We start from the raw sequence: 144,179 nt of genomic DNA, 5'->3' as shown, positions 1-144,179 counted from the left end.
TTATGGGAGCAAAAAACAAAACAGAACAAACAACAAAACCTCCCAAAAAACCAAACACAAAACCGAGAGGCCCCACTACAAAAAGACGTGTCACCTGCGGGGAGCCTGTCCAACGGGTTCATGTGCATTTGGCCAAACACAGCCAGGTTGTAAAACAAAAGCTGAGCGTCGGTAATGCATAAAACTGTTTTGCTGGAGCATGAACTATTCTAGCCCTCTTCCTAATTTCATTTTGCCTTCTGACCTTCGTTCCTAACGGCAGCTGTTGCCTGGGAAGCCATGCTCATGCCAGATTCACCTTTGTGGCAACTTTTCTGGCATCAGAGGAGTTCCTCCAGGGCTGAATTGGCTAATCCAGACTTTTCTATACTAGACTTTTTTTAAATCACCTTCCATTGCCAGTGGCCCACTTTTGCACCTAGAAATGTTTCTGCTGCTGCATGCCCTCATGTGTGTGCCCTGATCAGGCATTTCTTCATACAAATCAGGTAGTTCTGTGCACAGCTGTGATAAAATCCCATGCAAGTGTAGTCGTGCAATTGCACATATGTCTGCGTGTGCAACTAGACCTCCTATTTCTAAACATTTGGCCCTACACAGCACTCCCCTAATGGTGTCTACAGGGAGACGTGGTCCTTTAGTTACTTCACAATGCTGCCTTGCTCTTATGTCTGTCCAATGAGTCAACGTTCCCTTCGCAGAGCCAATTTCTGTCCTCACTCACACCTGTACCATGGCCAGTGGAGTCAGCAGGGTTGCTCCGGTGAGCCTGATGACAGACTTCAGCACACGCAGCCAAGATCACGGCTTGACTGGTCTGGGCAGGGCTTATATCCAGAGTAATTCAGGGAATAAAAGGGACCCAAGCCAGTTCCCACTGAAAACAACAGGAGTCAGTGAGAGTTGGTTTGGGCCCTACGAGCCCATTCTGTTCATAGAGGCCTGTGAGTGTTGGGACAATCATTCAACTGGCATATGGCTCAGTTTCACCAGGCTCTGTGCCAGCGAAGAGCAGGTTGCCCTGTAGTGAGTGGGATAAACCATCTACAGACAGGAACTGCAAAATTACAGCTTTAGATGCACAAGAACCCTCTCCCAGTCAGAGCAGGCCTTCCCCTGTAGCCCCTTGCAATCCATAGACTAGAAAGTTCGGCATTACACTTAATTGAGTCCATTCGGTTATTGTTCTTTGAAATTAATCTTCTGTTCCAGGAGACTCTTTGAATCTGCTTCAGATGCAATTTTTATTTACATTTCCAGTCTTCGGCATTTTATCCTTCCCGTGGCCTCCCCTAACACAGCCTGGGCTGGCTTTGATTTGTGACTGGGAATAAAAGAAGAAGAAATCATTTTTTAAAGGAAGAGAGTGAACGGATCTTTTCATCTTGGAGTGAAAAAGTTTCCATTATAGCCAATAAAAAAAGTCTCTGGCTGTTATTACAGGCTTTGAAAGAGGCCGGACTAGAGCAAAAGAACCACAACATTCAGAAGACGACAGCCTCAATCCCATGGGATATATTTAATGCTTTCATTTTTTAAACTCTATTTCCTTTTGTCCTGCAGCTTTCCCCCAAAGTTGCCAAGGGAAAAAGAGAGCCCTAAAAACTGGCATCTAACCAAGCCAAATCTCCTCAGCAGAATACCCATGCTTGGAAACATACTCAAGAAAACCAAATGCTTTCTTCCTATAGTATCACTTAGCCTTTCATTAAAAAAAAAAAACATTTAAATGTTATGTCAACCTATTGGACCAATTTGTTATGTCAACCTATTTGCCCCAAGCCTAGTGGTGGTTGGACCCAAGGTTTGGGTGAGATCAAAGGGCTGACATCCAACCCCACAGCTGATCCAGATTTTGCCCGTCCCTCTGTAATAGTCTTAACCAAAACTCTTAGATCCAAATACCTTAGGACTTGCAGGAGTTCAAAATACAGCTCTGGATCCAAAATAGCAGTGTTGGCCCATCTCATCCAATTGCCATAAGCACCCACCATCTAAGGGGAGATTTCCACCACCACCCTCCTCTCGTTCGGACCATGTTGTGCCACTTAGGTGGTGCAAAATGGTGGAATCCAACTCTCACTGGCCAACAGGTGTGGGGGAGCTCCCAGCTGACCTCAAGTGGCATAACTGGCTCCTGCGCCAGCAGCCTATCCCACCACACACCCTTGGCCTGGGGACATGGGCACAGGACAGATGCAGCTATGCTAGGCCAATTCACAACTGATGCAAAGTCCTGTAGGCCCTTAGCCAGCTGGCATAATTTAGAACAATCAGAGTGCCACAGCTGCATCTAGGGTGACCAGATGTCCTGATTTTATAGGGACAGTCCCGATATCCGGGGCTTTTTCTTATGTAGGTGCCTATTACCCCCCATCCCCTGTCCCGATTTTTCACACTTTCTATCTGGTCACCCTAGCTGCATCAGGAGCGTGAAAGAGATATACCTTGTTCCCTGATGGGCTCAGTGTGGGACAAAATGGGCACCTAATTCACACTCACCTTGCTACGCTACTATCTCTGTGCTCCACTCTTTCAGTAATCCAGCCACTTCAAACCAGTCCCCCTCCTGCTCTCCTGTCCCATGGGAAGGAGATGGGAGGGGATGAGGACCAGTAATGGTTTATCATTTAGGGATGCAAAAAAAAAATATTCTCTAAAGCTTTCATGTTGGTATAAGACCGAAAGCTATTATTTTAATTATGATATTTAATCATCCCCATAATTAAACTGATTAATTCACAACAATGGAGCCTATATCGCCTAATACTTTTAATTAACAAAGTATTGTACATACACTGGCAAAGCGTTACTGGCACGTTCCCTGTGTAATACTCTTAATTTGGTAATCTTTCATGCTGATAATTTATTAAGATTCTGTCCCCCAGGGTGCAGTGTGTCAAAGAATGAGAGCATAGGAGGGCTTCTTCAGATTCTAGCCCATCGATTGGGACCACAGCGGTGTGGGTGTCACGTCAGATGATCTTTTGCTTCCTTCTCTTCTGTTGTGGAATCAGGAAGGACCTTATACTCCCAGGCCGGGGTTCTGCTGCTTCCTTTAGCCTCTATGTCCTGCAAGTAATGGTGATTCTGCTAGTGCTGCTCATGGACATCCTTCTTCAAGCCCCACTGAAGTCAATGATGGGCTCTTCAGTGCTTTCTGTGAGTGCCTGACCAGGTCCCGACTGTGCTGTGGAAATGCTGAGTTTCTGGATCCTCGTCTGAAATCTTTTCATCTCAGTGCCTGGTGTCATGCACAGGAGAATTGTGAGGCAGGTCATGTACCATGTTCTTCAACCTCTATTGGAGGCTTTGCCTGTTATTTTCATGTTTACACCCTAATCCCATTGACTTGTGTGTTCAAACCGGGACAGCGTGGACCTGATCTTTAATATAGCAGTCACCTGGCCTTGCTGTAGGAGATCATAGAATGGCTTCAGGTGTCACTAATTCTTTGTCTGCTCTCTTGAAGTCAAACTATTTAGTGCGAGGCAACAAATGGGTTATGTTCAGTCCTTGACATATCTTGCTAAATGTATAGTTTATTTATTTACTTTACATAGAATGCACATATGTACACAGAATATTTGTGGAGGATTTTTGTGATGTCAAAAAGGGCTTAGAAAAAGCCTCAGCCTTCAGCTGGCCTGATGTAGGAGAGGCTAGAGAAATGGGATATATGAACAACACAGAGAAACAACAGGATGCCACCCTGACAGAATAAAGGCAGCAACAGGGTATAAGCAAGTCCCCCAATATCAGAGATAACAGAAAGAAGAAATGGGAGATGGGTTCAGAGATGAGCATACTTGAAAGACAATGAGGCCTAAGAAGCCACAATGGTCTGGAAATCAAGGTCATATCCCTATAGTGGGCTATGCACTAGTAACTCCTGGTCCTAGCAAGTCAGCAAGGAAAAGACACAACAACAACAATTAAAAGGAAAAATGTTGCAAGCTGCATGGAACTTGGCAGGAGCAGCACAGGTGGCAGGAGGGAAGAGTTTGGAGGAGGCACCAGGAAGTCAGTCTGTGTCCACATGGCTAGAATGCTAACTGCAATTGCAGCATCTCTCCTTATAGTTCTCTTAAAGAACCAGTTTAGTTTAAGAAGTGTGGAGTTCTCTCATATTATTATCCAGCATGCAGTACATAACACATAATTCATTTTCAGAATGTGCCCAAATAAATACTAAAGCAAGGGCCACTTGCAGTTAAACATATTGGGTCTAAATCCTGCTCATTGTTACCCCAGTGCAACTCCATTAGAGTCAATGGTCAAAATGGAATGAAGGCAATGGAGTTAAACCAATGTAAAGGGTAGCAAAACGTAGCCATAGGACTTCAATGGGAGTTTTGCCTGGATGGGCATTGTGAAGCATGTGCCTTGTCCATTCGGTCTTCACCCTGCAAAGCATGCTCTGTGTGTGTGTTTACTCCTGTTACAAGGCTGCTAGGTCAGAGGTGACTGATGTTTTTATTAACAGTCATTAGATCTCAGAAGGAATCTGTATCTTGTAAAGTAAGGAAATGAAGGTTAATGTAATGATTTTATGGTTTCCCAGGTTCTTCTCAAATAAGTTAACAGACACAAATACCCTGGGGCCGCATGCAAAGGCAAAATTCATTTCAGAAACTTTTATTAGATCATAATTGAAGAACCTCAAGGTTAAAGGTCATCAGTGTTCCTTTAAGACACAACTGCTGAGGTCAAACTAATTAGCGTCAGGGATCAAGTTGCAGGCGTTTCCCTTTTCTCTTTGTTCGAAAACTCAGTAACCCCCTGGATCTCAGCCTTATGCTCACCAGGGGTGTGAAATTATCTGGATGGACTGAGATGGGAACCTCCTTATTTACGGCAAACACTCAGGTTACCTCTAGTTCTACTTTTTTTTTTTTTTGAGTTTGCAACAAAAGCAGCTATGTTTACGCCAGGAAAATGACCCTCACCAAATGCAGCTAATTGTTTCCCCCCTGACCAGTGTAAGTGGCGGCAACAGCTGTACGTTCATTTGGTGCAATGGACGGATAGCAGAGAAAAGCATGGAGCTCATTCACGGTGCAAGTTCCATACGCAGTTACAGATTGCGATGCAGTTACTGCCCTCTCTCTCCGGAGCAGTTCTGTATTGTATATTCTGGCTGTTTAGGTTAAACAGGAACTGGAACTTTTAAATGATTTGGGTTTAGAGGGCAACACAATCATCTGAACAAGAGGAACTTTCGGGGGTGATTTTCTACAGTCTTCGCCATCTTTCTTTCTGGCTACGCTTTGCCACTTTTCTTTTGCTCCTCCTCATATAGTTCTCTCCACACTAATACCCACAAATTATGCATCCAGAGTAGATCCTGGAGTATTAATGGAGTGTGCCTAATTTTAAGAGCCCTGGAAATCAGGACCCTGGGTTCTAGCCCCAACTCTGCCACATTCTTACTGTGTAACCCTAATAATCATATTAATTCTAACATTCATACAGCCCCTCCCTTCCTGAGATTGTAAAGTGTTTCACAAACATTGGGCAAATGGCTTAGCCTCCCTGTGCCTGGGGTTGGAAATATTGATGCTTCCCTACCTAGAAAGGGGCAGATTAGGTCATACATGTGAAGTGCTGCGAGTTCTCCAGACAGATACAAACTATTATACAGCATTGCTGCTCCGTTTTTTTATTGCTAATTTTATGGCTGGCACTGTGTGCTGGGGATAAGACTAGACTTTGTTCATCTTGGTGCTGGAGTTATGGTGCCCTGGGCAGGAGCGGTGTCAGGGTTTTTGCCGCCCTAGGCGGCAGTGCTCCTCTCTGAGCATTCGGCGGCGGGGGTCCTTCCACTCCGTGTCTTCAGGGCGCTTCGGCGGCGGGTCCCGGAGTGAGTGAAGGACCTGCCGCTGAAGCACCCGGAAGACGTGGAGCGGAAGGAGCCCCGCCGCCGAATTGCCGCCGAGGATGGCAAATGCCGCCCCCCAAATCCTGCTGCCCTAGACGACCGCCTAGTGGAAGCGCCGGCCCTGGCCCTGGGTTACCCTTAGTACACTTGAAGAAGCCACTTGTACTGGCTTGTAGAAGCACTGTGAGCGTTCTCCAGCGCTGTTGACCAAGCTCTGCTGATACGTATTCATCAGCATACAAGTCAGGAAAGGCCCTAATGCTCTTGCATGTTGTCCCTGGGGAAGGCCTGCAAAGAGCCTGATGTTCGATAGTCATATTTCTCCTAGAGTCAAGGGCTGGTGCACGTATCCCTCTGGTACATTCTGTACCCTGCTGAGCGTGTGCCAAAGCAGCTTGCCCGGAGATTGGCACGTTTCAGCCAGTTGTGCTTGGTCAGCATCTCACGATGATGAGTTTCATGCTAACACGAAGCCTGGCCCCCGTCTCATAAATTTGTTATGCGTTACATCCAATTAATGTAAATTACGGTGGTGACTAAATAACGGCACTGCCATCCGGGGTGAGGGAATAATTGTAAGTGAGTCTGTAACTTCCTGAGGCTCCCACTGAATTAACCCTTTCCTTTCATCACGCACTCCTTAGCCAAAAGGGGGCAGTAGTGCTTTCAAGGACAAGCTGTTTGGAAGGCTTACTGCCAATTTGTGCAGGCCTGGAGCCTTCACGTGCTTCTCACTCCAGCAAAACTCCCATCAGCTTCCACCAAAGGCCTTTGGTTAGTAGCAGGAGCTATCTGTCCATCTATGGGCCTGATCCTGTACCAATGAAATCAATGGAAGTTTTGCCATTGACTTCAGTGGGACCACAATCAGAGCCTCTCTAGGTGTTAGTGATGGTTCCTATCACCGTTGTACCTGAACGCCTGCGTTGTACTTGAACGCAGTCCAGTAATTGTCAGCAGTAATATTGTACCGCATTAGGTCAATATAGTTCTCTTCATGGTCTTGGTCATAGTCACTAACCATGGGCAAAATCCATTCCCATGCATCTGTACTTTCGGTTATCCCATCTCCGTACCAACTACCATAGTCCAGGCTCTCAGCTTCTGCCAAACTAGATCATTAGCTAGGCAAGGTCCTTATCTGGGGTAAATCGGTATTGACTTCAGTGGAGCCATGTTAATTTACACCAGCTGAGCATCTGTCCCTCCATGTTTTCATCTGATGAACTAACTGTTGATGCAGCTGAATTCGGTGTCCTTTCTATCCCCCCTACGCTTGGGGGTGCGTATTCCTCAAAGAAAGACAAAACCATAACCTTGAAATGTTATGACTTAACACGGCAGTAAAGTCAGAACAGCTTTAGGTTAAGTAGGTCAATAAAGGCCAAATCCTTCCCTGGATAGTGTGGTGAAGGGCTGTAGAAATATTAATGCCCAATGCACCCTCTGCTAGAGGAATTCTGTCTGGCAAAAGCAGGCTTTCTCAAGGCAGACAAGGAGTCTGTGCGCTGGATCACACTGTCCTTGTGCTTGATACAGGAGCGCCAGGCAGTCTAAGCTAGCACTAGGAAGTTACAAAGAGGGACATGCCTCCTAACCAGTAGGCTGACCCTACGGGAACATGGTGCATGAACACATTAGGGATTCCCCATTTTTCCAGCACTTCCTTGGCTGTTATGGAGAGAGGGGGACAGGCTGGTCCCCCAACCTCCTGGGCACCAGCCCAGCAGAACGTAGGCAGAACCAAGGGACTAAGGCACCGTTTAATAAACTCTGGGTCAACTTCCCATTAGATGTGTTGCCTGAGTAAGGTCTTCAAGATTTGGCCCTGTAGGCACTAATTCACCAGAATCCTATCTGCAATAGAATATGTTCCGGAGCTCCGTAGGCACAGTGGTCAGCATGTACACAGAACCCAACCCTGTAAGGGCCAAGCTCTGTGGTTGGTCCTTTCTGCAGAGTAGATTTAACGCACACACACGTGGTCACCAACTGTGCACCGCCCTGCTCACTAGTGCACAGTGTTTGCTCCGTTTGGGACTGTATCAAAGCATACAGTCCCAAAGGTCATAAAGGTCTGGCGAGAGCCCGCGCATTGCTAAAGCTGGAGGGGAACATAATCAGTGTTTGCAATAATTTCAGAGATCAGATTACATGATATAAAGAAGCTGGTACGTAGCAATAAATATCTCTCCCCCCCTCGCATGCTTCCACACAGTCACCATAGCTTCATTTGCATGCTTTTCCGCAATATGTTCCTACTTGGCTTCTCCGTGCCCGGTCGCTAGCCTTACCCATTACCTTGGCAGAGCAGGCCACAAATCATGCTGACAGACCAATCAAGAGGTCTGGAAATTTTTACACCGCTCTGCCTCTTGAAAGATGATTCACCTTCTGCACCACATTCCAGGGCAGCGGAATAAATCTGTCAAAAACTTTCTTTCCTGAAGATGCAGAATGCTCTCCCTTCCCATTGGGCTGCATTTCCGATTACCCCCCACCCCTCATTGGCCTCACATACACACACACCCCTCAGCCCTCTCTGTACATTTCTTCCTTTGTTCCCGTTTTACTGACAACTTCATCCTAATAGTCTCCGCAAAGGGATGATAAATGCATAAGCTGCATATTGATCACCCCTGTGATTGATTACTAGATCTCTTTGACAGATGAGCTTACTAAGGCAGTTGCCAATATGGAGGCATGGGTGGGAGTGCTCCCTTGCTCAACAGTCTAATGGTATATGACCTGATAGGGCAGAGAGGCAACTCCCTCATTTCAGCAGGAAGAAAGGACTCTTTATACTCTTTATAAAATAATTCATAGGAAACTTAAAACACTGAGACACAGAGAGATTGCAAATGGGGAAATATGATGGATTATGGGTTGAAAAGAGCAGACTTCTGGAAGCTAAATTGATCCCCAGGAAAATGTTTTTGTCTGCTGTGAAAAATGGGCAATATCACAGCAGCTCTGGAGGGCTATAATCTGGAAAATAATTTGCTTTTGATTTCCTTTAGTTTCAGGCACGGCTCCCCCACCCCCAAGTTGGTTCCTTGCAGGCTTTGCTGCTCAGCTAGAATGAGCAATGCAACGGGCAAGGGATGAGCAGCCCTGACAACCCCAACTGATCTTTATTTATGATTATAAAGCTCTCGTCCCGCCCTTTATTGGTTATTTGATGGGAGATGTTTTGTCAGTTGGAATAACAAATATTTGCTGGCTAACAATCAAGTGCATCATTGAAAGCAGAGAAAGTAAAAGAATCCCAGGTCCCAAGCCTGTCAAGCCTTGGAGTCAACGGCAATACTCATAGGCATAAAGTTAAGCATGTGCTTAAGTGTTTGTAGGATCAGGACCCGGGTTATTGCCTAAATGTTTCATGATTACCTTGGTATTTCACTAGTAAACAAGCAAGCTGGCGGAAGGCTAGTCTAACGGCTAAGGCACCGCACGTGGCTTGCTAAAACCTGGGTTCAGTTCCTCATTCAATCTGATTTCCTACATCAGGGGTGGCCAACCCGTGGCTCCGGAGCCACATACGGCTCTTCAGAAGTGAATACGCGGCTCCTTGTATAGGCACCGACTCCGGGGCTGGAGCTACAGGCACCAACTTTCCAATGTGCCGGGGGGTGCTCACTGCTCAACCTCTGGCTCTGCCACTGGCCCTGGCCCCACTCCACCCCTTCCCGCCCCCTCCCCTGAGCCTGCCGCGCCCTCGCTCCTTCCCCTCCAGAGCCTCCTGCACACCACAAAACAGCTGAGTGGGAGGTGCAGGGAGGGACGGGGAGGTGCTGATTGGCGGGGCTGCCGGTGGGTGGGAGGCGCTGGGAGCGGAAGAGTGGGGGAGCTGATGGGGGGCTTCTGATGTATTACTGTGGCTCTTTGGCAATGTACATTGGTAAATTCTGGCTCCTTCTCAGGCTCACGTTTTGGCCACCCCTGTCCTACATGCAAACTTGAAAATCACTTGCTCTGTTCTAGATCAGAGCTCCCAGCCTGTGAAATGGGAACAATGCTTTTCTGTCTCCCAGGGTGCAATGAGGTTAGAACCCATTAATGATTGTGTGGCACTCAGATACTACAGAAACAAGGACTATGTAAATCAACACAGAGACAAGGAATCCAAAACCTGCCACTGGTATTCTCCATGTGCGTCACATACTGCACCATTTTGTTACTAAATGAGACTGCGGATTTGGACCCCGCTTCTGTGGAAATTCATAGTGAGAGAAAATATCAGGGATGTACAGATTCAGCATTTTTTTAGCACCATCCATGTCAATGTGCTTGACAAATGTTAAAGCATTAACCTTTGCAACTCCCTGTGAGATAGGATTATCCTTATTCCCATTTTACAGATGGGACAATGGAGTCACAGAGGGGTGTGGAGGTTTCCTGAATCCCAGTTCTGTGTTCCATTCACTAAGGTATACAGCCTCCCTGGCACGTTTGTTTGAGGGAAAGAACCTGGGGTCAGTTTCTAGTATGTTTCAAAGCTTCCATTCATATAAGAGAGACAAAGTGGGGGAGGTAATATCTTTTATAGGACCAACTTCTGTTGGTGAGAGAGACAAGCTTTTGAGCTATGCAGAGATCAGATTGTCTCTCTCACCAACAGAAGTTGGTCCAATAAAAGATATTACCTCCCCCACCTTGTCTCTCTCATATCCTGGGACTGCCATGGCTACCACAACGCTGCATCCATTTGAATAAGGAATTTTCCCCTTTTCTTCCCCATTTAACGGAGGTCACATTTCTGCTTGTAATACCGACAAGAAGCAAAGTGACAGCTGTGGCCATTGTTAGGAGAGTTTATTCTGTCCTGTGAATACACCAGCATCTTGTGTCATTTTTAGATATGGACTCTCAGCCTCTGACATTTCCTTGGCACAAAGCTTCTGCTCTAGAGGCATATGGCCGCCGTGATTTGCTAGCAACATGCACATGCTAAGTCCAGGCAATCAATAACTCGGTTGGACGGGGTACCTGAAAACAGACCCACGTTAGTATATGGTTTCCATAATCTATCTATGTGGAGAGTAATAGTCAGTAGATGGAAATGAACATAATGAGCCAAACACCAATATTCTTTATTCAGTCCATGCTCAGTCAAACGCCCATTGGATTTAGTGAGTTCACCAGAGTATAAATGGAGGCGCCAGTCTTGAAAATATTTACATACAGGTTTAACTTTACCCAGACTCCCACTGATTTCAGTTACTTACTTCTGAAAGCAGTGGGACTACTGTGTATAAAGGTTTTCAGGATCAGGCCCAGTATATAGATCACATATCAAGGTTACTGAATCTTTGGTTTCATTTAATGGATTTGCTATGATCTGTAGCTCCAGTTTGCTTCCCAACCGGATACACTTCTATTAAACAAAACTGAGCTTTGCTCTGCACTCTGCAGATCAATAATTAGAACTCAGAGGCTAAATACTTTTCTCCTTACACAGTTAATCCCACTGACTTCAGTGAAACGACTTACATGAGGGAGGCAAGTAGAATTTGATTCTGGTTATATGCCACTTGGGGAATCACTAACTCCAGTCCAGAAGAAGCAGAGCCATAATCCAAGATGTGTGTGAACCAAATGTTAATACTACAAATGGTTTTGAGAAGGTTTCCATGATGTTACATGACCAATACAAAGTCAAATTGCTATTTTTTTCCCTGAGATCCAAGTTTATTTTTTCCCTGGGAATAAATTGCCTTTTTATAATCCTATTTCTTTTTAATCAGTAGATGCCCATCAAGATTTGCACGCTTCTTTGCTACTAGGGCTTCTAGTAGCTAAAGCTAAATTATAACAGAACACTGAGAAAAGTGCCTGTGACATCCACCCAAGCACCAAATGAATTCATTATGAGCACAATTGTTGCAATCACTCTTCACATGGGTTTCTGGCTCAGGGACAGTCTTATTTTTGCCTCTTACTTCTACAAAATTAGGGACAAATTCTGATCTAACTTACATTTGGGCTAGATCAGAGTACCTCTACTTATTTGCCTTGGTGTAACTGACACCAGAAATCAGCTTTAGATGTTTGGAATTTTTCATATTCCTTAACAAAATCATTCTGAAAACTATTTCTAAGCAGCCAGATCCCTGAGCAGGGGACAGATTTTTTCTGAGAGAGGCTCAGGGGTTTCCCATTCTCAGGCCTTTCTTTGAATTCAAAACTTTCAATTCATAGTACCTACAGGAACATTGAGCTCTTTTAAATTCCATCCAGAGCAGCTCACAGCTCAACTGGATTTTCTGTAGCTATATGTTTTGGGGAATTAGCACGATCTACTGTGTAGGTTCTTATCTAGGATATTTATTGTGCTTTTTGAAAAAGCAAACTATTTCTGAGTTTGCCTCAGAATATTCCTTCCTATCAGAAGTACTAGACAATGGATCCTCTGTGAGCATTTTCCATGTCACACTTCTATCTAGCACAGGAAACAGAACCTTTCCCTAATTGCTGATCAAGAAAGAGTAAACACACTATTCCTGAGGAATGGAGCTACTCCTTATATAACATTGGCCAGGAGTTGGCCAATGTGACTCAGCTGGAGAGTGGCCTGAGTGATTATAAGAGGAGTGAGTTTGCGCTGCTTGTTTTCCAGGGTAGGCTACCTGGTTGTTGGAGTCAGTTATGTTGGGATGATGGGGGGCAGCTGGGCTGAGAGATGTTTTTTTGATTTAGCTTGGTGTATTCTGACTGTAAGGGGGACTTCTGGATTTTCCCATTCTTCATTTGGGACACTAGGCTGGGTGTGATTGAGTCATTTTCCTAAGCTTTGATTGAGTACTCACGTGAGCGCCTGCTCTAGAGAAATCCGATGCCTGAGTTGTTTCTGGGGGGTTTCATAAGATACTTTGCAAGGAATTCAGGGAAAGCTTGTAACCTTTCCTAGTTAACTAAAAATGTTTTTTTTAATCTGAAAACTCTCATGGTTGCTCCTGGCTGTGTTGTGGTCAGTAAAGTAAGCACCAAATTAAAGGACACTTCATAGGACTGAATTCATTATTAGCACTCAGTAAGTGCTTCGCCTAATAAGGTCAGTGATCTAGACCAGGGGTAGGCAACCTATGGCATGCATGCCAAAGGCGGCACACGAGCTGATTTTCAGTGGCACTCACACTGCCCAGGTCCTGGCCATGGGTCCGGAGGGCTCTGCATTTTAATTTAATTTTAAATGAAGCTTCTTAAACATTTCAAAAACCTTATTTACTTTATGTACAACAATAGTTTCTTTATATATTATAGACTTAGAGAAAGAGACCTTCTAAAAACGTTAACATGTATCACTGGCACGCGAAACCTTAAATGAGAGTGAATAAATGAAGACTCGGCTCACCGCTTCTGAAAGGTTGCCGACCCCTGCTCTAGACTGACTGAAACCATGCTTTGGGCACTTGAAGCGCTTCACACAGGCCACACTTAGCAACATGAATCAGGGAGAAAGAACAAGGCAAGGACCAGTGCAGGCACTGGGAAGGGGGGTGAGGCAGACCAGGCCTTGTAGGAAGTCTAGGTCCTGAAAAGGTGACTTGTAACGGGAGCAGCTTGCACATGAGAAAAAAGAACCCTGTCAGGGAAGCTCAAAGCCTAAATAAGCTGCAACCCTATGCAAGTAACATCTAGGAGTCTCACACCGACAGGCTGTTGGAGGAAGTGACATTGTGGAAAGAATATTTCGAGAAGTCCTGCCATGGGACTAATGCTATTTGTTAGTAAGGATCCTTCTGAAGCAAGGCCCATTGGTGTAGGTTAATTATTTAACTTGGGTTGACTTCATAATAGATAAAAGGTGCGCTGGGTTTCCTGGGGCCAAGGGGCTTTCTCCCTGCTTTTGCTGAAGCTCCATGGAGATTGCAGAAGCTAGTGATAGTTATTAGATCATCTCTTCCATCCTGCTGCTGGTGCAGAGCTTGTCTGCAGGATGTGTCCTAATGCTTTGTCATGTCTAACTTTAAAAGTTCCCAATGATGGGGTGTACCCCACTTCCCTGGGGAGATTCTTCCACAGCACTGCACATCTTGCCATCAGGAAACTGTCCTCGATAGTCAACCTAAGCTTCCATTTATCCTGGTGTCATCCCAGGACTCCTAGCCACACCCTGGAGTATCCCCCTAACTAATTCCTTTCGCTCCTTGCTGCTTACACCCTACAAATACATGCTGACTTCTCTCCTCACAGTCCTTACCTCTGTTCACCCTTCCTAAGTAAGTAACTCCAAAGCGGCTGGTTTTAATTTTGCTCTCTCTTTCTCTCTGCACTCGTTTCAGTTTTAAGACTTGAAGCACTTAATTAGAAAGTTTAGGAGCGTAATTTTAGCCTGGTCAGTAATTATAGACCCTGAGAACTGGAGGAGTAGAAAACACACAGGGTCTACACAATTTTCCCGTCCGAAACAGAGCACACATATCCCATGGGAGCCTCAAAATGGTGAGTAAGGAGGACTGATTGTTTCAGGGCTGCACTGTCCCCTGGGTTTCTGTGCCTTGGGGAGAGCCAACAGCTTCAGGGGGCACCTACACTGAACACTGTCCCAACATTTTCCACAGGAGTTCGTCCTGGACGATATCTCGCTGCTGAGGGTGACCTGGGAAGCAAGGGAGGGTCTTCTACGGCAATGCGGCTTCCGCCCTGGCCCATATGCAGCTTGCCTGTGTGCAGCAATGGTCCCCTCGCGGCACAGTGGCGCGGACACGTTAGCCTGGCTAGGACAAGGACCACGGTGGCTCTTCCGATAAACCTGCGCAAGCGCATTGCACACGTTCTGGATGAGACATTTGAGGAGATTACCGAGGCCGATTACCGCAATGTGATAAACCACATCAATGCACTATTCCGTATCTAGGCATGCATGCCTAACCCTCCTCTCCCAAAGAGCCCACACCAAAAAAATTCCTTCCCGAAAAAAAAAAAAAATGCTTACCGGGAACCTGCTCTTCTGTTTGTCCTTCACCAAGTACTGGCCGCTGCGACTGGCTACCTTCCTCCTGGCTCGAGAAGAGCTCCTGGCTGCATGGCTCCAGGGATTCCGGGGTGTCTCCATCCAGCCCACCACCATCACTCCCGTTTTCCTCTCTCCCCCTCCCCCCCCCCACCGGCTCTGAAGTGTCCATGGTGGTGCTCGGAGTGGAGGTGGGGTTAACCCCAAGTATCGCATCCAGCTCTTTGTAGAATCGGCAGGTCGCGGGGGGAGCACCCGAGCGGCCGTTTGCGTTGCGGGCTTTGCGGTAGGCACTCCGCAGCTCCTTGACTTTAATCCTGCACTGCAGGGCATCCCGGTCATGGCCCCTTTCCATCATGTCCTTTGATACCTTCCCGAAGGTATCGTAATTCCTACGGCTGGAGCACAGCTGGGACTGGACAGCCTCCTCCCCCCAAACACTGATGAGGTCCAGCAACTCGCCATTGCTCCATGCTGGGGCTCGCTTGGTGCATGGATGCATGGTCACCTGGAAAGATTCGCTGATAGCACTCCACACCACGCCGGGCTGAGCAAACAGGAAGGGGATTTTTAAAATTCCCGGGGAATGTAAAGGGTGGGTCACATGGTTGGTTACCTGAGGCCAGGGCAGTAGAGTTTGAACTGATGACCAGAGTGGCTAGAACAGGCATTGTGGGATACTGCCGAATAATTCTGGAGGCCATTCACAGCGCATTGGGCGGTCACACTGGCACCGCAGCGCTGCAGCGGCAGCACAATACTCGCTATTCCTCTCGGAGAGGTGGAGTACATGCAGCGCTGCAACCATGGAGATACAGCGCTGCAAATGCCTTGCCACTGTGGACGGGGAGTGAGTTACAGCGCTGGGGGAGCCTTTACAGCGCTGTAACTCGCAAGTGTAGCCAAGGCCTGCCAAAGCAAGATTCCAATGTATCCACCCATGCACATCTTTCAGGAATAATGCCGGTAATCCTAGAAAGACCTGGTCAGCACTTCGCCTGCTGGTGCAAATCCAGAGTAATTCTGGAATCAATCTGGGTACGTCTTCACTACCCGTCGGATCGGCAGGTAGTAATCGATCTATCAGGGATCGATTTTATCGCGTTTCATCTAGACGCGATAAATCGATCCCCAAACGCGCTCCCCGTCGATTCCAGAACTTCACCAGAGCAAGAGGCGGAAGCGGAGTCGACTGGGGAGCCGCGGCCGTCGATCCCGCGCCGTGAGGACCCAAGGTAAATCGATGTAAGATATGTCGACTTCAGCTACGCTATTCTCATAGCTGAAGTTGCATATCTTAGATCGATTTCCCCCCCACACACATTGTAGACCAGCCCAGTGGGCCTACCTCTTCCTCTCTCTAATCAGCAGTAACGCCAGCCCAGTTGATGGAGTTGTACTAGCTTGAGATAAGAACGGGACCACAAGTGAGTCAATCAACTGACAACTCTGATTGAAGAGTCTGGGTAACACTAGGGCTCAATTTTCACATGAAAACATCAACAGGAGAGAGAATCGTTCATACATGTGGTACAGTGCGATTGGCTTAACCTCTCGCCCATTCAGTTATTCCTCATTTCTAACTGCCCTGTGGGTGAACTTCTTCAGAATGATCAGAAAGACCCACAGAGGATACTACGCAGAATATTTGAGTCGGTTGCTTGTCTTGGTGTAATTCATTTTCACTAGTTTATAATAATTTACTTTGCCATTCATCAAAAATGTGAAGTTTCTAAAGAAAAATCCCCACGTTAACCACCCAAATCTCCAGGTCACTTTCACACGTAACCCTTTGTTGTAGATTCCTCCAGCCAGCTGAGGAAATTAATTTGATAAAAGGAGGCAGCACAGGGAAGAGACCGATCTTTAAAATGCTCTATATTTAACGGGGGGAGAAGGGGTGTATCTTAAAGATAAAGCATCAGAAGATCATAAATTATATGCGTCATTAACTAGAATCAAGGACATATGCAGCCTCTGTGGGGCGGGCAGGTTCTGAAACTGTGAATTTGCCAAAGCTTGACTGTATTTCAAATAGACATTTTCGTACGAAGCTTGGGAAGTTTTCGCTGGTATCATGAAGTGATCTATTTCTATTGCCTTCAGCAGGATGGGCTTAGTCCAGGCTCTAGCGCTGCAGGGAACTTACATACACACACATGGAACTGTTTGTCATGGAACTGATGAATTCTGCAGTGACTTTCATAGCAGTATATCACATTATTGCTGCAATATAGGACCATCAGTAACACCTACCGGCCTTTAATATTCCACAGCTGAACCACAGAAACAGAGCAAAGTTGCCTGTAAATGACTAATTTGCAATTTAACTAGGGACGTCTATCCAAACAGCTTTGAGGGGAGACTTCAAACACAGAGTGCAAAATCTGTGAAATTTAAGAAACTCCATAATTGACATCTAAATGCATGAAATGTATTTTAGAGAGGAAACCGAACAGAATATTTTCTATTTTCATTCCCATCAGAGGACTTAAATTAGCTCTGTCTAATCGTAAGTATTTCGGAAGTGCTGCTCACTCTAATAGCGAGGTGGGAAGTACAGTGGTTTACAGTGGCATGGCTTTCTCCATAGAGTATGGCACCGTGGCATCTGCTCTTCACCTCTCTGAGGTAGGAAGCTGTTCTTGCTCATCATTCTATTAGTTATTTAGGTTTTGGGGGGGAGAGTGTTTCCTTAGAGGTAAAACATGTTCAGGCACACTTACTGAGCTCCTATGATAATCCCTGTGTATTACGTTACCGTCTTTTAAAGCAGCTGCAATCATTTTAGGCCTCAGTCCTGCAAACACTTACTTAACATTTGTGCATGTTGTGAGTAAGCGTGTGCAGAAGAGTTGACAGGGTCCCAGTCTTCAGCCAGAATGGACAGCGTAGCATTAGGCACAAGAACAGCTTTTTTGGACTATTTAATGGGAGGGATTGTTCATTGAGGCACTAGTACCGCAATGAGTTCACTGCAGGATGGGGTCTTTCACTGTAAGGTATTCCGGGGAGGGACGGTCTCTTACTTTGTGTTTGTGCAGCGCTATCATAAGGCAAATAGTAAATAATAGCTACCAAAACATCATCCCAAACCAAATGGGCAGCCGTCAGTGGTATCAGGGTGCCCCCTCCATTGAGCTAGACATAGCTTGCTTTGCATTCCCATCATTCGAATCACTGGTATAGTTCATTGCATGAAACATTGTCCGAGGGGTTGGCCGGGGAGCTGTGCTTGCCAGCAGACTCTCATAGGAGGCACTTGATTATATTAGACAGATAATTATCGATCCAGCTATAGTTTATCCTTGCTGCCTAATTTCAATAAATAGCAGCTTGGGGGAATTAGGATGGGATTCTGTTCTGCCCCTTCCCCCCCTCCTTCAGGATTTGTCACAAACAAGATGATTTATGTGTATTCCAGTAAAAGTCTCATTTGTTGGCACACTGCAGAATTTGTTTGGGGATGGAAATGCAAAGCTTTTATATTTAAATGCTTCCACATGAGTATGCATGGGTCTCACTGCCTTGCCTTGTAATATCTGAATAATAACTAGACTGATGCAAACAAGTTTTAACAGTTCACTCTGATCAGTTTTTCACTTATAAGCAACTCCCAGCCTGTCCAGGGGGGAAAAAAAAATAAAGCCGGCAGGAGAGACGAGTGAAAGCTATGGAGGTTAGCTATGCTCTTCCGTGTTTAAAGAATGCAGGTTCATTTCTGGGGACATTTTCTGTTTAGTGGGTAATAGTCTGTAGGTACCCCTCTTGATTTCTGATGAGGCCTTTTGAACAAGAGACTGTCTCTAGAGAATCGGTTGCAGCCCAGTGCATGTGGAGGGTGCGACTTGAGGAGTTTAGCCAGAGCTGTGTGACCACACATGCAGTGCGTACATGATCAATACCGATCATAATTATTTTTCCAACTACTAAGACTCAGCACTTTGATGTAAGACAGCTGGGGGCGAGGGGGGACTACACAATGGCGTTGATGTGTGCTGTTAAATAAGTGACATGTTTCACACAGAGGTGGCTGCATTTCAGTGATGGTTGAGTGAGTATTTCCTGTGTATGCAATCTGAAAAGCGCTACAGGGTGATGAGCACCCTGCAAAGACACTCATTACATAGGCTGCACTCAGTCAGTGTGGCTGCTCTACTGAAATATCACCCAGGAAACTGTTTTAGCCTGATGATAATGAATAGCAATATTTGCTGTTTAAGTGGGACAACAGTAGCACCCCCACCCCCCCCTGAAAAAATCCCTCCAATGGGGACATGATCACCTAGTGGCAAGAGGGTAAGTTGTGGGTAAGTAGCTGTTTGCAGGACCGGGGTCCTCGTTCATTTCTCTGGACATGAGATTGTGATCTCTCTCAAAGGTCTTATTTCACCAAGATGGTAGGAGCATGCTGAATTTCACACTCATGGGGCCAAATACTTCCAATTATTGCAGGTAGGGTGACCAGATGTCCCGATTTTATAGGGACAGTCCCGATATTTGGGGCTTTTTCTTATACAGGCACCTATTACCCCCCACCCCCGTCCCAATTTTTTACACTTGCTATCTAGTCACCCTAATTGCAGGCTTTTTTTACAAACACAAAACAACACTTCCATTTTTATTGAGGGAAAAGCCTGCTGTTCATTCAGAGCAAGAATCCATGAAATGACACGAGGAAAACAAATTTTTAAAAATTCCATTTGTTGATTCCCACCCCCAATCCACTCATTCCGAAACTTGCTGTGCTGGAATACTGCTGTGTCTTTAGATCCCAACCATTATCGCCCTTAGAAACTTGCTGTCTAATAAACACTTCATTATAGCCCAGCCTTGTATCAAACTGACACTGTCCGACAAGATGTATAGATGAACACTTGGAAAAGCTCTGCTTATGTCCAGGGAAGTGCTTCCCAATGGGAACCGAATTGCTGCTCACGGTTTCCTAAGGTCAGTTAGATTAATGCGCTGGTATTTTATCTTATGCCCAAGAGTCACAATAGGCAAAAATCTTTCTTAACTGCCAGACATAAAGGTCACAAGGAAAATGACTTTCACGTGTACCCATAAAAAAACAGCAACCTGAACTGGCAATATCCATCTACCTACACTCTGAGATGCCTAGGCGTTGGGAGGAGTCAGGATTGAAAGCACCATATAGGCATTAAAAAGGACTCCTTTTTTCAGGCAAAACACAAGATCGATGGAGTCTATGCTCCACGTACAGTATTTCATATTGTCATTTGATTAGTTACTTTCCCTTCGGAAAAGGTTTCTGGACAATCCTTTGATTCCACTAACCTTTAAAGTGAGAGAAGGAATGGACACCCTTCCCCCACCATCTTAATCGCCTACATTCCTTGTCTGTGCCTGATTCTTGTAGCAGTTACAAGTACTGTAATTACAAAAGTTGCTTTTAAAACAAAGATAAACGCCCCCCGCATTCATAGGAGAGCATTACTGAAGGGAAGGATCCCAAATATCATCTGACTCGGGAGTTCAGCTGGAGTCATCAACCAGAGCTCAGACAGATTTTCTTTCTTTTTTTTTTTAAAGAGGTTATCTAGTCGGACCTCCAGCATAATGCTGGCAAGAGAATTTCACCCAGTGATTCATGCATCTGACTACTAACTTCTCGTTGAGCTAGCTCCTGTCTTCTAGACAGGCATTTAATCTTGATTTAAAGATTTCAAGTGATGGAGAAACCACTGCATCCCTTGCTACCTTGTTCAATAGTTAATTACTGTCACTGTCCCAAAGTTGCTCCTTATTTTCAATTTGAATTTATCTGGCTTCAACTTCCAGCCTTTGGACCTTGTGATGACAGCTGCCAATGAGCTAAGAGCCCATATCATGTGGGACACCACCAAGTGTGGCTTGACAATGCCATCCTCTAATGTCCTAAAATGCAATCCTGAAAAGTGTGGAAGAGAGAGTGTGCTCGTGAGCTGGCCTGGAATTCAATTGGCATCTGCCATTCTATCCATATTCCACCAGAATTTAAGGACCTTTTATGAGCAAGAAAGGCTGACTAGAATCTCAAAAACTGTTCCCTTTGCATTGATTTCAAGTCCATCTTCCTAATTTCTTTCCATAGTCGTCCTCCATCTGCTCAACACAGACATATCTATGCTTGAAATGCGGCTCTATGTTCTCTTTGAGTGAAAGGGTTGATCAAACTTTTTATTTATTCAGAGTTTCATTTGCTGTTCAAGAACACAAGGTAGAAAATACATCCATGGGATCATAGTAATGTGCATTGTATTTTTTTTTTAATTGAGAATTAAATTGAGCTGGAATAGCTGTCTGGGATCCTCCCTCCCAGTAGCACACTCTATGCTGTGCTAAAGCACAATGACCATGGCTTATACTATGTTATACTGTGAAATATATCACCCTTTGCCTCACTTGAGAGATCTGAAGATAACATGAATGTCAAAAAGAATTATAAATTTAATGGAAAATAATTATAGAGCTTTTCCAACACCTGAAGGTGCAGTCACAACTCTGAGTACTGTTCAACTATTCTTGCAACGAGTTGTGCATTTGCTTCCTCTAAATGGTCAGGAAATTTAGAGCTATCCAATGTTGATCTTCCCCCACTGAGATCCTCAGCTGGTGCAAATCAGCTCAATTCCATTGAAATCAACCAGCTCTGGATTTGGCCCATCACTTACATTAGTACAGCAGTGGTTGACATTAATTGTAATGATTTAGGTGACGTTATTGGAGGGGGCTATTTTTCACAGACAAGAAGTAGAGTGTCATTTAGGAGAGTCCTGTGTTACTTTTCCCCCCCACCAGTTATATGACCCTGGCATCTCCTTTCTTGGTCAATATTTAGCAAACAGCATCTGCAGCATCTTAATTACAATAGCTGTTCTCATTGTAATCTCTTGCTTCGAAATAAGGTTAAGTGTAATCTGTCCTAGATTCTTATACAGATGGTTCGTTTCTTAAATACTTGAGAAGAGTTTAGTCGATCTTTAATTCCTTAATCTGGGAACCAAGACCAACCAACCTGATTCTGAATGATATATTTTACCAGATTTTACAAGAAAATGCCATGTTATTTTATTTTGTTTAATTGTCACAGAATTAGTTGGAAGCACGAAGCTCTGTGCTTGCATTTCTCCCCAGTACTTACACAAAAGCTAGGCACGGGCTGCACTTATCAAGAAAAGCCAGTGAGAACCTTCCTCTTTAATTGACTGTACTTGACTATTCCTTCTGTCTATTGCCAGGTCTTTGGTGTCTTCCATAAAGTGGAAGCCCTGATCAGACGCAGTGTTTGTTCCTCTTCTGCGGAAATGCTCCTATTAATCAGTTATCATCCTGGCCAGAAGCAGACAGAGTTTTAATATGGTGATGGAACAGCTTCATATTGGAGCACATTGTGATTAAAGCTGCGCAAAATTGTCAAAAAAAAAAAAAAATCCGGAAACTTGCTTGCTTTCAGGTTTTCATTGCAAATTTGAGATTCTCTCTAGATTTCTTGACCTTTGTCCATTTTTGAACTAAACCGAGCAGATTTTTCAGTCAACGCAGGAGGGGAAAGCACAGTGGTTTTGACTGAGTTTTCTTGTCTGATTCAATTCACCTTGGTGAGTTGTGTTTCGATTTTTATGCTTTATATTACAGTAGCACCTGGGGGCCTCAACCAATATCAAGGCCCCATTGTGCTAGGTGCCATGAAATACATATACCAAGATGGTCCCAGCCCCCAAAAACATACAATGTAATTACACCAGACAGACAGGATGTCCTATGTATACTTAAATTGTGAGCCATTTATAGCCTTGTTTTTCTCCTCCTGGTTCTTCCACCAGACAGAAGCAATAACCTCTAGCTCTTAGTGTTTTTATAGATCTCAAAGCACTTTACAAAGAAAGCAGCGACCATTATCTTGCAGATGGAGGAAACTGAGGCAAGGACATGACTTGCCTATGGTCACAAAGCAGGTCTGTGACAGAGCCAGGAGTAGAACCCAGCTTGCTGAAGTCCCCATCCACTGCTCTATCTACCAGGCCATACCGACTCCCTGGAGACAATGCTGATAAGCTCAGACATGCCACTTCATGTCCATGCTGCTAACGCCAAGTTATTCCTAAAGAGATGTCCTTTTAATCTCTTCCATCTAACTACAGCCTTTTCCCCCCCAAAGACTGATTTTTTTCGGACACCTATGCACTTGTTTCAATTGGCAAGAAAGCAGCTGCCAGGTGAGACCACTGAGCACTATGCGAAAGAGCCAAGTATTAAAACGTAAGAAATGCAAACCTGAAGAGTAAACAAGTGGGCTAATTAGAAACTGACTCATTTGTGGGAGATCTGATAACTAGGTCAGAGTAAGAATAGTGTGAGAAATTCAACTGACGTTGCACAGAACAGTGGATATCTGCAGGGCTGCAGAACAGCGTTTCCCAGATAAGTGATAACAAGCACTGAAAAACTGAAGGGCCTCTAATAAAACTGCACAGCAAGCATAAAGAAAGCACCTAAAGAGATAAGAAAGGAGCGCTGTCGAAAGGAGTTAGGATCTCCTCTTGTATGCCGCACATAGTTAAACATTTGTGAGCAGCTAAATACAGCCCCACCTTCATGTCACTTTTGTTTGCTTTCACTTTTGCAAACAGTTTTCTTCTTTCAGCAGATGCCTGACTTCCACCCCACAGCACTGGGGTTATTGGCCCTCCTGGATTCCCTGTTACGTGAGGGCTTGTGGCATGATGACATGTAGACCTCGTTGCATCACAAAGCTTATCACCTTCTGCTCCAAACGTCAGGCTCATTCTTTGACCTCGCCTTCCTTATCATAAATATGTAGCAACATGGCTATTTAAAATGAAACAACTAAAATCCTATCAAACCAAGACCCTCCACTGCACATGCTTCTCCCCCAGGAGAGAGCAAGAGACAGCAAACAGAAATTGACAGATGTTAGTCCCACTGCTTAATGTACAATAGGAAGGTGCTCGGTGCTAAGGTGATGAGCGCAGTCTAAGCACCTGAATAAAATACAGTAGAACGGGGCGGTTTAAGGACTCAGGACTCAGAAGCATGAAGAGACGCTGTTTTGTTGATACAACAACACTCCCAAGCTGGGGAGAGACAGTGATGAGGTCCCTTTTTCATATGGGACCCACTCTAATACACTCTCAGGTCAATGGGAGTCTTTACTGACTTCAGTGGATGTTGGATTAGGCCTATATTGTATGTATTGTCTGTCTGTTCAACAGTGCACACTGCCATCTATGGAATTGCATGTTCTTATTGCTGTTACCTGCATCCTTCCTCCTCCTCTGTGGCTTTTTACTTGCGTTTTGCTCCTTGTCTTAGGTTACACTGTAAGGGCTTGAGACAGAGGTCATATCTTCCTCTGTGTGTGTTCGGTGCCTGGCACAATAAGGCTCCAGTCCTCACTGTTGCCTGGGGTTGCTACCACAATTCAGATACTCATTAGAATGAATGTAGGAGGGAGAGTGTGTCTTGCATTTCAGGTGATCAGATGCTTTCACTCCGTTCGGATGGGGAATAGAATACACTGTTTTCCTAAAGCTTAGATGTGCACCATAAGACATGCATGTTTCTGCATTATCTCTGACTGTGATACTTCCTGCCAGACAGAATACCTGGACGTCTTTTTAAAAAAAAACAGTAAACACACGTCCTGTAGAAAAGGGTGGGGAAAATCTGAGATTCTGACTTATCTGCTAAAGGAATGAAAAAATTATGACCAAATATGGACCAACTTTGTGGCTTTCGTCGCACAAAGCGATGCCTCATTTTCGATAAGTATAATGCTGAGATCCAGCTGGCAGATCATTTATTCTTAGCTACTGTGTAATATTTGCTGTGATGCTGATGGTGCCCCCTGGATTCCTGGAAGCTGCCTGCATTAATACATTGATCTGCGCGTTAACAGTAATCTTGATTTATCTCTCCTCAATAAATCAGAGGCTACTCACACAGAAATCTCCTGGCAATCTTGACAGGGTTCCGTTCTGGGTCTGTAAGACTCCCTGTGACTGGCCTCTTTGTTATTTCCCCCCGGTCTCAATGGTGCAACTTTCAGAAGTTGCTAATGTCTCCTGGCAAGCTGCAATTTTTCTCTGAGATTATAAATTTCAGCTGTTGCCCTGATACAGCAGATGTTGGTCTTCCAGCTCTCCTCGATTGGTCCCCAGGGACAGAAAGCTATTGATTTTCTTCGCCTCAGACTGCATGGACGGATTAACACGTTGATAAATGGCTAAGGATTGATTTGCATTTAATTGACAATTTGGTGAACCTGTTTTAAAATCCCAAGGTTTGGCCCAGGGAGTGACTATTCATGGGTAATATATAGCCTGATCAATAAAGCTTGGCCTAACATCCCCTAGTCTTAGCTAAGGAGGAGAGAACTGGCAGCTTTCAGTCTGCAGTGGTTAGAAGAGATTTTGGGGAGGGAGGGGGGGCTGACTAGCATTGGTGTGCCAATAGGGGGCAGCAGAGCCCTTGAGGAAAAAGCACTGACCAGCCGGATGACTAGAAAAGAGGATTGCAGCGGTGCAGGAGTGAGACATCCCTGAAGGATGGGAGCATGGTGGCCGGATGATGGTTAACTCAGCAGCCCGGTAGGACCTTGGATTTCCGAGCAACCAGACTAGAGTCTTGTCAGCAGCTGGGCTCAGGGCAGCTCTCCGCATATTGTCATTTCCCAATCCCCTCTCCCCCGACCAGCCTCTGGAAAGCTGAGCTCCCCCCCCCCGCCCCGCCCTTCTCCTGCCTCCTAAGTAAAGCCACCCCAGGGGGCCCTCGTGGCTCTGCAAGTTGAATCTCCTCCAAGCAGATTCATGTTCTGAAGGATGTTTTGTCCCCTTCAATCCTTGTGTATATCCCACAGGTTTGATCGCTGGAAGGAAGCCAGCTCACTCCCTGGGTCCCAAGGCCCGTCCCTTTGTTGTTGCCTTTTACAGGGCTGACTCCAGGCACCAGCCTGGCATGCAGGTGCTTGGGGCGGCCCCTCCGGAGAGGGGCGGCACGTCCAGCTATTCAGCGGCAATTCGGCGGACGGTCCCTCACTCCCGCTCGGAGCAAAGGACCTCCCGCTGAATTGGCGCCGCAGATCGCGATCGCGGCTTTTTTTTTTTTTTGTGCGCCGCTTGGGGCAGCAAAAACCCTGGAGCCGGCCCTGGCCTTTTACAATGTATTTTCTTTACCTTCTCTCAGCAGCTTTGCCTGAGACGCTCAAAGGGCCATGCACACATCAGAGGGCACGACACCGCCCTCTGGCTCCGAGCCGGGGAAGTATTTTACAGGTGGGGAAACCGAGGCACGGTTGACTTGTCCGAGAGTTTCACAGGAAAGCCTATGGGAGAGCTGGGGACTCAGTCTAGCACTGCCGAGTTCAAGAACTCCCCAGCCAGCCCTCTACCCCCCCACCACAGCCAGCCCAGAGATGCTGGGTTCAAAGGGCCTCCCCCACTCTCGCTATCATGAGGCCCATACTACCCATCACCTCCTGGCCTGCTGGGACGGAGTCGCCCTGCAACCATAGTCTCTGCCTCTCCTGTTGTCATGACATCAGGGACGGCACCATTCCATCAGTTGGCTTCTACTCTGCCTCCTTCCTATACGGCCAGGCCCAGTGGTGGGGTGAATTGGAGGCTTAGATAAGGCTCCCCACCCCGGAAGCCTCATCATGCACGGGCAGAGTTGAGCTGACGTCACCCAAGCCATGCACACCTGGACTTTTCCCTGCCTCCTGCCACTGCTGCCTCGTCTCCTCTGTGCTCGTGTGCGCCCGACTTCAGGAAACGCCATTTTGCAGGCTCTCTTCTTACCGGGTGCGGGGAGCTGTCACCTTAGTTAACACAGCAATGGCGTGCCCACCTGCTCCGCACATGGTTCCAAACTCATTATCACAGGCTTAGAAGTGGCAGCGTGTTTACCTTCGAATGTCACACAAACGCCCCTCAGAACCTGTAATCTGTGAGTTAGGGCTTTCGGCGCAGAGCAGTACATTTGGTCCGAGGCAGCCGTGAAAGTAAAGACCAGGAGGGAGTGTAATTAACAAACTATGAGTCAACCCTGCGCTTGCCTTGCTTCCCTTCCCATGTTTGGTTCATGCCCTTAATGGTGTCAAACCCTGTAGATCTTACCCAAGCAAAACTGCCACTGAAACACATTCTGCTTTAAGAGCTGAGCAAAAACTGTGCGATGTTGATTGAATGCTCAATCCATTCTTCTTTTGCTGCGTGGCAATAATATCTTCTCATATCTACTTAATTGTCTGTCTTACAGGAGCAGCTAGGGCTCCCAGCCAACACTGGGGTCCCATTGTACAAGGCACTGTACAAACTCCTAGTAAGAGTCACTCCCTGCCCCAAAGTGTTCTCAGTCTAAACAGTTAAAATGGGGGAGAAAGGAAGGATTATCTTGGATGGAGAACTGAGGCACAGAGAGATTGTGACTTACCCAAAGTCACCCAGGGTAGCTGAGCTGGGAACTGAATCCAGATCTCCTGAATCCTAGTTCAGTGCTTTAACCACAAAAACATTGTTCCTCCTCGGCACTACATGCTTTCACCCTCTGAGAAAAGGGATTCTAGTGACACTTCCGAAATCAGCCCAGACACTAAACCCCAGTTTCACCATTCCTAGAAATAAAGAACAAAATGGTTTTGCACTATAGTCAGAAATTAGGGAATATAAACGGCTGTATATACTGTTACGCTGGAAGAGGTTAAGGGCTGCCATAAACAGGTGTTTGACAATAGGCAATCTCAGTCCTCATTAAAACTGGTGGGTGTGCTCAGCACCTTTCAGCCTAAATGGAATGAGCAACTACATGCCCTTTGATGTAGTGAGAGCAGGAAACCAGTAGGAACCCACTGCCCAAGGCAATGGGATATATGCCAAGGCTGATCAGATGCAAGCCATGGGAGCTGAGGGGCTTCCGTGGGACTGACAGTAAAACACAGTTGCAACTGTGTCTGTGTGAGACAGCTGCAGAAAGACATCAGAAAACGAGAGAAGCTGAGTGCAGAGGAAAATGGGAGACAGAGCTGTTTTGGGGAACAGTACTCACTGGAAAGGCAGACCTGGATTTCTGAGCAAGGAAACTGCTGTTGCTCGTTTCTACTGTATTGGGGTAACAGGACTTTGTGAACATTCTTTGTATATAAACAGGATTGCCCCGAAAAAATACCTGACTTGTATCATCATTTTCTCCCCCTAACAGAAACAACCTGGCAAGGGCCCGAATACTGGTTAATCCCAGGCCAAAAGGGGCAACAATATATAGATACATAGACAAATAGACCTGAAAACGCCTACTTGCCTTTCAGGAAGTGACCATTCCACATAGAGCTCTTTGTTGCGTGTCTTTAATTAAAATAAGACTGTGAGCTAAGTCAGGGTACTGCCTTCCAGGTTTGATTTTTGCATAATATGAGGACAAGGGGTCAGTTGATGAAATTATCAGTAGCTACTTTTAGAATAAGAGGAACCCCACCCTCCACCCCCCATTGTGTGACATCAACCCGCAGAGCCCTAGAGCTGCCTGTCCTGGCTGGATTTTGAAAAGGGTTATGAAGAATTAGCCCTACAGATGGCCCTGAGTCAATCCCCCTTCCCCAAACTTTCCCCAAAGTGAAGGGTGTTTGGAATCCAAACATGGCTCTGTGGCTGAAATCTACGTCTATGTGATGACCTGAAACGAAACCCTGCATCCAAACCCTCCTGAACTATGAAATCTGTGGCTGGGTCTGAATTTTGCATCTGGAGCCCATCTTGTAGCTAAGACAGTGGTGCTTCATGCTTCAGATGTCTATCGATTGTTGAAGGAATTGCCACCCAGCCCTATCTGCAGCATCGCGGAGCTGGCGAGTTGCTTTGTGGGGTTTTATGCCGTCTGAAGCACATGTGGGACACCAGCCTTGATGGGCCAATAGTCTGATCCAGCGCAGCAGATCCTGTATTCCTATAAGGATGCTGTGCACACACATTGAACGAGTCTTCCCGGAATTGCCAAAGTCCTCTGAGTAATAGAATCTCTGAAACTAATTACTTGTACTGATGTGTGTGTTCCCTGCACAATGGGCTCTGACGCTGGGAGACAGGCCTTCCTGTGGGGGAATTGGACTTTGCAGAGCAAACAGAATTGAGGCAGGGGGATTAAATTACATCTGCTTGCTGCATGCCTAACATACAAACCTGAGCAGTTTAACAGCTTTTTAAGTTTTTCCTTCTGAACGGGAGTAAATTGTTGTTGCCTCTTTTCCATCTGGCTGTTCTGTTTCTGAGCCAATCCGGAGCAGCAACCACAGGCCACTTGTTTTATATTTATTTCAGGTTTTAAAGTCACACTTGGATGAGGCAAAATTGCATTAATTTAAAAACAAACTTTTTTGCATTTTTGTTGTTTTCTTCAAAAGCACATCCCGGATCTCAAGCCTGCAGGTTCCCTTTCATTCAGAAATAGCCACAACGGTACTGTCTCCTGGTTTGGGGTGTGAATCAAGTGAGTGGAAAGTAAATGAGTAACACTGCCAGGCAAAGGTGCCATTTATAGCCAATTTGAAGGCCATTCGTGTCTGACTCCTATCCAAAGGCAAAGCCAATCCTGCCTGAGAAGCCATCACGGAAAGAAATTGAAGAAACAGCTATGTTATCCTTGTCTACTTAGGTTCTCATACCAGGTCCATGTGCATGGTGTCTGAGTGCCTGGATACTGAAAAGTTGTTCTCTGTCATTTAAATATAAGAAGGTGGTGCCTGAATTTCAAAAGTTCTGAGCATCCACAATTCCCTTTGACTTGAGTTGGATTGGTAGGTGCTGAGAAATCAGGCTCTGTTTCCTGCAATGCACAGTCCAGGGGCATTTCATTACTCCGATCTTGAGCTTCATAGTTACCTTGTGGGATGAAGACACATAAGCAAGCAGAAGCATTGAGCAATTCTGTGTAAGAAAGAAAAGTTATTTTTAATGACACCTGTCGCTTTGCAGCATCGCTATATTGACTTATGTCAACAGGGAAAATAAACAATAGATTGCAAGCCAGGCTGGAATGTGCTATCAATTTACATTTAATTAGAAAAGACCGTTTAAAAGTTAACAAGGGCCATCTCAAGAGCTCTTGGAAGGGCTAAAGTTACTCAAGGACAATAAAACATAAGCCTGAATCTAAACTTTTTCTAGTCCCTGCAGGGTCTTGTCCCCTAAATCTAGTTGCTTTCGCCTTAGTGAGACAATCCAAGACTTTTTATGCTCCTGGGTTGGAGAAATAGGACCCATACTATTAGGTGAGTCAGCAAAATAGCTCTGCATCTCAGTTCAGGGTGCTAGCGCCTAGCACCCTCCCATAGCAGGTGTTTAAATAAGCATGCAGAGGTATAATTTCACTTCCACAAGCAAGAATCACCTGCCTGAGTAAAAGAAAGCCGGTCCTGTGTTGACACTATAATAAAATAGCATCCTCCTGCCCATTTCAGCACTGGGGAAGTTGGTGAGTGCTTTGTATTAGGGGTTTAATTATTGGATGCACACAAATCGCTTATTAGACATTGATTTGTTTTTTAAGAATGTGCTGGTGGTACAAAAATAGCTGGTAATTAACCTATGATTAGATAGATTTACCTCCCTTAAGCAAAGCAGGAGAATCTCTGAAGACTTGCATTTATCAGCCATTTCACTGCTAATCCTAAAAACAAGTCAAAGTCTCATTACGCACTCCCGGGTGAGGCAGAAAATACTAATTTGGAAAGAACACCATAAAAAGGCCTCTGATTTCCCACTGTGTGCATCAGCTGAAATTCAGGAATTCAGAGCCACTCAATTTAAGATTGTGCTTGTGGTCTTACTAGATTCCTCAAGTAAGAGGAGCCAATAGCTAATTGCATATTAGATGTTCATTAATTTTCAGTAAAGTCTGGGGCAGATACTCTTCTTCGACTATCCCTCGATGCGAGGATGATGTCTGCCAAGGGGGTTCATTGGTGGGTTTTTAGGTGGCTGAGGAGCCCAATTCTTGCCCTGCAGATTTTCCCACAGAAGTGACAGGTGTAATCTTGGAGGAGACATAGTTGTTGGCTGGACTGTTGTGGCCTTTCTTTCCTCCTTTGTCGCTTCTCTGTCTCATGAGCACGTCTGTTCTCCTTTAAAGTGAGCTGTGGCTTGGTGTATGATGTGGCGCCACCATGTTCTGCTCCACGCCAAGTCCTCCCAGTTTGTTGGATTGGTGCCTCCCTTTGTAAGGTGTTCTTTCAGTACGTCTTTGAAACGCTTCCGCTGCCCTCCACGAGCCCTTCTTCCCTGACTTAACGGAGAGAGGATTACTTGCTTCGGGAGGCGAGTGTCAGGCATACATACACAGTGGCCAGCCCAGCAGAGTTGGTGTTTCATGACCTGCCCGTCTATATTGTTGATGTTGGCTGCAGAGAGAACGCTGAGGTTAGTGCGTCGGTCTTCCCAGCTGATCCTGGAAATCCTCCTGCGGCCGCGCTGCTGGAACCACTCCAGTCCCTTGAGTTGTCGTCTGTAGGTTAACCAGGTCTCACACCCACAGAGAAGGGTGGGGATGACAACTGCCTTGTAAACCAAGATCTTGGTACCTGTTTGCAGATCCCTATCATTGAAGACTCATTGGAATAGTCTTCCAAAGGATGTGCTGGCCAGGGCCGGCTCCAGGTTTTTTGCCGCCCCAAGCAAAAAAAAAAAAAATAAACGGAGTGCCGCTCCCGAAGCAAAAAAAACAACAACCGAAAACGGAGTGCCGCCCCTTGAAAAGAGCCGCCCCCAAAGGGCCAGAATGCCGCCCCTTCAGAAGTGCCGCCCCAAGCACATGCTTGGAACGCTGGTGCCTAGAGCCGGCCCTGGTGCTGGCACAGCAGATCCTGTATTCAATTTCTGTGCCAAATGCTGGCTGTTTGGGAGAGGTGGGAAAATGGTCCACATTTTCCAGGGGTTCTCCGCTGATGGTGATTTGTAGAGTATGAAGAGTAGTTTGTGCAGGTGAGGGCCAGCATGTCCCTGCGGCCCGCTGCTTCCCGCAGCTCCCATTGGCTGGGAACGGTGAACTGTGGCCACTGGGAGCTGCGGGGGACCACCCTGTGGACAGTCAATGTCAGCAAAATGTCTCGCGGCCCGCAATCGGATTACCCTGATGGGCCACATGCGGTTGCCCACCACTGGTCTATATCCTGTATCCATTCGGACTCCAGCAGTGGCTAATATCTGATAATTCAGAGGAAGATCAAAAATATATTGGAGGCGTGGGAGGCAGAATACAGATGAAGTAATATCCCTAGTCATGAAAAATGAGGTCTGATTTCCATTAGATGCACGTGTCTTATAGTGGTTCAGCTGCAATGGTCATGCTCACCACTCGGTGCTCAAACATACCATGGTTTTCAATTGGCGTTAGAGGGATTTGCATTAAGTGAAGATATACTGCATGCTGAGTCCAGTTTTCAAACTTGGGGCGTCTCAGGGTGGCAAATTCTATCTTGGTCCAAATTGCCAAGTAAGAATTATTATTTCCAATTCCATAGCAGCTTTCATCTGAGGCTTTCCAATCCCCCCCTGAACACTAATGAGTTAACCCTCCATCTCACAGATAGAGAAATATTGTCCACCATTTTATAAAAGGGCGATCTCATAGGCAAAGCACGAGTGACTGGCCCGGGACTGCACAGGAAGTCCATGGTCCGGCTGGGAATAGAAACCCAGGCTTCCTGACTCCCAGGCCTGGGCTTTCTTCACAAGATCATCCTTCCCTTTTATTAGTTTTAGCCGAGGTTCATAATTAGGCACCTTGGGTGCAGCGGCACCAATTAGGGCAAACACCTCTCTTCCCCCCGCCCCCCCCCAAGGATTTTGCACTTGCTCAAAGTTCCATAGGCCATGCAGCCAGGGGGGCCGTGGCCTGTCCACTTTTAAGCAGTAATCCCATAGTAAATCAGTACAGCTGCTGCCTGAGTGGTGTGGACGGTGCTTGGCTGTGCGGTCGCAACAACGCTCAGATTTGGCCCTTCTGTGCCTCAGTTCAGGGCCTGGGGACCAGAATTTGCTCCCCCAATAAATATCTGAATTGGCATCGCTGCTTGGGTGAAGTCCCAACCCCACTGAGGTCAAGGCCAAGGCACCCACTTACTTAACTGAGGCCAGTATTTCCCCCCTTAGCACAAGCTTGGAACGTCGTCTCTGTGTAAGTGTCATTGATGAACTGTTATATTTACCATTCTTCTTCAGTGAAAATTTTTAATAACGCGGCTTGTTTTAAAAAAGAACGAGCCAAGGAAATGAATGGCACAGCAATCAGACAAAATTAATGCTGCGAAAGGGCTTGGCTGGCTTGGATTTCTTGTTCAGATGCCATTCAATGCTGCTGTTATTTCCGAGCTGTGGCAATACAGAACTGGAGGGATTTCAAAAACAACAAGGAAAAATTCCAAGCCTGCTATCCCTGTGAAAGTTTAAAACAAGAAATGCTGGTTGATTATAACTAGGGCCAATACTGATTGTGATCTGCTTCCGTGCCAGGTGACAAGAGGTTAAATGTGAGTTATTTTGAACAATAGATTTCACTTTATTTTCCTGTGTTTCCGACTTTGCAGATTTACATTTTGAGGCTTTTCTACTTAATCCCCACTGTAGTAATAAAAATTTTTAATCCTGTGTTTAAAATATGAGATTTACTTGTCAAAATCTGGATCTGCAGGGGGAATTATAATCGCTGTTCAGCAAAAGCAATTCGTCTATACTTCAGGCCAATGTTTGGAAGAGTTTGTCAAGTGCTTAAATGCTAATACCTCTGGTATGCAGTTAGCGAAGGTCAGGGAAGGTTTCCCTCGAACTGGGGATACAATAATGTATGCAAGCATTTTGCAGGTAGCATCTCAGGTTTCCCATTTTCCTTGGCTTTGTTTTTCCCCATTCTTCTTGCAATGTTAACAGTAACATCTGCTGTGGCAGACAGGATCACACCTGTCTGGCTAATTAGCATCCTACAAAGAATGGGCATTAGCTTAGGCCTTTAGCATGGGGTTCAGATCAGGGTTGTGAAATGACTCTTTCTCTAGAGAACTGGCATTTGTCTGTATCCTACAGTCACAATTGGGCACCATTGGTTAAGGCCTTTAGAAAGATCCTTATCAAGTTGGGATGCTTTCACACTTTGCTGAATTGGGGTACTCCCAAGCACAGGTAATCAGTTGCTACCAGTCTATGTATGGTGCTTATATGGCCTCTCATATACGCAAACTTTAATCAAAGCGGTAGCCGTGTTAATCTGTATCCACAGGAAAAACGAGGAGTCTGGTGCACCTTAAAGACTACCAGATTTATTGGGCATAACACGCTCAAACTTTAATGTATTTTTCCTCAACACCGCTGGGAGTTAGGGAGGTGTTGTTACCCTCCTTTTGCTGATAGAGAACTGAGGCACAGAAATCAGTGGGATTTAGGCACAGAAATACCTTTGAGGCTCTGAGCCTAAATGATTAGCCCAGGGTCACACCAAAAGTCTGTGGTAGGGCAGGGACTTTGAACCTGGACCTTCCATGGCGCAGGTTAGCACCTGAATACTGGACCATTGTTCCAACCAATCACTAGAGTTGCAACAGTTCCAGCAGCGGTTTGCCTCAATGAAGCTGTATGAGGCCCACTTAGCAGCCAGCTCTGTTGCAGCTGCACCGATCGCTATTCTCAAGTATACATCAGCACATGCTTTTCCCCAAGTTTGTTCTGGTCGAGTTGCTCATTGCAAGAGGGAAGGAAGGGAAACAAATGTGTGAGAATGAGCAAAATCCTTGCCGGCTAGAATTTTCGCACCCGGAATGAATGGCGCTTTGGACCCTAAGCAGGGAATGAGTTTATAGCACAACTTTCTGGAATCAGAATCCTTTTGAAACAATTGGGCTATTGTCCGGAAAAGGTGCATTGCCTAGAATGAATGTAGGACCAAGAGTCAGGGGCCTTCTACATTTTAGTCTCCAGTCTGCTAGTGACTGTGCGGTTTGGACAAATCACATCACTGCTACCTGCCTCCGTTTCCCCATTTGTAGCGGGTAATAGTCCCTATCTCAGAATGAAGTGTGAGGATTAATGTCCTTACAGCTCTTTGAAGATATAAGACACTACATATGTGTGTAGGATTATGATGTCAGTCTTATTAAATGCTCTGAGCAATCAGAAGGAAAGGAAAGAACTGGCAGAAACACCAGTTCCCACTATTTAGCAGCTTGACTCTAAATCAGAAAGTACCTTCTTTAATCAATACTCAGTGCCCCGAAGCCTCACACACTCCAGCGTTTTCAGTCTGCCAGAGGTTTTCAATTGATTGTTTCCTGAAGTCTCAGAGCAGAAGAGGGCAACCTACCTTATAACTTCTGCCCTGTCCATATCTATATTTTAGCTCTTTCAAACAAAAGTAAGAACCGTGTGTCTAAGCAGGGACCACATTTATAAAGCTCAATCTCCCTTTGGTGAAGCCGTCCTGACTGGAAGTAAATCTTTGCAGATTCATGAACAATGTTGACTCTGTGCTCTACACGGCTAATGTCAAGCTTGGAGGTTGATAGATTTATGGAGCCTTCTCTATCTCCCTTCCTTGATTGCCAGGATTTACCACACTTCAGTCCATTGATCTATCCCTTAACTTCCAAAGAGGGTCTAATATTATTTATTATTTGCATAGCATTAGCACCTAGAGGCCACCAACCCATTGTGCCAGGCACTCTACAAATACATAGAGAAGAGCTTACAATCTACGTAGACAAAGCAGAAAGAGAGCGGGTTTGGAGACGGAGGCACAGAGTTGAAGTAACTTGCCAAGGGTCAGTGGCAGAGTTGGGAAAGAAACCCCGGGTTTGATTCCAGTTCAGCACCCTACTCACTTGTGCAGCCTTGACAGTAGTTTACATGTCATTTTGGACACATCAATTTTGCCTGCCTATAGCCTTTGTATCGTCCTCTTTCTTGATCCTGTCTTGGGGAAATCTTGCAAATAACCTCTAATGATCCCATCATTATTTCTTGTCCTTCCAACTACATGGGGAGGAGAGATGTTTTTTCCTTATTGGTGTGAGATGTTGCCACAAGACACACAACGAGGCTGTGATCTGTGCATGTGTTAGTCTTTCCAATTTGCGACCTTTTCGGGTTTGGCAGAGTTTAATTTGTTTTTCCTCCCTAGTTTTAGCATTGGCTTAGGTGGGAATCAATTTCACGTCTCAAATATTAGGAGTCGTTTCACATTTACACCTAGAGTCCCTAAATTAAACCAGGGCCCAGCTGTGCTGGGTGCTGTTCATAGACGGAGTAAGAGAGAGTCCCTGCTCTGAAGAGTTTACAATAGAAGAGCCAGATTGTGATATCTTCTCGCACCTCAAGAAGTTCTTTATTCCACTAGTAGTCAAGGTGTAAGGAACTATTCAGTGAGAGTAAAGGCATCACAGTCTTGCCCTAACTAGGGGTAGGTCTATACTTAACTCCGGGTCCGGCGGTAAGCAATCGATCTTCTGGGATCGATTTATCGCATCTTGTCTAGACGCGATAAATCGATCCCGGATCGATCCCGGAAGTGCTCGCCGTCGACACCGGTACTCCTGCTCCACGAGAGGAGAACGCGGAGTCGACGGGGGAGCTTGCCTGCCGCGTCTGGACCCGCGGTAAGTACCTTGTAGTTCGAACTAAGGTACTTCGACTTCAGCTACGTTATTCACGTAGCTGAAGTTGCGGATCTTAGTTCGAAGTGGGGGTTAGTGTGGACCAGGCCTAGGTAAGACACAGGAGAACGATATTACTAATACCTTGGCTCTTCTTTATCACCTGTCATCCCTCAATCTCAAAATACTTTACAAAGGAGGCAAGTATCCTTACTCTGTTTTTTCTCTGATTTACTCTGATGGGAAACATCTGATTTTATTTCCAGGATTTTCCTCAACTTCCGCTTGCAAAAGAAACGCAGGTTTGAGCTAATCCAGTTTAACCCTTGACAGTACTGCCATTTTGGCAGAGGTATTTCAGTTCTCGAAGGTAGATGCTTTCTAGCTTAAATATTAATCTGGAATGAGCTTCGCTTTAACAAAATGTATTTTATTTACTCAACTCTGAGTCAGAGCTGACTTGGACAACAGCCACTGCACTTCCCACTCTTATATTTCAGTATTATGACAGAAAACATTAAACCTAAGCTGCTTATGTTTTACTGTGTTCAAATTAACACTGTCACTGAGCTCTTTTAGTGATACTTAAATAACTTCAAGTATTAGAGTGCACAATAGAAAAGCATAAGGCAATTACATCATAATACACTAGCAATAATACCTTACACGTCCATAGCACCTTCCAAATAAGGTACAAACTACATTTCAGCACAGCCCATAGTGGCAGTATCCCCCCATTTTATCGCTGAAGAGAATGAGACCCAGAAAGCTTCAGACTCCATGTTTTCAAAGATGTTCTCTAATTGCAGGTGCCTCGTTTTCTGGGTGTTCAACTCGAGATATCAGGGCCTGATTTGCAGAGTCGATGAGAATTCACAACTCCAGTTGAAGTCAATTTGTGCTCTCAGTAAAGCTGGTTGGAAAATGATTTTTTCCCATGGAAAATGTCAACTTTTGGGGGTGGGGAGGGAGTGTGTGTGTGTGGGGGGGAGTCAAATTATTTTGGCCAAAACCTGAAATATTTAGGTTCAGAACTGCCACAAAGGTGCCTAATGGGAGTTGTAGTTTGGGTGCCTCATGCTCCCATTCTACTCTATAGGTCAGTCTCCCTGGTCAAACTACATTTCCCATGATGCACCCTGGCCTCACTTCTTGGCAAGGGGAGCAGATTCATCATGGAAATATACCTGAACAACAGTTTCAATGGTAAACTTTCAACCAGCCCTAGCTGTAACTGCTCAGCATCTCTGAAAATCGGGTCCAACGTGCCGCAAGTTAGGCACCCAAAATTAGGCGATTACTAAGTTGAAGGTCACACAGAGACTGGTGGAGCTGGCAACAGACCCCAGCTCTTCTGAGTCCCAATCTGTCTCAGTTAATGGAAGAGGTCCCTTTGACCTCAAGGGGAGCCAGGATCAGGCCCTGGGATTCCTAGCCCTGTGCTGTAACCACCGGCCCATCCTTTCTATCTTGAAGGAGAAGACTGACAATTTGCTGAGGGACATTTTTGGATCACTAGACTTGCAGAATCACCAAGCGTGGTGCACAGGTCATTCAAAATAATGCTTTGCAAAACAGCTATGGAAGTGAGAATTTGATGTATGCAGAGATTTAATAAAGTGAAAGTAGCCACATGCAAAAAAAGTGGATTCTCAACAGCGCGATTGTGGGAATTAAATGATATATCCTTGCAATCAGCAAATACGCCCTGTGCACTTTTGGAAGCATTTGATGCATCAGCATAATACCTGTGCAGAAAGAATTCTGTTCAGCAAGGAGTTTTACCTTTTGTCTTCATGCTGATCACTGTTGTCTTACTAGTACATTGCAAGTTGAGGGGTTCTCACAATGCATGGGGAATTTATCTTCCTAATAATGAACAAGAGAATTCCTACCCCTAAAACTACTATAGCCTTCTGATCTTCTTTAATTAGTTGCCATCTTAGGGGTAAAGAAATATACATTTCATTGTCACTGCCAGGTTCTGCTCAGAGGAAGAATGTTTGGTTTAAAAAAAAAAATTGAATTCTTTTTGCTACAGCATATGAAAATGTACAAATACTAGCCCTGAAATAAAGCCACAATCAACCCATAAATAGCTTGTTTATACAATATCAAACATATGTTATGTTTGGTTAACTAATGACTTATTTCTGATGCACTAATAAGTATGTTCATATTGGAATATTAGCTACTAAATTACTTTAGCGTATTTACATAATTATCATTGTAATTACCTGCATTATTTTGCTTCCAAATAATATATCTTTGGGAGACAAAATAAGTGCAAATTCATCAGTTGATTTGTTTGGCTTTATGTAGGCTTGGTTACTTTTGCAGCCTGCTAAGGAGAGGAAAGATTGTTTTGTATTACAGTTGAACCTCTTCCAAATTTGATTTTGTTACAATTTAGAAATAAAAAATCACCTCAGACACTTTATTGTAACTTCTGCTGCTGCTTGCAGACAATTCTCCACTTCCTCTGTACTTTTACAATTGCTCTAATCAGCCTGGTTTATTATGCACTAATAATCACAGTTTTGGAAAAAAAGAGTTTTGGGTCCAAAATACATTTGTAGTAAGAAGAGCCCAGGTGTCGTTCTGGGGTTCAACTTTGCAGACTGATTATTTTGCAGCTGCACTTGAGACTGTTTCGACAAGATGATATTTCTATAAAACAGCCATTGCCTTATTAGAGACCAGGATAGTCTCCTCCTGATTGCAAAGCTTTTACCAAGATGAGGAGGGGAAAGTTTGTTTTTTAGCCATGATAAATTATTAACTTTATTTGTAATGGGACACTATTAGAGCTGAGGACGAGTTGATTTTTTTAGTTTGATGGCTGAGCCAAAATATCGGGGGGGGGGGAGGGGATGGTTAATTTTTTAACCAAAATTTACAGTTTTTTATTTTTCTCACTGAAACAAACAAACAAACAAAAAATAAAACAACAATTTTTTTTGTTTTAATTTTCCCCCCAGTTTTTTGTTTTGTTTTCAGCTGGGTTTTTTTCCATTTGTTTTTAAAAAATGAAACAAATCTAGATAAATGTTGAAATGAAATTGTTTGAAACAAAAACTCAAAGTTTAATTTCAGAAATATTGAAACTAGCCATTTTGACTTTTTTTCATTTTTATTTGTCCAAAACTACTTGACACATTTGATACACATTCACAAATAATTTTGGTCACCCTGAAATTACTTTTTGAAAAAAAAATTACTATTTGACCAAAACCCCCAGTTCTTCTCTCTGTGAAATTGGACCAAATTCATTGCTGGTGTCAAGGCCAATAGACTTTCACTTTTCCTTAAAATAATGTGTCATTAAATGATATATTCTAATCTTTGATTAAAATTATATTTCCTATGCAGGCTAAGCTAGAGTAAATGTTCTTAAGAAGTGATTATGGACACATTATTATTTATTTAATTGTCAATATTTGTATTGCGATAGTACCTACAGCCCTCAACCAGGTCAGGGTCCTATTGTTCTAGGCACTGTACAAACTCATGTAAATGGCCGGGACAATACTTTGTTATGCTGTGTGCTTTGGTGTCTGAAGTCTCCCTTTTCCATGTGCTTTCAGTACATTTTACTTCCCACTGACCCGGCTAGTTCTGCCCCCATAAATAACCTGGAACTAGTCAGTACAGTTTCCAGCATCCCTTTGGCAATGGCTATAAACCCAAGTTCCCTTGCACCTGCACTAACTGGTTTCTCCTCTATTGGTTAAACCTTTGCTCCACCCACTGGGATAAACTCCAGGGAAGTACATCAACTGTCTTTAAAATGCAATCAGCCTCTATCTTTAAATATCAGCTGTACTCAGTTACCCAGATTTGAAATCTAGCCTTCATGAAACTGGCTATGGCGTCCACCTCAACTCCAGTGGCTTGATAAAATGGAGGCTATTCTTTCTGGTTTGCTGGACCCAGTACAGGCCCACTTCTCTGCACTTCCAGCCCACATATCTGTCCAAATACAGTGACCTAAGCTGGAATGGATGCAGCCAGCCTTTCCATCAACAAAGGCTTAATTTATTGTGAGCAAAGAATAACAAATCATAGGCTTTTAGATTTATAGCCCACAGGATCTGAATTGCCCGACCAGGCAATGCAACCTTTCCAGCACTCTGCTCATTTCTTTAATAAAGCTGAAAATGTAAAATATGTATGCATGCATGCAGAGCCACCCCGATCTGAATTTTATGTAAAGTGTGCAATAAGGTTATGGATGGTAGTAACATATGACTCCTTCTAATTTCATTATGTAAAAAGACACAGTTGGGACCTTTTAGGCCACTAGTTTAATGTTTATGATTTAAATGATAAAATGGATGAAACAGTGGGAACAGAGAGTGGCATTTTAAAATGGGAACAGTTGATAGGGGGAGGGCTCTGTGATTTTGAGTTGGAAAGAGGCCCTTTTGCCAAAGCAGGAGACAATCAAGAGAGGAGTGGGAGAAAGGAGGAAAACTAGCAAGAGCAGCAGAAAGCGATGAGCCCAAACTTAGAACCCCAGAACCAAACTATCCTAAACGTGTCAGCTCTCACTTCTCCATAATGGAACCAGGAAACCAACTCTGAACTCTGTTGTTGTTTGTTTGTTTGTTTGTTTGTATTACCGTGGCACCTGGAGGCCCCAATCAGGTATCGGAGCCCCCTGTTCTATGTGCTGGACATAAAGAAAAGATGGCTCCTGCCCCCAAAGAGCTTACAGTCTGAAGAGAGGCCGTTGGGGAAGTTCAGATCAACATCTGGAACTTGGTCTGTAGTGCACTCAGATACCACGGGGAGGAGCGTGGTATAAATAGCTAGAGAGGGATGGATCCAAACGATAGGGGTAGGATCTTCAAAATTATCAAACCCTGCCAAATCGCTCTGGCAACCTCCCCACCCAGTCTTCCCCCTCCTCCATCCCCTGCTTACAAAAGCAGATGGGACGGTAGCATGTCTGGAAGGTCAACACAGCTGAATTTTGATGGACTGCTCACCGAGGAATAGTTCGAAGCTCAGACTCAGGTGGGTTTCCAGCTGCCTCCTCTCAATCTGCACCCCATCTCTTTCAGCTCAGAGATGGATGGAGGCTTCCAATGCCATGAAACACAATATGACCATAATTACACCTAGCACTTCTAATCTGGAGATTTCAAAGCACCTATTGATTACTACACTGGATATTAATATGTATAAACCTTTGCTGTATCTCATCAGATTAAAGCAAATGTATGTTTACAAAACTCTAGGAATTCTTCCCCATAAATCCAGGATTTAATTTCATTAAGTAAGTCTCTATTGCATGTTCCTCTGTAAAGTATTTTGCTCACGGCTGTAGATGTAACCAAAATGGGAAAAGGATTAAGTGCATTTTGGTTTTATGACTGTATGCATGGGGCACTTTATACCCTGAGTTAAATAAACTTTATCCTGGTTGGGCAATACCATCTGGTCAATAGAAATGCTATCATTTAGACTATCACAATCAATAAATTGGATTTTGCTTTTGCACCTGCAAGGGCTATTATTTTTCATACAGTTTGTCAATAGGCTCCAGATTATGAGATATTTGAAAGATATTCTATGAGGGATAGAGAATTATGAGCTCTCAGCAGATGAATTATTTAAGTTATTTTCATTTCTATAAAAACTATATGTAAGGGCAGCCAAAAGGAAAGCATCAAAATTGTATTTTCGACGCAGTGTTTCCATTTCTTCATGTCTGTTCTAAAGGAGTCGATTTTCATGCGTATATTTTTATGCTTTGCATCCATGTAGGAATAAGTATTGTTGTGTACAAGAACCTTGCCAGCTACACTGTGCTACCATGTGTTTTAGGAAGTGGTTTGAGACCCAAAAAGGAAGATCCAGAGGTATATTTGAAAGCTGGATGGCTTAGTTGTTTTAAACCCAAGTTTTTAAATGCCTATATCGAAGGTTCAAATCCTAGTAGGGCTGACTCAGTCTTTCAACCTTCAAAAGACTGTCGATAAATTGTCATCCTGTCTCTTCTGCATGGACATTAAAACTCCCATATCACATTTCAGAAGTGTCCTTGGTCAAAACTTCCCCTTCTATCACTGTTATGCAGAGTGCAGGATGCTAGCTGGTTGCCACTCTCTACCCCAGAGGTGGCTGCATTTCAGTATTGCTTTCCTTTATAATGTCCTGATTCATGCAAGTAGCTCTATTCAGGAAGAATGGTTAAGCACATCCTTAAAGTTAAATATGCGCTTAAATCTATCTCTATTCCAGAAGACACTTGAGAACATCCTCAAGTGTTTTTCTGTAATGTATGTGGGATCTTTCAGGTGCAAAGGTGCTATATAAAGCATATAATTATTAGACTGTTGGCTTGCTCAAGGCAATCCAGTCAGATGAGAGACTGCAGTGTGAATTGAACTGGTTTTGCAGTATTTGGCCTGCAATCGTCAAGGGCAGATTTCAATTCCATTTATCCAAGATGGCTGCTGCTGTTACTCCTGCTTCTCTGCTATTGGTTAGAAGAGTCACATGCCACGTGAGCTATGTATAGAGACCTCAGCAAAAGGAAACTATAACACCATTGGTTTTTTTTTAAAGGGGTAATAAAACTTAAGCTGATTTCAATTTTAAGTGTACAGAGACAACTTATTGCCCCAGGTTTGAAATGCATCCCCCAGCATGTCTCCAGTCTTTAGCCTTAAGAATTCTATATCCCATTACAAGACACTGGCGGAGAATTCCGCACTATAATCCTCTACTCCTACCTCATATATCATGTAATTGTAATGTACTCCATGTATACTGGATATTATGATGTGGATTACACCAGTGCCTAGAGGCCCCAGTCAGACCAGAGCCCCATTGTGCCGTCTTGATGTTTAAGCAAAAAGACTGTCCTTGCCCTCAAGGAGTTTACAATCGTCTGTATTATGATATTTCTTCCTGCTCCCAGCCAGCACATGGCTGTAGTGCTCTGACAGCCCGTACTGTCCTTGCCACTTCTTTACCCCAGCCACTCTAGTTAATATCTTTTTCATAAGGAGTTTTAAATTATACGTCTAAATGAGGCCAATAAATTACACTTAATAAAATTCTGTGTGCATCATTTTCGAGCAGAACAGACTCTAAAGAAATATTTTCCATGCCACCACCTATGTTCCCATCCCTTTGCAATATAACATTTATTCTAATATTAAAATGGCAGCTGCTCTATAAATTGTGAATCATTAGCACTCTTCATTGATTTTTTTTCCCCCTGCAGTCTGCAGCTCTGGGCAGCCACTGTGTGTGAATATCAGTCTATTGGATTGAGATTCATATCCTATTTGAGGGTCAAAGACCAAGACCTCATGAGCTTGAACTTCTATCAGCCTAAAACTGATCAATACTTGGAGATATATTTGATCCTGGCTGCTAGCACAGATTAAGTGGCCATAAATACAATCAAAAACATGAGGCTTCTGGGATAAGTGGTTGAGGGGAGTAGGAAGGTGACAATGAACCTGATGGCTAGGGGAGGCATTCCGAAAGCGTGGGTAGCCTACAGGCATAGCCTTAGCATGGTGACATGGGGCCTGGATTTTCAAAGCGGGGGGCTGTAGGTTCATTTTGCCACAAGACTAGGATTGCCAATGGGAGAAGAGACAGGATTATGCAGGTGAGAGAGGGACATCAAAGACAGCTTGAAAGTGCCGGGTCATTTTCAAAGATGCCTGTTAGCTTCTAAACACTGGATTCCTTCGAATCCGAACACTACCCCGCACCCGCTTTATTCCCAGCAAATTAAGAGACCCATTCTCCTCACACAGGGGAGAGCCAGACAGTTCAATAACCACTTTGCTTTTACGCCGCTCGGTTAATACTCAGCGGGGTTGCACATAGCATACGTTAATTGGAAAATGTTAGCTTAATAAAATAAGTACCTATTTTTTGTCTTCCCTCCCTCGCTGCACTGAGTGAAACGTCACATATGTGATTACAATGGTCTATTAAAGAGGAGAGCCATACTCCGTTTGAGTTTATTAATGGTGATGCTCTGCATGCTGAGGAAGAAAAGAAAGTCCATAATCACAGGCATTATTAAAGAACAATAACCTTTGGGGCTGGTTTTTTTTAAAGGTAACGTGAAGCCTTGAAAAGCAGACATTGAAATACAGAGAAATAGCAGCATTGTTGTACTGCTAAGAGACGGATGCACTCAGGGAAATTACCTGCCTATTTTTAAAATCTGTTTACAACCGGCCTCTTTACAGTATTACATTTGATCTTAAACACTTATTGAAATGATTATTTTAAATGCCAGTAGAGCCAGAGTGGAAAAAACCAAAACTACAGCACAGGGTCAGTGGGGCTATTTGTATGTGGAAGGGACGCTTCGGAGTAAGGGCTTGTAGAAGTGGATGCAGCATCTGTTTTGCTGGGACGCAGCATGTGATTGAGGTTGATCCCGCACCTGTACACCTGAGTACCTTTACTCACGCGAGCAGTCTTGTTGAATGGAAATGGGCTACTTTCATGAGCAAAGACACTCACGTGTGTGTGTGTCTGTAGGATCGGGCCCTTAAAATGAATTCACGGATTCCAGGATAGAAACCACAACCTGGTTGCAGTTGAATATTACATTGTGTTTATATTTACATGGCAACACGTCCTTGTGATGTCCTTGTGGGAAGAGTCTTCATTACCATAAAGAATTCGTTTTTATTCCACTACATAAGTACTACTTATTATAGTCTCATATATTTTCTGACATAACTAAAGGGTCTTTATTGTTGTACATCAAGGTCACTGACAAGTAATATATTCAATCTATTAAGTTATTAGGGAGATAAATAATTTGATGCAAGCTGAACTCTGAACTTTTACCTTTTCCCCTGATAGACGGGTAGTTTCTCGGTGTTCATACTAATCTTGTCTGCACTTGAATAGTAATTCCATTAGGGTTATGACTACAGCTGTACATATGCAACGACCTCAAATACAATTTCTTTATGGAGATGGGCAATAGGAATATTAAAATTTTAAGCCAAAGAGGATGTAATTTAACTTAGCATTATTTATTATTGTGGACACAAATCCCTTATAATATTAAAGGATAAAGAATTAATAAAAGAAAGATCCCCATAAACAATCCATAAAGTCAAATGTATTTCTTGATTTAATGCAATTGCTTTTTAGTGTCTTCTGGTTACAGACATGCACCTTAATTATTTTTTAAAAATTCAGGAATCATGCTCCCCTTCTCTGATTCATTTTCAGTTTGTTTGGCAAGAACTCTTTCAACCACTGATTCTGAACATTCACAAAGGTGTTTCTCAGCTCATTCATGATTAAGTTTAATTAAGAGGCTACTATTAAAGAGTCCATGAAACAGAGACAACAGCATCAACTAGAAAAATAAAAATAAAAACTACTCTTGCTAATCAGCAGAACTTTAGAGTGTACCTTTAGAGCCTGATTCAAAGCCCATTGAAATAAAAAGAAGTCTTTCCATTGATTTCGGATCCGGCCCTTAAACTGTAAGTTCATTAGGACGGAGACTCTATTATTTGATTGTCAGGCTTTTTCTCTAGTACATCACCAGTTCCTGGTCCAGTACCATTGTTTTAATTGGGAATAGCATCAAGCCCTTACAGCACAGAATGCTCCATGCAAAATAAATAACTGGATGCCTTTAAATGTTGCAACATAAGCATCTTGCACAGGGTCCTTGGGGAAAACAATTGTTTGGAGCTTTATTTCTAAAGGAGGCCAGTTCCACAGTGACATAAGTCAAAGGACAAAATGCTGTCCCAGGAGGGCAAGCTAGCAAAAAGAGAGAGAAGGTTGTGACCCCATAGAGCACTGCAGAACTAGCGCAGACATGGAGGTGACAAAAGACGACAGGAGGGAGTACAGAACAGATGCCCCCATCCCAGAAAAGGCATGGCAGCTGAAGCTTGGCACCATTCAGAAGACCTGAGACAAGCTGTTAAATCCAACGCTGTGTGGGATTACTGTGCTTAGACTGACTGCAAAGGGGAAAGGTACAGGGGGAGGACAGATATACTGTACAGTCCGAGTACACTGTTACTATCTAGCAAAGCGAATGTGGGCAGTCACATGATCTAATGGCTCAGCAGGGGACTGGGAGTCAGGAGACATGAGGCTAAATCTTGGTACTTGGTAAGAAAGGCCAACACAAATTGCTCTGTAAACAGGCCCATATCTCTGTTTTGTCTCTGACTTTCTGGCTCAAAATTCAGACCTGGAGCTGAACTTTCCCAAACTTTGATTGGGGGTTTGGTTGGTCCATTACAGAGATAAGTGGAGCGGTCAGACCACTAAGGATTGATCCTGAAAACACTTACCACGTGGGTAGCTTTCCCCATTCGAATAGTCCCATTAAAATTACATCCATTCTGGTTTGCAAGACCAGGAGCCAGATCTAGTTCCCTCATCATCTCAAGTGTTTAAATTCAGTTTGGACATCTTTCTACTGGACGTGCTCTAAGTCAGCCACAAGATAGTGGGGGTGATGCAGGAATCACTGGGAAAATTATATGGCCTGAATTATACAGAAAACCCAACTAGATTATGGTAATGGTCCCTTCCAGCCGTAAAATGTATGAAATTGTGGTATCCAGAGTCAATGTAATGGTTTGAGCCTAATTTCATCTTCCAACCCCGGCCCCATCATTTTTTCCAGAAATATCAGTAGTGGGAAACATTTGCTAAAGAGAAAGCAGCATGGACCAGTGGACTGAGTCCTGGAATGGGAGCCAAGCAAGTGGGGTTCTAATCCTGGCTTTATCCTAGCCTGTAGGGTAGTCTTTGGCAAATCATCTCAGCTCTGGGTATTTTAGTCTCTGTAAATTGGGGATAGCAATGTTCAGCATCCCTGCTTTTAGATCTATTGATCTGACGAGCTGCATACCAGTTTATTGTTGTTTTATAATAATGTCTGTATTCTCAAGTCTCACAGCAGTAACTGGTGTCGATTGTCAGGGGTCATGAATCAGATATTTAGAAGAGCTGAGGGTTCTGGTCATTTACACCCTCTAATAACCCAATGGTTCTCTCCTTCCTGTTATGATCTAAAGTGGGTGTACCCTACTCACCATAACTACTGCTCTCAGAAAACCCACTGTCCCCGTTTGTTACTGGCTGCGTAGTAAGTTTCAAATGCTCTTTGCATACTGTAGCTTAAAAACTGTGATCATGGGCATCATTTTTCCTTTCCATTTTTTTCTTGGGTAGGAGCTATCTTGTCAACCTGCTAATATTTCTATTTGGGGCTGATGTCATATTACATGAGATGGTAGCCCTAGTATTTTGAATATTAAACATGCCAAGAATCATATCATATATTTAACGGGCTATGACAACCAATATGTTTCAAAGCTGTTTTCATGTCAGTTTTCTTTCAAATTTAAACTTCTGTTGTCAGGTGAATGTTTTCAGCAAGGCTTAACTCAGTAGTCTAAATAATTAACTAACTTTAGAACAAGCTATTTCTAACGGGAAGCACAAAATGAAAGAGGGGAAAGCAAGCAATAAAACTTCCCTATCAAGGTTATTCATTGTCTTATCGCAATTGCAAATACCAATATAGGTATATATATAAATCTATATGTATATATAAATATCCTCCTTATTTAAACTAATAGGACACTTAGTTTAATGAAAAAGAAGTCTGAATAAAGGAAGCCACCTAATGAACTTTTAAACCCTCCAGATTCTCTAAATATTTGCCCATTCACTGTGCTAGGAATCCCGGGACTTATGCTGGGAAAGTCTTGAAACAAAACTGTTGTACATTTCATTTAAAAAAAAAAAAACAACCACCATGCTTCAATCCTGATTCAGGCATAGAGAAATTTCCTTCTCAGCACATCCTTAAGAGGAGAAAGGAGAAACATTCACATGCCTAGAAAATCCACAACAAGCCCAAGGTGTAAACCGTAAGATCAAGAATTACCTTGGCAGATTTTCTCTTGCCCTGAGATCTACTGTGTGCAGAAGCAGGTGTGTTGGGAGGTCTGATCCTTGCCAGTTTCAAGTTATAGCAGCCCAGAGGATCATAAACCAGCTGAGAATTTGTGGAGCACAGCCACATTATACTTCAGGTCCCCAACACACTCCTGACTTGGGAAGGAGTTAGTGTAGAATCCAGGTAGATCAATTTTATGCCTTCTCTTCTACCAGGGGAATTCTCATCTGGCCAAGTGGGGCCACATTCCAGCTCCTTTGGTACAAAGAAGCCAGCTCAGGGGGAGAGAAACTGGTCCAGGTAACAGCATGACCATTTGTGACACAGGTCATTTTCATAGCATTTAATGGTCAGATTTGCATGATTTTGGTTCCTGGGATTTCTTGCAATGTGTCTCTTATGGGGGTGGGGAAGGAATCTTCCTCATAAAACTGTCAAAAGGGCCCTATTCTGACCATACGGCCAAAATATTTAGATATCTAATTCAGAGAAGATCTCAGATTGACAAACCTGGGGACTGTTGTCTGGCAAGCCACAGAACAGGTAAAGGATTGGCAGCAAAAGTGTAGCCTTCCCCCGCCCCGTCCCCGCACTGCTCTAGCAATGTGCCTCACCCCTGACTGGGAAGGACCATCTCAAGAAATGGAGGGTTGTTTAAACCACATAGCCCATTCGGTCCTTGGCCCCTCTAAGACTTCCAGCAAGTGGGCTGGTCAGTACAGCTGCCACGGTGGTGTATTTTTATGCGGACACTTGTAATTGGACAGTGACTTGTGAATTCAATTAGTTGGACAGCCATCAGGTGGTGACAGCCACTGCTAAATCCAACCTAGAGCCAATCGGAACTGGCTTTTGAATAGTCCTGGAACTGAACATACATAAGTTATGAAATGGTACAAATTTTGTAAGAAGAATTTTATCAAACCCCTACAGATCAAAAACTCCACAGCTACTTAGAGCCTAAAGCTGTCTTGCTAGGATTCTTATTAGCATTATTAACTATGTATATTATGATAATGGCTAGAGGGTTTATCCATGTTGGGGGCCCAAAGCACTAGCTACTGTACGAACATCAGTCTAAGAGAATCCTCAGGGAGTAAGATGTGCTTTTTTTTTTTTTTTTTAAATGTACTGGCTCTATGAAAAACCAATTGAGGCAGGTCGGTTTTCTAGGTATCTGGCAGGCACACTTTTAATTATTCGATTACATTTTTAAAAAGCCAGCATCGCTCATTAACCTTCTTTCCAAGATCCACCTACATTCATTCTGCATCTAAATTTGAGGCTTCCGTTCTATTTCTAAGACTGAACATATTGGGTCAAATTCATCTCTTGTGTAACTCCGCTGAAGTAAACAGAGATAAATCAGGGCTGAATCTGCCTCCCATTACTTTTTGCATTCTTCTCTTTTGGCTTCATCTTCCTCAGTCCTCCCCTTTTCTCCTTCTAAATGTCCTCTTCCCGCTAGATCAGTGGTTCTCAAACTTTTGTACTGGTGACCCATTTCACATAGCAAGCCTCTGAGTGTGACCCCCCTTATACATTAAAAAACACTTTTTAATATATTTAACATCATTACAAATGCTGGCATCAAAGCAGGGTTTGGGGTGGAGGCTGGCAGTTCATGACCCCCCATGTAATACCTCGCAACCCCCTGAGGGGTCCCGACCCCCAGTTTGAGAACCCCTGTGCTAGATCACTAGGACACATGGGATCATGACACGTTTCTCTTAAGAAGCCCACAAAACTATCAGAAGCCTTGACCTTACTGACCTTACTGAAAGCTGGGCTAGGCAGGTGGTCTGCTGGGAATCTGTGTATGTGTAATGCACGCATCAGTGCGATTTGCTGCGAGTGTCTGATTTTGTGCAGGTAATCAGAATATAAGGCCTGGTCAAGCACTGGTGCACGCAGGAGGAGGTTTGCCCATAGAGCGTGTTTATGGATATCTTCAGAATTTCACAGACCAATAAATCAACTTGATTAAAACTTGAGGTTTTTTTCAGTTTTCCATTTTTGGCAGTGCCTGTTTGGTATCACATGCCAGCACTGTTCTGGCTGTGTGGCTTTGTTATAAATGCTCAATTTTTATACTGCAATAAATGATGAACAAAATTCACTTAATGTTACATTAACACTTTAAATCAAAGTCCCCACACATATAATTAATTTTGATTTAATGAGAGTATTGCATGTGAAATAATTACCAATTGATTATAAGGAACATATTCATTGAGGATTAATCATACCTAGTATATTACATAGCTGTAAATCCTTCACTGGCATGTTTTAAATAATTAATTGGTGGTTATTGAACTTGCAATAGGTGCCATTAAATATGAATAGTTAGTTTGCATAGAAGTTACTCCGCTGTGTATTGTTTAGAAGGCCATTAAGGACCCAGTCTTTACTCACATAAGTAACCCTAGTGAAGTCAATCCGGATTACTCACAGAAGTCAGAGCAGGCCATAAGATCTATTTAATGGTCCAGATTCATGCTGCTCTGGCAATGAAGCAGGGTCTCAAAGGTGGTGCGAATGTACTTGACACTCCTTTTCCCATCCCTTCACGCTGCCAGAGCCTTGCACTGTGGCCTTGGTGTAGATGAGGATCAGACCGAGTGAGTATTTAAAACATTTCTTTCTTGGTTTTGCTTCACAGCTGCGCACTGGAACCGTAGGAGCTCCATTTTGCTCTGTCATACGGGTGTCAATCCAAAGTCCACTGGACTCTATGGCTCAGCTCCCTGGATTTCCACCAGCGAAAGTGAGATGCAGAATTTGGCCCCTCAGAATGAAATGTTCCTTACCCCAGAATGCATCCCCTGTCATTCAGCAGGCTGGCTTGTTACTGGAGGGCACGTGTGAGCAGGGGGGACCTTTATTTTTCAAGAGGGAAAGGCACTGGAGGTTTTAGTTGTGCTGTAACACATAGAAAGAGAGACATAGATTTGGAGCCTATCATCTTTAAAGTGATTACTTTCAAACAGGATTAGCAGAGAATTAATAACTTTGTAAAATACAGAGAATCTACTTACAGGGGCCGGGATCATCCCCTCTCTCTCCCCACCCCACAGCAAAACTCAGTGGGGGAAGGGGGAGAAGGAAATCTCTTTGAGATCCCCTCATGGAGTCTGACCCACTCGTTCTGTGGCAGGGTTTGCCTCCCCACCACAGGACAGGCATATCCCCTCCACCCCCTGCCTTGCCTCTTCACTGCCCCTGGCCCATGTTGCCACCTCCTCAACCCATCTCCCTGGCAACAAGACTACCCATGGCTGCAGCTGCCCTGGGAACCTCTGACTTCATGACAGCTTCTGGGTGTATTATCTCGCCTGCTTTACCTCCACTGGGCTAGGGGGCAGGATGATATCGTATCCATCCTCCCCTGCAATGTGAACCCCTGACCCATGCAGCCCCCTCTTCCTCCCCTCCCAGTTAATGGATCTGTGGGGAAGGTCATAGTTATTACTTCTCAATAAGCATATGTTTCCTAGGAGACTTATATTTTCAGTATGAGAGAAGAGCTGTTTTGGCTAATGTAACCAAGATGTATATTTGGGACCTTTTTTAAAATGTCCCCAAGACTCTGAGGCAAAGGCTCCAGGATTCACCCAGATCCCAGCCCTAGGAATAACCAAACCCACCATGGGATTATCACCATGTCACCAGCCCTAAACTATACACACACAAGTACTTGATAGAGAAGGGCTGCACTGTGTGTACACACATACACGCACGCGTGTGTACACACATACACACAGTCATTGCAGCTACTTCACAGGATGTTTTATATTTTAACATGTTCATTGCACAATTTGCATCTCTCAGACAAAGTCCCCGTTCGTTCCTTTCAGAGCTGTGTGTCTGGCTGACATTGCTGGACAGATCTGGCGTGTTTAAGGGGTGAGACTGTCATTCGGAGGCTCCCCTTTACACTTCTTCTGCCAGACCTTGCTGACTTGAAAATGCCACATTTTCAGCAAACCAGCAGCACATTTAATAAATCACATCTGTACGCTGCTTTATTCAAAGGCCCTGACAGTTTAGGATTGACGACATCCAGGGCAACCGAATGTCAAGCACTCCTAATGAAAACTATCCCATTTTGCTCCAGCACTACCAGCTGCCAACAGACATAATCTACTGGCATATGGAGAAGGCCATGCTAATCCCTACAAGGTCATTAACAAGAGGGTGAAAATTACATGCAAAGCACCAGCTGTGGCATTCCCCACTACACTACCTTCTACTTGATGTAGCAGGGGGCGTGGAGATGACAAACGCAAGCATGTTTCACTACGCCAAGCATTCCTGATAAAACCAGAGCTCCTTTTTCCAAATTGATGTTGGGGCTGAGGTTTTGGATTATTGAAATGCTGAGTCCTCTTCTATGCAAAACAGATGAAGGCTTATTAAAAATCCAACTTTTCCTTCATGACCACAAACAATTGTAATACACATTAACTCGGGCCAGGATTGTACCCTGCAATATGGCTGGATCCAACCATAAGAACTGACCTCTGTGTTGCCAGCAGTTGTGCTCTGATGCAGGGAGAGGGTCAGGACCAATTAAAACTCATCACTCTTTCAAACCTGTGGTTGAAAGATACTGAATCCCTCATCCAGATCTTTGCCCTGGGCAGGAGACCTCCCCCCAGGTGTGTAAAAAAGCCTTTCAAGGGGAGAGTGACAAGCCAAAGTCGGGATTGAAAGTCTTGGTCCTTGTTTTCAAGGCCTAACTCCTCCCTATCTCTCTCTCTCTCTCTCCTTTTTGTGCTTTAGAGCAGGAACCTTGTCTCCCACATGCCAGTAAAGCACCTGGCACATCGGTTTGCTAGATTTAATATTAACAGAATTATTAATAATCCACCACCCTGGGCCACCTGGAAGGATTCTGAGTCATTGCATTGTGCTTCTAGAAGACGTGGACTCCACTGAGCCTATGAACTGGTCAATTCTTTCTGCCTATAAGCCAGTATTTGCAGAACAGAATTATAGTCTATTATATTTAATGTTCTGGGTGAAAGTCAGCCCTGCGTAGGACGAGCACAAAGCCATGTTCACTCCCGAGTCCCCTCTAAACACCCTATTAAATAATGTGCCACTTTCCATTTTCAGTTTTTCACACCCTGATTAAAACAACAACAACAACAAAATCAAGACAATGGACAGAAATTCTGCCCCAAATTGGTTCCTCTGAGTAAATATCCCGTACACTAGGGCCCTGGTCCTTGAAACATTTACATTCATGCTTAACCTGCCTTACATCTCAGCTCCTTCCCAAATCACCTTCCGCTTTTAAATGGTGCTTGGAAATGTACTTGGACTTTTTGTCTTTTAATTAGATCGTATAAATATGTTTTGACAAGTAGTAAAGCAAAAATCAAGAGGCATTTAAAAAAACCAAAACAAATCTTTTCAGATCTAAATCCTAGCCCGCATAATGATCAATTCCTTAAACCCCATAATTGTTAGCATTACTTTGGGTAATGTTAAAAAAACATTAATTTAAGAAAATGTAATAGGAAAAAAGCTCTTTAAATCGGCCAAGAGATGAATGATATCCAGCAGTATGACCTTTTTCCATACCACAGTGACATTGAATAATTTTAAAGTTATTTACATTTTCATTCTTCCTTGGAAAAATGTTGACAAGGCTTTCACTGCTCGTAATGGATACTCAGCAACATCTCTGGAAAATGTAACTGCATCAAAAGCTCTTCCTCAATTCTTCTTCATCTTTTCACACAAAGGGGTTTTAATTAATGGCAGAGTGGTGACTTCATGCCGAGAGTTCTCATTAGCTTGACTCGATGATCTGTGTTAGGTGACACAACTCCCCAAAAAGGAGCTAATGGAATCTACGGTTATTTTTTACCATGAACGTATTCCATCTTGACCATTTGCGTCTCTGCCTTTGCTTTTCAGAGCTAACAGCAGCCTCCAGTTCTGGAGCTATCAGTCAGTGGAAGATGAAAAATAAAGTTAGAAAAATATTGATAAAACCTCTGGCATATTTACATAACTGCCTGTTTCTCTATGGTGCATAAACACTGCCAATGTATTAATAGAATGGAGAGTTGTAGAAGGGTACCATAATATACACATATAGGTATCATATAATACATATACATTATGCCTATATTATATGTCAGGTTCTCTGAGCCACTCCCACTCCCCTTGCCTGCTCCGGGCATAGAAAGGAACTAGGAACTCCTAGTGGATGTAGATCTGTCATAGCCAACTCCTGTTCTAGCCTCCCAGGGCCCATCCCTTGTCACATTGGAGGGTAGGGAGAAACATGATCAGAGGGAGGAGGTATGCCGAGAGTGCACTGAACTCTGTCATTCCCTGGATGGCAGATGGCTCCTTGGGGCCATAATCAGCAGGCACAATTGAGAGCAGCTCTCCCTGCTGCTCTAATCTATGGTGGGACCAGGGCTGGCATTGATCCAGCTCCATTAAGGGGGTTACTACAGTCTTCCCATTCTCAGCCAAGAATCTGGCCCCCACGATGTGCCATTCAGAGTAATTTCTGCTGATTATAGGGAAAAGGTGTTAGTAGGTCACTTCGTAGAATCATAGGACTGGAAGGGACCTCAAGAGGTCATCTAATCCAGTCCCCTGCACTCATGGGAGGACTAAGTATTATCTAGATCATCCCTGACAGTTGTTTGTCTAACCTGCTCTTAAAAATCTCCAGTGATGGAGATTCCACAGCCTCCCTGGGCAATTCATTCCAGTACTTAACCACCCTGACAGGAAGTTTTTCCTACTATCCAACCTAAACTACCCTTGCTGCAGCTTCTTGTCCGATCCTCAGAGGTAAAGGAGAATAATTTTTCTCCCTCCTTCTAACAACCTTTTACGTACTTGAAAACTGTTCTCATGTCCCCTCTGTTGTCTCTTCTCCAGACTAAACAAACCCAGTTTTTTCCAATCTTCCCTCATAGGTCGTTTTCTAGATCTTTAGTCACTTTTGTTGTTCTTCTCTGGACTTCCTCTGGACCTGCTGTTGTCCTGCACAGCTAGAGGAGACTGAGCTGGAGTCCATTCTGGCTCATGAATCGTCAACAGATTTGCTAAAGAAATTCCAGTTGCAGAGCCAATTTCTACCTTCACTTACAGGGTGTGTCCCCTCCCCCACTTTTGGCTCCTTGTAGGACAGTAATAAAAACACAAGGCTGCAGCTAGACTCCATGTGTTGAAATGCGATCTGCATTTGGCTTAGTATAATATTAATGGCAAGCATCGTGCCTGTCTGCATAGCCACAAAAGAGATCAGATTCCAACTGCTTTCTGCTCAGGTTAATTCTGGGGCTGGGAGGGACCGCGACAGCTCCAAGAATCTGTATGATAAAGCCACACACAATACTGCAGACATGGTACACAGAGTCCACTCCATGGGTTTCGCTAGTACCCCTGAACTGTGTCCCTTTGCTGGCGATGCTATTAGGCAGGGATCTATTTATACGAATAGGCGAAGGGATAATATAATTAAGCCTACTGGGATTGAGGACCAGGAACTCAGGATTATTAATGGAACCTTTCATCAGTTGGGTCCAACGTTCAAATCCAACCTCCGATGATCACTATAAAGGGATCCCTCTGGCTCGGGGTTGAGACACATGCGTGCAGTAAGTGTATGTGTGTGTTGGGGAAGCTCCCACTACTCGGCACCTACGCCACAAAGACACAGACATGTGTTTACCTTTTAGGGAGTGAGCCGTTCTGTTCAGCTGCATGGGACTCATTTTCAAATCATTGTGGGAATCCTGGCCACATACTAGTCCTAGAGGAAATCAGAGAACTTTCAAGTTTCCAGGGTATTCAGATGCTTTTGACACTTCAAATTAATACAGTTCAAGGTCTGGTCCAAAGCTGTTTTCCCCCCCTCTGCCCTTCACTCTTGTTCATTACATTTAACTCTTAAAGGTTTGAAACTGAAATGTGTTTTCACTGAAATATTTCCCCAGGTGTCCATACACACATACAGCTCTTTTATTTTAGGGTTGCTTATGGACCCTGGGCTGGGTGAGGTGGCTTGTTGTTTTTTTAGTGTTCCTTTTAAACCAGTGGCTGGGCACAGTGATTTGTTAGACATACGCTTGGAAGAATTTGATTTTTTCCAATAATTTCAACAGATAAAAATAAAAAGCTTAAAAAGAAAACATTATCGGTTTAAATTTTCAGTTATGGGAAATTATAAAGAGGTTCGACAATAGGTGGATCAGACAATAATGATTTAATGACAATAGCCATTGAGATTCAAAAAGTTAAAGTTTTACAACAGTTAGAACACAAATCATCAATATCACATGTCAAAATACACAAAGTAAATCAAACTCCACTATGTCTCAAGTAACATTTTTCTTTCTTTGACTATTTGTAAATTTTTATCATCATCTAGGGGAATATATTTTCTTTGACTTGTGTGTATGGTGAAACTGACATTTTCCAACATTTACCAAAAAACCTCTGATCCCTCCTAGCCTAGTTATAACTTTGCTCATGGGATTTAAACCTGCACACACTGGTTTGCTTATTGTAGGGTTGTTTAAGAGCACTGAGATGTGCATATTGGTTTGTTTACGTAGGGTTGCACGTGAGTGCAGGCCATTCATTTTTCCCCCTTTTATAATAGAAAAAAAGAGCATTATATCTTTGGGGGAAATACATATAATAATCCCAATGTCCCTTTAAGATAAGATGCTTAAAACTATAAGAAAAAAACAGGAAAGAATGACTTCTTTGAAGGCAAATAAGATAAAAGTCTCAGTCTTGGGATGTACACCTCTACCCCGATATAACGCGACCCGATATAACATGAATTCAGATATAACGCGGTAAAGCAGCGCTCTGGGGGGGGGCGGGGCTGTGCGCTCCGGCGGATCAAAGCAAGTTCGATATAACGCAGTTTCACCTATAACACAGTAAGATTTTTTGGCTCCCGAGGACAGCGTTCTATCGGGGTAGGGGTGTATATGGGGCATAGCATCATTCTTATACTGTCGTACTATTTGCTGTGGAATGGCGAATATCAACATTCCAGGAGCACAATTACTGTCCTGCATTTTAATCCACGTGTAAATAAATGAGCCAGAAAAGTGCTTGGGGGAACAATTCTTTATTTCTAAATGTGTGGTGATAATTGGATTAGTACAAATTAAACCCAGAATAACTTCTAACTTCCCTACAGCCACAGCTTCATCACCCAGCAGTTATCCCCGAGAGCCAAGTCCCAGTGTGTAGCATAACAAGGGGATGTTTTAACTAGAATCATTAGGAGCATCCACAGTAATTAATTTGGGAGATCGTGGCAGCCTCCCATTAGAAACAGGCCACAGTGAGCAGGTTATGTTCAGAAAATGAAAATGAGAATGCCGCATTAAGTGCTTCTGGTCGCAGAGAGCAGTAGCAGACCCTGGCTCCAATCCTTCTAAATGAGTCTCAAAAAGCCCCATTAAATATGGAGCCAATTCAAAATGATAAACGCAACCAGCTGGAAGCTTTTTCTCCGATCGGGAAGGTCTGCTTTCTAAATCCTCCCTAGTTTAGCCAAAACCGCCCCTTGGCTTTGGATCAGAACTGTACACCATATTTGCAGCCAAGCAAGTCACGGAAGGATTCAATTGAATTTTATTTAAGTTAATTGGTCAGTTGCAAAAGCTCCACTATCTTACTGTCTTTTCCTCCTTCCCCCATTTTCTGGCCAAAGCACTCTTTAGTCTTCTCATTGCACATAACCCTGTTCTGATCAATTAGCCATAAATGGAACACATTTGGAAGTCACCTGGTTTCAGATTTTATTACAATTTGAAAGTTGGACATTGAGTTCCATGCTGCTTAGCTCACTCACACAAGTCGTCCCTTCGGTGTCATGATATATGGAGTCTCTGACCTACTTAAATAAGAGGTGTTTATTTAAAAGAAAAAATAACAACTATTGGCACAGACACATATACCTTTCCACACAGCTCAAGTTCCAGCTTTGTTTCCCATGTTTACCAGGGACCATACCTTGTCTGCCACTGCATACAGCCCACAGAGACTTCTATCCGCTGAATAATGTCCTGTAAGTACGCACATTATTGTTGGGATGTCACTGGGACTATTTCTGGGGGAAACATGAGCAGGATTTGACCACATGCTTGCTGAAAATATTGCAACCTTCTGAATGAACCTGGCTCAGTTTTGAACACAACCTTGGATCAAATTGTGGTTTTCTGTCAAAATCAAGCAGAAAGAATTCAATTTCACATGGCTTTGCAATAAAACAAACAAACAAACTCAACCAGCTGGAAACAAATCTGTTCCCACCAGGGGTCATGCCAAGATTTTTTGTTCATTGGAACCTAAAATCATTAGCTTGGATGTAAGCCTCACACAGACTGAAACTAAATAAACTGTTAAGACAAACTCCTGGAGCAGTCAAAGCATCAAGTTCTGCAGGGGTCAAATCAACATACTCCTTATAATTTGAGAAAATTCATCCCCGCAGTCTTGTCTTGGACAAGCACCACCCTCAGCTCCTCTGGCCCCAGTTTCTATAACATACACTCGTGTTCATCAGGGTCTGCTCCTGGGGGCTGATCCAAAGCCCATTGAATTCAATGGGAGGCTTTCCACTGGGGTAAGATAAGGCCCTTGTTGCGTAAGGGAGGCCAGCTGCCAGTAAATAACAGCAACCCGGGAAAAGGTGCACCCAAATCCCATCTATTCAGCTGCGGCGGATGGGTCCATCTTCACCAGGCTGCAGGAAATGAAGATTGGCAGGCTATCAGATGTCTTCATTAACTGGCGATTTCCTCTATTTGTGATGGTGTGTTGGTGAGCAGGCCCGGAGAACCCTCCCAATCTTGTCAGTTTAATTTACCATTTGCCTCACCTGCCAGAGTTGAGTGGTGAGCAAAAGGGGAATCTTCAGCAGGAAAGAAGTGAAAAATGTATGTATGAATGTGGGGCGGAGGGAGCTGCCGACCCAGAAAGTTTAATTAGATGGAAATCTCACTAAAGCCCCCAGCTAGTTTGCATGGAAATACATATGTATCTTACTGAATCGCTGCTCCATTGAGCAAAGGAGGGAATTAGCCTGAGTCTACCTTAGCATGGTCCCAGTCTTGGACTATGATGTAGTGAGGTTTTTATCGTGATGTTAATTTACCAAAAATAAATTCCATAATTAAATACAAATCAGAAAATCAGTTATCTGCCTTGGCAGTTAAACAATAATGTTGCCTTAGACTTATCTAATGATCCCAAAGTGCTTTGCCAAATACAAACAAGGTCAAGGGCAGGAAGGTGAATGTTCTTAGGAAAAGTGCCCTGGGATCTTTGGGGCAGAATGGGGCTTGTTGTTTAAGGTGTCAGCCACCACGTGAAAAAATATGGAGTGTGTCCTTTTCAACCTAATTCATGCACAGAGTAAGCAACATTCAGTAATCTTATTTGTATTACAGATGCAGATAAATACCCCAATACCAGCATGTAGTTCCAGTACTTACAGCACCTCATGAAGTCATTTTAAAACCACACTCAAGTAGTTTAGACCCCAAACAGCCTGATTTTCAGAACTACATGTATGCACCATTCAATACCAAATGAACACCCACAAACTGGGTATTTACACACACTGGTTGGATATTGGCATGAACTCATGGCCAGTTAAATACACAACTGAACTGTGAGTACTGTTGTGAATTTGTGATAATTCTGCAACTTAATTATGCACATAACTGGATGCAGAATTTTGAAAATCAGGCCCCACAAGCTTCTAGATATTTGACATCGCTGGTGGGGTGCCACCCCAGAGATGGATGCCCTGAGTAAAGTGAACCTTTTATAAAAGGTCCTAATATGTGATCACCTGAAGATAAGCACCAAAACTTGTATCCAGACTGTGAGATGTGGCTTTAGGGAGCAAAGTTTAGGCACCTGCATTTAATTAGAAAACAACCCTGTATCTGCAAAGTGCTTTCAGTTCATGGTAAGTCTTTATAAAAACCAGCTGTTGACAGGTTTCAGTGGGCGTTTTGTGTGCATAAGAATTGCAAGATCAAGACTCATAAGTTTAATGTGTTAGAGCAGGACTCCACAATGTCCCCAAAATTTGTTATTCATGGAACTGCGTCACAAAGTTCATCTTTTTAAACGTATACTTTTGGACCACCAGGTTTCTTGTTGGATGCTTGGATGGTTGCATTTAAAACTGGATTAAAATCAATGTGAATAGACTAAGGGTCACACTTTCAAATGCAATTTAGGAGCCTATGTCTCATTGAAAGTCAATGGGACTTAGTTAGATGCTTTTGAAAATGTCTAGACACGATAAATCGATCCCTGAGCGCTCTCCCGTCAACTCCTGTACTCCACCACCGTGAGAGGCACAGGCGGAGTTGATGGGGGAGTGGCAGCAGTTGACTCACGGCCGTGAAGACACCACAGTAAATCAATCTAAGTACGTCGACTTCAGCTACGTTATTCACGCAGCTGAAGTTGCGTAACTTAGATCAGTCCCCCTCTCCCAGTGTAGACCAGGCCTATCTGCTCTGTATTTTAACAATTTAACATATTCAGCTCACCAGGATAGGGACTGTCTCTTCATCTGTGTTTGTACAGCACCTAGCCCACTGGGTCCTGATTTAGTCCTTTTGGGATACCATAATATAATTGATATTGACAGGAGCCTGATCCTTTTCCTCTTGACGACACTGAGAGCAGGGAAAAGTCTTTAATGTGGTTTACAAGACTATGGGCCTGATTCTCCTATAATTTATACCACTTTTACCTCCTTGCAATGTGACTCTACCGTCCATTCGCTCCTGATTTGCACCAGTCTAAGTGAGGAGAATCAGCCCCTGTGTGCCCTAAGCCCTGTTTTAATAAGTATTCTCTTGATGTGCTATTTTCATAGACTGAAGATGATATCCTCCATCAGAAAAACAGAAGTGATTCCTGAATTAATTTAAACGTCCCTCTGCCTTGTATACCAGCTGGATATGGCAAGCTTGATCTTATCTGTGAACAGTTCTAGGGTCCCACAGGGACACTTAGCACTTTATAAACCTGTCAGGACCTTAAAGCTGATGACCATGAGGCTTTGCAACCAAACGCTTTTAGTTTTGTACCTACACACACACACACACACACACACACACACACACACACAGCATTCATGTTTTTGCAAGTGAGGGGATGTTGTTTTGTGATGCAGTTTCATTTGGGAACAAGAAAAATATAATGGGCTGCATGATTTATTTTAAAGCAGCCACGCTGCTGCAAACGGCAGCACATTGGAAACATATTTGTATGCATGGGAAACAGAGGATTGTCTCTAAACCCATCTGCATTTTTTCCCTGCCTAAAACATTCAGTATGTTTACAAGACCTTATCTGGAGAGGTGCTGAGTACCGTGACAATCCGAGACTCCCTAGTGCTTGGCACCTGATCAGGTTGTCTTTCATTCGCATTGTTCGGCAGATATATATATGTATATTTGCCCACCCACATACGTATGAAATGCTAATTTATTTTCACAAAGTCTTTTTCATGTGAATTATGCTGATTCATCATATATTAGAACTGCTTTGGTACAAACACCTTCTGTAACCGACTGCACGGTGCACACACACTGCTAGCCAGTATAGACTGCAGTCAGCGGTGAAGTGTTCTGTGATTATGTTTGAAGACCTCCTGTAAGTGACTGTCTGTGTTTGTATGGTGCCCTGGTCTGTAACTGGGACATTTAGGTGCTGCTACAGTACAGACAATAAAGTGATAATAGGTTTGTCCAGCATGAAGCACAATGGTAGCACAATAGAGGATTAAAATCAATAATAAACACCCAAAGAGTGTGCAACAAATAAGACATCCGCAAAGTGGGGATAACCCCAAATTAAAGGGTTTCAGAAAGCAAGGATCTGATCTTGTGGGTCTTCCAAGTTCAGAAATCCCAAAGAAGTCAATGGAGTGTTGCTGATTTGCATCGGTTGGGGATCTGCTCTGTACTGCATTCAGGCTATTCAAAGGGGGCTGTGTAATTGAAATATGTTTACATCCGCTGGGCTATTCTATCTCTCTAGGTTGACACACCTCACCGTAGTCTCGGAATCACCATATTATGCCACTGATCTTTTTAAACTGAACTCCCACTGAAATCAATGATTTGGCCCATTGAGCTTGTTTCAGGCTTAGCTGGGGCCTGGTGGTTGTTGTTTTCCTACACACACGCTGCTGGGTTTCTTTCCACATGGCGATTCTCTCAACCCAACAAGTCACCATCTGATTAAATCTCTGCCATGTGGGGCCCGTGGGGATTATAACATGACTGCAGCAGGTCCCAACCATTCTCTGCAGCCCAGCATGTTTCTGCTTCATTAAGCACCAAATTGTTACATTAATTCTAACTGCTCTGTAGAGATGTAACTGTCAGGAATGATTTACTCCCTTCCAGCTGACTGGGAGACTTTTACAAGCTTCTCGGTACGAGCTGGAAGAGACCACGGCATGGGCAGGTGTGGTCATTTGTATTAGTGTGTTCAGTCTGGTGACAGCAGCAAGTGGCTTTAACCTCCCCTTAGAGATGGGGAACTCTCTAGCCCCCAGGTGGAAAATAATAACTGCTTAGATAAAAGTGTATCTATACTGTGGGCTCCATATTACAAGTCACCATAAGAACTGCCCGTTAAAATACAGAGTATTTTCTATAACGCTCGGTGAACTGTCCATCCTGAATTTCACATGAGCTCACCATCTTCCCTGTATGAGGCAAATCCTTTTTTGCTGACGCTGCACGGGAAGGAGAATCCATTTAATTTAAGTGTGAGAAAACATCCCGGGTTAGCCATGATTAAGGGGGCAATTTGTTAGTTCTCAAATGTATTTTCTCCAAAATGTCTTTTTAGTTGATCATTGCTGCCGGGTGAAGCTTTAGAGAGAGCGAGCAAAGATTTTAATGCCACAAACACATCAAATTGTTCAAACCACCAGTGATGGCAAAAAATTGCCAGATCCCTTTTCCACATTATTGTGTTAGCTACCCTTACTAGAAAACCCATTATTTTCAGAGACTCTGAGTTAATTTAAAGCTTGTGCTTTCATATTCCTGGCTTGCCAATTCAGTGATGTATGCCACCATCAGAATCATTCCTATAAAAGTGCCAAGCCAGGCTAATTTGGTCTTTATTTTTTTTGTTCCTTTGAAAGTGGTTTCATTTTCAAAAGAAAAATAAAACAAGAATGTTGATAAACAGTCGTAAATGCCTTTCTGGTTAGAATCCAATAAAGGACCATTTAAATAGCACGTTCTGTGAGGTTTGCATGGTTCAAGTTCTTAAATGAACTATTTCATGGTGGGAGAGAATAGATATTTGTACACTATTTCTACACAACTCTGTGAGTGTGTGTGTGTGTGTGTGTGTGTGTAATATGTACACAGAAAGATGTACATGTGTTATATATATATATATAAGAGCTATACTTGGCTCTTATAAAGTACTTTTCATCCATAGATCACAAAGTGCTGATTAACATAGGTCAGTGACAGAGACAGGTCTTCTTGTATCCTAATTCAGTGTGTTATCCATGCTCCCACCCCTAAATATGTATATATAGACACACACACACTCTCTCTCTCTCTCTGCAGGTTAAAATGTTGCTTTCCCTTCAGGCAGAGAAATCCCATCCACGCATGTAAGGAAGAGAACAGAATGGCCGAGTGGCAAGCCACAGAGTTTACTTATATATTGAAATCGAGGCCATCGTTCATTCAACTGATTAACTAGCTAACAAAAGGCACGAGGGATTCTTCAGAGGAAAACAAAGGATTTAAAAACATTATAAAAATGAAGAGTCTCTATTTATACGGAGAGGAATGTATTCTGCATATAATTCAGACACATGTATACATAGACGTGTGTTTGTATGCACAATTCATATTATCTAGAGGGGAGGATGTATGGTCCTGTATAGATATATATAGGACCATACTTCCTCCTCTCTGTATAATATTAATATGCATACAAATGTGTGTGTGTGTGTGTGTGCGTACTGCATGCAGAATACGTTCATCTCCAGAATTTGGGGATTATATTAAAATCCAAACAATAGGCCCCATCCTGTGCAGCTTTCTCAGACCGAACTGCCCTGGACTCCTCTCTTGCTAGTGATGAATAAATCCAGCAGGGCTGGGGCCTAGGGACAAAATCCCTGTGGCAATGGCCAACCCTAGTGCCTGTCCAGGGCAATGGAGGAAATTCTCTCCCTGCAGGCCACTGAGTGGCTGAAGTGCTGATCTGTGGGGGCTTCTTTAGCCTTGCTGTTAAAGTAGCCCCACACACTGGGTGGAGGATCAGAGATCCATGGGATGGCTCTCTCCCTGCATCCCCTTGCGATGGTCACATGGGCGGGCAGTCCATGCCACGCAATGCACTTCCTGCACAGATTCCCAAATTCTGCCCCCCCCCCCGCATGATGGAATGGTGCCTCAATGTTCACGGGGTGCAGGGGAGAACAGGGTGTAGCCCATATGCGTATTCCAACTATAAAGAGGAATGAATGTCCTGAAATCCAGCCCCTAGAGAAGAAACTGGCAATTCGGGGTACAAATCTGGGTGATGAGCTCTGGCTGATGAGCTCTGGAGTTCACCTAGAGGTCTGCATTGTGTGACATGAAACCACCGCCTTGCCCAAGGGGGCTGGGACAATTTGTATAGCTGGGGTGCTGAGAATCATTGACCCCAAACCTGTAAACGCTGTACATGATGGAAACCACTTCAAGCCAGAGTGTGCGGCAGCCCCCCTACTTCCAGCACCTATGCTCTCACCTATTGTTTCCCGCAGAATCTGCATGTCCACATGGAACTGTTTCTGTTGCTTTGTTTACATTTGGTTGGGTTGTCAAGATTTACCTCCCTTAGAAACTACCTGATGGGAGATCTGGGGGGGATTAGCAGCATTTCTGACACGTTAGTCACCAGTTTTCTTCAGTAGTTTTCCACGTGCATCAGGTTACCCACCTGCTCCTTGGAGACGCAGGGTCATGCCGTTCCAGCTCTTTCGGCTGGAATAAATAGATTACAGACCTTAGCTGACTCCAGTTTAGGAACTAACCAGAAAATATTTAACAGTAAGACTGTGTATAATTTTTAATAGCACAAGTGCATTTCCCTCATAGATCTTGGAACAGAAAATGTGACTTTAGATTTTGAAAGGGGGGGAAACAGATTTTGAAGAAGGGGGGGGCCCACTCCTGCCATTTTACACACCCAGCACCCGGGTTGTGCAAGAAGCACAGGATAAGGCCACAAAGATGAGTGTGTGATATCTTTTAAAATAAGGTTTTCCCCATTGAAAATACTTCCTGTCTCCTGGTCGATACATTTACTCTACAGTGAACTGAAAAACTTAAGCCTAGGTTACAGTAGAATTTGATGATAGTAGGTTGCCTATCAGAGGTGGCTCTTAGACCTGATTTCTAGAGCTGGTCAAAATTTTCAACAAACTTTTTGCTTCTCTCTCTGGCTTAAGAAACATTTAATTATTTATACAAAGTGGCTCAGTGCCAACAGGAGACATCAGATCTATAACTCGATAGCCTGGTAGTTACAGCACTCTTGATCCAGAACAGAGACTTGAGGCGAGTCTCCCATGTCCCACGTGTAGGCCCTAGCCACCAAGCTATCGGCTATCCTGCGAGAGAGAGCGTGAGTGCGTGGGTGGGTGGTTTTTTTTCATAAAAAATAAAGGTGTTGTTTCCTTCCACATTCAAATGAAAACAAGTTTTGAAACCTTGAAACTTTTCATGAGGAATGGAATTGTTGTTTCCTGACTGGCCCTGCCGATTTCACAGTGGAAGTCAAACCCTTACAGAGTTGAAGTGTTACATGTCAGGGAAACCGAGAAATACCTGAAATATTGGCATCATGGTAGATTTCCTATCAGTCTTTTTAGTGATGGCTGGAAGACCCTGCTTTACAATATCTAGCATGTCATTCTGTTCACTTCAATGGACTTTGCATCCAGGCCTCGGAGTGCTGAAGTCTAGCTTGAGTGTCTTGCTTGATTAAGGGCTTCAGGACTGGAGCTCACCGGCACCCGGCCTTCAGTGGGGTTCTGCCTGTTTATGGCCCACTGTCTGAGTTACGACTGCAGAATCCGACCCCGCTGGTGGGCAAGTCTGAACGAGTTGCATGCGATTTTAAAAGGGAGGTTAAAATGTGCTGCTGTCTTTAATCCTGCACTTTCCAATGCATTGGACGGTGTAGGGCTCTGTAGAACAAGGACAGATAACCCAGGGGTCAGTGTGCTGGCCTGAGACCTGGGTTCAAGTGTCTTCTCTGCCACAGACTTCCTGTGTGACGTCGGGCAACTCACTTAGCCTCTCTGTGCCTCAGTTCCCCATCTGTACGATGGAGATAATAACACTGCCCTGCCCTCACTGGGGTGTTGGGAGGATAAATACATTAAAAAGATTGGGCGTGCTCCGGTACACCAGTAATGGGCGGCATATAAGTCCCTAAGGCAGATATACACCTATAACTGGTCCAGCCTAGTACTTCTATATGCACTATCTGCATGTGCCCGACGGGTGTTACTATGTATTCTTCCCTTTCCTTTATGGATTGGTCATGAAGGAGACTTCATGGTGGACGCATCTTCAGGTACTTTCTTTACAGAATTGATGTGAGGGCACCCATTCAATCTCGGGCTGGCCTGTGATGTAGCACCCGTCCCCCATTTCCCCAGTAGGCAGGATACACAAAGGTTTCGCTAATCACATTTTGGATTTTTTTTATCTCCAAACTGCTTTACTAATATTAACTAACCCTTGCAACATCCCTGTGAGGGAAATGAGTACTAGTCCCATTTTACACATGGGGAGACTGAGGAAAAGCAGTTATGTTCACAGGGGGACTCTGTCAGTCAGAATTAGAATTCAGGAAAACTTGGCGCCCAGATCACATTGAAACCATTAGCTGTTGCCTCTTGCACAGAGACTAGAACCAAGGAGCTTTTCTGACTCCAGAAACACATGCAGTTATTGTCTTCCTTTCTTTAATTTTATTCCCAAAAGCCCCAAGCCGGCAACTACTCTGTGTGTACAACTGACTCCAGTGTGAGATGTCGAATTCAAGAGAAGTCATTTGACAGAGTCCCCAGTATTACCAGTACCTATTGATAAGATGCCCACTTTCTGAATAGCCATTGTTCCCACCCCCAAGTGAAAGAAATGTGTCCTGCTAGGCCAGGAGTAAATCGCTTTGAACAAAGCATTTTAACATTCATGCTTTTGTCTTAACTCATCATTTAACAATGCTGCTCCTACTGAAAGGCCAGAGAGCCCAGAAGAAAATACTCACCCAGATGCTAGTAACAGGAATGTGTACATTTAAACAGCTGATCCCAAGTCAAAATTAAGGCCTAGATTTTTTTCAAACATAGTCACCTAAAGTGAGGCACAAGAGCCCTGATCCTCTGGTGACTTGCTCGCTGAAGTCAATGCAACTACTCTCCACGAGTAAAATCTAGGCAGGATTGGGACCTTAGCCCCCAGGGCAGTTGCCCAACCCTGTTCAGAAAAGCACTTCAAAGCTTGTGACGTCAATGGGATTCACCTCAAGCATAGAGGTAAGCGTGTCTCAGGTGCTTTGCCAGATGCGGGATCTGATCCTTAGAGAGCCGAGCATACAGCACTTGCTGAAGACAATCTCTGCAGCAGCTCTAAACAGCACGTCTTATTGACCTGCCTACAGGCGGACATGGATGCCTAAACTTAGGCATTCCAGTCTGAACACTATGGGGGAGATGGCACAAAGGGAATTAGGCATCCAGTTGTCACTGACTTCCAATGGGAGAAGGGCACTCAAATCCCATTTTCCCCTTTGAAAATCTCCCCCTTTGGGTATTAAATATTTATGTAGAAACCTAAATAAAAGGTGCCTTGATCTGCATTTAGTCAGCGACATTTGAAATTTGTGGCCTAGGGGAGGGAAACACAGGTTAACTCTCCTTCCCCTTTTTTCAGTTCACGCCATTAAACATGCTCCTGTGGCCTCTGTTGTTTAATGCACGGACGTTACAGTCTCAAGATGCAGAATGTGTTGCCACAGACTAACTGGAAACCACAAACCATCTGCATTATTGGGAATTTCTTCCCATATCTCAAGTGCTAAGAAATAATCCTAGGCAGGGGCGGCTCTATGTTTTTTGCCGCCCCAAGCATGGCAGGCAGGTGGCTTTCGGCCTGCGGGAGGTCCGCTGGTAACGCGGATTCGGCGGCATGCATGCAGGAGGTTCACCGGTCCCGCGGCTAGCCACCACCGAAGCCGCGGGACTGGCAGACCTCCCGCAGGCATTCCGCCAAACTGCTGCCCTCATGGCGACCAGCAGGCCACCCCCCACGGCTTGCCACCCCAGGCAGGTGCTTGGTGCGCTGGTGCCGCCCCTGATCCTAGGTCATTGAAAATGGCTGTCAGTCATCAAAGACTATGCAATCATTTAACAATATTGCTTATAGCTCCCAAAGGTTACCAGGGACACCATCTCTTTTTAGCCTCAGTTCAGCAAAGCACTTTTGAACTTAATGGGACTTCTCAGGTGCTTAAAGTGAAGCATGTATTTAAGTGCTTTGCTGAATCAGGGCCTCAAGTCTTCAGGGGCTTTTTAAATGTATTTTAAAGATGATATTTAACCAGATTGGTGATTTTAGTGTGAATTTAGCAAAAGACTTATTTAAACTGTAACTGACAAATTTATTTGAAGTCATAAAGTATTTGATCATTAGAGAGAGAGAGAGAATATAAATAAGACACTGGACATACACAATCTACAGTTAATTCAATATTCAATTTTACAGGTAACAGTATACATATTGTTTTGCCTTTCTTCACAATCAGTTTTCACTATATCTGCTGTGAAATACACAAATGCATAGAATGGAGAAAGTGTAGTGGTGGTGAAAATAAGTATGCTCATTGGGATGCCTCCCCAACAATATATGAAGAACAGTTGTAACTAAACCAAGCCTAACAAAATGTTGAGACGGTATTTGGCAACAAGACATTAGATGCAACTTTGAAAAGCTTTGCAATAAATTTGTCATAGAAGAATCAGTAAAGAAAAACATTAGTTTAACAATCCAGAAAGACCAATATTCTTGGATCAAGAGTTTTCTTGACCCTGTTGGAAAACAGTGGTTATTTGATAATAAATACATCTATTCACAGTTTAACGTTTATGTGGAAAGAATAAAGCTAGCAATCTACAAATTAAAAAGGTGAAAAGCAAAGTTAACACCTGGTCCTCATAGTATAAAGGAAAAGATGATTATTAATAAATGATTGGCATGTTAAAGACCATTTAAATTTAGAAAAGCTAATATAAATTCAAAAATAAAACAAAAAAGCCTTACTCTGTCACTGCTTTTTTTTAACCTGTTGGAAGAACAGAGAAATAGGTACATGGTTTTCTACCATGAATTTGTGAAGAGATTATTCATTGTTCACCTTTCTCCTGTAGAAATATAAACATTGTCGCTTCTTTTACAATGGATGAGATCTTTATTTTTAAAAAAGCTTGTGGGGTAAGTAAGTGATGAAGCAAGTCATTGCTTTGGAGAATTAACTGACAACGGAAAACAAAATACGTTATCAGCTCTGTAAAGCACGAGTCTTGGTGTTCCGGAGTGTTCTGTAGACACACTGAGCAGTTTCACTTGGACTTTTCTTAAGCCAGTCACTCTGACATGATTCCTTGGTCAATTGTCTTGCGAAGCCACGGCTGGCCAACCTCTTGAGCACATTTGCCTTTCTTTCTCCATGTAACTATCTTACTTTTTCCTCAGAAGTCATTTTTTGCCCCATATTTTATTCTCAACAGTAGATGATGCTTAGTAGCCTGAAGTCTTTCCCCCATATTGTGGTGGGTCCTGTATCAAAACTGGGCATGATCAACTTCATCTAACCAGGAGGCAGGGCTGGCAGGGAAGTCTGGATACCCTCCACTGCTCCCCGTGGAGAGATCAGAACTGGGTCCATTCCCACCTAAGACTCTCATTGGCTGGGGCACGCCTTGTCCACCTTGAGCTATGATGCCTAAACCGTTGTCTGGATAAACCAAGCTTGAGATTAAAGGTTGGTGGCCTGGCAATGCCTGCAAAGACGCTGGTGATTGGGGTATCCCGTAGGGGCTGTTGGATCTGAGGTCGTGGTACTGGTCCTGAGCAGGAATGCCACTATGTTCCAAAGAGAAGCTCCCGTTGGTCCCAGCTTGTCTCCCCAAAGCAGGAGAAGCTTCATTTAGGTTGCTGTAAATCCCATTGGAGTGACTCATTTCTGACATAGAGGGCTCATCTGAAAGGGAAACGGGCTTGATTTATTGGGAAAGCAAACTAGCTGGAGACAATCTGATCAGAAACCTTGAATGCTGTGGAACTCTAAAACCCATGGATGGATATATAGATAGATTAGATGGGTGTGTATGTCGAGAGAGAAAGAGGACTTGCATGTTTTGCATAGCTTTTCAATGCTATGTTGGTCTTGCCATTTCTTAATTCCTTATTACCTCTGTTTTTATCTATGGCTGGAACTCAGCCAAGACAATGGGATTTTTTTTTATCATGGGGGCAGGAGTCTAATTCACTTGGACTTTTAAAAACATGTATGAAATGTAGATACTAAGAAATAAACTTATTTTTAAAAAAAACATCCTTTAAGGGAGAAGTGAGTCTAGGCTCTTGAGATCTGCCTCTTTCTATTGTTCTGTGTTCCTTTTATTAATTATTATTATGGCCTCGTTACTTATATTTATCTCTATTTTCACTATCATTTCAGGAGCTACCATGATACTCACTGATAGGAGGGAATGATCTAAAGGAAAACCATCCATTACTTAGGAAAAGGAATTAAAATTGCAATGTTTTTGGGGTGATCAGAAATAGGTTAATGGAGTGTATTTGGATCACTTAAAAACATTTTTGAAAATGAAAAATATTTTCTAGTTACCAGCAAAATTATATCTGCATTTATTGGACCCGTCATAAAAACTGAGAATGACTCTCTTATCTAGGATATCAACCTGCATATCTTAAACTTATCAATAGTTGTGTTTAATACTTTTAGTTACTGTGTAATGGGATATTCATATAGACTAATGATGCTGCATAAGACCATGAGGGACCAGGCATGAAAATTTAATACAATGTAGGGAATCAATAGACCAGCTGAAATTTAAAATAAGATTTATACATAAAGCTGAGTGAACATTTTTCATCTAAAGAGTTTTCCATTGGAAAACGCTGTTTTGACAAAACCAAACTTTTTCACAAAACTAGATTGACTTCAACATTTTATTTTGAAAAATTGGAAAAAAACATGTTGAAAATGTCAAAACCTCACGTTTCAATATTTTCAGAATGGAAAGTCTTGATGTTTTTGGCTCAAAACTACTTTTGGCATTGCGAGGTTCTTGAACTCTCTGGTAATGGGCCCATCTCGGTACCTCATATTGGCAGAATCACAGCAAGGAGCAGTTAACTGATTGCTGTGCTAAGAAATGCCATGAAGACGAGGTGTCCATGGTACTGAGCAAGCACTGAACAACCGGATAACACTTTTGAAGTCAAGGGCAACTACTCTTGCTTAAAGTTAAGCATGTGGTTAAGTGCTCTATTGCATCTTGAGGGAAGATCTGTCAATACAGATGACAGAGTGACATCTCTCCTCCAAAGAAGCTTGAAACCCTATGAGAGCAACAGCCCAAAACAAGGAGATAAAATAAAAAATACCCCCAAAATAATTCAGTGGAATAATCCCCACCTCCCAAAAATTGTTGAAATAAAAACACTTCCAGAACATAACTCATGGAATATGAATACCCCAGAAACAATCCAATGGGTTGCAGAGACTCTCCTATCAATATTTGCAATATAAACATTCTGATCAATCATTCTGAACTTTTTTGCTTTTAAATCTTTGTCATTTATAAAGTTCATCAAAGAAAAGTGTTCCTTTAATGTCAGAGGTCACTTGCCCAGACAAATCCAGAGTGACATTCTTCAGGTTTTTCCTTTGATGGTTTCAAATGTGACACCGTTTAAAAAAAAAAAACAGCTTCCACCTTTAGTTTCTCAAATGCAATTGAGTCCAAATTGTCTCCTGCCCTGAGGAGTTCTAAATCACTCACTGCAGTCACAGTGGAGATAAGTTACTTAGCAGAATGCAGACTCAGTCATGGGTTGCTCCAGTTCTTGCTGACACGTATTTGTGTTTATGTTCCCAGTTTAATTCACCTGTATTGGGCATTTGTTTTCTTTGATTATTTTATGGCAGGAAATGCTTAGCAAGCAAATGGTATTTAAAGAATGAAATGAAACTGTGATGCAAAACCAACAGCTTTGCTTGGAAGAAGGCTGGGTGAAAAATGCACTTGGGGTGAAATTGACCCCTGTCCAGGGGGATAGCATGAGGCCTATGCACCCTGAAATCTCGCTCAAGCCTTGAATTACACTCCTGTGATCGCCGCAGCATACCAGTAGTGCCAACCAGAACATGCACCTTCTTCCTCTTACCTGTAAAGGAGACCTCAGCATCACTGTCTGGGCCTTCCTCCTGGATACTGTCCTTGTCAGATTTTGAATTCCCCCGGGATCTTTTCATATTCCTAAAATACTGGCCCCATCTCTGCCTCCCAGCGTCTTTCTTTAGTCTTTTTTCCTTAGCCCTTCTGTTCTGGAACCACACCTGCCCAACGAAACAAAGGAGGTTAAAGGAACAACTTGAGACGTTTCTAGTTGTCTAGAGAAAAGTATTGGCGGGGGGAGGGGGAGAGAGAGGCATGACAATTTTAATATTTGCATCAAATGAATTTTTTTCATATAAAAATTGGTTTTCAATGAAACACCTTTTTTCAATGGATAAAACTCTTCATAGGACAAAAACTTTCAACCGGCTTTTCGAGCTATTCATGCCACAGGGAAGTACCACTGCACCAGCACAGCGTCCCACTGAAATCAAGGGAAGCCCCTGTGAGTCCGGTGCATTGGGGGACCAGAGCCTTTGACTAGCTAGAAGCCCAGAGATCAGGTACAAATATTAGATCTGCCCCCCGAATGGGAGGAAATTGTGAAACTTTCACTGAATAATTATTTCAAGGTTTGTTTTTCTTTGTCAAAATTCAAAATGTCGATGTTTTTGTTGTTTACGTTGCAAAACATGAATAATTTTTGCCAGCTTTAGAACCGGTCTTTTTAAGAAAACAAGAGGGGAGGGGGTGGAAGGCGCGGATCTGCGAAAATTGTGGGGGGTTTTTTTACCCCCAGTTTTTTGGTCAACATTTCAAATTTTGATCCACATTATAAAAATCCAATTTCGGAGCATTTCACCCAGCTGTAGCAAATATACTCTGACAAATCTCTGTGTGTGTGTGTGTGTGTGTGTGTGTGTGTGTGTGTGTGTGTGTGTGTGTGTGTGTGTGTGTGTGTGTGTGTGTGTGTGTGTGTTTTGAAACCATTCTGAAAGCACAAAGACTGGCCGTTACTCTGGGTCTGTACAGAGGTGGCCACCACAAGATAGATGTTTAATAATTTAAAAAACGCTGTTTTCTTGATCCAATCTGACCAACTAAAATGGATAGTTGTCAATACCTGTATATAGAAGGAATCCTTACAAATAAGAGCGATTTATTGGGGGGGCTCCCTTGGCTTTCTAAGGAGGGACCCCTGCGTGGGTTGCTCCCGCTGTCCCATCTCACCTGTACGACTCTCATATCCAGCCCGGTCTCTGAGGACAGCTGCTCCCTCACGTGCCTGGCAGGTTTGGGGGAATTGTTATACGCGTTTTTCAGGGTTTCCAGCTGCTTGGCTGTGATGGTGGTTCGGGGTCTTTTTGCCGTGGACTCCGCCTCTGCAAACGTTGGCAAGAAACAAAGCGCGTTATTGGCCAAGCGGAGAGTCACAGTCGCCTTAAGAATGGCTCAGGACAAGGAGTGAAAATCTGGAACTGGGGTTTCGTGCCCTGGTTGGCTTTGATCGCATTCAAACTAGTCTGGACCTGGAGGTGGGGGGAATCCAGGGGAAAACAAACCCGTGCTCACTTTGCCAACATTTAAGGGACAAGCAACGTATCGAATGAGAACGAAAACCACTATGGTTTCATGGGGTAATATAGTTATTCTCCTGTGTTGATTTAGCGCGGGAGGGGAAAGTAGCCATTTAATAAGCAATATTGTCGATCTAGAGATATTATTCAAATTACACAAATAAAAGACAACCATAAAGAAAGGCGCTGCAAGCGATACCGATTAAGCTGAGACACAATTATTGAATAAATAACTTTTTGACTTGCGTGTGCAATGATGTGGGGAGCGCTTGGTGTTACCCTATAAACAGAGAGGCAGTTTTTCATGGCATTGCTCCTCTGTTGAAGCAAATCTTCATTAGTATTAAAACTTCTCCTGGGATAGAAAATAATAGATGCGCGCTCTGGTTTGGTTTGGTTTGGTTTTTTGTTTGTTTGTTTTTGGAATGAGCCAGGCTATGAAATATCCCCTGAACAGCAACTCTGACCTTCAACGGGCTACAAATATCGGGCCTGTGACTAGCCTGAATGGACGCACGTTCTAAAAGTGAGAGGCGAATTTCACAATCATTCTCCAAGGCTCCACTGTGGTCCGCTCCCCGCCTGAGAATTATTCCCACCGGTTTTTTTCACTGTTCTGCTTTCTTCCCCTCCAGACCCTCTACTGTTCGCAGAATATGAATAGGGTCCCCCAGAGGCGAGCTTGGGGAGTGTGTGTCTGTGGTACGCAAAACCAAAGTGGCGCTGGAGTTCCCAGTGCAGAATTGCGTGTGATCTGATTGTCATAACGCCCAGACCAGCGGGCGCCACTAAGGGGCGCCGACCCGAACACAAGGGCAATACATTCCCCCTGAAATCCCAAATTCCAGTCATCAGATTAAGTAACAGCGGTGCAGTTAATTCAACTCCCCTGCTGGGGGATGCGTGAGAGACCCAGGACATCAGTGGCTCGCAGAAGACCCCCAGCCTGCCTGGGGCAATCGGGAAAAGGTCCAACGGGTTAATCTGCTAGTCAAGTTTAGGGAGGACTGAATGGGAAAACACCTATCGAACACCTTGGGGTCTGACACATGAATTGGGATCACATTATCTTGGGCCCTCAACCTGCGATGTGTGTGTATAACACACGGCTGAAGCGTTAACTCTGAGGTTAAATAACCCCTCTTGTTATTCTAGAACCGAATTGTTCACAGTTAGTCTCTAATATACTTATAAAGGGAGAGATGTTTAACGTTGCTTTGTGCTACCCAGATCTCTGCTTTCTAGGGCATCAGCAAATATCTGGTCTAAAGCTGCACCTGAAACTCTAATAACCACCTCAAAACTGTGTCTGTGTGTGTGTGTGTGTGTGTGTGTGTGTGTGTGTGTGTGTGTGTGTGTGTGTGTGTGTGTGTGTGTGTGTGTGTGTGTAAAATTCCCCACTGTGTGTTCTTTCAGCAATGATAGGCGCTCTATAAATAGCTAATACTTAGAAATGGGGTTTGAATTGTGGGTGCATGGAAGGATATATAGACGGATAGTTACCACAATAGAGAGCTGTCCGATGTACATTACCACTTGCACAGAAAATGGAAAATGCTTTCTTTAAACCAGTGAAGGTTGAAATATCTGGCTATTACCTTCCCGTTGGAAATCTGGAACATTACTAAGTTGGGAAGATTTTAGGCGTTTTCTATGATTATCCTATGAATTCACCTGACTTTACAAGATCATTTGTTTGGAATAGGCTGGTGCTTAGTAAGAATTTCAAAATCAAAATATCGCTTTCGCGCGTGGTCCTTGGAGACCCCGGGAGCTCCCAGCTCGGGAGGAGACCCCTGGCAGAACAATTCCTCAATCTGCTTGCTGCCCCTGTTGGAGTCAATGGCAACACAAGCTTCCATGTCAAAGCACCAGCCTGCAGTGCTGACTCAAGCAAAACTCCATAAAGTCAATAGAAGTTTTGCCTCAGGATGCCCCCCCCCCCCAAAAAAAACTATCCTAAACCCAGATACAAAAATACAGACCCTTTTCAAGCTGAAATACGTGTTTTCATTTATTTCGGTGCTGGGCATTCTCAAGTAGGGTTTACTTGCTATAAGGTAGGAGACGGATGAAAGTAATTAATAATTGGCTAATAGTGACCCCTAGTTTGGTGACTCCCTAGTTCTCATAACACAAGAACTAGGGGGGCACCAAATGAAATTAGCAGGTTTAAAACAACCAAAAGGAAGTACTTTTTTTCACACAACCCACGGGTCAACCTGTGGAACTCCTTGCCAGAGGATGTTGTGAAGGCCAGGATTATAACAGGGTTAATAAAAGAACTAGATAAATTCATGGAGGATAGGTGCATCAATGGCTATTAGCCAGGATGGGCAGGGATGGTGTCCCTAGCCTCTGTTTGCCAGAAGCTGGGAATGGGCCTGGGGATGGATCACTGGTTCGGTTCATTTCCTCTGGGGCACCTGGCATTGGCCACTGTCGGAAGACAGGATACTGGCCTAGATGGGTCTTTGGTCTAACCCAGTGTGGCCATTCTTATGTTCTTAGTTCTCTCCCTGATTTTATATTTTGGAAAATAAAAGAAATCTCTCCGAGCAGTGCAAGGGTGTAACCCCTTGTCTTCTTGAGTCCCTGGTTTGAAGGAGACACGCTAAGCTGCAGATCACTCCGTTTTATCGAGTTCCCCTCATCTCTGTTACTGAATCTTGCTTGATCTACCAGCTTGTATGGGAAGGAATTGGGGTGGGTGGGAGGCCAGGAACAACCTCCCGTCTTTCTAGATTCCCCGGAGCACTGTGCTAGCTAGGACGATCCCAGGCTGACTTGCCCAGTTACCTCTCTGCTTGGCGGTCTCATAGTCTCCTTTACAGACCAGCCGGCTGTCCTCCATGAGGTAGAACTCGTCCCCCGTGGCCAGCTGCCTTTTACACACGATGCAAGAGAAGCAGTGCAGGTGGTAGACAAAATCTTGGGCCCTTCTCACCACCTGGGTCGGGGGGATCCCCTGCTGACAGGCTGCACATTTTGTCCCAAACCTCCTATTTAAAAAAAAAATCCAACAGAAAGTCGCTATTGATCGAACTGCAAAGAGAGATTCCCTCAGGCCGGGGCACAAGCTGCTGCTGGTTCTGTGTCACGGGACGGGTCGGACTTGCTCGGTTCCTACCGTCTTCACTTTCTTTCGGAGTGAATCCGGGATCGCGTCACAGTGGACTCCTGCCCTGCCGCGGGGCTGGCCGGCTCACCGGAATCCCAGTGGCTGCCTGGGAAGGACGCTCTGCCTGAGCAGGTGATGGGCATTGAGGGCTTGAAGCGAGGCATCTGCTTGGAGCAAGGGAGATCCCTGAACCCAGAGCCTGCCCGGCTGCTGCCCGCAGCTGAGAGGGGTCTGCCTGGCAGCTGGGGCGGGGGGTAGCTGCCTTCCAAGGAGTGGCACCTTTATGGCCTCGCCTCGCCTGGGCTCCAGTGGCGCTTTTGCGGTGTGAGAGGCGAGCGAGGGGCTCACACGGCAAGGGATATGCTGGGGCCGGGGGGGCTCTTAGCTCAGAAGGGGAGGGGGGAAGCCCGGCAGGTTTAAGTTCAAACCGGGGCCTGGATCATTGGCGTTTTAGCAAGACAAAGATATGGGCCCAGGGAAGGGCCCCGGGAGCTGCACCGCCCCCCACGCGTTCCAAGCCCGGACACGCGGCGCGCCTGGTCCCCGGGGGACACGCTGGCTCGGTAGAACGGGCGTGGAAGCGGGTCTGAACGCCTGGGGGGGGGGATCCCAGCAGGCAGGGAGTTCAATTCTGTATCGAACGGGGGGGGGGGGTCCCCAGAATCGACTCTCATTCCGTATTTGACTTTATTGAGGATGGTTTCTAGTGCTAGTGCGGGTCACAAAGGAAAAGGCTCAGTTCCTTTTTGCTGTGGATGCCAAATCTGGAGGGGGGAAAAAACACAGCGGGGTCCCAAATGCTGGGTGAGCTCTGACCTCGGGAATGGCGCGTGACTCTTACATTTGCAAGTCCAGTTTTACTTATTGCAACTGAGATAAAACCGGGAAAAGAGTGACGGGTGTGGGGGGTTGTTTTTGCTGCTACCAAATACATAAAATCATCGATTGAGTTAAAATGTAAAAATCCAAGGTTAGGACTTAGCCTTCTATTGGTGCGTGTTTCTCCCCGGGCTATCTGGAGCCTGACCCCTGTCTTGCGGGGAATGATTTAAGCTTTGCTGCGGAGGATATTCGGAGCCCGCGCGTGTCAATATCAGGGGAGTGTCTCGCTTCGGATCGTTGAGGTTCTTGGCCCAGCAAAACTCCGCTTTGAGCTCAAGGAGGGCAGCGCCAGGCCCGGGGTTGTGCAGGGGCCTGTTTGCTCGGAGCCCCCGCCAGGAGAACGCTGCAAAGCAAGTCAGGCTGAGATGCAGATTTCCCCTGTTACTTAATCAACTTTACTGAAATCCATTTGCGGGCGTGAGGGACAGAAAGGCAAATCTGTCTCTTCCCCCTCCCCCCCTCCTTTACTGAACTTTTTTTTTAAAACAGCCTCTGATTTCCTCTTTATTCGCCCGGTCCTTTTCTGCACGCAGGTACTGTAGTTATCAGGTGCAACAATGATCTCCCAGGAAGCCATCTATTCTAAGGGGCGAAAGCCTGCTTCCAGCGCTAGTCGGTGGGATGTGTGGACGGGCTGGAGCGCTGTTCAGATCAGAGGAGTTCTAAGCATCCCCTAGGAGGGCAAAACAATAACCCCCCCCCCATGCCCCACAAACCCCTCACGCCACTTCTCCATCCACCCTCCATGTGGGGCCCTGCTACGATTAATCATTGCCGATGACTAGTCGCCGCCCCCCCCCCAATGTCCTGGCCCTAAAATCTCTGCCACGTCCCACACACGCACACCCCTTCCTCCAAGGGTGCTTGGTTTGGTTTGGTTTTACTCACTTGAAGAAGTCCTCTTTGCAATACACGCTGTCCCCTCTGCTGAAGCATTTCTCGGCCAGCTGGGTCTGGCAATCGCTGCATTTCAGGCATTTGCTGTGCCAGTGTCTGTCCAGCACCTTCAAGATGAACCTGTCCACAATGTGTTGGTTGCAGCCGGCACAGAGAGGGATTTCTGGGAGGGGAGAGAGGGGGATAAAGGACATAATTATGCGGTTTAATTTCTCAGTTCTAGAGCAACTGGGGGCCCGATCCCACCCTTGCACTGGGAAGGCGTCAGTTGGAACAGGATTGGATCAGATCTGGGGGTAATGTCTGCGCATGAATTAAGCTCCAGTTGCTGGAAGGAGCTCCGACTAATCGTTCTATGTCCACACACAGACACGGGCGCGTTTCCTGGGTCGGTTGCTCGGGCTTGCCAAGCGGGCTCCTTTAGCGAGCAGGAACTCCGCTCTCAGACACAGGCACAACACGGTTCTCTGGCAGACACTTCACCGCGTGTGAAGGTTGGGATTCGCCTACATAGCACGAGCCATGGCAGGTCCAGAGCCCACAATGCAGCTGCCTGATCCTGGAGAGACAAGGACCAGCTTCTGCTTGGGAAAGAAACGAGCTTTGGAGCGTGCACCGAGCTCTTCCTCAGACCTGGTGCAATAACAGGTTTCACCTCACCCACCGTGTCTCTCTCGCATCCTGGGGCCCAGAAACTACAGCAACAATTTCGTGCTGGGCAAAAAAAACAAACAATCAAACATTGAAACGATAAATCGCAATCGCCTGGTGTTGACAACAGCACATCACAGGTCATCCGCAGTAAAAATAGAGACGGGAAAGCCTACACATTAGATCACGTGATATTCCACGCTGGTTTTAAACATGGTAAATGCAACGCGTGTGGGGGGGGATGTGTGTAAAATTCTGGGATTTATGATTCAAGACCCAGAGACGCTGAAAGTGCCTTTTAACAATAAATACCGGGGGGGGGGGGAGAGAGTGTCAGAAAAGAAACGGGTTCAAATGCCTCTGAGCTGGAATTCATTCTGATTTCCTATTTCAGGAGGGAAAAAGAGGCGCCGGATTATTTCTAGTGATGTCCTTGAATGAACAGTTGCTTTAGATCTTCTTGAGAAGCCGCATTTTGGAGGTATAACTTCCGGATCCGGTAAAATCATTTAAAAACAAACAACCCCCCGAGCCGGGCTGATTGCAGAATTGCAGAAGAGAAACGCTGTTAAATTGCAAATCTGCGAGTGGGAGGCACACGCGCCGCAGGTGGGTTTCTCCGGGTCCTGGACACACGCGCGACCAGCCAGCCCAGCTGCGTTTTGTGTGAGCCGAACACAATCCCAAATGCCGGTCGGAAAAGAGAAACCTTTTCAAGGCAAAACCGTTGGTGCCGGAGCCCGATTTCATCACGTTTCGATCCCCATTGCTGTGAGCGTTTGCGGTCTCGCGGAGTGTCAACAAATAAACAAAACAAACAAAAAAACAAATGTTACCGCAACCGAAATCAATTGCTGACGCTCCGGCTGGGCTGAAGATCGAGTCCTCTCCTGGTCATTTCAACAGAAGAGCAGCAAACCGAGTTTTATCTTCATTAGATTTTGATTCTGTTTCTGCCCAGAGAATAACATCATTTCCACCAGCCGCAAAACCGACCCGTACAAATTACACTGGCCAAAAAAAGTCCTGGGTTTTTTTGTTTTTGTTTTGTTGGTGTTGTTGTGTTTTTTGGAATAAATTCCCAGGGAAATATTCATAGTAACAACAATAATTTGACAGGCTCGTTGTGTTGTCTAATATATCGCCCCCCCCCCCTGCAAAACAAGCCATGTGCAAAAATGTCGTGAAACAAACATACAATTATTGATCATCGGACACCCGCCTCCCTAAAAATACAGCAAAGACATTGCAAGTAGAGAGAAACAACTTGCCAGCTAACGTTAGACTCCAAGGTTGGCATCCCATATTCTCAGCCACTGTCCAGCACCAATTAAGCTCCTCCGCACACGCTGCTGGCGGACGCTCAGGTCAGACAGAAGGTGCTACTGTCTAACCCCCAAGACCCAAGCTGGGGCTGGGAGGGAGAGATGAGGGGGGAAGCTTAAAACTCCCAAATCACCGTCTCCTAGCCAAAGAATATTGCTTCCTTCTGCTCCTTGCCGTCTAATCTGATTTTCTAAGACAAAACACAATCTCTTAAATTAATATAAACCCTTGTGGAAATTAATTTCCTGCCTTGCAGGGTGTGTACACACACACACACACACTCACGCACACACCTATTAAGTGACTAGAACCTTACGTTGCATTGTGAGTCCAGAAGAGAGAGGAAATGTCCTTAAAACGTGTCTTCAGGGTGCAGTGTCCTCCCTGGGTTTACATGCGGGAGCAGAACCCCCATTTTTATTGTTGTTTGTAGCCCTTCAGGTCGCCCCTTCCCCCCCCCCCCGAAAAAAAATCTAAACTGCGTTTGACCCCGGGAGCCCTGGGTTTGCCATCTTTACACACATCTCCCGTCTCTCTCCCTCACTGCTACCAATCCTATAATTAGGCCTGAGTCAAATATTCCTGGTCACAGCCTTCCCCCGAACCAATCAGGAATCCCCCTCCACCCTGGATCTCTCTCCAAATCACGCCTGACAATTAAAACGGTAAAGGCTGCTGCAAACTAAGCGGGGTGCGGCGGGAGAGAGAGGAGATTTAATTCACTAAATCAGGTTATTTTTAGACCTGGGTCACTTCAGCTTCTCTCGCTGGTGTCAGTTTTAAGGGGGGGGGGCGATCACGTGGGCACCGGGGTTAATTTCAGCGCCAGGAAATTGCTGGTCCCAGTGACTAGCTGCACGAGGGATGCTGCCGCTTGAACTTTTTAGGAATAAACGGGCTAGGCCGCGGTATAACAGAAAAATCCCCGGGATCCCCGAGACAGCCAACACTTGTCCGTGTCCTGAGCTTTGGGCTTCATTGTGGATTTATCCCCGGTCTTAATTTTCTTGGTGAATCTAAAGTACTTCGTGAAAAGAAATACATTCATTCCCAGATTGGCCGCCGGTTCTCAGTAAAGACCCTTTGCACTGCACGCTGAGCCCCCCGGGCCTTGGGACAAACAGATCCCGAAGTACGAACACATAAACCGTGTGCATGTACTTGGGCGAGTCTGAGATTTAAGACCAGAACTGACCACCCTCTAGTCTGACCTCCTGCACAAGCCAATACTGGTCTATAAAGTGTTTCATATTTTCCAGAGAGACAAGTCTGTACGTGTGCATGCGTGCCAGCCAGAGAACAGCCTGTGCAATACACACGGGGAAAGGTACAAACAGTGTTTATTAAAACGACTTTTCCCCAAGGGTTGGGGTGTCTGGTTTCATACGAGATTCAATGCAGTGGCTCTGTGAAATGTCACCCCCTTTTTAAAGAAATGGGCGAGCAAAGGTTGCGCTTTATTTGCCAGCAATAACCGAATGTTGTCATGGTCCATCCAACCATCCTGCCCTGAGGACTATCTCCGGGGTGATCTGATACCTGACCCCAGGGCAGCCACTGACACTACAAAAAGCAACAGAGGGTCCTGTGGCACCTTTGAGACTAACAGAAGTAGTGGGAGCATAAGCTTTCGTGGGTAAGAACCTCACTTCTTCAGATGCAAGTGAGGTTCTTACCCAGGAAAGCTTATGCTCCCAGTACTTCTGTTAGTCTTAAAGGTGCCACAGGCCCCTCTGTTGCTTTTTACAGATTCAGACTAACAGGGCTACCCCCTCTGATACTTGACACTACAAAGATGGCGATCCAATTGTTTGGTCTCCACAGTCACCGACCCACGTCTTGAAAATGTAAATAAACGTTTGTCTTCGGATCAGAAGGATAATTAATATATAATAGATAGTATGTACACCCCAACAGGGTGTAGCGACCCCTACTGCTTCGGAAAGGTTCTGCTCTCGGGAGGCAAGTTCCCGGCAGCCAGAAACAAGGGGGGCATCACCAGAGCGGAATAAAGTTTGCCGCTTTGCAGCAGGGACAGGCGCCACGAACAGGTGCTCGCACGTGGCAAACGCTGCCCGTAGGCCATACCCTGGGTGTATTGCATGTGACGCTGCTAACAGGGCAGCACGTGGGATCCATACAGACTTGCACCCTGGGCTGGGGCGAACCCACGGTTCCTGGGGCTAGCCAGGCTGTAAGGATTCAATAGTGTCCTCTCCCCTGCGCGTATTGCCCAGGACTAGGAAGGACGTGTCTTTCCTTTAGTCTCAGACAAGAGCCGGGCTGGGCATTAAAACATTCATCGGGGAACGAGTTTGGGGAGAGAAGAAAGTGCATTTGCAACCCCCCGTCGCTGGCTCTTGGGCCGGTCGCTCAAAGTCTAACAAGCCATTCGGCCTTTCGCTGGGGTTGGGGGGTGAAGATGGATTTCTGCCTGGTCTCTTTTTTCGGTTAGATTCGCTCTGATCGTGGGTCTACCCTGCCGGGATGGGCACCCGGGACCTAAGCTGGGGGTGACCTTTGAAGAACTAGCAAAGCCTCCTCAAACTGGGGGGGGGGGAAGAGAGAGGCTGGGCGCTAGCCCAGCCGGCTGTTCAAGAAGCCCATGTAGCGAGCTCTCTGCTCAATTATTTATTCGCCAGCCTCGCCCCACGCCCCAGCCCTGCGCCTGAAGCGGCATCTAGCTTTTGTTTGCATTGTGAGCCTCTACTAAAACTTTAATGCCCTGCTTTCATACTGATCCTCTCCTGAGCGGCGGGGGAGAGATAAATGGGGTTCCTCTGGCTTAGACCTGAGCAGGGTGCAGGAGTAAAGGGGGGCGGGTGTGGGGGGTTGTCTGCCTTTTTGTGTCCCCCTTTATTCTGGGGCTGTATTCAAACCGAGATCTCGCCTTTTCAGGTTTCATCTGCACAACCCAGTCCTGGGCTGTTGCCTCTAATAACCAGCGATCTAACTTTATACACCTGTGCCAATGTGTGTTTTAGTTCGGAAGAGGGTCAAATCAAGGAAACACAGGTGGCACCAAAATACCTCCCTTTACCCGGCTATCATTAGCCCGGGGAATAAAACACTGTTTAGCCCGCATCGTGAAAGGACCAGACGTGTTGTTTTCCCTTCACAATGTGCATTAGAGTTAGGGCCCTAATGCAAAGCCCTGGTGCCCTGCAGTGCTTTTAAAGGGTGTTTCAAAAATGATTTGAGTAAGGGACAGAATTGCACAGGTTGTGCGAACAGCCCCCTTAGTAAAACGAGCCTGCAAGCTGAGCCGTTTTATTCTGACCCTGCTCCTTGTACTCCCCTGATCTCAGCCAGCAGCCTTCTGGCCAGGGAACCGAATTATACCTTTAAAATCAACTCTTTTGGGCAATCATAGAAGATTAGGGTTGGAAGAAACCTCAGGAGATCATCTAGTCCAAGCTCAAAAATAATGCAGGACCGTCTTCTCGGTGCTCTGGGCAGGCAGGTGTCATCAATTATGAATTTGTTTAGGGACAAAATACTTTTCCGCTCCGTTGCTGGGAAAGGCGCTGTTCATTCTTGAGACCTGACTCTTTTTTTGAAAAGAAAATGTAAATCTGGGGTTTCTCGCTCCGATTTATTTTAAGGCCCCTTTTCAAAGTGCTCATGTGGCGACTTTCTACCCACTGTACTTGTGTCCCAGGAACTGGTACCCAATTGTCTTCTCTTCCCCCTCATGGTGTCAATAAGACTTTGAATAAAGTGCATGAACTATCAACACCCAGCGAGTAAAATGTTCGTTGCTATTTAACAATCAAGCAGAAAAACCAGTCAAAGCTGCAACACAGTTCGCCAGCTCAGGGATAGTTAATTTCAAGATCCCAAGACTTTGGACCCGATCCTGAAAATTTTTCTCAGTCAAAACCCTCAGTTAAGCTTCCTGAGAATTTTTGCCTAGATAAGGACGGGAGGGAAAATCGGGCCTGTTCAGACATAAAAGATGCGCTGAGCTATCGGAGAGGGGGCCGCGGTGACTCCGAATTGCTGGTGAAACAGATAAGGAAAGAGGCCAGGCTCTAGGCGGTAGGGAAGGCCTCACGCGTGTCTTGCTTTTATAAAGAAGCAGCAGCTAAAACATATGTCAGGGATACCTCCCCGTCCCTTCTCCTGCCCCGCCTAATCCCTCGCCCGCTGAGCGATAAGCCCGGGCATTACTGCGATAAGAAACCGCAGGGCACCCGAGAGAAACGATCAAACCATTTCAGGGCGCAGGGACTCCCCGCTCTAAGGGGGACGAGATGCTCCCCCAGCCACCGGACTGATCGCAGCAAGGCCGGTCGCGCCTCATTTGGGGCGAACTCGCGGGGGAAGATTTCGTTTGCCTCCCGGGGTTGGATTTTGCAGCGCTCCGCTCTCAATGCGGCTCTCCCCGCAGAGCACCCCGAGAAGTGTCAGACCGATCCCTGCCGGGCGGAGCGGTGATCAATCGAGGCAAGGGACATATTTCTACCGCGGGCGCCGGAGTCATTTGCAAGGAGCTGGTCCAGGGCAGCCGAAATATTATGGATGGGCGCCCGGTACTACAGATAAATGATATTTTCATGCAGTTCTTTCTACCATTAATTCGCCTTAGGCTGTTTTGCGTTTTTTCAGCAAAAGTCTCCCCTGATTTATGACGACAGACGTACAATTAACTCGATGTGTAATAAATAAATGGCGGAGGGGCTGCTCTCCATTTCTCCTGCTCCTACGGTTGAGTCAGAAGTTCAGAGGCGCCAACAAAAAAAAGTGCATTCAAATAAACGAGGTCATAATTAGTAATAATTAATCGTACAAATCCAGGGGTGCGCATTTGCACTGACCCCTCTTCCTACCCTGCGCAATGCACTGAGATCTTGCCAGCTGCACCTGTTCTCAGATCCCCTAGACCCATCACCTGTCTGCAGACCCATTGAGAAGCCGGCTCCCCCCCCCAACCCTCCAAAAGCCCTGTACCTTTGCGCACATCCTCATTCTGTGCCAGCAAAGCGAAGAGCATCTCTGTATTGGAGCAGTCCTTGCCCGCGCTCAGTTCCTTAAGAGCATCCATCTTGCATCGCCTTCCGCCACAAACTCTGCACAAATGGGGCGCTGCAGCCCACTCCGGGATCTCAGAGCCAAACGTGGCCCGGGTCTGCCCGCCCTCTCCCCTCTCCGGCGCTCCCTGTGCTCCCCAAGCAAGCCCGAAGCAGCGGACCATATGCCAGCTCTGCACAGAACCCTCCAAGTCCATCCAGGGTCCACACAACACACACCCACACCCCGCTGGAGGTGTCGTGCGCTTGCAGTGCAGAAGAGGGAGTTGCACACAGGGCTGAGGAGTAACCCTGCTGACTTAAAGTTCATCCCATGCAAAGGAGGATGGAATATCATCACCGCCAGCTAGTGGGAGGCTGCAGGTCTCAACTGGGCTCCAGGGGCAGGCGGAGGCAAAGGGAACCATTCGTCATTTTTACGTGTGCAGGGGGGAAATAATGCATACGGCCTGATCGTCGTTGAAAATACTTCAGTGGGGCTTCCCAGTGATTGTTTTATCCGACGCTCGCTTTGCTGGGCCCTGTGGTTGTCTCAGTGGGTTTGCGGGCAGAGGCGTAAGCAGGAAGTGGGGAGCAAATGGAGAAAGGGGAAGCAGCGCTGAGATTAGTCGATTCCGTTTTTCAGAAAGCAATTTACAGCCGCCTGCAGTTTGTTAGCACAACAGCCATCCCTTTCCTTACCGAATAAACAGCGAACGCAAAGGCCGGGGCCTACTTCCCAGGTGAAGCTGGGATTTGGGGGCGGGGGGGTCCCATCGAATCTGGAAGTATCAAATTAAGACCCCCCCCCCAGGAAAATGCGTTGCTTTTGTATTTATTTACCCCCCGCTCATTTAGCAAATACCCTAGTGACATTCCCCTGAGTTCCTCTCCTGTCCCACGTGGAAGATATTTCTACAGTCACCCGCAAAGGAAACCGCATTGTTTGATGGGGTGGGGGGAAGAGCTAAATGTCTCCTTGGCCGCTCGGAAAGCTCACGTCTCCCCCAGGAAGGAGGATACCCCAGCTCAGCGCACAGGCGCTTCGGCTCAGCCCTCGCTGGCTGGAGCACATGGGCTCCTGCGCTCTTCGCTGTCAGGCAGCGGGTAGGAAAACCAGGTCCACACGCCCTCCAAACTGGGCTTGACCCTGCGCATCAGTCCTAGGACCCAGGGCAGGGCCGGGATGTAAAGGGGCTGCCCTCAATAATGCCAAAATATCGCCCAAGCTTCTTCTCCGCGAGCATCCCGCCGCCCTTCCTAGCTGTGAAACAACCTCGCTTTTTAAGGAAGAGGGTTTTGCCCAGGAAGGCAAGGCGGGGGCGGGGGAAAAACCAAAACCAGTCCCAAGGTTGAAAGTAATGGGCCAGATCGTTAATTCATAGGAACTCCCTATTGGGAGGATTAACTTGCCTCTTCTTTCGGACCACGTTGGTCTCAGAAGGACAAGTGGGGATGGGGGGAGTTGAGTCCATAGGAATCTGATTTTTATAATTATTTCTATGCATCTATTTCCCCCTTACTCCCCGAAAAATTCGATTCCCCCCTTTAAAGCGGAGCCCTTTCATTCGGAACCTCATCCAAAACCCCATAGAAAGGCTCCCATTGGCTCCGCGGCAAACCAAGCTCTTCGGGAGTTGCATGGACCAGCTCCCTTGACTCTGAGCTTGCAGAGTGGCCCGCCACGCTTGGACTTTTGGGAGCAGCTGTAGGCAGAATTGCTAGAGAAACCTGTCCCTTTCTCCTCCCACTTCCCACCGTGTCACAGGATCCCAGGACTTGGCCAAGCCAGTCTAACATTGCCCTGGCGTGGGGAACAGAGGAAGCCTTTCTAATAAGGGTGTCCAGTGGCCCCCACTCTTTTTTTTTTAAGACAACTGTTTACTTTGGGCGAGCTCGGCAGCTCAATAAAATGTTAAGTGCGGCAACCCCCTGATAAATTTTATTGACACTGATCTTTAGAGGCAAAAGGTGTCTGGGGAAATCAAGAGTAGTGCTCCTGCTGTACCCTGCAGATGAATTCAAAATCAATGCCCCATTTGCCTGCATTTTCCGAGGATATGAAACGCATTTTGGTGAAAGGTGTGCGATGCTTCAATGTTATTTCCAACTTTTAAGCTTTAATAATAATTTTATGTCCTATTGATCGCCTTCTCTGAGGGAGCCGGGCGACACTAATGGTATCAAACGCGAAACACTTATGGCCGAGGAGTGATAGAAAGGGCATGTGGTATAATCTATAGCAATAGATAAATTTAGCTTTTTCTCAAAGAGCCGGGGGTAAGGGGTGGGTGGGTGTGATCTGCTTTTGCATCCACCCAGTTTCTTAAAGCCCAATTCACACCCTCACAAAGGAGTGCGTTGTTATTCTTTCCATGCCTAAACTAGGGATGAGTGGTCTGGAATTATATTAACCATCCTGGAGCCAAGGCATGTGGGTTTAGCTGTGCTGGAAGGGACAGACTTTTAGGTCTGGACCATCGGGTATTGCATTAGCAACATTTCCCCTGCGGCTAACTGCAGGCTCTGGAACTGTATTCGTTGGGCTTTCTGGCTCCCAGGCGTGGGGTTTACCTGGGAGGGATGAGGGCTGTACTTTTTGTTGTTAGGATCTGGCGTTGCACTAGCATCTCCCACAAGTGCAGGGCTCTGGAATTGTCTGGAGGGGGGGCATCGTGTGCTCCTGGTTTATGGATTCATCTGGAAGGGGAGGATCTGGGTTTTTCTGCCCGGGATCTCTGATTTTCTAGCATCCGATAAAGCCCCAGCCCGGGAATTCCCTTGCTCTTCCAGGGGGGTAACCGACTGTCCGCTCTGCGAGGAACTGGGCTCCCGCCCACACAATCACACGGCATCGATGAATGCTTTAGATCAGCCATATCCGCTTGATTTACACCAAATAACCAAACCCAATCGAGTGGTTTTGCAGGTTGCAAGCTGTTCGGAAGGAGTGCCAATGCGATTTTAATCCGCTAGCGGTTTACTCTGGATGCACCCCTGAAACGCTACAATATTTGTCACTGTTGATACAGGAAACCCCCGTTTTATTTCTCGTCTAAACGGGCTTCTCTGTTAATAAAGCACCCGCAAAGAATGTTTGCAGCAATGGATTTCTTAACATCTCCATTCTCCGGTGCATCTGTGATTTCCCCCCCACCCCACCCCTAATTAACAAAGCATCGTATAGGAAGTACATATTTTAGGATTAACATTCCAGATTATTTTTCCCGTTACTGAAACAGACTAGAGTCCAGGGTGGCGGGAGAGAGCCAAGGATATTACCTGAAAGCAGAAACGAAAGTAATATAGAGATCTTAGTCCGCTCCTTTTAAACATGGACATTCCTGCTGGATTTCACCCGCGCTTCCCTTTCAGTCCCATGCCATCCAGGCTAGCGAGTACACTAACTTCTTCGGGAAGGACACTGCAGCTATCGGGCTACTTGGACTCAAATACCCGTTAGACTCAGTGGAAGAAGGAGTTTAAAAGGTTACAAAACTAGAGAGATTCCCCTGGGGTTAAGAGTTAATTACCCAAATGAACAGATGAGAAATCGGCAAAAATCAACTGGATTTCCCTGGATTATTTACTCTCCAGTCAGGCAGGTTTTCTTCTTGCTATGTCCAAACATGTCCAGGGACAGGGCTGGGTTGAAGTGTCTACATTTAAAAAAAAACACCAACCCTTAGGCCTGACAAGATTTCCCTTCGAATTCCACTTCTCCTATTGAGGAACCTTCTTCCAATAGAAACGGACCCGAACAAATCTCCAAACCCTTTTGTTAAAACTCAGCCCCAATGCGCCTGTTAACGAGCTAAGCGGCCGGGGTTCGGCTAGATTTCCGTCTCGGTGCCCTGGGGAGTGATAATCCATGTAAAGGGGCATGGCTGGAGCGGGGACGCATCGGAGCTCGGCTGGGTATTTATTAAAGGGCGAGACCGTTTTTAACCGAACCGATACATAAGGGAAGCCTGTGAAATAGATTGAATGCCATATTGGCTGCGAGTGTGCGGGGTATGTGTGAGGAGGGGACAGGCGAGATCGACTAGACGGAGTTTAGCTGCTTGTTTTACCATTTTAGCTGCTTACTTAGTCTATGATCTTCTCCCCCAGCTAAGATATGAATAATAATACACTGCATCCGGCTGTCTCGAACCCTGCGCTGCCTATTCAGAGCGGGCAGGCTAGTTAATGTAAAGGCAAATGTGGTCTGATTTCTCTCACTCCAGAAGAATGGGGGTTTTGTCTTCCTAGTTAATAGATACTCGAGTCATCCCGGGGCAGAGGTGCCACCTGATGAACAGCATGAGCTGGGTCACAGCTGTTAGCAAAGCGAGGTGTGTTCATAAATCGAGTTTTTCCTAACACGTGGCTCTTTCTCGCCAGCGCTGTACTTTGGAGTGGACAGGCCCGATCCTGCTCCCACGTGAGTGGATCTCAGACCTCTCCCGCGCACTGCAATGAGGTGGGCTCTCGCCTATCCCGGCTGGGGAGGTGGGAGTGGAAGTGTCCCCGGGAATAGCCCCCGCATGGAGCAGCATCCAGGCCGGGCTTGCCCGCAGCTTGGGGTAGGCGCTGGGACCAATGTTCTGAGCGCGCTGACACCCCAGAGCGGCGGGCACAGGTGGCTCACCTGTGCATCCCCGGGGAAGAGCCCGGCTGGAGAAGGGCCTGAGGCTTAGGGGAGGAGCGGGCGGCTGCGGGTCTCTGGCAGATGACAGCAGTGAGTGATGGAGGAGCTGGGACAGCCCAGGTCAGACACGCGCTCTACAGCTGTCCAGAACAGCCCCTAACAATACCGCTCATTAGCCATTCCTAACGTCTGTGGCGGGCGAAGCCCCACACAGCGAGCGAGGCTCCCCCCCTCCACCTCCCCAGCACACATTTTCTTTTCTTTTCGTTTTGTTTCCTTTTTAAACGTTGTTTGCAGAAAGCCAGCAGGAGATGCCGCCTGCAGTGGATCTATTCCCTCCCCACCTCGGACGGTAACACTTGGGAACACAGCTCTAGGCAAGGAAAAATCTGCCAAATGGTCCTGCAAGTTGATGATGTAAAAGCCACACCAAATATTACCAGCCTAAAGCAGCCAGGCGCCTGGGACCCAAGCCCTGAAAGCCACTGACAGTGTGGTGTAGCCACCCTAGAGATCTACGAGCCACATGTTACAAACACCTGCTTTCCTGGTTACATATAAAGGGGTTTCTCCCCCCCCTCCACCCTCCAGCACTCTGTTATTTCAAACGGAGACCTCCCCTCTGCAATGTATCTTAACTAGCGCCTCTTGAGAACAAGGTGACATTGCTCGTCCAATTGACCCATTTCACGGCGGAGTGGGGTGGGATTTCCTGACCACCACGCCAGTGTCACGGACAGTTGAACAGCGGGGAGGGGGAGTGGGATGTTTCTGCTGTCCAGTATTGGGAAGAAAAAGAGAGAGAGACTCTTACCTGGGGTCCGGCTGAAGGGGCAGATCTCAGCTGCCTTCTCGGAACTAGCTCGGACTCTTTCCAGCAGCATCTCGGGGCTGGGCGAGGAAGGACCGAGCCGGGCTAACTTCAGGAGAACTTGGCGGGCTCGGGTCGCCTGGGCAGAAAGAAAACCGCTCCCTCTCACCCCTCCGCACCGAGCCGCGGGACCTCCCCGCACTTCGGAGATGCTGCAACCTTTTAATCTAGCGGCTTCGGGGAAGGGGGCCCGGCTGAGCGCTGGCTTCCCACCGCGCAGTGGCTGGCGTCAGTTGACCCTCCGTTGCCACCGGTGTGCTGCTTAGCATAACAAAGCCCAGGGAGTGACTGCCAACGGAGGGGGAGCTGTCCATGGTGCTGACACAGGACGCCCAGCCAGCCAGGCGTGTGGTCTCCCCCCCGCCCCCCCAGACATACCCATACACGTGTCCAGCTTTCAGCCCGCACAATAGGGGCTGGGCGGACCCCAGCGCCGGCTCATTGTCTTTATGCAGATCTCCCTTTTCGTTAAGCCGCATTTCCTTTGTCCCGCCACAAAAGTCTCCCTCGGTCCATCAGGCCAGTAATTTGTCGAGTTGCGGGTGTTTCCGCCCCTGCTCGGTTCACACGGACACGGTGGAGGAGCGATTCCTTCCTCTGGGTTTGTGGTGGGGGCTGGTTGTCAGATGTCAGCATCAGAGCATTTTTTAAAGGGGTCGGGGGCTGGTTTTCCGAACTGATTCCTACCCGAGAAATACCCTGTGCGATCCGAGGGAATCCATTGTATTTTCACCCACGTGCGCCTGAAATAAATCATTCCCCGAACAGAAACGCGATGCCACATAAATACAAAGCGTTATTTGGTTTGTTTCAAAAAACCCCCACTTAGCTGCATTTTAAAAATACACCTTGGAACCTCAAACCCGCGCGATTGCAATTTCCTCCCGTTTCACTAACTACCCCAGGAGACAGCTACAGGGCCAGGACGCAGAGCCTATACATCAAAGATGCTTTTTTAAAAGGAAAACTGCTTAAAAGCAAATATTTCTTGTAAATTAAGAGGCTAAATAAACCCTTGACAAAGTTAATAGCCACATTCATTCACGGAAGAGCCATCAATAACCAACGAGGCCAAAAAGTAGCGCGGGTAACGAGCGCAAATGCTCATTTTTGGTTGACGGGGCTACAGCAATCAAAGAGATGTTTTCTCCCACTCCTCAGGCGTTTCCCGATTTCTGACCTTCTCTGGCTTTGCCGGGGGGAATCTCTAAACCGAGAGGAAATTCAGCTTCGCGTTAGGTAGCACAGACCAGTTGCTATTTCCAAAACCAACCAACAAACAAATCGTTCGTTTCCCGAAGGTTGATTCGAAAATATCTGCCCCTCCCACAAGGAAAGTTGCCTTTTCCCTTTCCCTTTCGGAAGCTGGAACCCCCCCCCCCCCCCCCCCCCAGTCCCCGGGAGCTTTGCAGGTTCAATGTGGATGGTTTGTTTTTCTAATTAGTTAATGAATTTGGGAAGCTAATGCGCTTTGAAACGTTGATTTAGCCAAGTGTTGGTGTGAAGACTTGCGCCTGGCCCTCCTGAGTCCCCCTCCGGGCTTTCGAGCTGGGGGCCTTTTAATTAGCTTAATTTCCAGCAGAGGCCTGGGGAAAGAAAAGCCCAAGTGCAGACACGCCTTTGTAGCGTCCGCGGGACCCGGGAAGGAACGTGACCACGGGTGGCCGGCAGAGTCCCGCAAGGCCGGCAGAGGCGTAGGCACCTGGGGACAGATCAGGGAAGGAAACTTTGCAGAGTCCGAGGCAAATCTAGCCCAGGGCAAATGGACCTTCTGGGGATTCTATAGCCCCGTGGACTCGCCCTTGGCTGGGTTTGGTCGAGGAGACCCTCGCTGCTCACTCCAGGCTTTCTTGTTTTGTTTTCCAGCATCAGCCTGGGAGCTGGGTCACTCTGCTCTCCCCGCGGATATAGGTCACGGGCTCGTCTGTCCTCTGAGCCTGGGCAGGACCGATGGACCCCCCCCACACACACACACACACATACACACACCAACCCCGTGCTCTTCTGTTCGGGAATCTCCCCTCGGGTCCCAGGCACGTGGCGTGGTGTGTTTCACACCTCTCCGTTTGGACCGTCGTGTTTAACCCAAACACAAGGGGGGTGTGTGTGTGTTCCCCCCCAGCATCAGGGGCTGATAATTATGGTTGTTACTGTGAGCCGGTTAATCTGAATGAATCCCTTTACCTCCTGCTTTGAGAGGATTACAAATTAATAACAGCGGCTTAAGGCAGGCAGCCTGCAAGCACATATGTTCGCGTTGCTTTTCCAAAGTCACACCCGGGGACAAGAGAGGGGCCAACACCACAGACTCCCCCCACGAAGTATGTCCGCGAGGCTGAACCACGCTGCGATGTCCCCCGCGCGAGGAATCTCGTTTCTCCTTCGTGTCCCGGGGGGTGGGGAGTGGGGGATGAAAACATCAGGTCGGGAGCTGGGTGAGGGCTTGAGATCTGCTGGGCAGCTGCAAGGAGCAAAGGAGCTTTGCAGGAGACCACAGCCCGCTCCCCAGCTGCGCAATAACCAGCGCTGGTTACAGAGTCCGTCTCTCTATATTCGCGGAAAGGTTCCGACTATCCAACGGGTCGCGAAAATCCATGATAAAAAGCCACCGAGTTCATCTTCAGGGACAAAGCAGCCAGTTTCCCTGTTGCTGTAACCCACCCACTGAGCCCTGTCAGCCACAGCAAATCCCCCCCCAGTGTTCCGCTTTAATTAGCGGGGAGAGCTAATGAAATAGAAAGGAGAGAGGGATCGAACTGAATTCACCTTGACTAAGGGAGCGGCTCTGCTAGGCTGCCCCGGTTTCAGTGCACAGAAGTTGCCCACGGTCAGGAAGGCCAAGAGGGTGGATAAATTTGTTCTCAGGGATCAAACGACGGGGGCGCCAGTCCCTGAGCGAGAGAGAGGGGCACTGCCCTGGGAAAAGCCCCCCACCCAGCCAGGTCTGCTCTGTGTAGACAAACGCCAGACCTGCCCCAAGGAATGAGACCGCGGCTGGCACAGCGCTGGGCCCTGGGTTTAGTTCCAGGCGGCAGGGTATATTCTAGCGAAAGCTCTCCCTGCTGTGCTCAAATCTAGTTACAATTAATAGTTTGTTCCCCAAAAGGCCAATGGGCAAAGGGCATTTTCCTGCGGATGTTGCTTTTCCTCGCCGAACAACCAAACCAAACAACCAATCAGGAAAGGTTTTTTTTAAAGAGAAAGGGGCCACTGGGGGACTTCTCGGCATTTGTCATGTATGATGCCCCAGGAATCCCACTAGCTCTAGGAAAGTGCCGTTTATTTTTTCCCAAATCGTGAAGAAAAAACGAAATCTTGAAAATGTTCCCGTGCGGAGAATGAAATCGAATCAGAGCCGGTTCGTCAAAACGGGGCCTTCCAATGGCAACCCGTTTAGCTTCTCTTCCAGCTGTTCAAAGGTGGGTTTCAGAATTTGTCATTTCTTTTATTTTTATTACTATCAATTGACAATGTCCCCCTGATCTAAAGATTTGACCCTGATTGGTTGGTTGGTTGGTGCGGAAGGGTCACACCGGGGTGTTCAGGTTTTTAAAATGGGGAATGAAAACGGATCCTTTCCCGCGAAGTTTGGGGTTTGACTGATCTGCATTGGCCGATGCAAAACGCTTCCCAGCGAGCCCCGTCCCCGAGGCACGTGGCTTTTTGCAGGTCCAAGCAGGAGAGGGCTTGTTTTGCAAGGAGGCGCTTCCATTTTGGACACAATTCACTAGGTGAAGCTCCTTCGGTGACGTAGCACCCCGGGTATATTTCAGTGGATAAAACCCTTCCCTGGCCTTTAGCATTCATTATTAATTATGAAACCAGACACTTGCTTTGTTTGCAGCCTGCTTTTCTGTAGGCAACTTTCCGTTTTAAACAGCCGACCCAGCCTTGCTATAGCAGGACTCAAATTTCTCCAATTAACTTTGTTTTCCACCCGGCTGTATAAACTAATAAATAGTGAATAGATTTCCCACGGAAAACAGGTTATAGACTAGACAGGTCCGTTTAGATTTACAGTGAAAAGAGGCTAATGGGGGAGAAAAAATCATGGTCAGAATTTTGTTTCGAGCAGCCAGAGTTAATATTCACTAGTTAACAGCTCTGCTCAAGTAGTGCTCTGGGCACATGAATGAGTCATGACCAGATGCAGTGGGTACCTCCTGTGTGTGTGTGGTGGTGGTGGTGGGGGGGGAATAGGAGAGAGACGAGTTCTAAGGGGGATACCTAGGACCAGCTACCAGAAGGTGTTTCTCCAGACAATGGGGAGGCTGGCACAAAATTGGTCAGATAAAGGCACAGGGGCGCTGAGAGCCATTGAACCAAACCGTAAACCCAGGATATGATGAAACCCACTTCAAGCCAGAGGGTGCAGCACCTCTGTAAAGGCAACCCTAGTGTAATAATTCGTTGGTAAATTACAGCTAACAGAAACATAAAGCCAATTGACTTGCATGTTTGCATGGCTTTGTCTTGAGGCCAGGAATCACGGCGGGTGGATTTAATTTGGACATCTCCATTGCATTTGCTTGTTGATTTTTTTTTCTTCAAGAAAAATACTAAAACATCAGATTATTTTTAAAAAAAGTGTAACCACCTGCTTTTGTCCCTAGGACAATCACAGATAACTACCAAATCCGGGAAGCCCCCAACCTTAAGAGAGATTCATTTTCCTCCCCGCCCCACCCCCTGGCAAGTGTCAGTCAGGGTTGCATTGACTTTGACTCCAGCTGTCTCCTCCACTAACAGTCTGAACTGTTCATTATGGCTTTGAGCACTGGGCTGTCAGTCACTAGAGAACACACTCAGCCGGGCAGGTGGGAGCTCTCTGCCTTTTCAGCGTGGCTAGCAGATTTAGAGCTGAGTGGGTCACTGCGCTGCTGCTATCAGGTGGAAGGAACCCAATCCTCGGCGGTGGTACAGCATGTCACCATTTAAGGAACACAACCTGGACAGCTAAAGTACATTAGCTGTTTAGTAAGTCAGAAGCCTGGTAAGTAAATTAATGGTTAGTAATGAGGCAGGTGAGGAGCTGAGCAGAAAAGATGCTTCAAGTCCAGCCTCACTCTTGTGGGTGGAAAGGTTTGCTGATTAAATTACTGCCTGGTTCCAAGAGCAGGGAAATAGCTTCACAAGATTGAAATGATACATGTTCTATGCCACTCTTGTGCCCAGGGCAGAAATCAGAGGGCTCGAAGGATGGCCCTTGACATACATTTGGGTTAGAAGGCCTCGATCCTGCCCATCTTTGTGCAGTTTACCCTGCAAGGCACACAAGGAGACTGGGCCTCGTGCACTTATGAAAGGAGGCTGCCTGCTCAAATAAAAGTGGATTTCTACCAACTGGGCATCCATCCAGGGCTCTTAGCTGATTGTGATTAAAGGCCCAGCATACCTGCTCCTTAACTCTCCAAGGTGCAGGATGAGAAAAGGCGCAAGGTGTGAGCAGAAACGGTGAAGGGGTGGAGGGAAGGGGGAGTGGCATCTGAGGAGCCACAGTCATGGCTATTTAGTGAAATTGGGGCTGCTTTCCTTGCCCATATCAGTGTCTGATCCTTTCTTGCCTCCAGTGATATCCTGGGGCAGTGAGTCCCAGGGGTTATTTTTTTACCAGTAATTTTGGCTTCGGGTTTGGTAACTGCTGGTTTTCTTTTCAAGTCTTGGTTGTAGAAAAGAGATCCTTTTTTCCTCCTGGGCTCCAGGCAGTCGTTCTGTCAGCACCCTCTGCATGTGCACCTGGTGGAATGCACAGACATGGCTCCCCAATTTTCTGCTTCAGAGGCAGAAATTTCCTCAGTCTCTCTCTTTCTCTCTGGGCTCCTTTGCATTGGAATTTTGGCCATCCTTTCCCCCTCCCTTCAGCCTGGTCTCTGTCTGTCCAGAGGCAGGTGTAGGGGCTGATGCAGGTTTCTTATACCCTAAACATTATTTGCTTTGATTACCACTGCACCCTAAGCAGAGTTTTACGTTTTTCACAACGGGCTAGTGACTAAGGCTTTGGAGTGGGAACCAGCCAACATAAGTTCTATTCTCATGTGTGCTACTAACCATGGGCAAGGTGCTTCACCTCTGTTTACCCTACTCGCCTTTGTCTATTTAGTGTGGATGCTCTTCAGGGCAGGGACTCTTTCATTTCATGTTTGAATAGTGCCTAGCACAATAGGGCCCTGATCCTGTTTGGGGCCTTTAGGCACTGCTGTAATACAACCCAGGGTTAGAGTGAGTCATTATTTTTAGCACCCAGCAAAGTATATGAACACTTCAAATTGACAAATGCAAAGTAATGCAGATTAGAAGGAACAGTTAGATTTCATCCCCCATCTTGCTCCCCCTCCACCAAGGTTTTTTAAGGTTCCACTGAAGTCCCTCATGTTTTTCTTTTCTTGTCACTTATCCCCAAGGCCGATGGGGGGGTGGGTGGGGAAGAGAGCCAGTACAAATTACCGGGTCCCGGCGGTCTGGAAGGGGGCCCAGGGCCCAGCTTCCCCCCCTCTTGTTGGCCCTGTTTAGCCAGTCCGCCCTTGCTGGGGGGCCCCCAAATTTTTTTTTCACCGGGGCCCGAACCCGCTCTCAGTGGCCCTGCTTATCCCATTGATTGAGGTCAGGTTGTTGTGTAAGCACCCACCACCCTCATCTATCCAAGGCAGCGCTGAGGGCCACCTACTTACCATCTTCTTGGGTGCAATCCATCCATCTCTTCCTTGGTTTTCCTCACGGTCTTTTTCCTACCACCCTCACCTGCCCTGCCCTCTTCAGCAGGTCCCCTTCGTTCATGCTCCCGGTGGGTGTGAAGCAGCAAAGTTGCACTTCCTGGATGTAGTCAGCCACCCCATGGATTTTGACTTCCATCCTAATAGTTTCATTTCAAAATCTGTCTCTTTGTGAAATTTCTCTTATGGTGGTAGGGGCGGCTCTAGATTTTTTGCTGCCCCAAGCACGGCAGGTAGGCAGCCTGTCTGCGGGAGGTCCACTGGTCCCGCAGCTCCGGCATATCCACCGTCGAATTGCTGCCTAATACGTGGGACTGGCGGACCTCCTGCAGGCATGCCGCTGAAGGCTGCCTGACTGCCGCCCTTGCAGGGACCAGCAGGGCAACTCCCGTGGCTTGCCGCCCCAGGCACGTGCTTGGAGTGCTGGTGCCTGGAGCCGCCGCTGTATGGTGTGAAGACATCTCATCTCAAACACCTCTAGGCATTGGGCAATAGCCTGTAGGTTCATACTTCTCAACATACTGCACTGTGGGGTGCACCTTTGTTCTATGCAGTGGGGCTTTCAGTGGCATATGGTTCTCATACACAATGCATGAGATGTTATTCCATGCTCTTCCAGTACTCTCCAGTCTGGGCAGTAACTCACACCCAAGCTTGCCTATTCTATGACCCAGTCACCAACATACTTGAACTAGTCAATCTTTAGTTTCACTTCATTAATCTCTGTGTGTTTCCCCTATGGCACCTCTCCTGAGCCACAAGACCTAATTCATGGCCCTGCTCATTTTCATTCCATGCCAGTTTAGCTGGTCATACCACTGGCTTACTATTTCCTCTAAGTCTTCTTTTGAGGATGCCCTTATGTTGTTGACATATAGCAGCTTCTCATCTTTCTTGTTGTGCTCTGCTTGCTGACATAGTCCATCAATATGATAAAGAGCAGTGGACCAAGAGCTGATCCCAAATGCAGTCCAACTTTCACATGCTTAGATCTCTATTTTATGTGATCGATATTGGACATTCACCATAGTTTTAAAATCCTCAGATGCTCCATATTTCCTCAGCACTGATGAGCATCCTTTTGTCTGCTTTATCATATTTCTTTAAAAGCCCAGAAACTACCATGTTGATGCCCCTGTCTTACTGTTCTTCCTTGCCTGGCCTGCATTTCCCACCTCCTCCTCTGTCATGTCAGGCTCAGCTACTACATTAGCATCACATGTTGGCAACTCCATCTTAAAGGGATTTGCCTCATTTAAGCAACTCTAAAAGTGTTGTTTCAACCTCTTCTTCACTTGCTCAAGTGATACTGGAAGTCTCCCCAGTCATCATTTACAAATGGTGTTACAATTCCATCTTCATGTCTAACGCCTCTTGTTTTTGCAGGGCTATAGATCTTTTTGCCAGCCAGCTGTGGGTCATTTACAAGCTCGGCATATAGGGCTCTCTTTGGCCTGCTTGGCAGCGCGCTTGGCTTCTTTGTATTTATTTTCATTTACACTTGGATTCTTTTTCTCTGCATGCCATTTTCTTGTTTTGGATCATTCTTGCACTTCGTCAGTCCTCCACCACTTCTCCCTTTCACTTGTTTTTTCCCACCTGCATCATCCACAAACCTCTTCTGCCACCATACTACATATTCTTTTGAGGTGGTGCCACTCCGCTTCCCTCAGTGCCAAATCTGTTTCCAGGCACTTACCCGGTATTGACTGCACAAACTTCTTTGCTGCACTTCCCCTACTTTAATCTTGTTTCGTTTCAGCTTAGTTCCCTCCTTGCCCAATGCTCTAATGCAATCTTTGCCCCAAGGGGGTTGTGTTGCAGTGCTACCATCTTGCTAGGTATCACTTTGAGATTTCCTCACCAACATCATATTGATCTGGATTTTGTTTCCACCTCTGATATACAGAACCAAATAGCTCACGCTCTTTTGGAACCATGTACTGGCTGTCATCCATCGGCTGGCAATACATACAGCTTTCCCTTCCTCATTCCTGTGTCTAGGCCGTATGTCCCAAAAGCCATTTCATATCCCCTTCTGGTTTTGCCCGTGCGCGCAGTCACATCACCCAGCACCACCAGCAGTTCTTCGGGGGCTGCTGTGTCTGCCAGGCTTGGTGGAAACACACCATCTCTTCTTCATCACTTCCTTGTTGGGCGGCATACGCTGATATCACAAACATGACGCACTCTTTAACTTGGGCTCATACCGACCTCAGCCTGTCATTTAGTCTAATGACTGCCAACATGGGCTTCCTCAGCTCTCCTCTCACCATCCCCATGACGCTGTTATGTACCCGCTTGTCACCTACGGAGAAGCATTTGCAGTCTAAGCCCAATCCTTAGCGGATATGACGGTGAGGAGCGGGATCAGTGTTGTGTGTGTACAGGAAACCCGATGGATGGGGAAAGCAGCAATTTCAGTACCTTTATTCAGCAAACTAGATACATTCACTGTTGCTCCTTTCATGATATGGTGCTAGTTTGGCTGTGAAGGGCACTGCTTTTCATCTTGCTTTGCTCTGCCTGCTAGTCCCCCTGCCCCTCTAGAGCAGTGGGTCTCAAGCTTTCCAGACTACTTTACCCCTTTCAGGGGTAAGATTTGTCTAGTGTACCCCCAAGTTTCACCTCAGTTAAAAACTACTTGCTTACAAAATCAGATATAAAAACACAAAAGTGTCACAGCACCCTGTTACTGACAAATTGCTTGCTTTCTCATGGTCTGTATGAAATTTGTTTGTAGTGATTTCACTAGTGCTTTTTGTGGCCTATTGTAAAATTAGGCCAATAGCTAGATGAATTGATCTACCCCTTGGAAGACCTCTGTGTACCCCTGGTTGAGAACCACTGTTCAAAGACTGGCCACCGGAAATCCTTCTGGCTCAAGGCTGCCCTGCTTGAGGTGGGTGAACTTCTGGGGCTAAGGCTGAAATGCCCTCGCACTGTTTGCAGTAGTCGCTGGCGCAGAAGCATACAGGCCAGCCTTACCCCTCCTTATAACCAGTATCTACTACTGCCCTTTGGTAACTTGCTACAAAAAGAAGGAAACTGCTTGCTCCAACAGTCACCTTATGCTAAGAACTATAGTGTATTTGTTGGCATCGCTGACACACACTGCAATGAGAGGGCCTTTCCCCCGTTAATCTAAATGTACACCCACTTTCTTCCCACCTTCTTCTATCAGCCGTGTTGCTGTAGCCGTGTCCGTCCCAGGATATTAGAGAGAGACGAGGTGGGTGAGAGAGACACGAGTTTTCGAGCTACATGGAGCTCTTGCCAACAGAAGCTGGTCCAATAAAAATATCCCCTCATCCACTGCTTTTTATAGGTGGTGGGAGCTCATTCTCAACCCCACCTTGGCCGTAACAGCACTTCGGGGAGGTCCTCAGTCATCTCTTGTTTTGATTCACCTACATTGTATTTGCAATTTTAGAAGCCTCCCCCCGTCCATATGAAACAAGTCCTAGTACAGATCCTTGGGACAACCCCCTTTAATTTTCCACCCTGATGAAAATTGACCATCTATTCCTGTTTTCTGACCAGGGGAACTTAGTTTCCTTAATTCTCTTATGGGGTTTGTCAAAGGCTTTTAGAAGTCCAAATAAATTATGTCAACATATTCTCCTTGAATATTAGAGGCAGAATTTTCCTTTACAGAAGCTGTGCTGGTTTGTCTCTATGGTAACAAATATGTAACACTATAGGTTTTATAACTGTTTTAAATTACAGTTTCAATCAGTTTAACTGGTACTGAAATAAGACTTCCACAGATTACTCCCAGCCCCTATTTTAAAAAGAGGCACCATTTGTTACTTTGTGAGTTGGGGCAGGAGGGAATTCTACTTCAACAAGCAGGACAGGATCGCTCCACATGAGGGGTCCAAACCTCCAAACAGCTAGTGAGCAAACCCTATGCATACTAGCCAGGGTCACACGCTACAATGAGTGAACACGCCTTTCTGTAAGGAAGTTTGGGACTTTGAAGTGCTTGTCTACAACCAATTTTTTCCTTAAAATTTCCCACTGATAGTAGCCTCTTCAGCACATTCAACAGTGTTGCCCAGAATTGATTTGAGCAGGGTTAAACGGTGGTGGCAGGGTCAACTTTAGCATGCCCATTGTTGCCACCATGAGGACATGCACTGGTGAGAAATTAACAAATGTCTAGTGTAATCACAGCCCTCAAGATCAGCAGCAGCGAGGAAGCAAATACTTTGTCTATTAGATACGTTCCTTTGTCTTAGCTCAAAGAGAACCATGAAACAAAGTGAAATACAGACAATAGTTTTTCATCCCCACTAGACACAGCTTCACCAATATGCCGTTTGCATTAATGCTTTATGAAGTTGGGGGGTGGGGGCTGAGGGGAAGTGAATTTGGAAATTCAAAGTATTAAACTTAAGTGTTGGGTTCAGGCCAAATATTTTAAAAAAAGTGTAACAACATATGATGCCCCCTACTGGTTGAAATGGACTTTAACCAAGTTATTCTTGCAACATTCCCCAATTTGTATGAAAAGTCCAGATCAAAAAGGATTTGACCAGAAAAAGAATCAAAATGCATTTTTCCAAAAATGTTTGCAATTTATTTATTTAAATGAGCACATTCATTTACAGTTTGGTACAAAATGGGCACTTTCTCTGCTAGAGAGAGGTATCACACTGACATTTTCATGTCCACTACTTTCTCTTTTATTCAAGTCATTCAATTAAAAATAAATAAAACACTTAAATTATTGAATGGTTATATTCAATCTCAACAGCTTGTAGTCAACATTTTCAGACACAGAAAATACATTTGAACCTTCTGTCAAAATGGTACTAATGTCCAGTTCTAAACAGAAGTCACGTGAAACGGACACAATTTGCAGTTAAAATTGGAACTCAAGGGAATAGTTTCATTTTGGCATTCTTGGAACTAGCTTCCCCTCCCCCCCCTTAGACCTAGTAGGTCCCTATATTTGTTATTTTTACTTTTTTCTGCAGTTTAATGTTCTCAATGTGAAAATATCTGAACAGCACAGAACCCTTTCAGTGTGTTACGATGGACAAAATTCCTTCCTGAAAATGGAAGTCTGGTATGATCCATACATATTGATTTCTCACCTTGCAAATTTTGGAACTTAGCGCATTATAAAATCAAAATTCCTGGATTGAATAGGTGCTTTTAAAGGTATTTTAATAAAAGGAAATAACCAGATTATGACAGGGTATTTGTAATACAGCATGTCAAAACAGCATTGCGTTATCTCATGACGGACACTTAACACTTTCTGGAGACGCAGTCAATCATGAGTAAAATCATATTATAGCACTGAATGTGGAAATCCATCGTGACAGTCATCACGCACAAAAGGAAATAACACGGGTCAGTTTAAACCTACACAATAACAGCACAAACTGAGATTTACATAACTAAACCCAAAGTTCAGGGTAGCTTTTCCAAGTGAGGTGGGCATTGCTACAAATGAAAGCTATGTACCAATTACATGGCAGCACTTAGCCATAACACCAAGATTGGATAATTCAAATTCTGTTTACATCTATCTCTATTTTTTGCGGAAAAAAAGCTATCCTGGAAGTTTGGGCATCTGTTCCACTTCCCATGTTTCAAAACAGCATAAAGGCAGAGTGAAAGCTTACAGTATTTATAGTGAGCAAAGCACATTTTCTTAAATGCATCACCCACTAGCTGTTCTAAGGGCAAAATCATCCCCATGATCCTTCACTGGCTCGACTGGTTCAATTAATATACTGATGAAAATAAAAGGAGACAAAAAACTAACGAACCCAATTCTACACATCCAGCAGAGTTAAAAATAAGCCAGTGTTATTTAATACTAAAATGTGTGATACTAACAGCAGCAAGGAAGTTCAAAGATCCCTCTGAGACTGATCAACATTTTCCAAATCAGGTGCCCAATTTTTAGAGATGCTGAGCTCCCTCCACTTTGTCAAGTCCACCCGAAAAAATCAGGCCACTTGGTTAGGGGCCTGACTTAACGCCTCCAAGTTCCAAAATTTTGGCCTCTGTTCTAACTAAGCTCCTCCCTTTGGGGCCCCCACTATTTGAAACCCTATAATAACAAAGCACAATGGCACTGATCAGACTGAGAACCTTAATTGTTAACTTCCACTCTTGTTTCACCATCTCTCGGAGTATTCAAAAATGAGCCCCATAAGACCTTACAGGGATTCTTAACAATCCCACAAGAGGGAGGAAGCCATTTTGGTCCATCATGGTCCACGCCTTTAAAAACATCCATTTACTTAGCAAAATGCAGACTGACGTGAAATCGTCATGGCTGCTTCTTCACATCCATTTCGGCGGAAATTCTTACAACTTCACAGACGCCCCAAGCATAAAACAGTCATCCTACGGCAGCCTCTGCTACCTCAACACACCGCCAAGGGGCCCAGGCAGTGGACAGAATGCAGAATTCCAACCCTCTAGCTCCAGGTATAGAGATGGGGTTTGTCACTCTTGCAAAGCCCATTTATTCAGGCTTTGCACATAAACAAACTTTAGCCCTAAGGCAGCTTAAGAAAAACATGAGCGCTTGTCGTGTGAATGTAGATTTAGGCATTTTTAGACACATGCAAATGTATGCAGAGTAAATTTCTTGAAGTGGTTATTGGAAATAGGCAATAGTTACTGCTAGTCCCTTTGAATAATCCTTTGCCTTCTTTTCAAGTTACACAAAGCTGCGGTTTGACACACAAATCCCTATATTTTCCACTGGTTAATAAATAAAAAAAAATTCTGTCCTTGTTGAGACGAATGTGCTAAGTTTTAGCTCATTTTTACTGCTAAGTTTTAACTTTATAATAGGGCTGGCAGTGGAAATCAGAAGGGGACATTACAGAAGTACACAGAATAATTAACCAAATGAAGGAATAAATGATTGAATTAGCCTGAAACTGTTTATTCCCCCTCTCATAATACAAGAGCAAGGGGACAGTCAGTGAAATTGACAGTTAACTTTAACACTGATACAAGGAAATACCCTTTTACACAATGTAATTGATTTGCAGAACTCAATGCCAAAGGAAAACATTGAGGCTAGAGCGTGGCAGGTTTAAAAAAAGATTAGACATTTATATGGATGAGAAGAACACCAAGAATTACACTAGATAGGATTGTAAACCTCATGCTCCATGCCATAAACCATCCACTGACAGCTGAAATCAGGAAACTTCTACTTTGGGCTGGTAATTTTGTAATTGTTCGCTTCATGGCTTCTTATGCCTTCCTCTGAAGCATCTGGCACCAGCCGCAGTCAGAGGCAGGATACTCGACAGATGGACCAGTAGTCTGATCTGGAATGGCAATTTCTATGTTCCAAAAAGCTGCCACGACCCATACTGGAGTAAAAGTGATGAGCACAATTGCAACTAAATGTCTGTTTAGAACCAGGGGTCACTCCAATGAAATTAATAAGCAGCAGGTGTAAAAACAAACATAAGGACGGATTTCTTCACATAATGCAGTCAACCTGTGCAATTCGTTGCCAGGGGATGTTGTGAAGGCCAAAAATATAACTGGCTTAAAAAAAGAAGTAGATAAGTTCCTGGAGGATCGGTCCATCAATGGTTATTAGCCAAGATAGTAAGGGACGCAACTCATGCTCTGGGTGTCCCTAAACCTTTGACTGCCAGAAGGTGGGACTGGATGATCACTTGATAATTGCCCAGTTCTGTTCATTCCTTCTGAAGCATCTGGTACTGGCCACTGTCAGAAGACAGGAGACTGGAGTAGAGGACCACTGGACTGACCCAGTATGGCCATTCTTATTTTGTTGTTTTTTAATCCAAACAGTGGAATGCACTAGCAGAAGGAACATGCATAAGGAGACTGTCTTGAATCACTCAGTTTTGTAGCACCAGAAAACTTTACAATTGTGAGCAAAGATTCCTCACCACCTCGCAGGCTCAGAATGGGAGATTTCTAAATGAAATGCTTACATTGTGGAACCCTTTAGACTGAAGGTTTTTTTGTGTGTGTCACAATGTTGTAAGAAATTCACTGTAACCAGAACTGCAATTTGTATTGGCCCACCAAAACCACTCAGGACTTTGTCTATTTGACCAGGCACGGAGTTTCACTTTACTAGAGTTCATGAGAAGTGGCTTCCAATAGCGTAATTCAACAGTAGGGTATTTCCCCTAACTATTCCTTAGTTACTTCCCTACTTAATAAATTAGCAAACAGAGTGGGTTATTTAATGCTCTGCTTAAGCTTGGAATAGCGGGGCAGGCAAAAAGATTGGGCCTGGTTCTGCTCTCACTTACAATGGTGTAACTCCATTGACGTCAACAGGGTTCCTTTTGAATGGACATTGCCCTACGCAAGATCAGAATCAGGCCTCTTGTACACTATTCAGATCATCCAAATACCCCAGGCGGAGCCTCCTGGAAGTGCATAGTCCCTTGGTTGGAACTAAGGGGAGAGGGAGGAATTGTATTTGGACACTTATGGCTTCCAACTGCAAAAATGTAATGGAGAAAAACATTCATTTTTTAAAAAACATAATACATTTGTAAAGTTTATTCAAATACACTTTTTCTTCCTCTGGAAAAAAAAAATCAAAATTCTTGCTTCTCTAAAGGCAACAACAAGATCTCACACAATGAGCAGCGGGTGGACAGGTAGATTATTAAGTCAACTCAGGATAAAATTAAAAGGCTGTGTCAGAACACACACAATAGTATTCAGTTTCTTTCCAAAACCTGGAGTAAGTAATTACATAGTGCAATTCCTCACATTAGAGACCAGTAAATGATGCAAACAGTACGTAATGATATGTTAATGGAAAAGTTCAATCTTTCTCCTTTAGTAAACACTAAGTCAGTGCTACGGACCTGGATACTAGACAAATATTGAGATTCCTAGAGCACGCTCTACAACACTAAGCGAGAACACTGGTGAAATGAGTTGGGAGCGGGGGAGGAGGGTTTTGAAACAATACTGTGTATAAAATCCCTGATCATAAATATTAAAGCTGCGTCTGGTACTGATCAGCCACTTACAATGAAAATGTCGTTTCTGGTAAGTTCTACACACCCGGACGATAATACCTCACCTTCCACCGTTTGGACCTCATTCGGAAAAAAAAGTACATTATCATTAAAAATAAGGATGATGCTACATAAAGTACAACACATAGACTCATGTCTATGTTAGAAAATCCAATCCCTAAGAAGGACACAGATGGCTTGGTCTCTTTATGGATAACTGATTCGATTGCATTTTTACTTCTATCTCTGACAGGTCCGTTATTTGCTATTAATTTATCTAAGGCCTTAGATTTTGAATCCAACACATTTTTTTGATCCAGGATCTTGTCTTCTTTGTTTCCACTTGTTTTCTTGGGTAAATTTTTGTCTTTTCTCTCTCTCACATCCCCAACTTCTATTTCATTAACGTTAACCTGGCCTTCCGTGTATTTATATAGAATATTTTCACTGTGATAGTGATGCTTCAAGAACTGTAGCACTTGGGCCTCATCCCAGCTGTGTAACCCTTTCATTTCATCGTGGCACTCGGGACAGAGGTCTGGAGTTGGCCACTGAACTTTAGGGAATTTTGGATCTTCACTCAGATCACCTAAGGAAGGAAAGAGAGAAAATACAAATGGACAAAAGAATGTAATCTATGCATCTGCTCATCTGAAACTGAGGAGACTGCTTTCCATTTAATGCAAGTAGTAAGCTTAGTTTAAGGAAACAATAAGCGCCACGCTTAAAAAGCCACAGTCAACATGTTTATACTAATCTAAGAATGATCAAGAATGAGTTTTGAAGTCAATACAAAGCTTTCCTTGCTGAAATTTTAATTTTCATATTCTGAGTTACTGCTTTTTTCTTGGAGGACACAAACATTACATTATGACAGTCTCCCTGTAACAGGAGAGCAGTTCACAAATGCTACAGTTTTAGCAATGATAAAAACCACTCAAATGCATTTCCAGGAGTTAATTTAAGTTATAGCTCAAAATGAACTGCTCTTCTGTGCACAGTACTATGTAGTCCTGAAGCCTAGTTTTCGGCAAGATGCTTCAAGGCCATTCAAAGTCTTGTAAATATATTTACAAGTTTCTATAGATACTGGCAACAATTCCATCCTTACCCTGCTTATTTCAGAAGTGTGTTTTACTACCATAGCAAACCATTTTCAGTACTTTGATGATGGTTTTTATACATCAAAAATGTTTCAGTTTGCTTGATAACTTTTAAACGTATAAACGTTTCTCTTGGACTGGGTTCAATTTTAGTGTTTCAATTTCTCATAGCAGCAGCCATCATTTTGTCTTAATTGGTGGTAGCTGTCTTCCATAGCTAGTGTTGGACTTTGTCTGCTCTAGAATAAACTCCTTAAACTTCAGTTGAGGTATTTTAAAACAAAAACCCTTATCTGGTTGAAAAAACTAACATGGCTACAGTGTCAATACATTTATTGTTCAAAAATTTCACAGAACTATGCTAATACACAACAGGAAATAACTAATTGTAGAATTCACTAAGTGGCTTTTAGAGAGAGCCCTACCCATTGTAAAGTTCCTACAAACCACCACAAACTATAGATTAATCCTAAATTACAGTCCGAAAGAGAAAACAGATTAACAAATTTAGCACATATAATTTGGCATTATTTGCAATGCACGTTCAAAATCTGTACTAGAAGGGACTTTAACCAATTGTTGCATTACTCAAACCAGCATCTTAGTGAACTCTCCAAGGAGAAAATATTTTTTTCTAAAATATTATATTCTATCTTGACAATACTTAGCAACCTATTGTGAAGAAAAAGACTACAATTTTTCCCTTTACCCCATCATACATTGGTAACATGCATTACGGGGAAATTTTATCTACTATGTTGCGTGCTTCTCCTACTTGGAGGCACAAGACAAAATGTTTGTATTCAAAACAATATTTAAAACTTCACATATCTTGGGAATGCAGCTTACCCAGAAAATAAACACAATGTTATACATTTGAATTGTAAGTAATGTTACATACACTAATCCATAACAGCAGACAGGTACTAAGTGCAAATAGAAACCAATTTTCTTTAGTGCTTTTAGTTATAGGACACCAGTGCAACACAATGGATTAAATACAACCTAATAGTTTCACGGTGTTTTAGTCCAATTGTTATAACAAAAGCTCTATAGGGAAACAAATCATGTTTGAAGAATAATTTTAGTTTATTCAGTTATTGATTTATGAATAGTTTAAACCATTCTACACCAAGGAACAGAATTCTGTTCAATTATGATCATCTTCTCAATTACATTTCTCTAGTGAGTTTTGTATTCCCAGCTAGAACAAAATGAAAACATGTTTTAATGGCGATCTAAAACATTCTGGAAAGAATTGTAATTATTCTCATTCACAGATTAGTAAGTAGTTAAGCTGCATTGCTCAGTTTCAAACAGGGTTTGAAACACACTCTGGGAGAATCATCATCACGCAGCAGGTGGAACTTCAGAAAAACTGATGCTCTTGAGAACAACAGAGCCTCCACCAGACACACATTATTGTATCCTGTCCCACTGTGACCTGAAGAGCCGTGTGCCTTAAATGGAAGTTTTACTCACTCAGTGTTATTTCTGTTGGAATTGGAAATGTGCGCTGTGATCAGTTCTAATAACTTTTGAACACCCCCAGAAGTAAGACCACTATTTGTTCCAATTACATTGTATAACAGTACTATCATCATAGTCACCAGACCAAAGCTAGCTTTGGTATGTGTTCCTATGCCAGATCTGCCATACCTGCAAGCCTGTCATTCACTACATTGTGCTTCTCCCACAGCCAGAGAACAGCCTGGTCTAGGGTTTTCACGGAATCCATGGATTCTTTAGCCATCTCTTCAAAATGCTGAGCACAAGCCTTGCACCCAAAAAAGTGCTGAATATACCTCCGCATGATCTGTAGGACCACTTGGGGATTATCCTCAAAACCTGGAAAGAGCAATGGGTCCCTGTTAGCAGCACCTGAACAAACACAGCTTCCAACATTTTTCCATCTGCACAAGCAAGATACATACCAAACCAAAATAAAAATGGATCATGGGAGGAAAAGAGAAGGAAATGTTGCCCCCTGTTGGTTCCACAGGATGATGCTAGCATTTCAAAATTTAGAATGTTGGTTTTATTTTTATTTTACAGATGTTCCTTTACGTGGATATCCATCGTACAAGTGAGCTCACACAGCAACTGCACCTCAGTGAATCACAACTGAGGTGGACAGTGAACAGTTTTGCATAAATAGTTCTACTGCCTAATAAAAATAGCTATTTATACAAATAAAACCTTGTTGTAAACAAATACTAGACAGACACAGAGTGTTAAAGATATTTGACTTTACAAAGGTGAACTGAATGCAGGAAGGATAACATTAATTATATATAGTATCAAAAGCTAATCAGTGGTGTTCACTTATTTCCCCTTTCAAAGGATATTTTGCCAATACAGAAAAGAAAGGCAGCTACAAGATCTATGTGCAGCACAGATGGTAAAACACTTTTCAGAAGCTCAAGTCACAGAGTAAGATTTGGCACTGTGAAGCCAACTGTAGTTTCTTTATATAGCAAGTGATTTTTACAACAATAGAGTATACTCTAAGACCTCTTTCAATGAACACACAATGTCAATTCAATATTAAATTTGAGCTCAAATACTATGATGTTGGGTGACCTCATTTAAAAGAAAACCCCAAACAGCAAAACCCCTCAAACACGTAAAGATGTCTCTGTAGCCACAATCTGCCTCTCACCTTTCATTAATATTTTCTGTAAGTTTGAGGAACACAAATATCGCATTCTCACTACATTTACATAACACAAAGGCATACATATATGAATATTTAATACAGTGACTTTACTTAAGTAACACTTATAAAAATCAGAATTTTGGAATGATTTTCTGGTAGAATCATGACTATTGGTTCACAGTGTTTACACGCCCATGCTGAAGATACGAGAGTGCATTATTATGTAGTGCAGAAAAACTGCAAAGACCTCTGCAAACGAAGAGCCTTATCCTGTCGTTATGACTGTATACAGTGGGCCTGTAGTCTGAGAAGTACTGTAAGAGCACTCTGCTAAGATTTAATTGCAGAGTAGCGTAGAGATGTCTGACTAGTACTTAACTTCTCTTGTAAAACATACTGTAGTATATTTACTAGTATACTATGAATTATCATAAATAATTGACGTAAAAACCTTTGCCAAATGTAGTACATTTTGTGATGTAGCTTCCTTGATGGACTGAATTAGCAACTACTGTAGCTGAACAAAAATTCAACAATCTACAATGGGATGAGATACAGTAAGGTTCTACCATAATTGATTACAGCATATACAACTTTTATTTACATTGACTAATGTTAAATATAATTATATTTGAAGTACTTTAATTTCAAAACAGTTCTGTAGTGCATCTATAACCTCCTGCATTGTTCACTGGAAAAATTGTTAGCACAAGCTATTAAAAATATTAACTGTTCATGTACTCCAGAAACACATGCACAAGAGTCTATTCATAAAACACATGTAGGCAACAAAACAGCAGCATTATGCTGTAAACATGAAAGCTCAAACATGAAAAGAAGTGATTTGAAACCAAAGAGAAGTAATAAATGGTGAACAATCTCTACTCAGACATTCAATATCTGTGATTGAACAGACATGTATAAATAAAAAAACCAACTGAGATTAAAGCAGATTAAATGGGAGTATTAAAAGAACCGCTGAAAAATAATTTTAGAAAGCCAACATGAATTTCAGGCAAAACAAAACTATTACTAAGCAACAGTATTTTAAAGATTGATCTTTTAATTGTTTTAAACAAACACAGTTTATACTATTCTTCAGGTTATTGGCAAACTCAGCCCCTTTACATAGGAGCAAAGAATCACACGCAGATTTAACCATATGCATTAACTCTTAAAATTCTACCTCCTTGAAATCTCAAGTGTCACAATGTTCATCTTTTGAGTGTTTCTTGTGATTTATTGATTTACAGATTCTTGAGAAAATTTGGATGTTATCAATAAAACAAATATAGGACCTCATCCTGCAAAACCTTACACGTGCAATATTTACTCATGCGAATAGCCCCATCAGCTCAACACGGCAGCTCATATAACTAAGGATTTGCAGGACTGAATTCTTGCAATGATTTTAAGCACTATGATTCCACTAGATTCCTTTACAGGATCCTGTTGCAGGATCAGACCACACAGCTCAACGGTTTAACAATGTGTCTGCAAATATATATTGAAGGAAACGATCTGTTAGGAAAACGAGAGCAAATTCACGTTAGCTAACAGACTCTACAAGTAACTAGAACTACCAAGAAAATACTGTTGCTTTTAAAAAATAAAAAATCCAAACGCAAAATGGCTCATTTTGTTTGTTTTTCTTTTATCAGCCCAGAGATGGATCTTCTATTAACATCTGCCATGTATCATCACGTAATCCTTCTTTTCTCTTTCCTCCCAAACTACTGCAATTCAGGGTAACCCTAATCTTTAAAGTGGACAAGAATCATAAAACCCTACCTGTGGTGGGAAGGATTAGGGAGTGCATCATGCTTTTTAGTAGATGGGATTTAAACAAGCAATAAGGAGAGGAAAACCTCCCAAGACATAATCCGACAGTCTCAGACTGACCCAATTCTTTCGCCATAAGAAGTGATCATCAAATATCTGCCCCGTTTTAAACTGATAGTTAAGTGTACTGAAGATTTTTCAGGTTCTAGAGTATACTTTACATTTCTGCCTGCTTTGAAAACACACTTGCAATATGGAAGCAATTTAAGATGCAATTTTGCATAGTTAAATTATGCAGAACAACAACAAAAAATCATACTGCTAAACTACAGCATTTTTGTGGCAAGTGGAATGAGTGAACGAAGAGCACCGGGAGGTGTAAGTTATACCGGCTGTCAGTGCAGTGCCATCCAACGTGCCTCTCTACGGTGTGCTCTTCACTAGGCATTGTTGGTGTTAACTTCTAAAAGGGATTCAAGCTGTCTTTCCACAGGTATAAATGTACAAGTACCGCCAGTTAGATGCTGAACTACCCAATTTGTAGATGGAGTCAAGCTATGACAATTAAGCAACCTTAATTGTGTCTGCAAATAATGCAGCACAAAAATTTGTGCCTATAATTTGTGAGTTCAACCACAGAGGCTTTTTATTTATTTATTTTTAAAAAAACTGGCCTGTTACAAACGGCAACTGGAAAAAATTAAACCAGTTTCTGACGTTGGCCACGTGGTGACATTTTATCTTTCAAGGACATTTCTTGCCTGAAAATTGTTTTTGTGACTCCAATCCACCAATCTGGACACAGGGTTATTCCACACAGGCTTCCTAGAGCCTGGCTCTGCCTAAACTAATTGTCCAATTGTTTTACAAAGTCTCTCTCAAACAGGTATATCCGCAAAAGGTACAAACCTCCATATTCTTATCACTAAATAGTCCCTCCTGACTGATGGAAACCAAAGTGGATTTTTAGCATACAGAGCATTTGGGGCCATAATTAAGGGAAATTAATTGGAAACTACCCAACTAAAATTGGGGCAACCTCAGATTATTCTTGCCCTATTCCTGAAGAGATGATTTGAAAGGTATTCCATAATTTATCCATTTGCTATAACATTTCTAGAACTCTTCAATTACATTGCTTTGACATTATAATCAGCGCAAGTATTTTAAAAATACAACAGAGCAGAAATAAAATACTGTCCTGTCAAATACAAAATGACTTAGAAAATTTCATTTTAGCATCAATAATTCATTCTTCTAACTATGATGGAAATAAAATGTACATCTGACCAACAGTGCATACAAGCTTCTTAAATATGAAGAATACCAAATTTTCATACCCCCCCCCGTGGTTGTAAAAGACAACTAATTATTTGGTGTGTCTGCTATTAAAGAAGAAAGATCACTTCTGGGCACAAACTTTCATGGTTGACCTACAATATGAAAATGTAATCGAAATAATTATTCAGTCCTATGATTTAGTATCTATAAAATTACATGAATTGGTTCATGACCAATTATTTTGCTTTATAACTAGTTGAGCTGCACTACTAATTCACATTTAAAAAAATATATAGGATATGATCTATCCTAACAAACAGATTTGCATACCATCCTCCCCCCAACTTAATTGGGAGAAATATCAGTTCAGTGTTTCAAAGACATTCCCACTGATCTGTGTTTCATTTTTCCCCCATCTTCAAGGCCATAGACCTTACTTAACCACTCCTGCAGGAGAGAAGAGATGGCCGTTGCTCCTTTCAGAGCCCTCAACACAGTTCTTGAGTCAACCAGAAGGGTTGCGGCAGATATGCCCTGACCCCTACTGGTCCAGAACTGAAAAACTGAACCTTGGATGTCAATGTCCTCCATGGAACTGGAGTGCATCTTTTATTAAAGCCTGTGTGTGTGATCTCTGAGCAGAGATTTATTCAAATCCAGTATTTGTTATGCTAATTTATGCACAGCTAGATTGCCACGTCAAGATCTCCCCTCCTTTAGTTCTCCTGCATAACTGCTGCTTACCTGTGTTGATTAGCGCTTTTGGTTGAACGGCAGCTTGAACAGTTAAGGTGTGGAACAGCTTCCAGAGGGAACAGGTATAACCTCTCAGCTCTGGTCTGCTCCCCTGACAGCCGACCCACTGAATGTGGTTAGTGAGAAATATTCCAGAAATCTGAAAAGAAAAAAATTCTTAAAAATGTGTCCAGTCTGGGACCAGATTACTTGAAAATGACACTTCCCTATTGAACTTATCACGTCTGTTAATTGCTCCTGAACATACAAGATAGGTCTGGTATGTGTGCACCTCTTCTTGTTGTGTTTACCTGGTAATTTCAATAAGTCAGTTAAAAGAAACAGACCTTTACGCATGTGTGACTAGCAGAAAAGGGCCTAAGACAAGCAAGCCTATACAGCCAAACATGTACAATGCGGATATTACAGGTTGATGTTTGGACATTCTTTTAGTTGAGTATTATCTTCTGGTTAAATAGAAGGTATGTCTACATTGACAGCGGTGTGTGGAGTACAAACACTGCATGACAAGCTAGCACAGGTATCAACAGCAGTGTTGATGATGAACACAGCTTAGGTGAGTAGAATAAATGTCCTTAATGCCTGAACCCCCAGGTTCCATGCCTTACATCGCTCTCTCCATTCCCCCCATGTCTATGCTGCAATTTTTAGTAGTGTAGTTTCCTGCTACTGGAGCATTTCCCCACCACAGTGAAATGCTCCAGCCGGAGGGTGCAGGGGAGCAGGGAAAGGCTTTGGCTGGTCCCCATGGCGTGCAGCTACACACTGCAGCGACAAGTGTGGACACAGCCTGCCTTTCACGGTGTACTCTGCACACCACTGTCTACACGGACATAGCCTTAGTTCATGTATTTTCCCAGCTAGCACCTTGCAAAAAAAAAAAAAAAAAAAAGGCAGTTTAATGAAATGCTCAGTTCAGATCAGAATGGCCCAAACCTGCAAGATGACGTTCTCAATTCCCACTGAAATGAAAGGGAACTGAGGGTACCCAGTGCTCCACAGACACTCAGCACATTCCAGGATCAGCCTCCAAATGTATTAGTTAACATTACTGTTAATGATTGTAGATCCTAATTTAAAATAAAGATGATCCACTTGTGACGGTGTATTAAGTTGAAGCTATTAAATTCATGTTTAAAGGAACTTGGAATTTAAGTAGTCTGGGCTATTCTAATGTATTGTTATTAAATATCTTTTTGTGTAAGCATTAAAGCAGGACATAATACTTTTCTCTTAAACGCTATAAATTAGTGTGATGGAAAATATTAGGCATCCTAATTTGTAAGATTCTTTATAAAAACACTAGACAATTTTTTTTTTTAATTCTCCTCAACACCTGTTCTAGGTCAGTATATTAATAAGTTTCTGAAAAGTCTTCAGAGTTAATGTAAAATCACAATGGCTAACTTTGCCAGCTTTTAAACTCTAGCCTTCAGGACAATCACAGTGCTGGCAATAACTGGTCCAATTCAAAGTCCTAAAAATCCCATTCATCAGAGGAGAAGGAAATAGAGAGGGAGGTGTGTTTCAACATACAATAAATGCGTGGAATTGATTTGTGCTGAACAGTCTCATCCTGCCCTTCTCTGCCAGAAAGGCAATGTTCATATTTTGTGTGTGCATGTGTCTCTTTTAAAGGATATTGAGCAAACATTTTCATCAGAGACACTGAGTTACCTGAGCATGCAAAGGAAAGAACTGTAACATCAGTGACTGCACGTTCATACACAGGGACTGTGCTATGCTGCACTGTACTACATGTCTCTCATTTAAGTTCCTTCATGGGGATTTTTTTCTGGTTAACGAATTCACTTTATTTCCATTTTAACCTTCTTATAACTGCATTATGCTTGAGGGAGGCATCAGTAAGTGGTGTCTTGGATTTATACAGAACCTTATCCTTTACTAATTCTGTACTTTATGCTGGAAACTAGTAACAGCTTACCCGCATTTTGTTGTTGACCAGATCTAGGATAGCATCATAAGGGATTTTGTCTAATGGAAGGCTCACCAGCCACTCTTGCAAGGTCTCTAACAACTTCACCACGGGCTGACGGCCAGGAAATAACTAATGGAAATAAGAAAGTACCCATAGATTTTAAAGCACTCATTACAGTGAGACCAATTCATATTTTTAAATGTTTTTACTTCTTAAAAGCTTTAATTAAACTTGCCATACTAGATTTTTTGTTACATACAATTGGAATTAATCACTTATTATATTTTTCAGTAAATACCCTTTTTGCATTAATTTAACATCTGTACACATACTTTGCTCACCACTGAAATGCAGCTGGTATTTTACAGCACACACAAACATAATACAGCAGTTTAGGACAGAACATGAAGGAAATTATATCCAAACTGCAGGAAGAATTTAGCTTGGCGGAATACACTCAAGATGGAATTATGACAGGCACTTCCCGAAGACTTTTAATGTTCAGGACCTCGTTTTCACACCTCTCCTGAATGATACCAGCCCCTAATACAAATAAAATAATAATAATGCCAGAGCAGTGGTTCGATATTGACGTAAGTGGAAGAGTGTCACAATGCTTCCTACAAAACCATGGAGATTTCCCATCAAACTTTTGACTCAATCTGACCCTACTTTATTTGAGATGTAATGTCACTTCTAAAATTGGAAATATATTGTAATTTGTAAGTCTACTTTCATGTTATTACAGTTTGGGGAGTTTTAATTTCCAAAAGCTTTTCAGTTCTCTTTTGAGAACTGACCTTTATTTAAAAAAATCAGCTCTGGACAATGATGCATAAACTTGTAAACTGCTCTGACTATGCTGCATATAGCACCAAAGACCTCAACCACAAGTAAAGACACAACACTTTGGATGCAAATTTCCCATCAGCGACACAGACGGAGGACAAGAAACTCCACCATACTGCTGTCTTTGAGGAGTTGTAAAGAGAGTTGCTTCCAGTGGTGCTTTTCAGTATTATTTATGAGGAATACAGGTCCCAATCCAACTGGTCCAGATCAATTTCAATTTGGGTACGTACACTTTGCATACTTAAATGCCTCAGGCTGTTTCAACTGCATCTGGGAGTCTATACACAACAGCTTAGGACAGGAAGCAGAATTGCTCTCTGTTAAACCGTTCCAAAGGTAGCAGCAGAAGAAGTTGTCCCTGTATCTGCTTTATCAGATACGTAGAGAACGTTACGATGGGAGATGCTATAGCAATGAAAATTCATTCTGCAGTAACTGTTCAACTGTTTATAAGATACGTCCTGGCAGATAACTGGTTCCTTCCAACTACTTGATTCATGGTTCAGTGTGTGCTCTCCTCTTCTGTCTCCTCCCCCAGCCCAGAGCTTTCTTAATTGGTTTAATGAAAAACTCTTGAGCAGCAACTGTTTTCTTTGCTATCTGCATAACACCGAGCACAAAGAGCCCTAACCCTTGATTTGGGGTTCCTATAAACTACCGTAATATGAGTAAACTGTACACAACTGAAATACTGATAAAGTTATAACACCTTCCCAAAGTAATGCTGACTAGTGCAAACGTCAGGGGAAACAAAGAAGCATATGGCATGTGAACCCCATTTTAGCTGCACTCATGATAGGGGATCTGAGATAGGTATCAGTCTTATGGAGGATTCGAAAGAAAGGGCTACTGCAAGTTGCACAAATAGCCAAGAAACTAATCCTACAACAATGAAAATCCCTGAGCAGGAGATGGGAGCGCAGGAGATGGGAGCGCAGACTTTAGTGACTTAGCAGCACTGTAAATCTCTTCTTCAGAAATGAGGCTAGTGTACAAAGTCCTAAAAATCTAAGTTCACACAGATGTTTTTATTAACTGATCACAAAATATTTAGTTTAAAAAGGAGTTACGGTCTTAAAAACAAAACCTCAAATGCATCTCAGAGAAACTATGCATCAATGCAGTATGCTATATTTTCTGAAGTCCTTTGGTATAAAGAACCATACAGGAAAGAAATCAGAATTGTGAATAAAATGTGAAATATCAGAAGAGAAATGGTTTTTTAAAAGTGTTAAAAAAATACAAAAGAAAAAACCCTTCTGCTGCCTAGAAGAGAGCATTCCCCATTTATTCACTAATAGCCAGGAAAATAAATGACATTAGCTGGCCAGGCTCCATCAGGAGGAACAGAGGCTGTTTGAGGGATAATATGATGGACAGATTAGCACTACACTTTCTTAAAGGAAATGAGGCCAGCTAGAGATTTCTGACCTCTGACTGTCATAGGGGGTAAGAATCTGTCTGACTGATTTTCACATAATGCCAGACACTTGGAAATGTTATATAACTCTTATTGTTCCTCTAACCAGCCATTGATTTGTCTTGTTTACAAACAAATACAATCTGTTAATTACTTGGTAATGAAATATGGAGAGACACTGCAGCTCATGTTTAACGGAGTCACTTTTAACGGTTAAAATATTAGAATTTTTCCAAGTCACATTTTCTTCATGTCAGACTCACTTTAAAAATGTCTAAACTTTAGGACAAATAAGTCCAAAACAAAGTAGCAGCTAAACTCCCATCATCGTCACAATATCTGAGCACCTCAAACATTGAAGGGTTTATCCTCACAGCACCCAAGAGGTGACCCTGTTTAGAGTCTTTGAAATATGGGGCTCATCTGCAATGTTCAAAAAATCTTGATTAAAGTCAGCTGTATCGTTAGAAGTCCAACCTAATTTTCTAAACACTGTATGTGGTCACATAGGCACAACAATTTTAAAGTTACTTTAAGAAATTCCAAGAATCCAGAGTGAGGGGGTGTTTGTATGGGGGAAATAATCTATGCTCAGTTACAATCATTACCTATCCAGAAAAATCTGAGCAACCATCCCAATTTTCACAGGTCTGCCCTGCAAGCCTGGGACAACCAGAATCCTTATTTTATTCTGAGTCATGCACTGCAACAAAGAGCATTTTAATCCTTCAGGTTTATCCACAGAAGCATAACAGAATTTCTATATCGAAGATACAGTAGTAACCAAAACATGTACATTTTTAAGGGCACTCTGAAAGACATTTTCAGAAGCATTAAATATTCTGTCAAATAGCAAATTTTACATTATATTTGTAAGAGTCAAGTGAATGTAATCAAAGATTAGAAGTGTATACCTTGGCAATGACTGTAACAAAATCCTTGAAGGTCTTTAGCTCAGCTCCCTCAAGCGTCTTGTGAGTGGCAAGCTCTACCCTGAGCAGGTAATGCAATCCTGATTCAAGGTCAGCCATGTACAGCTTAGCTCTAAAACACATATATAGTGTTAAAAATCGAGGCAGCTTTCTTTCACCCATTTGCTCACCAGTCATTAAGGTAAAACGGATATACAGTGGGCACTATTCAAATCTCAATCTGCAATTCCACAGTGATTGCAGTATCTCCTATTCCAAGTGCAGGACTATACAGTGCAGTGCCTAGTATGGTGAATGTCAAGTTTAATGGCTTCCACAGTACTCTAATTTTAGAACAGCAATTTTATGCCACTAGTTCAGAGACTAGACAAATGAAGCACAATTGCATAAAAAGTTCTCTTGTGTTTGAGTAAGAACTTTCTGCCTCCCAGCCCAATTTCTCCCTCTAGAGAAATCATAACCCTGACATTGTCAGCAAGAAAATTGCTGGTGTCACAACTTGCGACTTCTCTACATGGTTAAATATAAGTAGAGAACAACAGGCTGTGAGGGGGAAAAACCTTTTGTTTAACAGAAGTATCTTTGAGGAGGAGCAATGCCAAGGAAACTGACAATAACAAAAGTGAAAATAAACCCATATTAAGGAAGATGGAATTTAGACATTCTCCCCAAATGCAGCAGTCCCACTAGAGAGACCTTGTGCACCACAGTGTATTTAAGAGTCAGTCAATTACAGAAGGTCTTGTGACAGTCAGTCACCCACTGATGGATATGGATAAAGCACACATTTGAGGTGAATGAGACATCAACACCTCCCTTCCTCAGAGCAGCAACTATCATGGAAAATATTTCTATATTTTCACCACCACCAATAGACAAGCAACTGAACAAGATATAAACACCGCAGAGTTTGTATCCTTCAGTGCTTTTAGATTAGCCCAAGTTAGTACCAAATACAGCAACACGGCATAACAAACAGAACTGGATACAGACCCGACAGCCTAATGTTTCAAAAAATTCCGGAAGACCCTTATGTCTTATAACCCACATGATTAAACAGTCGATTTAAGAGAGCCGATCAATCAGAAAGCCAGCTTATTCTGACAACTTATTTGCATAATGATAACAGTACACTTAAAAACAAATGAAAAGCTGCAGTGGAGAACTGGGAAACTTCTGGGGGGGTTTTATGAAAAAAGTGTGAGACTCAGTTTCCCCTCTCTCCCCTTGTATTGTTCTGCCATGTGGGTAGGGGTTAATTTATTTTTTTGAGACAAGGGAGTGACTGTGTGGAAGTCACCTAAGCATAAATGAATCATCAGGAACTAAAATTACTGGGGAATAATTAATGTAAATTCCCTAGGCAGGTAAACAAAGTCTGGAAAGGCACCTCATGAGGAAAATGGAGTACCCTGCTTTGAACTGGTTGAAAGAGGTTACCAAACAAAGAACTGCCAAGCCTGCTACAGGAGGGAGATCACTCTCACTGAACTCAAGAACTGACCTCAGGCTGTGACAGGAAGGACACACCCTGCAGAAAGAGTTTGAAATCTACCAGCATCTCCATGTTGAAGATGGGTGATACCTGGTACGGGAGGCAGGCATATAAGCTGTTTGTTGTTTTCAAGATATGTTTTCTCTATAATGCTTTTGGTTCCAAATAAATATTTTGATTTATGAAGGCTGGCTGGATACTGATTAACACTGTCATAGCCCCTGAGAGAGAACAAGATGTGAACTAAACTCAGACCTGCTGAAGTGATCACAGTGAATTGCAAGAGGAATTTTAGCCTAAATTCCCCGTCTGGAAGGGAAGGAACGTTGGCTCCCACCCCAAGAAAGGTAATGGCTAGAGGCCTGAGTGGCATCCCCTCATGGAGGCCATGAAGAGGTTAGAGATACAGGTATCTCAAGAACTGTGACAGCTACATTCTGAATGATACAGACTACAGACGTATTCTGAGTGGCCGAGTGCCACCTCTTTCGTAAACAATGTATTCACTTAATAACAGTGATAAAAAGTTTATTAGTTAGTATGTCTGCTGACTTCTTAAATATAGTTGCCAGTATTAAATCATCAGGCACACAAACAGTCTAACTGGGAGATTCTTATATAGTGATCTTTTATAAAACATTGTATTGTACAAGCACCAAGATTGATAGAATCATTCACGTTAATAAGATACTCATTAGCTACAAAAATCAGTTATCAAAACACAATATTCTATATAAACTGTTAAAAGAAAACATAGCCATCTGTCAAAAAAAAACAAACAGGGCTGACACTTTAATAGTAACCATAACAAAAAATGAAAATAAGTACAAAATGGAAGCACTCAGTCCTACATCTTTTCCAGCTAAAGATGCTGAAGGATTATCTCACTGCAAAGCTCTTGTATCCTTCTCTCAAATAGTCAGAGGGTGAACATAAACCTAAGTGGATTTGGTCTGATAAACATCTTTTCTGGTGACTTTAGGGTTTTCTAATATATATGCATTTACCTAACACTTTCTAGTGGTGTCCTGACTCACCATTATACAAACAAATACTGGGTTTGCTGTTTTCTGTAGATTTGACAAAAGCTTGTTAAAAATTTTTAGTACTGACTATGTTTATCTGGGATATTGATTTACAAGCTAAAGTTTTCCAATAAAAAAAATAAACTAGTGAACCCTACATTTCAGATACTGGTTTGATCATCAATCCTGCTCACACTGACACCAATGGAAGCAGAATTGAGCCCTGGATTTTTTAAGTAAAGCATGTGTTTAAAATAAAAATAGTCTCTAATAGAACTTTCTTCCAGAGAAATGCAAACATTTGCTCCAAATGCAGATTGAAAATATTGCTTGAAGCTTCTTTAAAATCTCTAAAATAGTCATAATTGCAAGAAAGGTACATTCACTAAGTAGAGTATTTATTACATCTCTGCTGCTAGGGCTGAATTCATTTACCAGTGTATCTGGTATATTGTGAAAGGGATCCTGCTGAACAAACAAATGAAAGCAATGCTGTACAACGTGATCTGCAAGACATTTCAGTGCTAGGATCCCTTTAATATTCACACACAATCCCTTTGTTCTGCTCAGCAGGTCACCATGTGGTGGTTCAGCTATTCAATTCCGGGTGTTTCCTTTGAATAGTTATGGAATCAAATAAAGCTTTCAGCTACAGTAAGATGTTAAAATCAATTACTGTATAGCTTCCCACTTGGCAATAATAACTGTGGATTTTAACTACCAACCATTAAACTGAAGCTCAACAGCATCACTTACTTATCAAATTCCTTCCATGCCTTGATTTCTGTGCCCTCCTGTTTATTTTGCTTTTTTGGTAGTGGAAGTTGTGAAACAAGTTTTCTTCTCACACCGGGCAGTGACTTTAAATAGGAAGAAAAGAAAGACCGAAGAGGCTTCAAACTGCGTATGAAAGGACAGTGTAAGGGTTAAAAATCACCTCAAGCTAAATGATTGACAGGAACAGTTTAATATATCTGTGAAATACGAGATTTGGTTTTCTTTACTCTTTCTTTTAAAAGTCTGGTAAAAGACAGCATGTTTGCAAATTTTAGAAGCAGCAACAAAAATAATTAGGACCAGTGGCTTGCAATACCATTCAAACGAACAGCAACATCCCATTTTCATAAAGACTTCAGGTCATATTTGTACACCTTTTGCAGGCAACACTTTCACTGAATCCAACAGGTGATTTGATTGAATTGGATCTGTGGGATTTGGTACTTAATATTTTTATTTCAGATCTGTCCCAAACCATACATATTCTCCTCACAGGCATCACAATAATGAGTCAGTGATAATGACTGGTAGCAGTGGAAGACATGACTAATACAGAGTCTCTTCCCAAAACCTCAGTGATATCCTATTTATCAACATCACTAGACTATCAGCATGTCACTAGCTACTGCTCAACAGTTTATATTTTCGTAACACTTTGCACTGACACCGTCAGCCTGGAATTTCTATTTCACAGATGGAGGATTCTTCTTTACCGCTCATTTTACAAGCACGTTTGTGAGCCGTCTAAACTCACCACTGCAGTGAAGTTATAACTAATCACTACAGCATTTTGTTTTTTCTCCCAGCTGAGGGAGAAATCTATTTTTTGTTCTCTTAGTCCATTTCAATGTATTGTAAACTCTTACAGAGAGTCAGCTGTACAAGTATAAGATTATTAAACATGAATGGGATATTTTTCATACGCAACGGAATAGCTGTCTCAACAATGTCTGAGATTGTCAGTCTCTTCAAATATGAAGAGTCTGAACATTAAACTTCAATCAGTAAAATGCACTGATCACATATTGGGATACATTGCCTTTATTTAAATGCACAAATAAAACCTGGTTATCAAATACATTAACTTGTATGCAAGGAAACTAAGGCAACGGTTTTAAAGCTTAACTGAACCCCTCAAAGTACTGCAAGTATCCCTTACAGATATATAGTACTTACATGTTAATTAATCCATGGGACCCATTTGGATAGATCAGATAACATGAAGGGATTGAGGTAATACCAAGTTTCTCTAGAAAAGCCTTATCAGAATTCAGCACTCTCTTTACCATAATGTTTTCATACTGAATCAAGTCTAAGATCACCTGGGTGATGAGAAGACAACACACAAGAGTTACACACTGTTCAAAGAATATCCAATTCTTGTAAAAAAGGATAAGTATATTACAGGGAGTGCACCATACTTTTAAGTAAACTAAGCTGTTGATAGAACCACCTTACTATTCATCAAGTATATGTATACATTAGGACTGTCGATTAATTGCAATTAACTCACACGATTAACTCAAACAAATTAATCGTGATTAAAAAAATTAATTGTGATTAATCGTAGTTAAACAATAGCATACCAATTTAAATTTATTAAATATTTTTGGATGTTTTTCTACATTTTCAAATATATTTATTTCAATTAGAACACAGAATACAAAGTGTACTGTGCTCATATTTTATTATTTTTTATTACAAATATTTGCACTCTAAAAATGAAAAGAAATAGTATTTTTCAACTCACCTCATAAAAGTACTGTAGTGTGATCTATTTACTGAGAAAGTGCAATTTACAAATGTAGAAATTTTTTTGTTACGTAACTGCACTCAAAAACAGAACAATGTAAAACTTTAGAGCCTACAAGTCCACTCAGTCCTACTTCTTGTTTAGCCAATTGCTCAGACAAACAAGTTTGTTTACATTTACAGGCGATTATGCTGCCCGCTTCGTATTTACAATGTCACTTAGAGTGAGAACAGGCATTTGCATGGCACTTTTATAGCAGGATTGCACGGTATTTACGTGCCAGATATGCTAAACATTCATATACCCTTTAATGCTTTGGCCACCATTTTGGAGGACATACTTCCATTCTGATGCTGCTCATAAAAGAAATAGTGCATTAATTAAAGTTGTGACTGAACTCCTTAGTGAAGAATAGTGTCTCTCCTGCTCTGCTTTACCCACATTTTGCCATATATTTTGTGTTATGGCAGTCTCGGATGATGACCCAGCACATGTTCGTTTTAAGAACACTTTCAGTGCAGATTTGATAAAACGCAAAGAAGGTACCAATGTGAGATTTCTAAAGATAGCTACAACACTCAACCCAAGGTTTAAGAATCTGAAGTGCCTTCCAAAATCTGAGAGGGACGAGGTGTAGAGAATGCTTTCAGAAGTCTTAAAAGAGCAACACTCCGATGCGGAAACTACAGAACCCAACCACCAAAAAAAAAAAAAAAAAGAAAATCAACCTTCTGCTGGTGGCATCTGACTCATGATGAAAGTGAACATGCGTCGGTCCCCACTGCTTTGGATCGTTATCGAGAAGAACCCATCATCAGCATGGATGCATATCCTCTGGAATGGTGGTTGAAGCATGAGGGGACATAAATCTTTAGCGCATCTGGCACATAAATATCTTGCGACGCCAGCTACAACAGTGCCATGCAAACACCTGTTCTCACTTTCAGGTGACACTGTAAACAAGAAACAGCAGTATCTCCCATAAATGTAAACAAACTTGTTTATCTGAGCGATTGGCTGAACATGAAGTAGGACTGAGTGGACTTGTAGGCACTAAAATTTTACTTGGTTTTATTTTTGAATGCAGTTTTTTGTACATATTTTTTTAAATCTCTCGACAGCCCTATTATTTATCAGTATTCCAATATGGACACTAACAATTTCTGTTGAACAGAAATTTTACCTCATTGAGAGAAACAATTTTTTCTCATCTTCTGAGCTCTATGATTTTTCCTTAACCCATCCTGACTTTTTCCTCCCTCAAGTCTCACATAGCTGAAGACCACATGAGAGACAGTGATGAAACGTCCTGAAGAAGCCTCCAAACACAGATGATAAAATGATATTTGTCACACACTCACTGGTTTGTGATGACATGTTACATACATACAAGGGTTTAAAGCCAATTTTTCAGACACTGGCTTCCATTTTTTCTGAGCTCTAATAATTGTAGGGACAATTATTTGACTCACAGTTTAGATGTCATTTAGATGTCGAAGTTTATGACTTATGTGGACACAATCAAGGACTTAAACATCTACATCACTTAAACATTAACTCCCAAAATTATGTTTGCAAATATGCAGGCCCAGTTAAGATTCCGATGAACATTTGGCTCACAACTCTCTCTCTCCATTTCAGTCATTCAAGGTCCCATTACTAGAGTCATCTTCCTCTCCTGCCATTCCAATGACTGTCCTCCTCAAATCTGTCTATTGGCTCACTCTTACCATATCAAATCAAACTCTTCATTCTCATCTACAAGGTCCTCAATAATCTTGTTTTGTTTACTTCTCTGCCTTTATTTTCCACTCTGCCCTTCTCTGTGCTCTTCCCAATCCTCTTTTCACTCCCCCCTTGCTGCCCCTACACACTTGGCTTTGTACCTTCTGCTATGCTCCCACGTTGCCCCTCATGCTTGGGAGGTACTCCCCATAAACATCCACAAAGCCACTCCATTACTCTCCTTTGCCAGAATGCCTACAAAAACTTGACAACAGTTAGGCAGTGGTGCTCGGAGATCACAACCTATCACTCTAGCCAGAACTCTCTCATTGTTTCCTTATATTCCTCCATCAGTCCGTCTGCATCCATCTGTTGTCTCTTATCTTATACTTAGATTGTAGCCTCTTTGGGGCAAGGACAGTCTTTTTGTTCTGTTTGTACAGCACCAGGCACAATGGGATCCTGGTCCATGACTGGGGTTCCTAGGCATTACAATAATACAAATAAGAATATGCTGCTCCCTATGCCTTAAACTCTCCCCTAGATTCATTCACCTCTCTTCTCCAGCTAGCTTCTTCAAACCCATCTCTTCAAATCTCTCCGTTTCTTCTCATTAGTGATAAATACCTAAACCTCCCTCTCCTGAACTATTCTGCCATGTGTTGTGTGCATGTCTTGTCTTATTGAGAGTGTAAGCTTCTAGAGGTGATGTGTGTGTCTATTTCACTTAAACACTGTATGTAAACTTAGAACACTATACAATGTTAGCAGAATTTCCATTCTTGACAGCAGATACCATCAGAGTATCTTCCATTTTTCGGAAGGCAGAGAGCAGAAGGCAATAAGACTACAGAATGGACAAAATAAAATGCCGAGAAGCTTTGTTACTGATACCTCCTTGTATCTCAGTAATGTCGATTTTCCACAATTAGCCACAATGAACCAGCACCTGGGAACCAGTCTGCTTCTGAACATGGTTCTCAAAGCAGGCAACACCCCACACTCCGGTTGTGCCGCTGGCCAGCTCCTAATCTAATGTAATTAGACGTGTCAAACACACATTGCATGTTTCTATACAGATTATGCCTAGTAATCATGCAATTTGTTTTTGTTACTTGTCCTAGATTTTGGCAGTAGTAGAAAACTAACAGAAGTTGTGTAGGCTAACTGCAGCTCTTTAGATTGTGAAATGGTGCCAAACCAAATTTCATAACAAATTAATTCTCCACCTCCTCATACTTCAGTTCAAGATGCTGAAAATATTTACTATCCAGTCTACACTACAATGATGGCACAACATTTTGTAAGTGTCCTTAAGTTTCACATTTAATTAGGCAATGTGGCACATAAAGCTACCCCATTCATGTATAGCAAGATTTATATGCAGGGGTAGACTGTCATCTCCTCAAGCCAAGGACTATGTTGTATAGCGCACTGCTAGCACTGGCATTATCTACATCTCTCCCACCACGCAGATTGTTTCAGTCTGGCATTTTGAATCCCACAGTGCTTTCAATATTGCTAAAAAAAAAAAAAAAAAAAAGCTTGTCCCCCGTGCAGCACTCCAATATCCATGTTTAGTTAATTCGTTGTTGGCCCTTTCCTGCTGCAAAAGACCCTGCTGTGTTCTTTATTTGGCACATCCAAAGGAAGGCTAAGTACCCCAGAGGGGTTCTTATCTCACTTACTTGCTACAATGACATATTTAACTGCTTCACTGATTGATATCAATCACACACAGAAATCTGTTATAAGATTTAAATGGGCAATTAGGCCCTGACTCCAAGAAACATATTAGCAGCTTGGGCCAATTTGAGACATTAAATAAGATATGTATGAAAAACAGCATATTACCACATTATAACAGCATACAGGATATGCAATACCCTAAATGTAAGATCATACAATTCCTGAAGTCTCTACTACACCTCAGCACAAACTGAGCTAAGACCATCATCATCCAAGAATTCTACTACAATATTCTGCATTGTCTTGGTTTTGGTGGCTTTTTTATTTTAATTAGTGTGGTGTATGGACCACACAGACACACAGTATATCATACAGATTACAATAAGATAACGATGTTGCAAAAGCTGACCAAAAGGAACAAACTTTATGAATGGTTCTCTAATAGTGATAAAGCAATGTCATTCATGATCTGAAATATTTTTCCTGTGATGAAGTGAGGTTTGACAGTCAGAAGTATTTTGCTAATATTGAGGAGGATAAACTAAACTTCCACTAAGGCATGAAAGGAATCCAAATAGCAAGAAAAGTAAAATTGCATTTCTTTAAAAAACACACTCCTCTTAGTGACTAAAATAAAAGCCAATGTCTTATGGCATCACATGGCTTAGTCATATTCTAAATGCATATGATCTGGCTTTAACTACTTACATGCCAATCCTGCAAGCAGGCGCACCTTTATTCACATGAATAGTTCCACTGACTGAATAAAATATAACTTCAATTGTATTATTCATGATTTAAATATTGGATTAAATTCAGAAGTCACACATTACCTCTCGCCCAACATAGGAGTTACTACTTTCAACCACAATGGCAGTATAATGATGACTATTCTTGTCAAAAAGAGAAGAAATCTCACTGGACCTTTTAAGAAAAGGAAAGCTATTTAGCACATGAAGAATTCAATGTTCTCATTACCCACAATATGAACTTACTCTAAGTATTTGTTAAACAGAAATACAAAAACATTCTTTATCCTTGGAAACAGTCCTGACATTTTATTTGAGTAGCTTACTAAGTGTACAATATTTTCTGTTTTTTCAAACAAGATTCTTACGGAATTGGATCCAAGGCAGGGCAAGCAGGTGGTCTTGATTCTTGGGAATGGTTCTGTAGAAAATCAATCATCATCTGACGAACGGTTTGGAGCTCACGATCTGACCCTGCTAACAACAGATAAATAAAGAACTATTCAGAAGACAGAAAAGTATCACTAAGTTCAGGTTGTCTCATTCTCTGTTTGAGGTTTTTTTAGTTAAAAAGCTAGGTGACAATGTTTGTTTTAGGAGGGGGTAGAAGTACTTTTATTTGTAAGATTAAGTTTGCAGACTTTTTGTAAAAGTCGTTTTCCCAAAAAGCTTAAAAGAAACAAAAAGATATTTGTTACTCAAAATAGCTCACCTGCGTCTCATCAGTTTCATCTTCAATACACTATCATCTTGCATCATCCTGGTCTACACTCACACACAAACAACTCTTGTAGTGGCAGGAGTTCAAGCAGCTTTTTCGCAATGGAGATGTTCAGTGACCAAATGAACGCTTTTTGTTTGCACACTGGCTAACAGCAAGCATTGAAAATTTGAGCCACTGGTGTAACGCTCTTAACAAATGGCCCAGGTAAGGTAACAGCCAGCCACAAAGGGCAATAAATAATAAAGGGTTTTTTAGTTTAACCTAAGGTTTGAAATTGGGCGGGTGGGGGGAAAAAAATCAAGCCTAAAAACGGATTCCTTAAACTTTTTTGCCAACAGAAGCAACCCTAAAAATAGCAGGTACAATTGCAATAATATTCTACCGGAAGGGTCAATGGTGCAGGTGGTCTGTTTTCTGACTTCTGGCCTTTTATATGTTAGTCCAATTGAAAAGATGTGTTACTTTAGTCTGCAGCCAGACCACTTCACGGTGTGACCATATCAGAGCCATAAAGTCCAACGTTGTTTAACATTTAAATGAAGGACTTCTAATAAATTCAGGTGTTGGAGAAAGCAGTGCTGGTAAATCAGAATGTGGCAATCTTCCATTGAAGTCAGAGCCAAGCAAGTGCTTCAACAGGGACACCACGCTGCTGAGAGGTGTGTGTGTTTTTTTTAAATGAGATTTAAAATGAAGGATCTGCCCACTTGCAGCAATTAAATACCACAATGTATTTTAAAAGCACAGGTGTGTTAACTCCACCGTCCCGGACAAATGTAAACTCTAGCAATTACATTCTGCCATCTAAAATTTCCCCTGCAGTTTCATTTTCAAAGGATATTTTTAACCTATTCTAAACAGTTGCTTACTGTACTGTTAAACAGCCTGTGTATTCCACCTAGGGATGTCTGAATTTTATTGATGGGTAAAGAAATCTTGTTTATTATATAATGTACTCTGGGATAGTGGGATAAATGCTTTTGAGATAGGTTAGAGTAGGGTTTTCTTACCTTTGTAATTTTCCCCAGTTGTGAACTGCTTTGTAAATGCTTTGAAGTACTGTGGGGTGAAAAAAAATATTCCTTTGAAGACAACTCATGGCTCAAGGGGAAAAAGTACTTCAGGAAAGCTCAGTTCAGAGGCAGAACACAATTTTCAGGAGTTCTTGCTTTTTACAGTTTTAATTCATCACACATTGTTACTTAGCTTACAGACAAGCAGAATATACAAGTGAAATTTTACTTTTGCCTGGTAAATTCCAAGGGCTGATCCTCAGCTGGTGTGGTTATAATGGTTGCTGATTTACACCAGTTGTGGATCTTGCCCACTGATCCTTAAACAATCAAACTCTTATAAGTCAAAAATTTATATAATTTAACAAACTAGTGACATAAAATTCCATATGGATTTTCTCAGAAAAAAAAAATTTTTTCAGAGGCATTTTGAAAAAATTCAACTCAAGTCTCCAACTTCATAGACAAGGTTAGGATTGAGAGGTTGACTCATACGGATGATTTACTTAGCAATACTATTAACTGATGGATATACTTGATAGATTGGACAACTGGTCTGAAATCAACACAACGCAAGTCAATAAAGACAACTGCAAAGTTACACAGGAAAAATTAAATGCACCAATATAAAATGGGGAATCACTAGCGAGGCAGTAGTACTTCTGAGAAGAAGCTGTGGGTTACAGCGGATCACAAACTGAATAGGAGCCAACACTACAGTGCAGTTGCTAATATCCTGGGGTGTATTATTAGGAGTGTCATATGTAAGACACAGGATGTGATTGTCCTGATCTACTCGGCACGTGTGTTGCCTCAGCTGTGTCCAGTTTTGGGCCCCACATTTCAAAGAAACAGGCCAGAGCAACAAATATGATACAGAAGTTTAGAAAACCTGACCTATGAGGAAGCATTAAAAAAATGGGAATGTTCTGAAAAGAAGACTAAGGGAGGACATGGTAAATCTTCAAATATGCTAAGGGCTGTTATAAATAGCATAGTGATCAATTGTTCTTCATGTCCCCTGAAGGTAAGACAAGAAGCAATCAATCTGCAGCAAGGGGTTTAGGTTAGTTATTAGGATAAAGATAAGTAAGTACTGGAATAGGTTACCAATGGAGATTGTAGAATCCCCATTTGTTGGGCAAACACCTGTCAGGAATGGTCTAGGTTGACTTGGTCCAGACTCAGCATGCGGGGCTGAACTAAATGACCTCTCGAGGTCCCTTCCTGCCCTACGTTTCTATGATTCCGTGCTAAAGAATATTGCTGACACCCTAAACATTCTTAACTCCCTCTGGTGGTTAAAACAAAACACATAATGCAACATAACTTCTACCTATTTTAAAAAGCAAAACATACAGTGCTTTGGGAAGAAATGAGTCAGGTTTTGGTCTCACAACATGATAAAAGAAAAAAAATCACTATTGTTTTTCCCACCATCAGAAGAACAAACAGTTTTTATATTATAACACTTCTCTTCTGCCTTCTCACACTACAAACTTTTTATTGAGATTCTCCTTGTCTCCCATTTTATTCTCACATGGGGTAAATAATGATGATGATGATTACAAACAACAGGGAAGATCATGGCAAAAACAGAAGTTCATTTTCATCCTTAGATGCAAAATTTCCGTATTAAACACAGTTCCTGATTCTCTTGGCAAACAGTAGAAAGTATTTTTAAATTCAATTTAAGTGAACTGTGAAGTAAAAAGTTAAGAATGATATGAGGCTAGCGAAGGATTGATCCAAAGATTACAAGACTAACTAACACACAGTCCCTCATGAAATCAGCTACTTGATTCCATCTTTGTCCCTGATGTATCGGTTTTGAACTACCGGATTTACCCTCATGTCACTAACTGAAACAAAATGTATAACGCTATTAATATTTACTATATATGGATCTTTACATGTTTAACAGCTAACAAAAATATATTGCATCCAGATACCTTAGTGATGGGAGACACAAAAATGCTTTTAAGAATATATTGCTTCCTGGGCCACATGTCTTATGTTTGAAAAATTCTAATTCAGTGTTTAGGACAATCATAAATCCAGCTGATTCATATAATTGCATAATCTATTCCATTCTTTTGATTAACAGAGCCTGAAACATCTTTTATTATAATCACAAGAATCTTTGCAGAAGAAAAAGAAAGCACCCAAATCCAAGAACAAGTACACAATATACTGGGTAAATAAGTTTGCTCTGTTTTTAACTACAGGTAGGAGGTTCAACAGTTGTAGTTTGGAACATGGAATAATAGAAAACAAGTATTTTTTTACAAAATGGAATGACCACCATTTGCCTGATGCTGTATATCGTGCTACTTACCCTAAAAGTTGGATAGTAGAGAATACCATATTCTTTACAGGTCTCATAGTTCTCTTCCTCCCCGCAATCCAGCACACCAATCCTGATGGCAGGTTCCCAGTCTGAAAATAAACAAACACACACATTTACTTTTTGGTGCAGCGGTGACCAGGCATCCTATCTTAGGTCATGCTCCGGCTCCCATGGAAGTCAATGGCAAAACTCTCACCAACTTCAATGGGGGGAGGATCAAGTCGTAGGTCTGGGCACATCTGTCCTACATTTGCACCCTCAATAATAATTTGGCTGATTAGTTTTGAAGACTAACTAAAGATGACATCTACCACAATGGAGAGAAGTATTTTCAACAAATCTAAAGAAAAAGAAACCCAAACCAAACAATTAGACTTCTCTCTAAGGCTGCTGGCATTTACTCAGTCCAAGTGGATGAAGCAGGGCCCAACTCAACACTAACAAGTGGTACTGTATTCTCTGGTTTATCCTGTCAGCTAAGCACATTATTCAGTTAACTGTATTCTTCATGTCAGTTTTCAAAGATGAACATAATGGTCACCCATCTGCATGGCTTTCAGCTACATGGCTACATAGATGATGTATAATCTATCGGAGCTGATGGTAACATAGACCTGCTTTTTGCTGAACTTGTAACTTATTCAGAGGCTTACAAAATGGTGCAATGCCTAATTAAACCACAAAGCTTACATTTTGATTAATGAAGGTGCTCTTAGGTGCAAGTGCTGTCCAAGGGCATGCTGGATGCAACTGGAAAATATTTGAGCAAATACAGAACCATGAAGATTAATTGTGGTGTAGTTTCAAGTTTTGTAAAGAGTTGTATTGAGAATAACTACAAATATTTGGAATGATAAATCGCTTGAAACATTCTTACACAAACCATTTTGGTTAGAGAACCTTTGGAGGTCTTTAATAGTTAGTTTCTTTCCCCCTTTATCAGTATTTTAAAGTAATATGGTGAAGTACATGCTGCCAGTAAACATTTAAATGTATTAAGCTTCATTGCTAAGAGATACCTGTGCACTGTACAGAAAAATATTCAATCTTTTAAAAATAAAGTTCTGTTGCAACTCTCACTCCCCAACAACCTTCCTCCCCTACCTATGCAGAATAATGGGAGGAAACAAGGGAACATTAGATGTCCATAACTAACCCAGAGAAGTTTGGAAAACAGCCATGACAACTCTGGACATCCTCAAGGAGGGAGCTTCAAAAGCCAGCCCTCAGCATTGAAAAGGTCCCATCTCCAGCATGTCCTCCCCCGCAATAGGAAACAAGAAATAGTGTATGTCACTTTCCTTGCTGTACCATCAGTTTAATCATTCTTTAGTGGCCTTTAAAGAAACTTGTGTTCCTTGTTGGAGGCCAAAGATAAAAGGCTTGACATTTGGAAAAGGATCATTATCACTCATTTTCATTATTCATTTTGTTGTGTCATAGAATACGCTTATTAGGGATGAGTGAACTGGCTCAGATAAATTAACATCATTGTCCCTCAAAATTTTCATCCAAAACTTTATTTAGATATTTTTAAAGATGTTAGCTTGACCTATTTCCTCTGTTTTTGCCCACGCATGCCCTCCATGGACTGTGAAGTGTAAATGCCAAAATGCTGCAAATCAAGCTGTTCTTGTGAGATTTCCAACTCAATTTTGCAGCTCCAAGTAGCTCGGATAGTTCACACACGCTTCCAAGCTTTTGGAGCCTTTGGTATTCAAGCACACTGTTGACGTTTAAGTCCCATGCGTACGTGTGGTACTAAAGCAAACAGATACATTCATGTTGTCAGCTTTGCATCAAGAACTTTAGAATTGTCAGTATTTTTTTGCCCCAGAGTTCTAAACGTAGCAAGCATAAGAAGAGCTAGGTAACTTTTACTGTAATTAGTGCATGTCAAATTGCTAGACTGTGAACAAAACAAGTGTACTAACAATTTTTTTTGGCTATATATCCATAACTTAATAGGATGTAGTCTCTCTTTGGCATTGACAGAGGAATTCTTACAGCAGTATCATAACCCGAGGCATTTTCCAGAAGGATTTGTTTATAACTAATTCCATTCTATTTTCATCTGGCAGACTACAATAACAGTTTTAACAGACAGCCTCAAATATTGTTTTGTAGGCTCAAACTGGATTGTTCATGCAGTATTCTCACATCACACCAAAAAGCATCTGACAAAAAGCGTCAATGCTTGCTGTCCTCAGGACAACAGAGGCAGAGACTTAAAAAGGACTTTCCATTCAGTGTGTCAAAAAGGTGAGATCGGGAAAGTTATGGTCTTAATAACTGTCTCTCCCAAAGTTTATTTCTAGGCAGAAGAAATGACTGCTGTTGCAATCCCTTACCCAATTAAATGCATGCACAAGTGGTACAAGTTTTTAGTACTCTGCACTGAAGGTCTACAGCATAGTTTACAAAACTTAGAATCAATGGTATGTCATATAATAGTTCACACACTTCTTGCAAGAATTCTAAATCTTTCTATCCTGGTAAAATTATCATCTAGAGAAAAAGCAATAATATGTACAGGAAATAGTTTCTTTTGTCTTCAGGTACTAACTGTTGGATTGAAGACCGATCTGAAATATAGTCTAATCTCTGGATACTTTATAGTGGATTTATATGTTGGGAGTCAGGAATAAAGTCCCTCTTTATAGAGGTAGAAAGCTACAGTTCACTTCTCCTAAAAAGAATAATTTGTATAATATTGTTGACTTAGAATGGCTGATACATTCCTCATCTACAGATCAATATTTTCAGCATAACAATGTGCTCACCAAGCCATTCCTTCTATAAGGATAAAGCATTTGTTTTATTATTATGAAGATAGAGTATCCATCTATGAATAATCAGGGATTTTTCGTTAGTGATAACGCATAAAACAGTAGGAAGGACAAAAGGAGAGAAAACTTTAAAGTGTCTGCATCATGATCAATAAGCAAACTCATAGTGACATTTCATGCCATGTTGTGCAATCAGTTTAATCCGACTAGCTTCAGTAGGTAATTTCAAACCCTAATAAAAACAATATCATACAAATTGCACTGGAACAACAGATCACATCATTCTGAATTCTCAAATTGCATATAACTGAACTAATATAGTTAATACTATCATCCAGTTGGTGTAACAGATGGCAACCGTTCCCTTATTTGAGGAAAAAACATTTTAGGAAATATTCAACATGAAGAGCTGTATTAATGTTTATTATTCCAGTTTCACAGTGAAACTGCGCAATGACATAAGATACAGTAATACGCCTCTCTTCTTGCTGTCCTATACTGCTATACTTTACAGAAAGAAGTTGTGGAATGTAAGCATCCATCTGTAGGAGATACTGAACTTTATCTTACAAGTTATTTTTCCGTGTAGGTGTGGAGATGAAGCTAAGGCTCTCCCTCCCTCTTCCCAAAAGTAAACAATAAGGCCATGTACTTAATAGGGCTTATAATATTTTAAAAGCAATTCACAGCTGGACAAAGTTTGGTGGTCACACCACACATAAGTCATTTTCAGAAACTGTGCTTCAGAACTTGATGAGGGTGGAAAGCAATTTACAGCTCGGGATCTGCTAGCATCATTCTCTCTCAATTCCAAAAAAAAAATCTGTCTGTACTATGCAGAGAAATGGTGCTTTCATAGTCATGCTAGAAAATGTCTGTCAAGTGTGGTGCTGGTAGAACCACATCTGGTGTCTGATCACCATTTCTGAACACTGCTGTAGCTAGCAAAATTCTTCAAATGCAGACAAGACTTAATCTGTACAATTGTTCTTGGATGCATAAGAACTCAGGAATTTTCTTTTTAAGCCACTCCCTACTACATCAGTATGCCGAAGGAGAATCCTCAAGTAGTTACTTTAAAATACTGAAAGAAGAATCCAAACAGCTTTGGCAGAAGTTGAAGATTCATCTATCACTATTAATGCTAGTGTCTTTGGGAGTTTTTTCTTTTACGAATTCCTGCAAAATCAACAAACTCCTTAAATTTAAAAACATACTAAAGTTAAACTTGCCTCTGCGTCAAAGGACATGAAAATTTCATTACGTTCAAAACTTGATCGACATTTCTATGCCAGGCTGCTTTTGAAATTTAGCGTGACCTTTGTTTTTCTTTGAAAGAACTCCTGCATTTTTATCAGGAAGGATGGGGCAGCTGATTGAGAATTTCAGTTGTAGTGAACATGCCAACAGCTGAACAGGCGCCAGCAGTAACTATAAGCATCCTAGAGCAGATGGACATGTATTCACAGGAACACAAAAGATACAACAGTCTATTTTATCAAATAAAATGCAAAATTAAAAAACAAAGTTTGGCTTCATGGTATCTGTCTCATTCAACTTTTACCACTCCTCCTCCCTTTTCCACCTGTCTTGAACCCCCTACACACAATGAACAGAAGCACTATAAACCTAATGCAAATAGCCTACTTTACAACAATGCAAGCCCATCACTAGCTAAATACTTGGGTTAAAGAGCACCAGCTGGGATGCGTGCAGTTTAGCATTCACTTCTGTTAAAAGAGCCTTTAGTTTTCTAAGGGAAGTGAAACCCATGCTTCTGTTCACCTCTGTAACACGCAGCCTAGATCGTACACATTTTATTTACAGTGGCATTGCAGCCTACAACACTACTGCATATTAGATTTTAAAGTGATATTAGTATTACCGGAAAGGCCCAAATAGTTTTCAATGAATGCAGAATGAAAAATAGTACCAAGATTTTCCAACATTGCATTACTAAAGAGTTAAAAATTTAACATGCCACATCTCACATGCCAAATTTAGTCCAGTGCTTCCAAAGTAACAGCAATACTTTGCTATATATTTAACTAACTGGAAATTGTTCCAAAAATGAAAGTTAGGGATATCAATGGAAAACAATTTCTGATACAGATTACATTGGAGGATCTCTAAGTACCTCATGTGTATCCTAAAATGTGTGAAAAAGGAAATCCAGTAAAATTATTTAAACGAAGACTATTACTACTTATTCTGAAGAATTTTCCAGTCTCCGTTATAGATTTCTGCAAATATAAAAGTACAAACGATAAAAAATTCAAAGGCTGGTCAAATTGACTGTATTTAGATTAAACCTATCAACACTTAATATTCTAAAGTATCCAACGTATCAACATCAAAACATTACTAAAGAGGGAACACCTTTTCACAAATCTTTTTCTCTTATATACTACTGGCATTGCAGTTTTCTCCATTATGAATGTTTAGTAACAGATAAGAGAGACATTGCAGGGCTTCCCTTTATTAGTATTCCCTGATGATCAGGTGTAGAACTAGCATGAAAGTCTACTCCTGGACTATACAGCTTCTCCTGAAAAGGTGTTCATTTAAGAAATAAGAAGGAAGACACAAGTGCCAGCTCCAGAAGAGGGTTACAGGGTTTTTCAGTTATCTTTGCACTGAGAACTATTATGTAAAATTCCAGTCCCAAAGCAAATATTACAGGCAAGTTTTAATTGCCTTTAAAAAATAGCAATAGTAAACTTAAATAGAGCAGCAGTCCTGGAAACTGTTTTAGCAATTGGGCACCATCAGGACCAACTCCAAAATTAATTTTAATGTTTATTTTGATGGAAGAGTGGATAGATACCTAAATGAAAATATAAGTTTTGATGCTCCATCAGGGTACGTGGCATTGCATAAAGCAACCATAGTTCCTGCTTTCAGTGTTTGAAGTTTGCAGTTGTTACTGCAGAATTTGAGACCTTCAGAAAAGGAATAAAAGTGAACTATGTTAGCACAGGCCTTCTCTATATAGAAAAGCTGCACCAATTTAACTAGATCAGTAAAAACTGCTTTAGTTCAATCACTGCAACCCCCTTGTGTAGACACTGTTTCTGTATAAGAGCGCCTTATATTGATTTAGAGATCCATATGTCTTGTCAATGTGGTAACTACAACTGAAATACCTAAAATAGGTTGTAAATCACATCTTTCTTTATTTCAATGTAAATCTGTGTGTGGGAATTTATTCTGGCTTATGACACTCTTCATCTGAAATAAGCGTGTCCACACTCAAAGTTTCCTCAAAATAACTAAGTGTGAATTATAACCAATTTGTTATTTTGGTTCCAGTTGTCATGTAGACAAGCCCTAAGAGCAGCCACACAAAGGGGATGCACCAAATTCACAAAACAAATTCCTAACTCAATTTTGTTAAATCCGTACAATTTACTTATGTGGACACGTGCCAGGAGATCTGAAACACATTTTAGTGTTTGAGTAAAACACCCAGGAAAGATAAATCTGAGTAGTCCCCCGTGTGAAATATTTTCCATTTCCTTTCTCATTGTGGCAGTTCACATGGGTCTCCTACTAACACCAACCTTTCCAGACACAAAGGGTACGTCCAGACTACCCACCGGATCGACTCCGGAACTCCACCAGGGCGAGAGGCGGAAGCAGAGTCGACGGGGGAGCCGCGGCCATCGATCCTGTGCCGTGAGGACGGGAGGTAAGTCGAAATAAGATAGCGTAGCTGAAGTCGACGTATTCCCATAGCTGAAGTTGCATATCTTACATCGACCCCCCCGCCCCAGTGTAGACCAGAATTAAGACAGAGAAGTTATTTCAGACAGTGCCCTAACCAACTGCACTGTTAGTAGTGCCCATTTTGGTCTGACAAATTGCTAATGCAATAAGGTCTGCCAATCACAAAAAAGTAAATCTTTTAGGGGGGAAATTTTCAGATGTGGCTAGAAGCACAAATCCCTCTTCCCACAAGGTGCTCCCCCTAACCCCACAGTTGGTCACAATAATATAAATAAAGTTTCAACAAAGGTCCAATCTTTTGAAGTGCTGAGTTGAACTCTATGGCTGTATTTGCAAAGAGCTGCCAGCTCTGATGCATTTAAAGCAAAAAGCCTTTTTCAAAACTAATAATTGGAACCCAGACAGTGTTAAGTTAAGCACAGACAATGGCTCCAAATAAGATAAATCAATTTCACAAGAGAACAGAGGTATCTTTCCTTACAAGTCCCAAGATGCAAAGATTTATCTGGAAATCACCCAATTTTGCTATTAAGAGTTGGAAGATCCTCTCTATTCCAGAGAGGCAAGCTTCCACCAGCTCTCTTTCAAATTCCTCTTCAAACCACACTTCTACCATTCAGTCCATCAAGCTTAATGCACTGCCCAGGTAGTTCTCTTTTTTTAAAGGTATTTGCATTTGATTGGTCATCAGTAATGTCATATTGGATTGAAAGCAACTTGTGGTAGCGACTTTTCCGGTGTATATTCTATATGGCTCTGAGATGACTGTCAGTGCTAGCTCACCGAGTAAAAATAGTAAAATAATAGTATCTTAAGTGACTAAATACACATCAGACCTAGGGACAGGGGTAACAAAACTTTTTTGGCACACAAATCAAATACTGATTATTACAAAATGATTCTGTCCTATTACATGACTGCTGGCACATCGTGCAGTCTCACACCACACACAGAATGTCCGCCTATTTTCCCATTGTTATTCTTATCCAACACTCCCTTTTGGAATGAAGCACTTATTTTTGCTTTGTGCTGGGACCTGAGCGTCTGTACTAACTGTAAGAGCACAGAAGCGAGAGATAGCACTATTAGCAGCCACACTGGGTAAGAGTCAGTGTTCCAGAAGGCCACAAGTGAAAATTCATTACAGTGTCAAGCAATATGCGAGAAACACATTGAATGTGCTGCATATGGACCCACCCTCCAGATTAGCCACCAGGGCTGTCTCAGACCGGGCTAGGGTTCATCCATTTAACCAGTCGGTTCTCAAATGTGTCTTGCAATTCATATGAAGGGAAAGGCAAACTCATGTCAAGGATGATATAAATCTTGTGGTTGGTGATCCAGTAAGCCAGACTGCTGATGAAAAATTCCAAGTGTTCTGGACTGGAGAAGTTTAAAATGTTGCTGAAAAAAGTTATTAGTAAGAAAATATACATTTTAACTATAAGCAATGAAAGCTATTTGTACGTAAAATTAACAAGGTGCCATGCTGATGTATAAAAATAATAAAAAGAAATTGTTTACACAACACCCAAAAGAAAGCCAGGCACTTTTCATTAATCAAATATTATAAATTCATTAATAGGAGCAGAAAGTTTATTCCTGGGGGGCAGCGCCTGAGTGAAAACCTATAGTCAATATAGGACTATAGCATTTCATAACAATAAGGAAATAAAGGTGGCTTCTCAAGACATACATGCTAAGATTGTTAACAGGAATTTAGTACAGTTGCCATTTCATTTGACAAAAATTCTATTCAGGTTCTTAGGTGGTGCCCATCATCAGGGTATCTAAGCAGTAAATCCCCATGCCTCTGAGAATTTGGCTTACAGTTTGGATTTTTACAGTACTTCATTCTTTTCTATCTTCATTTCTCTGTACAGCTCCATGCAAGTGTTCAGTTTTCCTTTTTATATTAATGCACTGCAGCTCAAACTATTATTTCGTTATTTGTTTAGCTCTTAAAATAGGGTAGGCACTTTACAAAACATACAGAAGATGCAGTGCCTGAAAGCGTTTACAATCTAAATATACCACATATGCTGTTAGAGCTTCCACTTTTACACTGTGAAGCACCCAGATACTTGATATTTGCACATACACAACACCCCAGCACTGGAATTCTCTTCTTCAGGACAGTGAAAGCAGAGATTCTTTTCTTAATTTGAAAATATTTTTCACTATTTCTACGGTTGTTGCCATTTATTACATATTGCTCCTTTCTGGGCAGCTCTTTGATATAGTAACAGTGTTTTGCAAATCAACAAGTAAATAAAATAAAGTGGGGGCAAAGTGGGATTTGGGGTATAATGTTGATATCCTTGTCCAGGATTCTGCTGGGGGGGGGGGTGCGTGCAACCCATACAAGCGAGGCAGATGGAAGTTAGACAGGTTAGGGGGGTTTGCTATGGGGACTGGATTGGTGATGGGATGCCGGGAGGTAAATTGCTTTGAGATCTACCAACTAAAACCAGCTCTCTATGTGCACCGTCATATTTTGACAGTTGCTTATTATAGTGGCTAGCTGTGTGAATGGGGATTGTGGGGGCAGGAGGATCAGTGGTGTTAAGGGGGGGACACCCCATTACTTTACACATCCCAACGCAGAGATCTCAAGGGCAGGGCAAAGCTGTTGTGGGTGGAGGGGTTAAGGGGGTACAAGGTGGGGGGAGTAGGAGAGACTGAAATCTTCTCTCCCATGTGCAGCCAGGGCGAAGTGCTGCAGTGGGGACGAGGGGATAGGAATGGCGGGGGGGGGCTACAGGCACATCCCCAGCCGGAGCCCGCACAGGGGGAGGGAGGGAGGGCAGAGGGTCACGTCCCTGGCCGAGGCGGTGCGGAGGAGGCGCGGCTGGGCTCCCCGGGGAAGGGATCGGGGGGCTCCCGGACTCACCTTTCACGTCCCCGGCCAGGGCCCGCCAGGTCGGGGCGAAGCCGATGCAGTGGCCGCACGATGAGCTGTAGAACTGCAGCACCCAGGCGGCCGAGGAGTTGAGCAGCGCCCGGCGCACGGTGCCCGCCTCCAACACGGTCAGCGGGTCCTCCCCGGGCCGGTACAGCCGCGCCGCCTCCCCGCCCAGCCCGGCCGCCGCCACCAGCCCCAGCAGCAGCAGCGGGGCCGGGGGGCAGCCGCCGCCTGCACCACCCGCCGCCATGTTGGGAGCCGAGGGGCGGGGGAGTCCGGCCGCCGCTCGCCCTAGCAACAGGCCGGGCCTGGGGACGGGCCTAGGCTAGCAACCGGCACCCGGCTGGGGTTGGCACGCAGGAGGGGCGGGGTCCGCGAGACACGCCCCCCAGGGCTTCCGCACTGTCACGCCCCTCGGCTGAGGGGAGTCACTCCGAATTAGGCCCCCCCTGCCGATACACATTTGACACGCACGACAGATCAGGGGGGAGTCACCCCGAATCAGCCCTCCCCCACACTAGGACTTCTGCACTGACTGCCCCACAGATGAGGGGGAGTCACCCCGAATCAGACTCCACCTCTCCACACAGGGCATTGCCCCACAGATGTGGGGGGGTCAGCCAGAATCAACATCCCCCACTCAGCATTGCCAGCCCCAAGCCTTCAAAAATGAAGGGATATAAATAATACATTTGGGGTTCTGTTTATTTGCCTCCTGGCTTTCAAGCCTTTAGGGGATTCTGTCTTTGAGCTTTTCTCTGCCGCCACAAGGCCTAGAAACTTACTGGCTTTTTTATTTACTTGACAGCCATGAGCTGCACCTAATCACAAGATTCCAGGAGATGGGACTTTAAGAAAAATGCCAAATATCATGAGAGTCGAGATAAGATTGTGAGAATTGGGGAACGCTGCCTCCAAGTGAGGGAGAGTCACTCAAAGAAACTCACTCCAATGAGGGAGTCATCCCCAAAATGGAGAGTGACACCCCAAAACAATCACTCAAATGAGAGGAGACCCTGCAAAATGAGAATAGGTATCCCCCTGAAAACAGAGGGGTGCTGCCCTGAGAATTGTCC

At 43.5% G+C, this 144,179-nt stretch overlaps 2 protein-coding genes across 5 annotated transcripts; both read right to left on the bottom strand.

Annotated features, from left to right (window-relative positions):
• Positions 1-69,172: 69,172 nt before the first annotated feature.
• On the bottom strand, positions 69,173-92,092 carry LHX3 (LIM homeobox 3). 3 transcript variants are annotated; one of them, XM_005299485.4, is made up of 6 exons: positions 91,873-92,092; positions 79,428-79,599; positions 77,336-77,538; positions 74,190-74,341; positions 73,009-73,180; positions 69,173-70,792 (listed from the first exon to the last, which is right to left on the bottom strand). In XM_005299485.4, the coding sequence occupies exons 1-6, from the start codon at positions 91,940-91,942 to the stop codon at positions 70,374-70,376; spliced, it is 1,188 nt and encodes a 395-aa protein (XP_005299542.1). In that variant the 5' UTR covers positions 91,943-92,092; the 3' UTR covers positions 69,173-70,373. The 3 variants fall into 3 exon arrangements, with proteins under 3 accessions (XP_005299542.1, XP_005299541.3, XP_065428413.1); XM_005299484.4 differs by lacking the exon at positions 91,873-92,092 and adding an exon at positions 86,367-86,779; XM_065572341.1 differs by lacking the exon at positions 91,873-92,092 and adding an exon at positions 81,730-81,961.
• An 11,109-nt stretch (positions 92,093-103,201) lies between these two features.
• QSOX2 (quiescin sulfhydryl oxidase 2) lies at positions 103,202-143,476 on the bottom strand. Of its 2 annotated transcripts, none has more exons than XM_024106291.3 (12): positions 143,092-143,476; positions 133,669-133,769; positions 131,328-131,376; positions 129,962-130,067; positions 129,678-129,768; positions 124,854-124,999; positions 123,657-123,800; positions 120,363-120,492; positions 117,183-117,305; positions 115,226-115,376; positions 110,419-110,607; positions 103,202-108,245 (listed from the first exon to the last, which is right to left on the bottom strand). In XM_024106291.3, the coding sequence occupies exons 1-12, from the start codon at positions 143,351-143,353 to the stop codon at positions 107,695-107,697; spliced, it is 2,043 nt and encodes a 680-aa protein (XP_023962059.2). In that variant the 5' UTR covers positions 143,354-143,476; the 3' UTR covers positions 103,202-107,694. The 2 variants fall into 2 exon arrangements, with proteins under 2 accessions (XP_023962059.2, XP_005299543.3); XM_005299486.4 differs by having other exon boundaries at positions 129,962-130,070; positions 143,092-143,475.
• Between the last annotated feature and the right edge of the window lie 703 nt (positions 143,477-144,179).

Source organism: Chrysemys picta, chromosome 18, assembly GCF_011386835.1.
Source record: "Chrysemys picta bellii isolate R12L10 chromosome 18, ASM1138683v2, whole genome shotgun sequence".
NCBI classification, from domain to species: domain Eukaryota; kingdom Metazoa; phylum Chordata; order Testudines; family Emydidae; genus Chrysemys; species Chrysemys picta.
This window is presented reverse-complemented; position numbering and strand designations above follow the sequence as displayed.

Coding starts and splice junctions, on each gene's coding strand:
- LHX3 (XM_005299484.4), bottom strand. CDS start 86,643: ATGGACTTGGAGGGTTCTGTGCAGAGCTGGCATATGGTCCGCTGCTTC. Junction 74,342..77,335: donor TGAGACCGCCAAGCAGAGAG/GTAACTGGGCAA, acceptor CAACGTTTGCAG/AGGCGGAGTCCACGGCAAAA. Junction 73,181..74,189: donor TGGATATGAGAGTCGTACAG/GTGAGATGGGAC, acceptor TTCGTTGGGCAG/GTGTGGTTCCAGAACAGAAG.
- QSOX2 (XM_005299486.4), bottom strand. CDS start 143,353: ATGGCGGCGGGTGGTGCAGGCGGCGGCTGCCCCCCGGCCCCGCTGCTG. Junction 123,801..124,853: donor TCCCATGGATTAATTAACAT/GTAAGTACTATA, acceptor TTTCATACGCAG/TTTGAAGCCTCTTCGGTCTT. Junction 117,306..120,362: donor TTGTTACAGTCATTGCCAAG/GTATACACTTCT, acceptor TATTTCCATTAG/TTATTTCCTGGCCGTCAGCC.